Source organism: Gymnodraco acuticeps, unplaced genomic scaffold (assembly GCF_902827175.1).
Source record: "Gymnodraco acuticeps unplaced genomic scaffold, fGymAcu1.1, whole genome shotgun sequence".
Lineage (NCBI taxonomy): Eukaryota > Metazoa > Chordata > Actinopteri > Perciformes > Bathydraconidae > Gymnodraco > Gymnodraco acuticeps.
This window is the reverse complement of record NW_022991127.1, coordinates 275,719-419,897: the sequence shown is the minus strand read 5'-3', so window position 1 is coordinate 419,897 and position 144,179 is coordinate 275,719. Positions and strand designations below refer to the sequence as shown.

General features: G+C 40.7%; 1 protein-coding gene and 2 long non-coding RNA genes across 3 annotated transcripts; all 3 read left to right on the top strand.

Annotated features, from left to right (window-relative positions):
- The first annotated feature begins 32,333 nt into the window (after positions 1-32,333).
- Positions 32,334-33,398, top strand: LOC117560330. The gene is made up of 3 exons (XR_004571143.1): positions 32,334-32,534; positions 32,782-32,938; positions 33,225-33,398. It is a non-coding gene; the product is annotated as an uncharacterized LOC117560330 (long non-coding RNA).
- Positions 33,399-34,106: 708 nt separating this feature from the next.
- On the top strand, positions 34,107-34,510 carry LOC117560333. Its single transcript, XR_004571145.1, has 3 exons — positions 34,107-34,134; positions 34,291-34,381; positions 34,472-34,510. It is a non-coding gene; the product is annotated as an uncharacterized LOC117560333 (long non-coding RNA).
- Positions 34,511-58,071: 23,561 nt separating this feature from the next.
- LOC117560332 (polypeptide N-acetylgalactosaminyltransferase 10-like) lies at positions 58,072-124,803 on the top strand. The gene is made up of 12 exons (XM_034237187.1): positions 58,072-58,370; positions 80,310-80,412; positions 81,272-81,410; positions 86,934-87,100; positions 105,216-105,401; positions 105,782-105,965; positions 108,968-109,085; positions 112,397-112,504; positions 115,125-115,346; positions 116,211-116,327; positions 118,624-118,773; positions 120,103-124,803. Exons 1-12 carry the CDS (start codon positions 58,212-58,214, stop codon positions 120,265-120,267), a joined length of 1,818 nt encoding a protein of 605 aa, XP_034093078.1. The 5' UTR covers positions 58,072-58,211; the 3' UTR covers positions 120,268-124,803.
- Positions 124,804-144,179: the final 19,376 nt, after the last annotated feature.

Genomic DNA, 144,179 nt, shown 5'->3' with positions numbered 1-144,179 from the left:
CAGTATATATTTTGCATTTAAAAATATACAAATGTCAATCATTGTTTTCCCTAAAATGTTTTTGGGATAATAGTTCTTGAAGAAAAAATAACACATAGACTGAAGCAGAAAAGCAGAAAAAGCATTGGACATTTTTGTCCTTGGTGGCATGCTGGAGGGTGAAGTCTTGACATAAGTGGTAGAGTTGGAGAAGGCTATTCAAATAATGATATATGTAAGAAACTTGAAGTTTGCCAAACTTTGACCAAACTGTTGGTTGTGCAAAAATAATACAGTGGTCTAAACATAACTAGAATCCACGAGTGGATTTAGATATTTTGAACAACTTCAACTAACTAGTGAGTGTAAATGCATATGCCAGCAGTTTGAGTAATAGTGATTCAATAGCAAGCAATCATGCCCTCACTGCAGGCTCCACAGGGATTCATTACTCAAAGAGAAACATTGGCTTTATATTGATTTATATATAAAACACAAAACAGCAAGCATTGATATTAAGTCTGGAAACTGCCTGAACACCGCCGAGCCTTCGCAGCTCAAAAAGCGAAGCATTAAAATGTCACCAGGGAGCCAAAGTGCAGTGAGCACGCATGCTGTTAAATCAAACAGCTCTACCACAGACGAGAGACAGCAAATAACTGTGTTTGCATTTCATTTAGGATCAATTTGGGTTTCAATATTTGTTAGGACAATAATATATTCTGTTTTGAAGCATTAGCCTTTATTTAAATATTTAGATATAACCCCACTGAGAAGAAACAAAAGGAAGCTCTGCTTATCAACACTTTCTTATATTTTTTGTAATGATAACAGATTCTGACTCAGATTTCATTATTAATTTCGGGTTTATTGGACATTTGTCGAATGTCAAACTCTCTCCCTCATTTCTCTTCTGTCTTCCTTCATAAAGCCAAAAGTGTAGAGAAAAAAAAAAACCGGTATGGTCAAATTTGTATTTCTCAAAGGCAACTTCTACTTTTAAAGAATTGTGTTATGCATCCACTCATTCACAATCTTTTTTTTATTTTAAAGGACTGTTTTTCAAAATAACATTAATTATGTTTGAGTAACCAGCTGCCTCTGAACTGCTGCCTTGTATAGATCAATTCAACATAATATGATGAAAAAATGGATGGCATTAGTTGTGTTGCTACACAGATACACTCACTATAATCACATCAAAGTTCTCCAGCTCATAAACCCCAATGCATATTACTGAATCAAGGCAGTAAATAACAGGTGCCAGCTGTAACTCTGAACTGTCACCTTCAATGGCGATTGCCAAGGGCTCAGGGCAGTGTGCTAAACTGGGCCATATGTTCCAATCTAATCAAGCATTTCTACAGTCGCCCTTTGTTCCATCAATATCTAGCAGATTATATGGGTTTAATGGACAGGTGGCCACATAAAGAGCATATCGGAGGTTTACAAGGCTCGACTCAAGACCAAAGGACTTATTTGCAACAGTACTCAAACAAAAAAACTTTCTTTGATCAACCAGTGATAGTCTGCTATAGGATTACATGGACATGAAACGTGTTCTCCGATATGTATTCCTCCCTAGACGTCAATGTTTGTCATTAAAGACTTTATTAGGTTGTTGTGAACTTGTTCTTTTTTGGTTAAGCGACCCCGTATTCATTATAATTATAATTTCACCTCTCATCTATTAAAATGTATGCTAATTGTCTTTCCTGAACATTATTGCTGATTATTGTTCTTTGTAATATCATTAAAAAGCATGTAATTGAATGTTAAGTAACAGATTTGATTAAACCGGACAGTTTGAATATCATTATCATTAGTATCCTTGGAGAAAAAAAAACCATGTTTATAGAATTGTTATGATCTGATTCTTGCTAAACAGTTAATTCTCACTGGACCTTGCTTGTTTTCGATTAAATAAAACTATTTTGCCAGCTATTGAACCTGACATACAGCAAATTAACTAAGGGATAACATCTCCAAAATGACAGAGGTGGAACTTGTTCTGCTCCAAAACAGATAATTAATCATTAAAAGAAACAAATACAACCAAAACCCAAATCGTTCTGGGCCTTTGTGCATGGCAGCACTGAGTTGAGCATGAGGTCAACTAAATCAATGTTTTCTGAGGAGAATAGTGGGTGCATTGTTGTATGAGTAACTCTGCTCACACAGAACGTGTGGGCCCCGGTATTTCAAGTTTCAAAGATGTTGGAGGTTTCTTTTTTTGTTAAAAAATCACATTATTTAACTAACCCTGATAACCCAACCCAGCCTAAGTATCTCCAAGCAATATATTTCTCTGGCTGGCGAAATAACACAAATCCTCTAGTGTTTGTTTGAATTCATCATTTGACTATATTCTAATGGACCCCCTCCCTTATCATGTTATAATAAACGAACCAGTTGTAGCTCTTTGCTGACATTTATACTTGCATTTGACATGCAGATTGGGTCAATGAGGTCAAAGATTGACCACATTTCTAGAGACGGTTTGAACTTAGGATGTTTTAGAACTGCTCTGATTACTAATCTATGCTCAGGACTCTCAAAGAAAATGGACAGCTCATTCCTCTCATTCCTCCCCGTCTGTACCAGCCTGAGTTGTGACAATTCAATCTGTTCGCCGTCTCCTCACATGAATTATGGATGAACCCCCGCAACCTTTAAATGTGGTAGGGATTTAGGATGATCGAGCATCTTTTTGCTTTGTAAGTCTTCTTGCTCGTGTCACAGGCTCAGTGTGGATTTGAAAGATGTCGGGGAAAAAAATCAAGGTAATTTGCAGAGAATCAAAGCGAAGCATCCTGTTAGCATGCACTTATTCCCCTGTTGGCAGACAAATGATTGACTGTTGTGTGCTGAAACCCATTAGCTGTGTTCACTCCGGCATTAAGTCCCTTCTGATGGCAATTAGTAAGCTCCAGTCCACTCGAGCAGCCAATGCTCTGACAATGCAGCCTGAGTCAGGCAAATAAAAGCCATTGATTTCCGAGAGATGTTTTTACGTATAATCTAGTCGAGTGCAATTACAACACATTTCATTAACAGAATACGGGTTGTGATGCCACTAAAAGATGTGAATAAACGTAAGGTATTACTTTTTGTAATCTTCAAGTTGTCTGAGCAATGATTTACCTGGTCTTATTTTGGCTCTTGGGACAGGAATGTCGATCTATGTAGTTGATTGGTCCACCACTCTGATCCTGATTAGGATTTCAACAACTGTTGGATGGATTAAGACAAAATGGTGTCAAAGACATTCATGTACAAAGAATTAAGTCTACTTTCCTGTCAACGTCAGGTCAAGATGTTCACAAATGTTGTCAACAAGCTCAACTACAGGATGGATTGGCACACAATGTGGTACAGAAATAATGATTCCAAGCCACGGGCAGCAATGTCTAGTGTATATATATGGTATAATATAATCAATCAATCAATCCATCAAAGTGTATTTATATAGCCCAATATCACAAGTTTCACATTTGTGTCAGTGGACTTTACAGTTTCTACTGAATATGAATACAACACCCTCTGTCCTTGGACCCTCACATCGGTCAAGGAAAAACATCCAAAGAAACCCCAGAAATAATGGGGGGGGGGGACATTTAAGACACCCCGGGGAGAGCAACAGAGGAGGGATCCCTCTCCCTATGAACAGTAATCATGGGTATAAACACTAGTATATAAATTGTAATAATAATAATAATATATTAATTTTACATAGCGCTTTTCTGGACCCAAAGACGCTTTACATTTGGGAGGGGGGGTATACAAACAAAACAAAAACAAAAAATTGTATACACTAAAGAGTTGGTATGAAAATAGACATTGTTGATACTATCAACAGAATGAACATGAACACACTATAGACTGTTATTGACACTTTTATAAATATTAAAATCCAATTGTACCCTATAGATCAGGGGTGCGCACACTTTTTTGGCTGGTGAGCTACTTTTGAAATGACCAGCTCACCGAGGTCTACCAACCAAAAATAAAATCCCAAATTGCAAGGGTTTCTGAATAACACGTTTTATTTATACATGGGATAACTACAATAGGGCTGCAACAAATGACTAATTTGATAATCGATTAATCTATCGATTAATGAAACGATTAATCGACTATTCGAACTATTACTGTATGCCTTGCACAATTTCTCAAACGCTCTTATTTAGCCATCAACTTTTAGATTTAGCTTGAGGTTGTTTTAGGCATGTGCAACTAACAATGAAGACAGTAAAGATGAATACTTGATTCAAAAATACATATATTATTAAATTAACAAATTGTGAACAAAATCAACATTGCTTTTTATTTAAATAAAATAAATAATATTTCACATTAAAAGAAACAACAATGTTTTAACAAATCATATTAAATAATCTGATGACAGAACTGTAAACAGAATAGCTGAAACTTTAACAAAATAGAGAGTAACTCTGTTTCCTCTAATCATTAACCCATGTTTGTATAATTGAGTTAACTCCGTGTGTTGCTGCTAGCATACATAACACCTGACGTGGAAAAGTTACTCGTGGATGTGGCTACAGAGCTACTAGAAAGACAGTCGAACCCGGTGCATTCCTCCGTCTGAATGTGGAGCACTTTTGCTAAATGTTTAGACAAATTGCTCGTGTTACCGCCCTTCAAGGGCGCCGGAAGTGGGGGGGCCAGGGGGCCATTGGCCCCCCCACTTTTCAACCCTGCCCCACATTTTTGCAGCGGCAGATGCCGCGGAACACTGTACATATCCCGTTTCAATAATTCCCCTCTACTCCAAAGTCGCATCTAAAACGCGATCTGATCTAGCTGTGCATATTTTGTTATTTTTGATTGTTATATTCAATCTCACTAGCTACAGGCATTTTTTAAGCTTGTTCCTCAGCGCCGCTCCCCCTCCCTCCCGCTGAAATTATGAATGTAAGGCATATAGTAATCATAGATAACACGGCAGGGTCCGTTACAGTTTGTTTTCATCTGATTTCAAATAAACAAAGTCTTGGCTTTCAGAATATTAAACTTGTTTCGGCAAATTCAGATGATAAATACAGCTTTGAAGCTTGTAACGGCATAATTACAAGCAGAGAACGGAGTAACTTAACGTCACAACAGGCATAACAACAGCCGGTGTTTCTCGTGAGCGTTTTCCCCGGGAAACAAACACAATACACACAAACGCAAAAATACACAAACACACACACGTATATACCATAGGTATAGCTTATACACACGCACACTCGCGGGCTTCCCCCAGACCAGTAATCCAAATGAAAATATCTTCCCTCCGTAGTATTTTGTTCATTTGCTCCGCTAATAATCAATCAGATCGATGGATTCCAGAGAAGAGAAAACTTTAAAGGCCTTTTTCTCAAAATGATGACTCTGTAACAGTCTGTATATAATGTGACATATTTTGCTTAATGTTAGGGAATAATTTGCTTAGGTATTCAACCTTCGACACAGTTCATCATTTTCTCCTCTCACTGTCTCCTTTCCCATGGCATATGTCTACGGCCTTGGGTATTGCTGCTATCTCTCTTAAGGAGGGGCAGCTTGGGCGCATTGTTGTTGCCAGTCTATGACAGAGCACAAGCCGCCATGAGGTAGTTTACTGTTCAGGGACGAAGGTTCCCTGGCGCGCATTATTTTTCTATGGACGAGAGCTCTAGTTAGATTCAGGATCCATATTTGTTTAGTCTCAATGATGAAGAATGTTGATTATTACACTCCAAACTGGATAAAACCTCGAGCTACAGAAGCAGTTCTTCAGAATTGGTTTGGCAACCGCTGTGTCAACTCATGACACACCACCTGTCTTGTCAACTCTCCGGCCGTAACTCCAAATAAACCATCAGTGTTTCACATCAAAGCTCCAACTCTCCTCGTGTCTCTCTGAGTCCTGACTCTCCATTGCTTCAGAAGTTTCCCTTACAAATTGGCGTTGTCGGCAGGATACCAACAAATCTTCAGAACTGGTAAGTGTAATTTCAAATCTACATTTGGACATTGCCTTACCAGAATCTGTGATTGACGGTATCCTAAAATTATCTGTGAAGCTGAGCGGCTGTGTTTCGTTTTTGGTTAATGAACATTTGGGGATAATATACCCAGGGGATCAGTGCCTGGGGACTCTGTCCTGGCTGATTTCCTCTGTGTATGCTGCTCGGGACGTATGTGCCACACAAGCATGCACAGCTCATGTTTAGAGAAACCTTAAAGAAAGGCATCAGTAAAGTGGAACTTCTGTAGGAAAGCAATGTAAAGATTTGAATTGGACAAATCGCCGGATTCTGGGGGTTTCAGCGGCTAACACTAGTAGTTAAAAATAAGCAGCCGGAGATATTACTCCTATCGCCTCTGTGAACACGGCTCCAGCTGCAGCCGCGGGTGTGTGTGTAAAACCTCCCTGTGTTTGTGGGGCTGGAGAAGTGCAGCTGAGAGGGAGAAAGTCACAGCTTTTTGTCTATAGCTTTAACTCACACCACCGCCGTCTCTATTAAAAACGAGATGGTCTAAAAGCACTCGTTGTTTGTGACCGTTTTCTACGTGCTGGTAAGACGGGGCAGCGCGAGGTGCGTGCATCGCCCGGTGTGCCACAGTTCCCTACCTTTGCGGGAGGAGCGTTCCCTACATTGCTGGAGGAGTGTTCCCTACATTGCTGGAGGTACTGGTGCCGGTCCGGGGTGCATAAATAAAATTATAGGCTAATTGATCACGGGTGGGCAGTGGCAAGCAAGTGTAGAACAAAACTGTGTTTCATCATTGTGATGAACTCGATAGTGAGTGTATAGGCTGGTCGTGTAGGACTACAGTTAACTGTGCTGTTGTTGGAGAGAAAGGGTAGCGGAAAATGTCTATGCGCTAGAATAGAGTAGTGGTGTTGCAAGAGGATAAGCTAGTTATCGCTCTTGGACGGTCTTCAGGCACCGATCTAGGACTTGTATACAAGGGTGGACGCGCGAGTCAAGGCGCCCCACTATATAATTCCCTACCCCCTCTGAAACCTCTTAATTTGGACTAAATTGAGCTGGATGAACTTCTCTGTCGCGCTGGTGTTTATTGCGAGTTCATGTTTGTTTGTCTGATTGTTTGTATGGGGGGTCTATATTGGTTTGTCTACCTGCCGTCTTGTGTATATTTTGTAACAACTAATAATGAATCAGTCCATAGCCAGGGTAAAATTGTCACAAGTTAGACACTTCTATTATTGTTTGTTTGGTGGCTCAACTAAACTCTCCTGTCATTTCAGATCCCGCCTTCCTCCAGGCCCTTGTAATCAGCTCACTTCCCTCACCTGGTCTCCCCAGCCCTTCCCCTCACCTGTTACTCATTCCCTCATCACTCCACAGTATTTATACCACCTCACTATCAATTGTCCTTTGCCAGATTGTCTTGTCGTTTCCGCCAAGCTCTCCAGTGAGTGTTGTATTCTAGCCTAGATTTTTGTCCTGCCCGGTTTTTGATCCCTGCCTGCCTGTTTACGGATCTCGAGTTCCTGCCTGCTCCCTGTCTGGTTTTGGTTGCCTGTCTGACGGATTTACTGGTTTTGACCCTGCCTGTCCCTGACCTGAATAAACTGAACATTGCTATACACTGGTTGTATCTGAGTCGTGCTATTGGGTTCTGATCTGTACCTGTGATCGTGACAGTACAATCTGGCCAACATGAACCCAGCCGACTCAGCGACAGAACCGCCTACGCACGATATCGTGTTACAACGCCACGAGCAGCAGCTTACCTTCATGGCGGAAGCAATGCAGGAGATGGCCGCTCGTCACGAACGGACCTTTGTGAATATCCGTGATCATCTTCAGAACCTTCCTGCTACGGTCCAAAGTCCGGAACTAACTCCAGCTTCCGCTGTTCGAATCCAGAGTCCTCCGGCATCGGATGCACGCCTGCCTCCTCCGGAACGCTACTCTGGAGCCCCAGGTTCGTGCAGACCATTCCTGGTCCAATGTTCCCTCGCCTTCGAGCTTCAGCCTTCCGCCTTCCCAACAGAAAGATCCCGGGTGGCGTATATTGTCTCTCTTCTCACGGGCAAAGTTAAAGACTGGGGTACCGCCGAATGGGAGAGACAATCCTCTGCCTGCTCATCTGTAAGCTTATTCTCCGATGAACTGCGTAAAGTCTTTGATCACGCTACACCCGGAAGAGAGGTCGCTCGGGGACTGTTTAACCTGGCACAAGGAGGGAGATCTGTGTCCGATTACTCCATTGAGTTTCGTACCATAGCCGCCGAGAGTAACTGGAATACTTCTTCACTTCTCGATGCCTTCTACAACGGTCTGTCGGATCGCCTTAAAGACGAACTGGCAGCTCGGGACCTTCCTGCTGATTTAGATGAGCTGGTGGCTCTCTCCATCCGCATTGACGGCTGTCTGCGGGAGCGGAGGAAAGAGAGGGTTTTCTCCGTCGCCCCTCAGGCTCCGCCTCCCCCGTCAGCGCATGCTACTGAACAGGTGAGCGGAGGATTTTCTAACTCTTCTGAACCAATGCAGCTGGGGCGGACCCGGCTCTCCGAGGCAGAACGACAGCGCCGCCTGCGGGACAACTGCTGTCTTTACTGCGGCCAGGAAGGTCATCTTGCCTTCTCTTGTCCTGTAAAAGGCAGGGCTCACCAGTCATCCAGAGGGCGCTGGTGAGCCCTAACCCATGCTCAGCTGAGCTGCTTGGGGAAAATGCACACTGTGACTGTTCTTATTGACTCTGGTTCTGATGCCAGTCTTTTGGATATAACACTGGCCTTTCAGATGGGACTTGGTCGGGAGGTTTTGGAGAAGCCCATCAATGCTACAGCTCTAGATGGTCGTCTTCTCTGCAGAGTGACACACCGTTCAACTCCAGTTCAAATGAGCATGTCAGGTAATCACAGCGAAACACTCTCTTTTCACCTTATCCATGCACCACATCAGCCTGTCATTTTGGGGTTTCCTTGGTTAAGGAGGCATAATCCTCATATAGATTGGGCTTCAGGGACTATTAGAGAGTGGAGTGCTCATTGTCATGCTGTCTGCTTAAGATCTAGTTCCTCAATTGATTCCAGTCAGCCGATTATCTCTGAGTGTCAAGACCTTTCCGGTGTTCCCAAGGATTACTGGGACCTTAAAGAGGCCTTTAACAAGGTTCATGCCACCTCACTCCCGCCTCATCGTGCTAATGACTGTCCTATTGACCTGTTACCTGGTACTTCTCCTCCTAGAGGTCGACTTTTTTCTTTATCGGCTCCTGAAACTAAGTCAATGGAGAAGTATATCAATGACTCTTTGGATGCAGGGCTTATCCGGCCTTCATCATCTCCTGCTGGTGCAGGTTTTTTCTTCGTGGGTAAGAAGGATAAGACTCTGCGCCCATGCATTGACTACAGAGGACTCAATAACATCACTGTCAAGAACAGGTACCCCCTTCCACTTGTTTCCTCTGCATTTGAACTGTTACAAGGCGCTACTATTTTTACCAAGCTGGACCTACGTAACGCGTACCATTTGGTGAGAATCAGGGAGGGGACGAGTGGAAGACGGGATTTAACACTCCTAGTGGACATTATGAGTATTTAGTCATGCCTTTTGGACTCACCAATGCACCTGCAGTCTTCCAGGGGTTGGTGAATGATGTTCTGCGGGATCTTCTCAATATCTGTGTTTTTGTATACCTGGATAACATTTTGATTTTTTCCAAGTCAAAACAGGAGCATGTGGTCCATGTTCGCCTAGTCCTCCAGAGGCTCTTGGAGAACCACCTCTTTGTCAAGGCCGAGAAGTGTGTGTTCCACACCACAGAAGTCCCGTTCCTGGGATTTGTGGTCTCCACCGGAAACATCAAGATGGATCCTGAAAAGACCAAGGCGGTGACTGACTGGCCACGCCCTTCAACACGCAAGGAGTTCCAACGCTTTCTGGGTTTTTGCCAACTTCTACCGGAGGTTTATCCGAAACTACAGTTTGGTGGCCGCTCCTCTCACAGCTCTCACCTCTCAGAACATTCCCTTCCGGTGGTCCTCGGTGGCCGAAGGGGCTTTTGGTGAGTTAAAGTCACGCTTCACCTCTGCTCCTATTTTGATTTTTCCAGATTCTACTCGGCAGTTTACTGTAGAGGTAGATGCGTCGGACACTGGAGTTGGGGCAGTTCTTTCTCAACGGTCGGCCGAGGATCAGAAGATGCACCCGTGTGCCTTCTTCTCTCGAAAGCTGTCCCCAGTGGAAAGGAATTATGACATTGGAAATCGAGAACTGTTGGCAGTGAAACTTGCCCTGGAAGAATGGAGACACTGGGTTGGAGGGAGCAGAGCAGCCTTTTGTGGTCTGGACTGACCACAACAATTTGGAGTACATCCGTTCAGCTAAGCGGCTGAACTCTCGTCAAGCCAGGTGGGCTCTGTTTTTCACACGCTTTGATTTTTCTCTTTCATACAGACCTGGTTCTAAGAACATCAAACCTGACGCCCTGTCTCGCCAGTTCCAGCCAGAGAGCTCTCCATCTCATACTGAGAATATCATCGCTTCTACATGTGTCATTGGTCTGGTGACCTGGGAGGTAGAGGATAAGGTCAAGCGCTCTCATGCTGAACACCCAGCCCCAAGTGCCTGTCCTGTTAACCGTCTGTTGTTCCTGACACTCTCCGTACCCAGGTTCTCCAGTGGGGTCATAACTCTCGCCTGGCTTGTCACTCAGGAGTGAGACGGTCCCTAGCCCTGATTCGACAGCGATTTTGGTGGTCTTCCATGGAGAAGGATACCAAGGAATTCATTGCTGCTTGCCTAGTCTGCTCCCAAAATAAGACTTCACGCCAAGCTCCCTCCGGTCTTCTTCATCCCTTGCCTATCCCTCATCGTCCCTGGTCCCACATCTCCTTGGATTTTGTCACTGGACTACCACCCAGAGACGGTAACACAGTCATACTCACAGTCATAGACCGGTTTTCCAAGTCTGCTCTGCTTATTCCATTAACCAAATTACCTACTGCCAAGGAAACGGCTGAAATCATGCTACAACATGTGTTCAGGCTGCATGGTCTCCCCAGTGACGTTGTCTCTGATCGGGGACCACAATTTACTTCTCGCTTTTGGTCCGAGTTTTGCAGGCTGCTGGTCAGTCTCTCGTCCGGATTTCATCCCCAGTCCAATGGTCAAGCAGAGCGAATTAACCAGGAGATGGAGACTGCCTTACGCTGTCTAGCCTCCTCCACTCCCTCCTCCTGGTCGAGGCAGCTTCTATGGGTTGAGTATGCCCACAACACCCTTCCTAGTTCTGCTACTGGTCTTTCTCCATTCCAATGCTCCCGCGGATACCAGCCACCCCTTTTCCCGGCACAGGAACGTGAGGCCAGCGTCCCATCTGCACATGCATTTGTAAGCCGATGTCGACGCATGTGGTTAAAGGCCCGCTCCGCGCTCCTGCGCTCTTCCGACCGTTATCAACGGACCGCCAATCGCCGTCGCAAGCCAGCTCCACAGTACTCCCCAGGGCAACGTGTCTGGCTCTCCACACGGGATCTCCCTCTCAGAGTTGAGTCAAAGACGTTGTCTCCCCGTTTTGTAGGCCCATTTCCCATAGCTAGGGTCATCAATCCTGCAGCTGTCCGCCTGCGTCTGCGTGGTAGAGGGTAGACGTGGTAGAGGGTTGCAGTACCTGGTACACTGGGAGGGTTATGGCCCTGAAGAACGTTCATGGGTGCCTGCTCGCAGTATCTTTGACCCATCTCTCATTACTGACTTTCACCAGGCTCATCCCGATCAACCACGTGGGACGTCAGGAGCCGTCCATAGAGGGGGGGGTTCTGTCACAAGTTAGACACTTCTATTATTGTTTGTTTGGTGGCTCAACTAAACTCTCCTGTCATTTCAGATCCCGCCTTCCTCCAGGCCCTTGTAATCAGCTCACTTCCCTCACCTGGTCTCCCCAGCCCTTCCCCTCACCTGTTACTCATTCCCTCATCACTCCACAGTATTTATACCACCTCACTATCAATTGTCCTTTGCCAGATTGTCTTGTCGTTTCTGCCAAGCTCTCCAGTGAGTGTTGTATTCTAGCCTAGATTTTTGTCCTGCCCGGTTTTTTGATCCCTGCCTGCCTGTTTACGGATCTCGAGTTCCTGCCTGCTCCCTGTCTGGTTTTGGTTGCCTGTCTGACGGATTTACTGGTTTGACCCTGCCTGTGCCTGACCTGAATAAACTGAACATTGCTATACACTGGTTGTATCTGAGTCATGCTATTGGGTTCTGATCTGTACCTGTGATCGTGACAAAAATGAACTAAGCTTTAGTTAACTTACCAAAAGTAAATGACTTGAGACAAATAAATAATATAAAGATGTAAAGCAAAATTCTGGTAGTATAAAAGTGCTGCAAAATGAAAATAATAGCAAAAGAGTGTTTTTATGTCCTGCATCTGAGTGTGCAGAGGAACATGTAAACAAGAAGCACACTGTTCAGGGTGTGCGCTGTAGGTGTAAGAAGAAAATAAGATTATATTAATTTAAGAATACATTTTAAATTGTATTGCTGTTATGTTAAGATATGTTTGTGACCTTGTATAAACACTATGCCCCGTCCTGCGCCCCGAGACCCTCAGAGGCATCACTGCTGGTCGTAAAGACCTGCCTGAGGAGATCAGGGTTGCAAAATCTGTCTGTTTTTTTTTTAGGTCAATGTTGTATTATTTGTTTAATTTATTCTTAAATCTATGTATTGTATGGTAATAATGAATAAAAAAATGTAATGTATTGAACACATTCCGAAACAAAGCAGATAAGACAGAACTAGACTCAGACATAATACTAATTGTTGTTGAAACCTTTTGCGCTGTTGCTGCAAAATGGAAACTTTGTTGATTATCTATTCCAACTGGCCACTGGAATCAGATAATTAATATAAATTGAAGTTCAATTACAGTTTTAAATATAGTTTAACATTCTTTATTAAACTGTTTCAAATTATTTCTAGTATCAACCAATTGGTCTATAGACATTACTACAATTCTAATAGTTGTTAAACTACTGACAGGTTTTCTGAAACCGAGCTTATGGACCACAGAGTAAAGGTCGCTGGTTAAGCCAGGATCAATATATTTGTTGAAGTTTTTATTGTGCATAATAAATGTGTTAAATTAATTGAGCAATTCTTTAAAAAGTATAATGTTGCAATCTCTTTAAAATAAGTAATTACAGTTAAAAAATAGATGTTTTCCAAGGGCCTCTCCTTGACAGGCCCACACAATAAATTATGAGACTTTCAAATCCTAACAGACAGAGATCAGTATCACTTTGTGTTGCAAGCCAAATCCATAGGGGTTCTACTCAAGCCCAATTTTAAATACCATAAAGAAAAGTATTGAACCCAGCTCAAGCTAAATGTCAAATGTATTTAATTAATGTGCAAGTGTTTTGATTTATTTAAAATGTTCCAGTCTAGCTTCCTTGGAGTTTAGTCTAAGCCAGTGGTTCTCAACTGGTGGGTCGCGACCCAAAAGTGGGTCGCAGACCCGTTTCGAGTGGGTCGCGGATGTGCGAGTGAAGAAAAAAAAATTGGAATTTTCTTTTTTTTCGGGGAAAAGTCAAACTTTTATTTTGAGGCCCAATTTTCTAACACTGTGCATGCAGTCGGCGTTGGACTGGAAGTACCGGAGACCATAAACGGTTTTGAAAACTTCTGTCACACAGTGATCATCTTCCCAATAAAATATCTTTGCTGCTGTTTTTTCGAGTCTTCTGGCCAATCAGAATCAAGATTGTTGCCGGAAGTCCCAACGGAGAATAACTTTGTGGTAAAATTATTCTTTATACATCCATGGTTACAACGTCAGATAGAAATGAACACATAATGAAATATGACCCCCGGTCTGATGACTGACAGGTCACAGAACAATGGGAGCTATCTACCCTTACCCACAATTTAAAGTAAGTCACACAGACTATCTCCTCTTTACTCTTCTCGCAGCAAGATGTCAGAACAAAGTGAAAAACAAACAATGGCATAAAATATTGTTAATATGTCGGGTAGTAATAGATTTATTTATTTTCTTCTCAGTGTACCAGAATGCATAGTTTATGTTAGTATTTCTAAAAATCTCCTGGGGGAGAATCCCCCCAGACCCCCCTGCTGGGGTTGGGTTTTCAGCATGCGTGCCTTTTTATATAGTTCAGCTTTGATTCCATCATCTCATTAAACCTTTTTTAAAAGCATACTTTAGTTCTGTGAAGGGATATAAGGGATATATGCACTGTACTTCACTTTTATTAATATTGTATGCTGAAAAGCGTATATTACATTATACAATGTATATAAAGCGTATATATTACAGCACGATTTTTTGTTGAATAGATTTGAGTGCTTCAAAATGTTGGGTCGCGATGTATTGACCAAGTAAAAAGTGGGTCCCGAGGCCTGACCAGTTGAGAACCATTGATATAGACGATGTTTCCACCTGGTAAAACTAGAGGCTGCCTGAAACTCAGGCTAATACAACCATTCTGTTCTGCTCTAACAATTCAATTGATAGATTCTACATCAAAGCAATTCGCTTTTATTGTTTCCAATGATAACGTCACCTTAAGTGGAGGAATGCAAACCTGTTTTCAAATGTAAGGTTTTGATTTTGTTTGACATTTCTCAGTAATGACACCCTCAGACACCCACTATCATTCATGCTATGCCTTCAGTAGTTACTCAGATGTTAAGGGGGATGAAGCTTTTCCTCCCAAAACAGATATGCTTTGTTTTTCAACAAAGGTATATTTCCTGCATAATATATGTTTCTCACAATAGTTTTTGTAAGCTGCACACAGGTGATACTGAGTCTTCTCGATTAATAGATTAGAAACTATGCTATGCTTAAATAGACTCCTAAGTTATTATTTCATATGTAACATATGTAATAAAAGGGGGGGAAGGGTCAATTATATTGAGTAATTGATTTTATATTGGGTAATTTATTTCTCAAACCTATGTTTTATGGAAGAGAAAAAAAAAATTCTGATAAACTAATATTTGATCAAATGGTAAATGATGAATTAATATAACATTTAGAAACATTGAGAAGGGGTTATATCCACAGGGACTAGCTCACCTTTAAATTACAATAATATTTCTCTGCTATGGACTGATGAGTATATGATTCTTGCATGTTAAATGACTAACACAAACCTTACATTTATGCATGTGCATGTGTCAGGAAGGCTCCCAAATAATTCTGAGGGGCCTATCCTATCTTAGTAATTAAATGATAATGTGCTAATCCATTACTTTGAGTTGTCTTGACTCAGAAAAACATCCCTATCAAGTGTTAACCCAATAACTAGGACAGCTCTCAAGGCCAAGGGTCAGAGAGAGAGGGTTACACTCTCCTGCTGCAGAGAGCACCCCCAGCCACGGGCAAGGAAGCACGAGGTCGTTCAAGATGAGAGGATGCAGGGCTCGAGCTTGAGGACGTCCCGTCGTCCCGGGGCCGAAAAAAATAGTGTCAGGGAGGATAACAAATAATTTTGGGACGACAGTTAAAATAAAAATACCCTGCTAACTCTACTACAAACAGCGATGAAAATGAAACCGACTGCACGTTTTGTGTAGCACACAGTTATTAAACTTCCTTGTCAACATAAACACACACACACACACACACACACACACACACACACACACACACGGTAGCCTACGTAGCTACAGCTGTGCCCGCGAATTCCTGGCCCGCGAATTTGCGGGTCTTTGATTGATTGATTGAAAAGTTTATTAACAGCTTGTATATTGGGTACAGTACAGTACAGCTCAAAACATACAATTGTTAAGGGGATGCAGACCAGAGAAAGACTTTCGTCTTGTTTACATCAGGGTCCCCCATTTCCAATTCATCATGTCATTTAAGACATATAAGACATATTTGACATACAGATGGCTTATTTACAATCAGAGTTGGGTGTAACGCGTTACAAAGTAAAGCGTTACTGTAATAATATTACTTGTGTCGGTAACGGAGTAGTGTGATGCGTTACTTTTATAATGCAGTAATCACACTACAGTTACTAACATTGCCCCGACACGCGTTACTTCGTTACTTTTATAAAATAATCACACTCACTGACAGACAAGAGGGGTTTCCGCCGGAGGTTTATATACATGTAGGCCTATGTAATCTGCGCGATTTGCGAGACCACATCTCCACGTGCAGCAGTGCTGCATAAACATGGCTGAGTCTTCTCATCTGTAAACTCCCTCAACGGGGCCGCTCGCTCTCTTTTGTTGATCGCCCTCTCACGGGTGAACAGTTCAATGCCCCGCTTCATTGTAGGAATTCTGCCATGTCTCTACCACTTTAGTTTGACCATCTCTGTTACTAAGTTATGGAATACTAAATAAATAAGCAATTAGATACCTTACCGTTACTGCGCTCAAAAAGAATGATAAGAATAATGCGTCTTGAACTGGTTTCATTAATTAGTGTCTTGACGTTTCACAGACTGTTAGCTTGTTGTGGTAGGCTGGTAGCCTATTTTAGAGCATATAAAAAGAAAGACTTGTGTTATGTCTTCCTTAATGCAATAGTAATTGCGGGTGCAAGTGGAGTCTCGCAGAGGCAAAACTGTGGCACGCTTACACTGTAGGTTGCGCCGCAGTCTGCGTGATCTGCCTGTAGGGAGGGGCGGGCCGGCCCTGCGAGTAAAGTAACGAGTAAAGTAACGAGTAAAGTAACGAGTAAAGTAACGAGTTACTTTATGTAGAGAGTAACGAAGTAGTGTAATATATTACTTTTTTTTAAAGTAATATGTAATATGTAATATATTACTTTTTTTTAGTAACGACCCCATTTCTGTTTACAATTTACATACAGGTGGTTTTTTTACATACAGATTGCTTGTTTACAATTTTCATTTTAGATTTCGTTCTAATACATCCTAACCGGACATTTAAGACATACCAAGTCTACAGATATACAGTTAGTAACAGAGTCTAAAATGCGAGTATATACATAGATGGGGGGGGGAAGCTGTCCATTGAACGACAGGTTGAGATTTGTACCATTACCGGGGCCAGTTTTGCAATGCTCTCCCCCGAAGGTGCTCTTTAAGAGAGGTTTTGAAGGTAAGTATAGTTTTACTTTCCTTTACAGTTGTGGGAAGAGCGTTCCACCTTGATGTGGCATAATTGCGAAACGTGTATTCCCCCTTTTTTGTGCTAGCTATGTACTGAGTGTGTGCAGCGCAATATATCTATTATATAGCTCTGAGTGTGTGTATTTCGCGGGTTGAGTGATGTACAATGGCATCCTGTTGAGGTTTAGGATGGCAGCTTCTTCTTACGCTGCACTCGGAGAGAAATATTGGAGACGGAGACGATGAACTGTTTAGCCCTTGAGCATGATTTATAAGGTGATTCCTTCGCTCAGCCGAGCTAACTTAGAAGAGAACAAACATAGACAGTGTACACGTGCATCAGGTGAACACACCCTCATTTACATGACGCAAGACTGGTCATTACGTAGCACGTAATACTACAGTGCCTCACAGTGGTACAATAACAGTATTACATACAATAACTGAGGACATATGTAAACATTTCCCTCAACACCCCCACTTGTTCTCAGGTTGCTGTACTCCAAAAATGTAAACAAAATGAAAATGTGGACCTCCTCACACATTTTAAACTCCAAAAACGATTCCTGCAAACTTCTTCAGTTTCAGCTTAGTTACAGGTTTTGTCATTATGTCTGCCACCATCTCTTCAGTAGGGCAGTACACCAGAGTTAGTTTCCCATCCTTTACAGTTGATCTTATGAAGTGGTACTTTATGTCCACGTGCTTACACCCTCTGTCCTGCTTACAGGGTTTTTGGCTAGGGCAATTGTTCCCTGGTTGTCCTCATACACTACTGTTTGTGTATATTTGTAATCATCGATACCCTCCAGTAACTGGTCTAGATATATACACTCTTGTATAGTTGAGGCTAGAGCCATGTATTCCGCCTCACAGGTGGAAAGTGCCACTGTAGGCTGCTTCTTACTCTTCCATGAGACTAAAGAGCTGTTCTTACTGAGGCTTACACAGTATCCTGTGGTACTGCGCCTGTCGGTGACATCAGCTGCCCAGTCGGCATCACTGTAGGCTAGTAAGCCTAGCTTCTCACTATCGTTTCTTCTGAAACACAACTCTTTCTCTATAGTGCCTCTAAGGTATCTTAACACATGTTTCACAGTTACCCACTGTTCCTCTGTAGGCTCAGCAAAATATTGTGATAGTTTGCTCACAACAAAACTTAAATCTGGCCTTGTACATGTGGTCAGGTATATAAGGCTGCCTACCGCCTCTCTGTACATCCTGACATCATCCATTTTCACTGCATTTTCTGTATAGTCAAGTTTTTGATCACAGGGTGTTTCTCTGGGTTTACAGTTTTGCATGTTAAACCTCTCCAGTATCTTGTTAACATATTTTTCCTGTGACATCTTTACACATCCATCCGACTGTTTGAAATCGATACCCAGAAAATGTTTTAGGCTGCCTAAATCTTTCATCTTAAATTTGGCAGAGAGCATCTCTTTCACTTCCTTCATTATTTTGTCATTGCTAGCTGCAATGATCAGATCATCGACCCAGATGATTATTATCACCTTTCCACCTTCGGTCTCTTTGGCATAGACACAGTGGTCTGCTGGGTTCTGTGCAAAATCGTCTTCAGTTAAACAATCGTGCAAAATCCTGTTCCAATTTCTACCGGATTGTTTTAGACCATAGAGAGATTTTTCTAGCTTACACACTAGACCTTCCCCTCTTTCTTCATAACCCTCTGGTTGTTCGATATAGATTTCATAATCTATAGGAGCGTGTAAGTACGCTGTTTTTACATCCATCTGATGCAGTAGCAAGTCCTCCTGTGCTGCTTTCTGTAACAACACTCTTACACTCGTCAAGCTGGCCGTGGGGGAAAAAGTCTCTCCATAGTCAATCCCCATCCTCTGGCTATAGCCTTTGGCCACAAACCTTGCTTTGTACTTGTCCATTCCCTCAATATCACTTTTGATAGAGTAAACCCATTTGCCCCCCCACTGTCTTTTTGCCTTTTGGCAGATTTGTCAGGGTAAATGTGTTGTTGTCGTTTAATGATTGGATTTCGTCATCCATGGCTTTGACCCACTCTCTTGAGTCAGTTGACGTCATAGCCTGCTTAAATGTCTGTGGAATGCCACATACTGCTCTGTAGCAGTAGTCTACGGTAGTATGAATCCCATCACTATCACCAGTTACAAAGTCCTTTAAGTGACTTGGTTTCCTTCTGTCTCTAGTCGGGTATCACCCACCCTCAGATTCATCATCTGTCCCACTTGGTTGTGTTTGGCTACTGTCGTCAGACATAGTTACTGGACTGTCACTTTGTGCACTAGTCTCTTTAGCATTCTCTGCGCTCTCATGTATCTCCTGTGTGACCCTGCTAGCCCTAGGCTGCCTCACACTGTATTTGTCATCATTTGGGTCTGACCCAAATGTCTGTGTCTGTTTCTCCACAGTTACCTTGTTTACAAACTTGACTAGTCTGTGCTTTTGTACTTTCTCAGTATCTGGGTGATAGACCAAATACGCGGGGCTGTTCTTGTCATAACCCACAAAACGCCCCTGATCACACCTGGAATCAAGTTTTCCTTTGTCCTGTTTGTATGTGTAACATACAGACCCAAACTTCTGCATTGTAGAGACGTTAGGCTTTTTATCTGTCAGCATCTGGTAAGGGGTTTGTCCTGTACGCCTGTTAAAACATCTGTTACGTACTATGGCTGCTGTTTGGACTGCGTAGTTCCATAACTGTTTTGGTAGCTGACTTTCAGTCAGCATACACCTACCCATCTCAAAAAGAGTACGCCAGCTTCTCTCAGCTGTACCGTTCTGGTGGGCTGACGTCTCATATCTTATCCTATTTTTCCTTAACAACGTTTGGAAATCCCTGCATGTGAACTCTGTGCCGTTGTCTGACCTTATACACTTCACTTTCCCGTATGGGGTTGTATCTGCTAGGAATTTTTCCGTTGCCTGTAGCGTGTCACTTTTAGTTTTTAGAAAATATACAAATATTGCACCCGAGTAGTCATCAGTGAATGACTGTACATATTTGTAACCATCTCTTGACTCTGTAGCTACTGGACCGGCTAGGTCCGTGTGTACCATTTGTAATGGAGCCTTAGCTCTACTATCAGGGTTTCTATTTCTGGTTTGTGCAAATTTCCCCTGAATACACACCTCACATTCTTGGTCGGGTCTATCTGTTTTGCCCTTGATCTGCATACCTTCAACCACATTTTGCATTTGTAGCACATCGTCATAATTACAGTGGCCTAGTATTTCATGCCACGTCTGTACATCATGGCAAGCATTGCATTTGTCACTATTCTCACCTTCAGTGTGCAAATAATACAACCTGTTGTACACATGAATGTCAAACCTGGTACCGTCTTTGTGTATCAAAGCGTCTTTTTCCCTGCTTGAAGACAACCGTGGCTCCGCTGGCGGTCGCTGCCTTCACTGAGAAGATGTCCTGGGGATATGACGGTATAAACAACGCCTTTCTCAGCGTAGTGGTATGTCGCCGTCCTCCGCTGTCGACCAGGCAAACCTCTGCTTCTCCCTTGCGTTGAGCGACGCCGTTGCCACCGGGGTACCGTCTGCCAGCTCCACGCAGTGTGTCTCTGGCTTGAACGTGTCATCGAAGTTTTTGAACTTGGTGATGTCCGTGATGATGTGCGAGGTGGCTCCTGTGTCGACCATCAGGCCCTTCTCCTGGATGCTGCGTGCTGGCTGCCGCTGGACCCTGTTTTCTCCGTCTTTGATCCTGAAGACGTAATCTGCGTCGCCGCCATCTTCTTCTGAGACTTTTCTCGCGCCATCTTGTCTGTCTTTACGCCTGCACGTGGCGTCTTTGTGTGTGTCACTTTTGCATTGACTACACCATGTCTTCTGCCGACACACTCTCGCTCTGTGGCCTTTTGTGCCGCACTTAAAACACTCAATATCGGCATTGTCACTGTTCCTGTCATATGCACCTTGCTTGGCGGGCCGCCGTCCGGGTCTCGCTTGAGTCTTCATCACGTTATCACTCGACTCTGTCGTGCTTAATTTCTCTGTGTCTTCAAAACTCCTTAGCTTTGTCCTGAACTCTGGAAACGTTATATTATCATCATTATGTGCCACGTGTATTGCAAATGGCCTAAACATCTCAGGCAGTCCTTTTAAGACCATGGCTATCAGTAGGCCGTCGCCTAACGTTTCACCTGCGTTCCGTAGCGCAGTGATGGTGGTTTCTGCCCGTATGATATAGTCTGTGACACTTTCACTCTTCGTCTTCTGAAGCGATGTCAACATGGTATACAAGTTTATTATCCGGGGTTTTCCCCTCCCGGCATAATATCCCCTTAATATCTTTAAGGCTTCTCTTGCATTGTCGGGCGCATCCCTCATAATTAGCGAGAGGCTTTTGTCGTCTAACGGGCCGGCCACACTACAAGCGTAAAATTCGCTTCCAACGCCCCAAGATTTACGCTTGGGGCGTTTCTTCGAGCCCCGCGACCAACAACCAATCAGAATCTCCATGTGAATCTCCTGCCCCGGACATACAAAGTGAAAAACCCCGGTTCTTCTCCACTATTGCTAAAATGGATGCCGGTGTTGTAGCAAGGGTAAGCAGGGTAACTCGTGTGTGTGCAAGGTTGCATTTAGTGTATACATTGTCTCGCATGAGGCCGTGTAGGTGTGCGTCGCTTCTGGGTACACCCGATACTCCGAAAGCGTCTACAAAGGGGGGAATACCACCTTCTCGTCCAGGAGCTCCGTCTCGATGACCGCCTTTTTCAGAGGTACTTCAGGATGAGCAAGGAGGTGTTCGACGAGTTGCTCGGAAAGGTGGGCCCACTGATTACAAAGGTGGACACCCATCTGCGTATGTCAATCGGCCCCGCCGAGCGACTCGCCATCTGCCTACGGTACGTTTTGTGTATTTCTACTTCTTTAATCTGACTCTGTATAGAAGGAGAGAGAATGCACGAATGATGACTGAAGTCTGTGATTTAGTTCAGATGGGTAACATTAATTAAGATATCTAGGTAAACACAGTATTGCTCCCCTGTGTACATGGCGTGTGTGTCTGTGATCAATGTGTGTGTGGGGATCTGTGTGTCTGTCTGTGTTCAATGTGTGTGTCTGTGTTCAATGTGTGTGTCTGTGTTCAATGTGTGTGTGTCTGTGTTCAATGTGTGTGTCTGTTCAATGTGTGTGTGTCTGTGTTCAATATGTGTGTCTGTTCAATGTGTGTGTGTCTGTGTTCAATGTGTGTTCAATCTGTGTCTGTGTTCAATGTGTGTGTCTGTGTTCAATGTGTGGAGGGGGGGGATCTGTGGTCTGTGTGTGTGTTGGGGTCTGAATAAATATATTTTGTAATCATGTATATATCTTTTTTTTCTCAGGTACCTGGCAACTGGTGACTCGTACGCGACGATAGCCTTCAGCTATCGGGTCGGGCGTTCTACAGTGGCAGTCATTGTCAAGGAGGTTGCGGGGGCCATCTGGACCGCCCTGGTCGAGGAGTGCATGCCGGGTACCACAGGTGGAGGATTGGAGAGCCATCGCTGCTGGGTTCCAGGAGCGCTGGGAGTTTCCCCAACTGTGTTGGTGCCATAGATGGGAAGGCACGTCGTTATCCAGGCTCCAGCAAATGCAGGTTCCCTCTACTTTAATTATAAGTCCACCCACTCCTTGGTACTGCTGGCTGTGGTGGATGCTGAGTACCTGTTCAGGGTAGTGGATGTTGGAGGCTTTGGGAGGAGCAGCGACAGTGGGAGCCTGCGGAATTCTGCATTTGGAGAGAGCCTCCGAGACGGCAGTCTGCAGCTACCACCTGACACCGTCATCGCAGGATCAGAGCGGCGGGGCCCTCTCCCCCATGTCTTCGTTGGAGATGAGGCATTTCCGCTGTTGGACAACCTTCTGCGTCCATTCCCTGGACGTCACCTCCACCCGTGAAAGGAGGTTATTTAACTACCCGCCTCAGCCGTGCCAGGTTGGTGGTTGAATGTGCGTTTGGCATCCTCTCAACCCAGTGGAGAATGCTCAGGCGTTGCATCACCACCAGCCCCGAGGTGACGGAAGTTGTGTGTGAAGGCTGCCTGTGTGTTGCATAACTTCCTCCGCAGGAAGACCATTGATATGCCATCACGCACACCTATCGCAAGGTCCACGGATGAAGTTACTCCAACCCTGTGTGATGCACCGAGGATGGGCTCCAACAATGCCACACGGCGATCCATCCAACAGCGGGAGACCTTCTGCTCCTACTTCAACGAGGAGGGGGGCAGTGCGATGGCAGGCAAATGTGGTGTAGGCCCATATTTGTCTCCAAACCAAAAAGCTCTTTTAAGAGCTACCCATTTTCTTTAAAAAGCAAATATTCCAAATGAGCCATTTTAAAATCAACCATTCCTAATAAACATGTTTCTTGAATTGATATCATGATATAACTAACAACCTTTTTCCTTCAGCCCTGTTTTTAGTGATAAACCACTCATAATTTTCATCAGGATTTCACCTGAATAATTACAGAAGACAGCACATTATATATCGACATACAAGAAGCTCCTGGTATGTTGTAACTGACAAACCACATGAACAAGTCAAGACACAGTATAGCCATAACATACTTTTAAATAACTTTTATTTATGTGATGTTGTGTGTGATGAGTGATGAGTGTAAAAAGATGTAATGTGGATCAGTATCAGTATCTAATTAATTAATTAATTATTAATGTCCATTTCTGTGGCCTCCAGGACCGCCTCTTGTAGCTTCATTTTCAGTCTCATGCTGCTCGTCCTGCTCAGCTTTTGCATTGCAGGCCAGAGACTCCTTAAAAAAAGGAGGTCCTCGTCTTCCACCTCCACCACTGGTGGTGGGGGTGGTGGTGGTGGTGGCATGGCCAGCATCGGGCCTACGGCCGACAGCAGGTTCTCCTCAAAAGGGGACATCTCCCTTCCCCTGCTCTTCTTCCCCCGGAATGCTGGCACACTGGCCGGCACACCGTCTGGCACACCGTCTGGCACACTGGCTGGCTGACTGGCCGGATGACTGCTACCTGGCTCTGGCTGGCTTTCCAGACTGTCATCCAGGCTGTCACCCATAGAGTCTTCCTCTTCTTCTGCTCCGGTGGGTGGAGGCAGGGGTTGCCGGGGGAAATTGCTGGACGTCTCACGGTCCAGCATGAAGGGCTTTAAAAGCTCATTACTGCCGCGAGACGCCAGGGCTTAGATCCCCCGGAAGCCCCTGCCCGCTACTTTTCCCTTCCTTCTCCAGGATCCTCTCCCTGCGGTATCGGTCCCTGAGGGACTTCCAACGCTTTTTTGCACACTTCGTTCTAATAAAATGAAAATGAAAGAATACAGTTAATTTCTTGAATTTCAGAAAATGATTGCTCCATTAATGAAAACCAAATCCCTTTCAATTGCATACAAGGTTTTACATGTCACACTTTATCAGAATCAAAAACAGGTTTATTGCCAGGTAGCTTTGCACATACTAGGAATTTGACTTGATGTCATGGTGCATATATACAAAACAAGAAATCTAATATAAAACACAACATGTATTGTACAGTTAAATTGCAAAAAGATAAAAATTAAATAAAGCAGTAATTTACATGGAAATAGAATGCTAGGAATGAATTTTTGCATATATATATATATAACTAAGAAATGTGAAAGGAGTATGACATTGTGTGCATTAATGTAATGCAATATAGTCTATGATGTGGCAGCGGATGATTAACATGTATGTGATTAATGTCTATGGCGCTATTTTATGCTAAATATACCGGCTATGTTTCATTAGCTATGTTAACATGAAGTAAACTGGATATAAAATCCCCAAACAGGCGAAAACCTACCAGTTTCCCCCACTGTCTCTGCCACCTCCTTCCATGCCTGGTTCCTCTGGTTTCTATCCCGGTAGGTGAACAGGGTCACATCAAATAATACAGGGTGATTCGCTACCGCTACGATTATAACCTCGTCCATTATATTTCAAATATAGACATGAACGGCGGGATATCTCAGGATATCTCTCCCAGCGTATGCGCGGTTTTTGATTGGCTACGGCTTGAGCTGTCAGATTTTCTGAAACGGGATTTGATTGGCTTACGCTCACTTGTCAGGAACCGAGAGAGCGTTTCGTGCGTAAAAAGTTCAACATTGTTCAACTTTTTACGCGCGAGACGCTCTCAAAGTTACGCTTGCCTTCCCGTGATGCAGTTCGGCGAAAACGTGAGCGGACGTGACGTCACCCCATTCAAAGTGAATGGGCAGACGCGCTAGAGGCGTAATTTTACGCCTGAAACGCTTGTAGTGTGGAGGGCCCGTAAAAGTTGTATTAGCTCAGCATACGCGTCTGCATTTTTCTTGCCGTCTGCCGCTATCTCGGCTTCACTATTTGGTTCTCTTAGAATCGTGTTCTTTAACCCTAATAGGTGAAGGTGTCCTAACACTTTTGTCTCCCACAGTTCATACTTAGTTTCATCTCCGTCGAACATCAGTCGAGGCAACCTGCTTGTCCCTCGATGATCCATGTTAACTTATCTTGCTATCCCGTTAGCACGCTGTTCGCCGTGACTTTCTGACGGTGATAAATCTTCAAACTTCTCCCTGAATGACTCCTGGGCCCATAACCTGTTGAGGTTTAGGATGGCAGCTTCTTCTTACGCTGCACTCGGAGAGAAATATTGGAGACGGAGACGATGAACTGTTTAGCCCTTGAGCATGATTTATTCCTCTGCTTCACAGGTGATTCCTTCGCTCAGCCGAGCTAACTTAGAAGAGAACAAACATAGACAGTGTACACGTGCATCAGGTGAACACACCCTCATTTACATGACGCAAGACTGGTCATTACGTAGCACGTAATACTACAGTGCCTCACAGTGGTACAATAACAGTATTACATACAATAACTGAGGACATATGTAAACATTTCCCTCAACACATCCCGTGGAGGAATTCTGAAATGTTTTACCGTTACATCACAAAAACGCACAGCAGAACCTGACCCTGGAGCGCCGGCCTCTTTATTTACTTATCCCCTATGGGTAATAAGGCTGAGATGAGAACCCTCCATCGTATTTAGTCCTTAGCAATATCCTGCGCCTCTCCCTATGGCCTCTCTCCATGTAGAGATGGGTACCGAGCCCCGGTATTAAACGGGCCCCGGCCGGAATGATTAAAGACAGTGGTAACGTTAAGCTCCGACGTTATCGGACTTTTTATCGGTACTGGAGACATTTAAAAAATATATGTCATATGTATTATTGCTACATAAACATTATATCGCAGTTTTAGTTTCGCGAACTCCGTTTCTAATATGCAATATTAAGATTACAATATGCATCTATGATGTATTTTCGAGCTTTCCAATCCAGACGAGATCTCTCTCTCCCGTCTGTGTGGGAGGGGGTGGGGCAGTTTGTAAAGGTCTCCTGACTGTGTTACAGACTGTCATCCTGGTTAGTGGTTACTCTGGGTTCTGTCTTCAGGACAGACTGTTGGATTTGTTTGTTAATTGGATGGGACTTGATTGGATTCAATATTAGAGTAATTTTCTCGTTTGTGTGTTTGTTTAAAGTGTTATGTTCACATATCGCACCCTTTGGTAATGCTCGGGTCAAATTGACCCGGGACATATTTCAGGGTTTAAAAAAAATACAGAACTAAATTCAACATGCACAATTCCTTATATATATTGTCTTTAACTCATTCCCTAACAATATAAATGAAATATATGATTAGTTTTTGAAAATAATCTTTGCTAGATCAAATTTAACAATGGAAGTGTCCATCGTTTTTTGTGATAAAAATGTAATTTATGTAAAAAAAAAATACACTGTAATAAAAACTAGGTTTACATTTTGCTCATGCTTTTCTAGGACAAATGTAAATGAAACATTTTTTCAATAATGTTTATTATTTTTAATCTGTCATATAATAATCAAAGCCCTGAAGGAAATAAAGCAATTTAGCAGCAATTGGAACACAAGAACCACACATCCAAAAGTATTTGGCTGTGAAATATAGAGAGAATGAAACATCCATATAAATGACATAGAACAGATATAAACACAAAGCAAATAAAAACAATGAACAGTCACTATTCATAAAATACAGTATATCCGAAAAATATATTGATGAAGTGACGCTGCAGAACATCAATGGGCAAGTCCGTTTAGGAAACACATGATGTGCAGAACTTCTTCGTGTGTATAGCACAGATGTACTTGTTGCAGTTGCTGCATGTAGTCTATGTCTTGGAGTCCTTTGAGGGTCCACAGACCTCACAGCTGGCTGTGGGGGTCTTCCAGAAGCTGACTGTGGGGGTCTTCTTGCAGCTGGCTATGGGGGTCTTCCAGCAGCTGGCTCTGAGTCAAGTTAATCTTCCAATTTGCTGTCAAATTCTGAGTTTACCTCCACATTATCCTCATCTTCAGAAATGTCTTCCTGTTCCACTTCACCGTGTTATTCTATTGCATTCTACTCACTCTCATCCATTATTAGCTCCAGGCTCTCTGAGCAGAATATCTTTTGGCCATTTTGTTGGTAGATAATTGTAGTTCTGCACTACACTGTAATGTGAGGTTATGTCTCTGTTTAGTCCCTCCTCCGGCGTGCAGGTGCGAGGGGGACAGTGCGAGAAAATGTAAAATGTTTATACATTTCTGGAAGATCTAAAATGTTTATAATGTTCTAGGATAGTTTTGTGTACACACTACAAAGAGTAAAGATCAAGGGAAAACAGGATCAAACAGCTTCTCTATGCATACAATTGTGTGTGTGTGTGTGTGTGTGTGTGTGTGTGTGTGGTGTGTGTGTGTGTGTGTGTGTGTGTGTGTGTGTGTGGTGTGTGTGTGTGTGTGTGTGTGTGTGTGTGTGTGTGTGTGTGTGTGTGTGTGTGTGTGTGTGTGTGTGTGTGTGTGTGTGTGTGTGTGTGTGTGTGTGTGTGTGTGTCTTTAGTTTGTGTGTTTCTTTGTGTTTGTTCTCTGTCTGTCTGTCCTGGTATTGTATCCGGGTCAGATTGACCCGAACCTCTTATGAAGGACATAAATGCGGGTGGGCATTTTTTTATAAGTGGAAAAATATAAAAACAATTCCACATGTCCTTCACAATAAATAAGCCCCGGCCATTGAGTTTCAGGTTGAACGAAAATATCCTTATATTTTTTTTTATTCATTGAAAATGGAAATCGGGTCAATTTGACCCGAACAACACACAAGGGTTATATTTGGCCTTTGTTTATGTGATTGACTGATTTACTCAAATAAAAAGGTTGATGAATTATCATCTAATGATTTGTATGATGTTTTATTTATGTTAAAGGTCACTTTGAATGATTTTAACTAATGATAATGTAGAAAAACTAATATTTTAAATTCGGGATGGTCCACATTAATTTCGGGACGGCTTAGATTGTATTTCGGGACGGTTCCGGGAGGATGGTGAAAAAAGTTAGTCAAGAGCCCTGGGATGCTTCTCTCCACCTTTCTGATAAGATGGGATGCTTCTCTCCACCTTTCTGATAAGAGGGGGTTCTTCACTTCACCTTTCTGCTGAGAGGGGGTTCTTCTCTTCACCTTTCTGCTCGGTGGGCTCAAGCAGACAACCCTGCAGGACGAGCGAGGGCTTCTTCAGAGGCTTCTATAATACAAGGTTCCATGTTTCTTGGAGGAGCAGATGTCTTCCTAATCTCTCCCATCACGGGGACACACACACCTGGATGCGCCACTTGGAATATGCAGTTGCACTGCTCTCAAGCAGATAGCAGAAGGAAATGCAGGCAGATGAGCCTCCGTTTCACTGGGGGGATCATACAGTGCTCACTGAATGAGCCACACAAAAGCAGAGCAATTGGGGGGGGGGGTGAAATATGGCGCTCTGATGAAGAAGAGTTTGAGCCAATCAGCACCTCAGTGCTAATCTACAGTATCAGGATGCCTTTACACACCAGACGCTCTGTGTCATAAAGAGAGGAGGAGAACGAGTCAGGAGGACATGTTCTTCCAGCTCTCGTACAAAGATGAACTTTGAATTGAATGACCAGATGTTTACAGATGTACAATTAATGATTGTTGTTATATTTAAAATGACCAGACATGTGTTAAATAGTGGTGATTCATATATTTTTTTCAGATCAGATTACACTTTCACACTAAAAAATAAATAAATATTCTCAGATTATAAGGTATTGAATAATAAGGTATTTCTAGTATTATCACAGATGTTAATATCCTTAATCACCCAGCAATCAGGCTTAACAACACTACTCTTTAATGTATTACCCATGCACAGACAGACCTAAAATGATGTTTCAAGTACTGGATTAATTTCAGTGTTGGCCCAAAACAAATATGTATGATAAATCATAACAATTATGTAGCATATTTGATCCTCAAATTAGAGAAGTATAATTGAAAGAAATGTATATTCTATATTCAACCATAGATAAACATAGAATAACCCTTTCAAAGTACCATAAGTAGATTTTCAGGTAAGTATGGCTAATAAGAATAATTAATTGAGTTAATTTGGTACAGATCAGTTGTAGCATTTACAAATGTATGAATTAAAGTTTTAGGAATGTTTAATCCTTCCTTTCCAGGTTTTTACAAAAGTCTTTGAATATTTGCCTAACTTTTCCTTTTCAGATTGTTTAAACATTTTGAGAATTGTTTAACTTTTCCCTTCAGATTTTGAAATGACATAATAATTGATTGTCCAAGTAATGTAATTCTGTTATCATGCCATAGTCTCTTGATTTAAGCATAATGAAGATAAACGTAAATATAATCCTAAATTGTTGACACTGCAATTTTACAGATTATAGATTGGTTAGCTCACCAGTGTGAATCTCTTAAACCATAGCTGGATCTCTCATGATCCTGATTTATTGACGCCTTGACTAAATGTTTGCCTTGAAGTAAATCTTTGAGCTACAAGCTAGTCTTGGTTTTGTAGGTTGCTAAATGAAATTAACTAATGAGTAAATGATAAAAAGTATTTATTTTCAAATGTTTATGTTATTATTAGGGCTGTCAGTCGATTACAATATTTAATCGCGATTAATCGCACATTTTTTATCTGTTCTAAATGTACCTTAGAGGAATCTTTTTCAAGTTTTTAATACTCTTATCAACATATGAGTGGACAAATATGCTTCATGCAAATGTTTATTATCATTTGAACAATGACAAAAATTCTCATGAATATTAAACACAACAACCTCTGAACATTACAAATATTTGCCTCAATTCAACCTGGAACCTCTCTCATTCAATAATACAATACAAAGTGTGTGTGTGTGTGTGTGTGTGTGTGTGTGTGTGTGTGTGTGTGTGTGTGTGTGTGTGTGTGTGTGTGTGTGTGTGTGTGTGTGTGTGTGTGTGTGAGTGATGGATCGTTGGAGCTATGTGCAGTGCAACTCAAGGCATATGCTCGAACGGGAGCTGCCTGGACGCTGCGATCATGTTGCGCACTATCCGTGCTGAGTGTGCTGACTTTTCGTACAATGTCCCACTGTCTGGCTTCCTGCATAAAGTCAAGTGCTTGGCGCAGTTGTCGGCGAAATGTCACTCCTCTGTTTTCATTGAAACAGCTCCTTATATCCGTTAGCGCAGCTAGCTAGCACCATATGCTAACAACAACAATACACGTAAGGTCTCTCCCGGTCCTCCCGATGGCCAGTCAGGGCCTGCCGGTGAGCGTTAACGCGTTATTAACGCGTTAACTTGACAGCCCTAGTTATTATGTATCTGTGATTATTTCATGTATGTTCATTATCGTGCTTTTGAAAAGATGCTCCAAACACTGATGAGAGATCATTTTTATGATTGTGATTGACTGTTTCAATCTGAAATGTTTTATTAATGTGATTATTTGCAACATTGTGTAGAATGCCTACACCCTTTCTGAAGAACCTTATTTATTAGGGTATTGAACAAATTATTATTAGAATAGGTTGTTTAGGTTATCAAAATTGATAAAAAGAGAAAACTGTTAGGGAATAATTTGCTTAGGTATTCAACCTTCGACACAGTTCATCATTTTCTCCTCTCACTGTCTCCTTTCCTATGGCATATGTCTACGGCCTTGGGTATTGCTGCTATCTCTCTTAAGGAGGGGCAGCTTGGGCGCATTGTTGTTGCCAGTCTATGACAGAGCACAAGCCGCCATGAGGTAGTTTACTGTTCAGGGACGAAGGTTCCCTGGCGCGCATTATTTTTCTATGGACGAGAGCTCTAGTTAGATTCAGGGTCCATATTTGTTTAGTCTCACTGATGGAAAATGTTGATTATTACACTCTGAACTAGATAAAACCTCGAGCTACAGAAAGAGTTCTTCAGAATTGGTTTGGCAACCGCTGTGTCAACTCGTGACACCCGACCTGTCTTGTCAACTCTCCGGCCGTAACTCCAAATAAACCATCAGTGTTTGACATCAAAGCTCCAACTTTCCTCGTGTCTCTCTGAGTCCTGACTCTCCATTGCTTCAGAAGTTTCCCTTACACTTAATATTTGGAGTACAAAAACAATCCTGATATCATCAGAAAGCTAGGAATCAAAATGTGTCTTCGGGTCAATGCGACTGATTTCGATTGAGCAGGTCACTTTGCATTAGGTAAAATAAAGCAGGCAGACATAACAGGAAGAATATGTACATTTTAACCCAATCAAATAGGACATTGTCACACCATTCAAATGTATCCATGTAAATTACATGACACTTACAAACATGTCAGAAGAACCAGTGCAGAAGAAAACTAAATACAGTCAATCTAAACTTAAAGAGCATCTTGCAGGGGGGTTTTTTTTCTACATTTATGCTTAAACTTGCTTGAAAATTACAATTAAAAAAGTGAATGTAGGATTTGATATGTTTTACGAGACATAAGGGCAGGAATTCAGAGGGAAAGGAGCAATTTTGAGCTCTGCTCTTAAAAACGGCTTTTTTTAAAGGTCATACGTCAAACGCGTCATATTACATCACATAGGGTAAACATATCCGCTCTGTGACCGCGGGTATAGTTAGTAGTTGCGTTGAATTGAGCGGTTGTGTTTTAGTGAGCTGGTATTTTTCGGTAGTTTTACATTGTATTTCACCATTTGTAATCATGGTGCAGTATTGTGTTTGTGCAGGTTGCACAAATACCAGCCTGTCAGGACATCGAGTCCACAGTTTCCTTAACAGGAAAAGAAAGCTAGCTAGCTTTCGGTCCTGGGTTCGTTTTGTGCAGACAAAGAGACTGAACTTCAATGCTGCATCTGTGACGAAAAACGCGGTCGTTTGTGGCGCTCATTTTCGACCGGAGGATTATGAGTCAAGTGATGTGAGGGAGTGCAGTATGGGATATAGAAGCCAGGACCGTATGAGGCTGATAGCTAGTGCGGTTCCGTCAATACACACAGCTCCGGCAGCAGCAGCCGCCGGAAGCGGCGGGAGTGAGAGCGCGGGAGCGTCGGTCAGAGATTCAGCAAAACGAAACGTGAACTGTGCACCGTAAGTATTGTTTTTCTAACGTTTGCGAACTTCCAAATTAGTCAGTATAATGATTTCAATAATGACAAGCAACGTGTGTTTAATATTTATTGCTGTAAGTTAATGTTGCTAGCTTGTTAAACCCACTTGCTAAGACATAATGGATAATGTTAGCTAGAATTGGCTGGGGACTTTATTTGCATAGCTAATGGCGCAGTTGCTATTTATTTGCATGTGTAATCATGTGTTTCATGTGTGTGTTTTCAAGACTTTGGGAGACAACAGTACTGCAGATTCACCTACAGCCAGTGATGCTGGGCTTATAGACCCAGAGCAAGAGGTCATCTCTCCACTGGTTCCTCAGCAAACATCTGTGCTTCACTGCGGCTCACAGTGTAACCTCAGACCTTTCCATCGTTCATCAGGTAAATGTAACACAGAAGTAGCGCGCCCATTTTACATCAAAACGCGGAAAGACTCGGCATAGTTTTTTTACATGTTAAAAACATATTAGAAAAACATCTCAGTATGATGCAGGCTGTTACAACTCCAAGACTTGCTATGACCTCAATAATTAACATATAAATGAATTAAAACATCTCAGCCCGAATGTCAACAAAACCTGAACATAAGCTTTGTAAAGGTAGATTGTATGGCAGGGCTGTTGTTTATGGCAGGCACAATTATATAATATATATCCTTTTATCCTAGCTGTCCAGGTACAGCCCAGGATGGTCAGTGTGGGGTGTCAGACAGAATCTCCACTGCCCAGTCCTGCACACAGTGATGATGAGTCATCTTCTGTAACCATGGACCACCTTGGGGATATGCCATGGAGCCCAGAGGAGGAAATGATGAGCGAGTCGTCTGACGAGGAACCATCAAAAGAGCCACTGCAGGGAACTAATGTTGATCTCAAGTAAGGCTTCTTTTAATTTTAGATGATGTGTATTACCAAATTGTGTCAGTCAGAAATAACAAGTTTTTTTTTTTTTTTTTCAGTGCTGCTGACAAGTTCATTGTGTGCCAAACCCAGCTGATGTCCCTTTTCACCATTTGCCCTTCCTGTTGTGGGGAAACCCAGGGTAATGTGGAGCAGTAAGAGGGAACATATATAAAGATAAAACAAGTAAGAGGATATGTGTGAATTCCACTGATGTAAAAATAAAGGTTGTATCATAACCTGTATGTAAATGTTTGTTTTATTTAATTGTTATGTTTTATCAATTCACTGTGTCTATACTTCATTAGTTTTATGGTATAATTGATTTTTGACTGACTAAGAGTTGTACTGGCAATGTTCTGCTTTTCACATCTCTTAGGTATGTGCAGCATGTGGGTATGAGCGTTTTTGGCAGAACCAGCCAATGCTGTACAGAAACATGCCAGCCTGCAACCTGTTACTGAGTGGGGCCATCCACTTCTCAGGTTGCATGGCTACCCAGACAATACGGATGTTGAAACTGTTAGGGCTTCAGTGCATCAGTGTCGGCACCTTCTTCCGCCATCAATGCCTGTACACAATCCCTACTATCGTGCAGGCCTGGCAAAATGAGCAGGCTGGGATCATCCGAGAACTGAAGGAGATGGTGGGTGGGCTAATCCTCTCTGGTGACTGCAGGTAGAACACTTCAGCTTGTATTATTGATATCAAAAAGAGGTCAAAACAATATTTAAATTACATTCATTTAGCTTTATCCAAAGCAATTTACAATAACTGCATTGCATTGTTTTTTGGGCTTTAACATCTGAATTAAACTGTTTTTGACACTCATAGGTCAGACTCTCCTGGCCATTGTGCCAAATATGGCACCTACTCCTTGATCGAGGACAGAATAAACAAGGTTTTGGATCTTCAACTTGTCCAGGTAAGTTAACGTTATCAGTCACACAAATCAGATGTGCTTTCATCTGATGTGACACGGTTAGTGATATGACTGCATAATATTGTTTTACAGAGCTCAGAGGTTCCAAGCAGCACCTGGTGTGAACTAGAGGCATAGGCGGATTTTGCGGGGAGGGCAGGGGGGGCATTGCCCCCCCTAGTGGCTGAAATATGTTACAGCATTACTACGTCGAAAACTGTTCCAATACAAATATTTCGTATATCAAAATTTGAATAAGGTAGGACACTGGTTAATAATATTATAGCGTGTTCGAGTAACCAAGGGATATAGTAGTTATCAAATAAGTATAAGATGTGCACAGTTATGTATTGCACTGTTGTTGGGGGGAGAGACCGCCCCTTCCATATGACTGTGTGTGTACAGCAGGCATGGAAAAGTCATACTCAGTGCGGTGAGTGCTGGCTTTATTGCTACTGTATCCGTAGCACCCCACGCAATAGTTGGGACCAGGGTTTCCGTTAGCCGGTAATTACCGGTTTTTTAGCTGGTAAAATGTAATAAAACCCGGTAAATTCAAAACCTGCCGGTCAAAATGTCCGATGCTCCTATCGATTGGCCGCCGATCATTATCGGCCGATATTCACTCTTTATAATTTGATCTGTGCTCTTTATAAAGGCCGATCAGGAGAGCTGGATCTGATCGATATGGACATAAACGCGAGTGAAGTGTAACCGGACACGAGAGAGAGATCAGATCAGCTGCTGCATAATCACCTGAAGCCCCGCCCACTGTTTAGTGAGCTGCATGAGAAACTGACGGGCTGTCAGGAGAGAGAGGGAGGGAGAGAGGAAAAGAGAGGATCCGTTTCTCCCGTGTTATTATTCAAAGTTAATTTAAACTTTTGAATAATGTACTTCATCTACTAAAATTAGTTTATTTGAATGTAATAATTATGTTGTTTGTTGTTTGCGGAATAATTTATTGAAAAATGAATCTGAATTTTTCCGATCTGTTACGATTATAAACTGAAGCAATATAAAAATGACTCACATTAACTGAGTTTTAAACATCAGCATATCCGGTCATAGTCCGGTAATTACCTGCTAACGGAAACTGCTACACAATTCTTATTATTATTATTGAAACATGACCGGTAAGTTTCAAATTTGTCCGGTAAAATAAATTCTGTCCGGACATTTGACCGGCGAGAAAAAATCCTAGCGGAAACCCTGGTTGGGACGTCAGTAAAAAAAAAGGTTTGCCCCCCCAAGCGCAAATGTCAAACTCCGCCTATGACTAGAGGGTCTGAAACGCAGCATTGACTTCCTTAAGGAGCAACACATGCAAGTTTCAGCCCTTATTACGGACCGAAATCGCCAGGTAAAGACACACAAGAACGAACAGACATATGTACACACAAAGATTCTTGGCGCACCATATTAACAGCAAAAACTACATTTTCTTACTAGTTAGTAATTAATTAAGGTGTTGTGTTTCACTCTTTAGGTTGCCAAGTGGGTGCGGGAGGAGTTGTGTCCAGGAGGAACGAGTCATTTCTTTGATATCTGGCATATTGGTAAAAGTATGTATCTTGATGTTGGTAGGTTTGATTAGGCTGAAATTTGTTTATAATTACATTTTCTTTTTTAATATTTTGTTTCTGTTGTGAAACAGGTCTAGGGAAAGCTTTGGATGCTGCTGCAAAGGAGAGGGAGTGTGAGGACCTGAAGCTGTGGAGGCCAGCCATCATCAATCACCTGTACTGGACTGCAGCTTCCACTCCTGATGGAGATCCAGATGTGATGGAAGCCAAGTGGCAAAGTATGGTGAATCATGTTCAGGACATCCATGAACACGGCACTCCTGCATTTCCCTGCTGTGCACATCCACCTCTGGAGGGAGTGGCTGGAACCAGGTAACGTACTCTGTACACTGTGTTGCTGAAACATCTTAGTTGTCCATGTGCTTGTTGGTGCTTAGTTTATTTTGGTTCCAGAGCCCTCCATCAATATATAACCCAAAGTGTGCTAACACATTAACAAGGCGTTATATAAATAACACCTGATAGTATCACACAATCGTGCTTTATCAGTGTAGGTCAGTGGTTCTCAAACTTTTTCTGTCAGGCCCCCCCTTTGGAGAAAAAAAAAAGTTGGGCCCCCCCCAACACAAATAGTCAGGCTCAGTGGCGGCGCCAGAGATTTATTTTGGGGGTGCTGTGGGGTAGCTTGACGTTTCATAGAGGGTGCTCAAACATTTAGGGTTTCACATTAATGTACCGGGCGCTACAGTGGAATTTTCTACTGCAACAATCCCCACGCAAATACACAGTGTACCCGTGACTGTTACAATGAAGGCTCGACAATCAGCTCACGGCCGCATATAGGTGTAAGCAGGGGTAAAGTGCTATTTTTATAGGTGGTGTGTGGATCTCACATAGGGGGGTCTGGGGTCAAGCTCCCCCGGGAAGAATTTTAAATATTGAAGTTAAAAGCATCAATCTGGTGCACTTTGAGAGCAAAATGAAGAGATCTATGGATACATCTCTCAACACCCATTTGAAACAGAATTGTAAACAGATTTACTATTTCTTTATGGATATTTTACAAATCACTCCCCTTTAATGTCATATAGTATTTCATACCTGTTTTTAATTGATTCTCTTATTTTTGTATAACTATAATGATCATATAAATGTGTGCCTTGGAAATAATTGTTTACATTAATGGTGACCAAAACGTTTGAGACCCACTGAGAGAGTCCTTTAGCTCACTGAGTCTCTCAGTCTGACAGGAGAGGACTCTCCTCCACTTTGTTGTTGAAAAAACTCCTTATATCCGTTAGCGTAGCTCGCTAGCACCAGAAGCTAACAACAATCTCCGGTGCGCTCTCTCTCACACACACACACACACACACACACACACACACACACACACACACACACACACACACACACACACACACACACACACACACACACACACACACACACCACACACACACACACACACACACACACACACACACACACACACACACACACACACACACACACACACACACACACACACACACACACACACACACACACACAATAGTACTGTATCATATTATTTTCAATCAATAATTTTTCAAAATATGATCTTTTTAAAAAAAAATGTATAACCATTTTTCCCCCTGGTCTCTCGCACCCCCCCTGTCATGCCTCTGCGCCCCCCACTTTGAGAACCACTGGTGTAGGTAATACATGCATATGTAGACAATTCTAGTAACATCAGAACAAAATATGTGTTTGTACAGGAACAACTGCAGCCATTAAACTGGAGAGGGTGACTTTGAGAACAGCATTGGTGAAGGATGTCCGGAAGTTGTCTCCACAGCATCAGACCTATTCCCTGGAGGCATTTCACTCCCTCATCCTCCACTTTGCACCAAAGCACACTGGGTTCTCCTTCCTTGGGATGTACAGCAGGTAAATATGATGTGATGGTGAAAGAATGTGTACGGCTTAGGGATGTTAATAATTAACCATTTAACCGTTAACGGACAATACCAAGTTTAACCGACTAATGCTATCAGTTAAACAGTTTATTCACATATGTACAAACAACTTGTGAACTGCATAATCTGCTGTCTCTACAGGCTTCTCATGGCAGCCCTGCACTTTAACCACAATAGCAGCAGAGAGGTTGCTCGAACCAGTGATGGTGAGGTGCGTTATGCAGTTCGCTACCCAAGGTTCTGCAAAGGTGGCTGGGTAGTTCGCCCTATCAAGGAGAAGCCATCATACGGTTAGCTGTTTTACTCGGTCCCTAAATATTATTTATTGTGTGATGCATCTATAATATCACTGAATGTGATCACTTGTTTCCTTCCTTCAGCATACGCTGCAGCCCTGATGGAGTCTCTGAGTGAGGGCTACTCCAGGTCACCAGAGACTCTACGAGAGAGCAGTGCAGTCTTGTCCTCCACTGCCCCTGCCCTCCTTTCCACTTCCTGCCAGGAGATCGCCAAGGATGAGGCAGTTGGCCTTTATCTGGCACGGCATTCCCGGTTTAACACAGGAAATTAGTGTGAAACCAGCAGATTCTAAAGGAAAAAATTGTCTGGCTTCTGATTGTGGACTCCCTTGTGGCTGGATGCTGGTCTTAGTGCCCCACACACACACACCATACTCCCTTGTGGTTGGACGCTGGTCTTAGTGCCCCACACACACAAATAGTGAGAACAAATCATATTGAAGGTAAGGCTTCAGATTATCTACAAATATTTTTTAACCAACCTTTGAGAAGAAATCCATGCCTACACACAACAATTTCAACACCTTCTTCATCCAACTTGTTGGCTCGCTTAGAGGTCTCCCTTGCTGCTGTCCAGTGAGATTCCCCACACATGAACATATTAATATATAAACATATTCTATTTATATTTAAAATGTGTGCATTTTATTATAAAGTTGTGTATATTTACATATTTAACCCTAACCCTAACATTTTCTTGGCTGTGGACTTGTACTCTACATAATTATGTTGAGGTCATGGTAATCTAATTCAATAAACAATAACTGCAATGAACAGATAGCATTTTCTGACTCGTAAAATGATTGGATATGGTGTAATTTGGTAAATGATTATGTGTTGAAAAATGTATATCTTTAAAAACTGCATTGGTGTATTAGGGCGAGCCATACTATTTTTTTTTTTGTAAATCGATCGAGAGGAGTGTTCAAATAACGTATTTTGGTGGTTATTAATGAAAAGACACTATCTATCAATCAATGTTTATTTGTGTAAATTTAAAAAATACCACATTTACAGCATAAGTAGACAAAATGTTTGGAAATGCATATGTATGCGAACACATAGTGCGAACACACTATGATTGTGATTAATTGTATTGATCGTCACCAAAATGAGGCCACTCAAAACCTTTGTAAATTCCTCCTCCTTCTGGGAACTGTCTTCTGATGGCAGACAACACATGAGGGTAAGGGCTTCCTAATGTGCCTGCCTAGAACTCCATAGGCCCAGCGGATGACCTGTCTGTAAGCTGTGTAGCGGTATTGCCTGGGGATAGGGACACAATATCTACAGGTAAACTTGATAGCCTTGTTAACATCATCAACAAGTGTTATATAGTATATAATCTACAGGTTCTGGGTTTTGAAACCTGCTAAACACTCGGGGTCAATAGCAACTGTATTATCTTTAATAGTATTTATCTTTTTAATTGTAATCTAAACATACTCATGTCTGCTGGCCTGAAGCGGGCCATGCTCCTGCCTGAAGTTCATGTAGGCTATCTGTAGCACAAATGGATTCAGACAGCATGCTTCAAAGCCTGGGTGCAGTGTCAGGCATGTTATGTCTGGTCTGGGGGTGAGGTTCTCCACCAGGGCCCAGAAGGGATCCACCTCCCTGCAGCACATGCTCTCCACAGCTGAGGTCATGGGCTGGCATTCTCCACACAAGCACCTACAAAACAAAACGTTTATCAGGAAACCGTATTACATCTTTCTCCCCCCCTTCGATGCTCTCCACCCCCCCCCCTCCTCCTTCCCTGCTCTCTCTCTCCCCTCCGGTACAGCACCATAACGTAGTGTGGAGTTGCATTAGGTAACGCGAGATACGGCTGATACTTGCGCATTAGTTTCTGTTATGGATCAGTATCAACAGTCCTGCCAGTAACGTTACTATATTATCAATGCTACTTTAGTTATAGCCTGATATATGATAGCTAACTTCACAATGTTGTGATGTGACCTTAGCTAACATTCTGTAGCTAACGCCGGTCACTCACCAAGATAGCTGCCCAGTTCTCCACTGGTTCTCCTCACACCACAGCTCAATTTCTCTCCGATGGCCGTTATTTCTTCTAATCCTTGGATGCTCCTGGTCTCTTGGACGTCTAGCAGGCTCATAATTATAAGGTTGTGGTCCGTAATATGCATTTGAATATTCATGTTCAACTTCTTCTGTGTCGAAACTAGCATTGGGATCCAGTGGCGGCTGGTGGAAAATATTTTTGGTGGGGCTTTTGATATAGTGAGTAAACTTTTTTTTTTTGGGAGAAATGACCCCTTAAATTAGGATTGAAGACCAGAAGGTTGAAGACCAGATGAGCCGCTGCATTCTGGGTGAGCTGCAGAGGTCGGATGGCACATGCAGGTAGACCAGCCAGGAGGGAGTTGCAGTAGTCTAGGCGTGAGATGACGAGAGCCTGGACCAGAACCTGCGTCGCTTTCTGTGTCAGCTGGGGACGTACCTTCCTGATGTTGTAAAGCGTGTATCTGCAGCAACGGGTTGTAGCAGCGATGTTTGCAGTGAAGGACAGGTTGTTATCTAGGATCACACCCAGATTCCTTGCAGTCTGAGTCGGGGAAACAACACAGGAGCCGATGTTGATAGTCAGGTCAAGAGTGGGGACAATCTTTTCCCGGAAGGAAAAGCAGCTCAGTCTTGTCAAGGTTGAGCTTGAGGTGATGAGCAGACATCCACTGAGAGATGTCAGCTAGACAAGCAGAGATGCGTGCGACGACCTGGGTCTCTGAGCGGGGAAAGGACAGAATTAATTGGGTGTCTTCAGCGTAGCAGTGGTATGAAAAACCATGCGGGCTAATGACTGATCCGAGCGAGTTTGTGTACAGGGAGAAGAGGAGGGGACCAAGAACAGAGCCCTGAGGGACCCCTGTAGTTAATTGACAAGGGTCGGACTCAGACCCTCTCCAAGTTACCCTGTAGCAGTGGCGGCTGGTGGAAAATATTTTTGGTGGGGCTTTTGATATAGTGAGTAAACATTTTTTTTTGGGAGAAATGACCCCTTAAATTAGGACTTCTGGTGATGTAATGGCGCGTTTCCAGTGCAGCGCGGAGCTCGCTTTAATGCTGCGTTCAGACCGGACGCGATGCGAATATTCGCTTCGCTCTAAACGCTCCTATCGCATCGCTCTAGTCGCTCGAGTTTCACCGCGGCTGCCAGCTGTGTTTAATCGCATCATTCAAACAAGACGCGCTGGCTCGGGAGCTACAACTACAACAAAATTAACATATTTTACCGTGATTAAATTGTAATACACGTTTCTAAATGATGCCGACGTAACAACATACTGATACCGGTTAGTAAAAACCATGAATTAATGCTTTGACAAGTCTGCAGACAGACGGCAGGCGAAAAACCTTTTAGAATGCTTGTTTTCTGAATGGAGCTTGGCTAAGCTAACGTTATATGCTCCGACCGTCCACACTCACAACAACGGCCTATACAGACATAAATAAACCAGCGACTGTATTCTCCATGACACAGACAGTCTGTGGTTTGTACTTGTTTAACTTTTGTCTAGTTTCTGAACAGATCGTATCTGTCCCCGGCTGTTTGAAGAGCAAGCATGGGAAACAAAAGATAGCATTTACCTGTTTGCATCGTTTGCATCCAGCTAGCCTCGTTGATACGTTTTGTCTTTTTCACGAGCTTGCTGTGATATATACAAATCGGGTTGGTCCGGTCCAAGGTCTTTAAGTATCAATTTATCTCCCAAACTTCTCCTTTGGAAAGGATTGGAGAGTAGCTCTTGCACGGAATTGGGTGCGGACCGAGGTCCGGCGACTCCACCTGCACACCATTCTAAATACTGCGTCACCTTGGTCACTCACGAGTCTAAAAAACAACTCACGTCACGTAAGCAACGTGGGCGCCAACGTGAGCGCCCTCGTGACCAAAATATTTGACGGCGCTGATTGGCTGAAATTATGTTTCGGCGGCACAGTTTACTATTGAGACTTTTGCAACGTGCTGGTTGCTGCTGTTTGGCTCGGGGGCTCCGCCCGGTAATGATAAACTAATGCCATGGGCAGGGCCAGGCAGGAAACATGTGACTTATCAGTAACTTTAGACATCGTAACACAATTTTAAACGAGATTTTATTGTAGATTATACATTTTACTGATACCAATTGTATGATATTTACCTTGTTCATTAAAAATAAAAATATAAAATATATATTTTTTTTTAATATATATTTTTTAATTTAATATATTTTTTAATATTTGTTTTGAATGTGGGAAGAGGTGGGGCGGCGCCCCTAGCGCCCCTATGGGCCGGCCGCCACTGCCCTGTAGGTACGGTCTTTGAGGTATGAGGTGAGGAGGGAAAGTGCAGAGCCTGAAACTCCAAGTTTTTAGAGAGTGCGAAGGAGGATCTGATGGTTCACCGTGTCGAATGCAGCAGACAGGTCCAACAGGATGATGACAGAGGAGAGGGATGCTGCTTTGGCAGTGTGCAGTTCCTCAGTGACAGCAATGAGAGCAGTTTCTGTGGAGTGACCTGCCTTGAAACTAGACTGGTGCGGATCCAGAAGGTTGTTCTGATGGAGATAACAGGAGAGTTGTTTAAAGACAGCGCGTTCAAGTGTTTTAGACAGGAATGGGAGTAGAGAGACAGGCCTGTAGTTTATAACATCAGACGGGTTGAGAGTGGGTTTCTTTAGGAGAGGGTTTACTCTTGCCTCCTTGAGACTGTTTGGAAAGTGACCAGAAGTTAGAGAAGTGTTGATGAAATGGGAGAGAAACGGTATAATATCAGGAGCGATAGTCTGAAGGAGGTTTGAAGGGATAGGGTCCAGAGGACAGGTGGTAGGGCGGGTAGAGGTAATGAGGGTAAGAACCTCACTTGGAGAGAGAGGGGGAAAGGAGGTTAGTGTGTGGGTGGAAGGAGGGTCTGGTGACCCAGCGGTGAGTAAAGGTGAGTCAGAAAAAGAAGAACGAATATCATCAACCTTTTTTTCAAAGTGGATAACAAAGTCGCTTGACAGAAGTGAGGAGGGGGGAGGGGCTTTGGGAGGGTCCAAGAGGGTGGAGAAGATGGAAAATAGTTTTTTGGGATTGGAATAGGAAGATTGGATCTTATCTTGAAAGAAAGTGCTTTTTGCCTGAGAGATCGAAGCAGAGAAAGAGGAGAGGAGAGCCTGATAGGTTAGGAGGTCGTCACGGTGTTTGGATTTCCACCGTTTCTGCTCTGCTGCCCTAAGGACGGTTCTATTAGCATGCAGTGCATCATTTAGCCAGGGAGCAGGAGGGGACTGACGAGCCTACCGAGATGTGAGAGGACAGAGAGAGTCCAGAGAGGATGAGAGAGTAGAGAGGAGAGTTTCTGCAGCAGAGTTTGGAGGCAGGAGATGGAACGAGTCAGATGAAGGGTGGGCTGAGAGCACCGATGAGGCAAAGGTAGAGGGGGAGAGGGAAAGGGGTAGAGAGAATGAAATGAAGAAGTGATCGGATGTGTGGAGCGGGTTTACAGAGAGGTTAGAAGTAGCGCAGTTCCTTGAGAATATGAGATCAAGGACATTGCCAGCTTTATGAGTTGGTGGGGAAGGAGACAGTGAGAAAGCAAAGGCAGTTAACAGAGATGTTAGTTTGTCTATCTTCCCTGTCTGGAGGTTGAAGTCTCCGAGAAGTACAGCGGGAGGGCCAGTTTCAGGGATGTGTGAGAGGAGATGATCTAATTCCTCCAAGAAGTCCCCCAAGGCGCCTGGTGGACGGTAGAGAACAACAATGGTTAATTGTATAGGATGGGTTACTGTGACGGCATGGAAACACGTCTGCCTCTCTCCACAATGATCAATAACAGTGAACGGATGGTCAAAGTAAGGTACAAATAAACAGAATCACACGAAGCCTGGTTAGTGTTGCCTGACTTTATAAAGTGTGTTTATAAGCACTACTGCTTGTAGGCAGGCATGACAGTCGACCCATGTTCAGGGGAGGTGGGTTTAGTTTCCTGCACGCCTCGACGTAAGAGAGACGTAAGCGACGCCACCTCTTAGCTACGAAGCTCTTGCCTCTAGACCGACAATTTTTTGGAGCTGGAAGTGAACCGGATTCCGGAGCTAAGAGCCGGCGCCGCTCGGTGTGAACAGGAAAAACCGGCGCTTTTCAGGCTCCAGCTCCGAGCCGGAGCTGAAAAAGCGCTGGTGTGAAAGTGGCATAAGTTGCAAACAAATCATTTGTGTAATCATGTAAACTATAAGTCTTTTTTCTTTGTTTTAACATAGGTTTTTGTTTGCAGTTCTTGTTTCTCAATGACCATACTTTTGCTCTCGCTGCAGCTTTCTCTTTTGCGCTCCCTCATTTTTTATTTTAGATTCTGACACAAACGTCCCAGGTGGGCGGGACTTTCAGGGGTGTGTCCTCATTGGCTACTCAGTTTTTGAGCCAAGTCCTCCAGCGATTGTACAGTGCAGGAAGCTGCGGTGCGGTAGCTGAGCGTGGATAGAACACCCCCAGAAGAACCAGCATTTCAATTATTATAATACTACAAGTGAAAATATATGCAACTATTGATCATTTGTGTTGTTACGGTCTTTTTCTTTATTGTGGTAAGTGAGAAGTAAAGCTGTGCTATGAAAGTTAGCTTTAGCTACCTTTAGATCCATAACAATGCAAGCTAATGGCGCATTTCCACTGCAGCGGGTAGCCCCGTTTAAGCGTCCTTAATCGTCCTCAAGCGGCCAGGCCAGTTTTTGGTGGCCTTTCCATATAGCGTAGCACCGGCTAGCGGGGTGAACTAGTGACGTCAACACTCTCGACTGCTGACTGGTCAGAGAAAATCGTCACAAGATCGCGCGCAAGATCATCCCTAGCGTCGCATATATATCTAGAAGCAAGCTTGCAGCATTTTTATACACAGCATTTTTGTAAACGGAGGAGCTACAAAAATGGCAACGTCAAAGAAAAGCACACTGTCTAAGGTCTCGTCTAAGGCGCGGTCCCGTGGGTTGGATGCGCGTTCATAATGCAGAGGGAAATAATTCTCAGAATAACGTTATTAGCAAATGTTTACAACTTGAGGAACGAATGTTTTTAATAAGGGCTATACAAGTGTTCATATTGGGTTGTTTATTTAGTTTAAAAAAAATTATCCAACGAGTTACAGACCACGCTTTCCCAATGTAAGTCAATGGGAAAAAGTGTTTCCGGGCCCAGCAACCTAAAGGAAGTGTAGTACCGCCGTTTGGCCACAACGAATATTCATATTCATACTCATTCGAACTGACATTGCGTATCTCAACAGGTGGTATATCTTAATGGATAGAGAAACAATTTGTAGGGCAAAACAAAGAAAAAATAAATACAGATAGTTTCATGGGTCACATGGGTCAAATGTGTTCTAGTAGTGTACTATGGTAGAACAGCGCCTTACTAAGATACTTTAAAATAATTTGTATTGAATTTGTCTCCCATCTGTAAACTGATTACTTACTATTTTCCCTTCCTGTTTACAATCTTAGGGATTTCCATGTAATAAGTAGCCTGTGAACATACTGTATTTGTCAAATGTATACAGAAAAGCATGTTCTTCCTCAGTTACACTAAGAATCCTGCTTAAAAAACACGCTTCATGTTGAATCTTTCCCGTTTAAACTTCAGCTGTCTTTGGCCTGAATACTTTATGAATGTGTGTTGTGCAGTTGATTGCACAAAGGCTCTTTAACATTTAATCATCGTTTGTGAATTCACAAAGGCAGATGCTGTCAGGGTTTTGTTTGCCACTCAGCAGGAATTAACCGTGGTGACTTTTAGTGGTGTCACTTGAAAACACTCCATACAGCTGAACCATACCAAAACTGGTAAACAATGCAGCAGGATTGTTGCGCTGTGATATACTGCTTTTGTAACCACAACTGGCTGATTTGTGAATCACTTAAAACATTTTTACTGGAACACAAAACATGCTGCTGATAAACCACTTTAAAACACCTAAATGTTTAGACAAAAACCTAAACCTTAAAATATTAGGTGAATATGTGCATGTTTTAACACGCATGACATTTAGGTCACAAGCCCATATTTGTAGTGACAGAGCATTACTACAATATTTCACTCATCCACAATAATATCTCAGTGTACCAAGATGTGTTGGAAATGTCATCAAAATAAAGCTGTTGTACAGCACACTGAAGAAGTTATTTATTGCACTGATCCAAAACATCGACCATCTGTTCCATCAGATTTCTCCTCCTGACCTGTCAACGCAGCTGAACCAGTGTGAGCGGTGTAGAAAAATAATAACGGAACTTTCAAGTGAAACCAAATCAGTTTTTTTTAAGTTCATAAAGCCTACTCTATGTCTGTCATTAAGTGGCTTTAAAAACGTGTAAGTGCACTTCTTCCATACACATTTATTTTTCATGGAGAAATAAAAAGGCTGAATAGTTAATGTTTTTTTTTAATCAAAACACAATTTTCATTTTCAAAAAGGAAAGTGTGCATAATTAACAAAGTAATACTGTCAAAGGGGAAATTATTTGGTGAGTGTATATTTTTATTCTGCTCTAATTACAGCCTAATGCTTACTACTTGTGGTCTGTGAATACACTGAAAGGACAAGGGTCTTATGGTACCCCCCACATCCCTCCAGGCAATGCAGAATCCTCTGCAATCATAGAATAATTATCTGGTGGAAATCTGGGGGAAGTTAATCAGCTTCATCAAAAAAGTGCAAGTACATTTTCAAATCTATTTCACCAAAGCCACCAGACACCATTGACAAAACAGTATATTTTCCTTGCAGAACACAGGGCTTATGCGTTGCGTATGCGTTAAAGTGATTCTGATCTAACCCATTACAACGATAGCTACCTACCAGACTTCAAATTATCCAAACTTGAACTTTTATATTATGTTGACACCCAGGAAAAAAACGGTATAGAATGAGAAGAAGAGAAAATGTGTTTCCATCATTTTATTCTGATGCCCTGGTCTATGCCTGCTGACTTTCTCTTCTAAAGTGTTAGTTGCGTCAGTATTATACCTGCTGCCAGCCAGCACCTCACCACAGCTACTTGTATGTCTCTGCACGCAACCTACAGAGTTATGGATATAAAAGTGCTGGCCAAAAATCAATGAAAGACAGAGTAGTGTGTCTGACACAAGAAGAGGCATCAAATGCATGAGCAGAAATATAAAAACCTGCTTTGAGAGCAATTTTAGAAAATCATGCAGCTAGGGACCACACTATAGAGAAAGCATTAGCTTTTGAAACACACTTTTATATTGTGGACATAATACTCGATTCACTTGAACATTGTAATTATCTGGATACCGTGAGAATAGCATAAGTTGGACACTTTCCCGGTTCACAGGAAAAGTCAATGAACCACTTTGGGTTCAATTTGGACACAGTTGATAACAAGCATATCAGTAGACCTGCAGAGGGTTAGGGTCAAATATATAGCTGAATATATAACCTCTGTGAGGAGATAAAGAAGTTCAATGTCAGCCTTTATTCCCATAACTGCTCCTCTCTACACAGCAAATAAACATGATTTTCTACAAGAAAAAAGATTCTGACTCTGGAAGGTATCATGACATACTACTGCTGAAGCCTCATTAAAGCTTCAGCTGGAACATATAATGCACTTTAACTGTACTGTACATTTTATCCTCCATCTCCTACTCTGGAAGTGTATTAGAAAGGGATACACAGTCACTACAGGGGAACAATCACAGCAACAAAAACTGCATTTGATAAACTAATGGAAGAGTGTGAACCTATCCTTTACACAACTTGTCAGCTTCCACTTTTCACCACCAGTGACTTTGTCATCACTTGGAGTACTGAACATAAAGTTAAGCTCCAGTGACACATAAATGGTGTCCTAGAGGCCTGGGTCATCCCTCATGACAAACTGTTCAGTGATATAATTCTTCTAAAATGTCGATCGGATAAAACCTGCAGCACACCATCAGTTATGACACATACTGAAATAGGACTGACGGAAATCATTCGACAATTGTGAAATAATTTCAGTGCCCATGTGCAATCATCCCAAGTGAGCTATTACAATCTCTTCCCCTGTGGTGTTCCTTATTATAGTTCATTAGACACATGGGCACACCATTTTCTGCTGCTCTTTCAAGTTTTCAGTGGATTCTGTGTTATTTGGTGGCTGTGCCAGACCATAATTGTGTCCGGTAAGCCTATTTATCAATGTTGTCAGCTAGTTTTGTGTGTGTGAGCCCGCTGTTGCCACATGGCCTCTACAAGGTTTGATCTATAAAGTTGTTTTTCTTGTTTGCTTTCCTGTAATGTTACTTAAATACAAATGTATATTGATTGCCTAACTTTAGCAATATATTTTTTTTACATGACTTTAAAACACATTCCAAACTGCTTTATCATCTATAGCAGAGGTGCCCAGTACGTCGACCGGGGTCGACCGGTCGACCGCGGGGGCAATGCTGGTAGATCGCGAGTCATTCAAAAATTAAAAAAAATCCAGCTCCGTTAAAATAAGCAAAACAGGTTGCCTCCCTGCCACTTAATTCAGGAGTTTACTTGATTGACAGAAAAAGCGACCTATCGCTTTCCAGTCTGTTAACCCAGAATGCAAAGCGATACAAAATCAGTCAAGTGCCGGGAAAACTCAAATTAAGTTAAAGAGACAAACAAGAGACAAACAACAAAATGAGTGCGGGACCGAGCAAAAAGCTAAAGACATACCACTTCCACCCAGAATGGGAGGAAGAATATTTGTTTGTGATGTCACATTCAAAGGTTATTTGCCTTTGTAAAGCAAGCATCGCTCTGCCAAAGAAAGGTAACGTGGAGAAGCATTATCGGAGTGTTCACAAGGGTAGCGAGTTGAGAAAGAGAAAGGTCATGTATTATTGCTACAAAAACAGTCTTAGTGTCGCCAACTCGTTTCTAACATGCAAAAAGACAAAAAAAATGCATCTATGGTCGGTGTATTTTCGATCTTTCCAATCCAGACGAGATCTCTCTCCCCCGTCTGTGTGCGAGGGGGGCGGGGCAGTTTACACACACGCGGCTGCTACATGCAGCAACACACGGCGGGGATGGCAGAGAGAAGCCTCCAAGGTGTGGTTAAATGTTACCCGTCTTGAGGTGGACAATGCTCGTTGCCAAGAGTGTTTAGCATGTAAGGGCGGCAGGCGCGCCGGATTCATTTTAGAAGTGGGGGGCCCAAAAAAGTGCGTGTGTATGGCCCAATCCCAAACCACGCCCTACCCCTCCGTGACGGAGTGAACTCCGTGGAGTGACACATGAGGCTCCTCCTGTCAGATGGAGGGAGTAAATACAGCAGCAAGCTTTGGGAAAACTCCCCTCTCTCCGGCAGAAACAGGAAATGCCGTAACTGTATGTAACAACGGTTTCAAATCAGCTTCTCTTTGACAAAAAATGTAAATGAATAACTCAAATAAAACTCCAAACATCTTTAATTGTGTTACTTTTTTGTAAAGCTCTTTTAGTTTTAAACCTGATGTTTATAAGCTTCTTAGTTTTTGCAACAATCTGTAAATATACACAACTTTATAATAAAATGCACACATTTACCTTTTTCTAGACTAAACACAGTATGATCCTAAGTTAAAAAAATATGAAGTTATCATGAGGTTGTTAACATCGCAATTTATCACTATCGTTTAGTGGTTTTGCAAATAATTAACCACTCTCTGTTTTTGTACCATTCTGCGTTGAAGTACCTTTCTCTTTGCCCAAATAATCTAGCGGTCTCCTTTTTTCCGACAGTTAGCTGTACAGCTTTACCCGCCTCAATGTCCCGAGAACAAACCTCCATGCAGTCGGAACCAGCCTATTTCGGTTCAACGACGGCGGTGGGGGTTTTGACAGTCTCTGTGGCCGCAGAGCTGCTGCTTTTGGGTTCATCTGGCTTCACTGTTTCTATGATTGAAGAAGGTCCAGGCTCCGGAGATGTGGATGTCAGGGATGTGACCTTCCAGTTGTTAAATTTAAAGAGCAACTTCCAGGTTAAAGACACCTGTGAATAAATGTGTAGGAAAATAATGAATACACTAGATTTTCCAAAAAATATACAGAAATATACACTACAGTGACATCTGGCGTCGTTTTTGTAAGAAATGTTCACTTCCGCATAAAAAAGCCTCGGCACGTGACCTCCCACGTGTGACGTAACAATGGGTAAACAAGGGGGAGAGCGGCCGGTGTAACGTATTAATAAACATGGATCCCAACAGTGGCGGCCAGCCCATAGGGGCGCTAGGGGCGCCGCCCCACCTCTTCCCACATTCAAAACAAATATTAAAAAAAATATTAAAAAAAATAATATTTAAAAAAAAAATATATATATTTTATATTTTTATTTTTAATGAACAAGGTAAATATCATACAATTGGTATCAGTAAAATGTATAATCTACAATACAATCTCGTTTAAAATTGTGTTACGATGTCTAAAGTTACTGATAAGTCACATGTTTCCTGCCTGGCCTTGCCCATGGCATTAGTTTATCATTACCGGGCGGAGCCCCCGAGCCAAACAGCAGCAACCAGCACGTTGCAAAAGTCTCAATAGTAAACTGTGCCGCCGAAACATAATTTCAGCCAATCAGCGGCGTCAAATATTTTGGTCACGAGGGCGCTCACGTTGGCGCCCACGTTGCTTACGTGACGTGAGTTGTTTTTTAGACTCGTGAGTGACCAAGGTGACGCAGTATTTAGAATGGTGTGCAGGTGGAGTCGCCGGACCTCGGTCCGCACCCAATTCCGTGCAAGAGCTACTCTCCAATCCTTTCCAAAGGAGAAGTTTGGGAGATAAATTGATACTTAAAGACCTTGGACCGGACCAACCCGATTTGTATATATCACAGCAAGCTCGTGAAAAAGACAAAACGTATCAACGAGGCTAGCTGGATGCAAACGATGCAAACAGGTAAATGCTATCTTTTGTTTCCCATACTTGCTCTTCAAACAGCCGGGGACAGATACGATCTGTTCAGAAACTAGACAAAAGTTAAACAAGTACAAACCACAGACTGTCTGTGTCATGGAGAATACAGTCGCTGGTTTATTTATGTCTGTATAGGCCGTTGTTGTGAGTGTGGACGGTCGGAGCATATAACGTTAGCTTAGCCAAGCTCCATTCAGAAAACAAGCATTCTAAAAGGTTTTTCGCCTGCCGTCTGTCTGCAGACTTGTCAAAGCATTAATTCATGGTTTTTACTAACCGGTATCAGTATGTTGTTACGTCGGCATCATTTAGAAACGTGTATTACAATTTAATCACGGTAAAATATGTTAATTTTGTTGTAGTTGTAGCTCCCGAGCCAGCGCGTCTTGTTTGAATGATGCGATTAAACACAGCTGGCAGCCGCGGTGAAACTCGAGCGACTAGAGCGATGCGATAGGAGCGTTTAGAGCGAAGCGAATATTCGCATCGCGTCCGGTCTGAACGCAGCATTAAAGCGAGCTCCGCGCTGCACTGGAAACGCGCCATTACATCACCAGAAGTCCTAATTTAAGGGGTCATTTCTCCCAAAAAAAAATGTTTACTCACTATATCAAAAGCCCCACCAAAAATATTTTCCACCAGCCGCCACTGCTACAGGGTAACTTGGAGAGGGTCTGAGTCCGACCCTTGTCAATTAACTACAGGGGTCCCTCAGGGCTCTGTTCTTGGTCCCCTCCTCTTCTCCCTGTACACAAACTCGCTCGGATCAGTCATTAGCCCGCATGGTTTTTCATACCACTGCTACGCTGACGACACCCAATTAATTCTGTCCTTTCCCCGCTCAGAGACCCAGGTCGTCGCACGCATCTCTGCTTGTCTAGCTGACATCTCTCAGTGGATGTCTGCTCATCACCTCAAACTCAACCTTGACAAGACTGAGCTGCTTTTCCTTCCGGGAAAAGATTGTCCCACTCTTGACCTGACTATCAACATCGGCTCCTGTGTTGTTTCCCCGACTCAGACTGCAAGGAATCTGGGTGTGATCCTAGATAACAACCTGTCCTTCACTGCAAACATCGCTGCTACAACCCGTTGCTGCAGATACACGCTTTACAACATCAGGAAGGTACGTCCCCAGCTGACACAGAAAGCGACGCAGGTTCTGGTCCAGGCTCTCGTCATCTCACGCCTAGACTACTGCAACTCCCTCCTGGCTGGTCTACCTGCATGTGCCATCCGACCTCTGCAGCTCACCCAGAATGCAGCGGCTCGTCTGGTCTTCAACCTTCCTAAATTTTCACACCACTCCGCTCCTCCGCTCCCTTCACTGGCTTCCGGTAACTGCTAGAATCCACTTCAAGACACTGGTACTTGCTTACCATGCTGCGAATGGATCTGGCTCTTCGTACATCCAGGACATGGTTAAACTGTACACCCCAGCGTGTGCACTACGCTCTGCATCAGCCAAACGACTCGCTGCACCCTCGCTGCGAGGGGGACCCAAGTTCCCATCAGCAAAAACACGTGGGTTTGCTATCCTGGCTCCAAGATGGTGGAATGAGCTCCCCATTGACATCAGGATAGCAGATAGCTTGCACATCTTCCGGCGCAGACTGAAAACTCATCTCTTTCGACTCCACTTCGAGCGATAGAATTATTAACAAAGCACTTATATACTAATAAAGGACTGGCTTATCTATAGCCAGTTGAGTAACACTTGAAATGTTTGGCTCTATGAAACCTGATGTACTTATATGATTCTGTTTTCTTCAAGGTTGTGTCTTCCTGGTCGAATGTACTTATTGTAAGTCGCTTTGGATAAAAGCGTCAGCTAAATGCAATGTAATGTAATGTAATGTTGTTTTGTTTTATAGCAGCTATCGGATGGAATCAATACATGGGCTGCACAGGTTGTCGTGTCCGACTATCACAAGTAGAATCATAATAAAAATACGCCGGTAAAATGTGCCTGTAGAAAACGGTTTATGCCACAATAGGATAGCAATAGCAAGTAGTCAGTTTAGCTTCGGTTGCTATGCTAACATCACCCATTTTATACCAGAGAAACTTTCACAACAGCATTGTGATACCAAAGAGCGTCAATTCAGACTGACAAACATTCACTTAGGCTAAGGGGAACTGGGGATATGTATCAGCTGCTTGTGTGAGTTGGCCAGTGAATACTTTAGAGCGGCCGCTGCAGTGTGAGCTAACCGGGAGCTAACGGAGGAGAATAAACTCCCGTGGAAGAGCAGCCAACACTGCAGCGGTCGGTAAATGCTGCAGAAACACATTAATAAACAATGAACCACGACACTCTGGAGCAAAGTATAAGGTTGGAGAAGTCGTTATTCAATTTATTCTGGCTTCGTGTGATTAAAAGCAACACGATCATCGACCCGACGCAGTTCCCCGTTGTTGTTGTTGTTGTGAGCGCCGTAATGCCGTTAGGGAGCAAATCAGCGATGTAAACGGTGACGTCATGACGAAGCAGCGGCAGCACCAGTCGGGTGCTGGGCGGTGTGAACAGAGCGGGAGCAGAAAAGGGAAACCGGAGCTGAACCAGAAAAGCTCTAGCTCGGAGCTAGAAAGGGAAAAGCACTGGTGTGAAAGCCGCATTATAGTTTTATTTTTGAAATTTATTTTATTTTGCTTGACTCAGTTTTTTTCTTCTTTTAAACTCATAGTTTTGCTTTATTCTGAGAAAGTGTTGCTTTATCTTTATAATACAAAACTAATCCCATATTATGACATGTGATGTTGTACACTGAGCACACTGGGTTTAGCACTCATTTATTGCCGCTGAATAACGTTTATTAGGGAATGTTTAAATAACCACAGACACCAGAATTATGTAATTTAACAACAGAAAAAGGCAGGAATTGCATTGGACCCGCCCCCCCGACGACGCCGGCCAATAGGAGAAGACCTCAGATGACAACAGGAAGAGCAAGCCAAGAATTGACCTCTTCTACCTGCTGACCTGGACTGACCATGGATGTATAATAAGAACTGGATACAGCGTGGGAGGCGGGGCCTCATTCATTCCTATGAGAGCTGCTCATTAGCGCATGATGATAAAATGGCCCAACTTTTGAGAGAGTGAAACGTCACAGATTACCCAGCATGCCTGAGAAGTACCCGTATGTGCACTCATAGAGCATGCGCAACTTTAACCAAAATGCTCGTTCACATCAAGCACGTCAATTTGCGTACATGTAACAGCACCGCGCGTTCATGACAGCATGGTAATGGATTGTTGTTATCATGGATTTCATATGAATGAGGCGGCAGTTAGCAGCTAGCGGCTAGCTAGTAATGATGCTATTGTACACATCAATCGTTATGTACTTATATTACGCTGTAACAGGATCTAGTGATATCCAACAGAGCTTCATTTAGCATGAAATAATGATTGCACTGTATATATATATATATATATATATATATATATATATATATATATATATTTATATATTTATATACAGTGCAATAAGCTTCTTAGTGCAATACGAAGCTACAGGGACGTTAATAATGTCGGTAATATTAACTTTATTTAATACAACATTTACGGTACAATATTTAATCATACAGCCCATGTAGTATGATAATGAATTACAGCAAACATGTGCAATATATCCATTATTACAGCTCCGTGGGATGGCAGTAAGACGATATGGATCCGTTCTTATCCATGGGTAAAGATAAACGCAACTCACATTGGTTTCTCATACAGCATCTCTGTAAACTACGTGTATTCACTGAATTTCACTCTCTGCCTTTAACGGCTCGTTGTAGCTCCAATAGCTCCAGCCCCACCCTCCCTGTGAGCACAGTGTGCTCTGATTGGTCGGGACACGTAACATGAACGTGCCGAGCGGCGCGGTCCCGTGGGTTAGATGCACGTTCATAATGCAGAGGGAAATAACTCTCAGAATAACGTTATTAGCACATTTTTACAACTTGAGGAACGAATGTTTTTAATAAGGGCTATACAAGTGTTCATACTGGGTAGTTTATTTAGTTTAAAAAAAATTATCCAACGAGTTACAGACCACTCTTTCCCCATGTAAGTCAATGGGAAAAAGTGTTTCCGGGCCTGGCAACCAAACGGAAGTGTAGTACCGCCGTTTGGCCAGCACGAATATTTTCATCTGAGTCCGGTGCACCTCCTGGGGGCTTGGCCTCCACTCGCACATTTCATTTTGTACACCACCGCATCTTTTGTGTAATTAAATGCTGTTAACTTTTATAAGCTTCCCTTGACTCTTTTCAGTCTCTCCTTCAGGGTTCTAGAATAAACTAACAATGCACAATAAGAACGGACCCATATTGTCTTACTACCATCCCACGGAGCTGTAATAATGGATATATTGCACATGTTTCCTGTAATTCATGATTTGTAAAATATTATACTACATGGGCTGTATGATTAAATCTTGTACCGTAAATGTTATATTAAATAAAGTTAATATTACCGACGTTAGATTAACGTCCCAGTAGCTTATTATTGCACTAAGAAGCTTATTGCACTGTGTGTATATATATATACAGTGCAATAATTATTTCATGCTAAATGAAGCTCTGTTGGATATCACTAGATCCTGTTACAGCATAATATAAGTACATAACGACTGATGTGTACATTAGCATAATTACTAGCTAGCCGCTAGCTGCTAACTGCCGCCTCGTTAATATCAAATCCATTATAATAACAAGCCATTACCATGCTGTCATGAACGCACGGTGCTGTTACGTGTACGCAAATTGACGTGCTTGATGTGAACGAGCATTTTGGTTAAAGTTGCGCATGCGCTATGAGCGCACATACGGGTACTTCTCCGGCATGCCGGGTAATCTGTGACGTTTCGCTCTCTCAAAAGTTGGGCCATTTTATCATCATGCGCTAATGAGCAAGGAATGAATGAGGCCCCGCCTCCCACGCTGTATCCAGTTCTTAATATACCTCCATGTTTAAATGCCCAACATTCGGAGCCACTCGATGACGTAGTATACTTGAAATAGTGGCACTGCAGCAGCTTTACTCAACATTGAGAAACGGCCAGTGACCTCAAATATTTCCAGAACATGGGATCTGCCCCATCTAGGCTACTCTAAATGGAAATTAAGATTCAGAATAGTCGTATTACTGAGCAGATTAGTCGACAGAAAAATCTATCCAATAGGTTTACAGAAAGAAAGTTGGTTGTAACCTTCTGTGATTATGATAGGCACCCTGACATAATTATCAATGCATATTAATAAAACAATGTCTTGATTGTAAGAGATTTAAAATAATAAATATCAAGTTGTTTCCATATGCTTGACTAAAGCCCTTTCATGCATGAATTATGAAAACCTCAGTCAGGATTTGTTTACCAAGTGTTTGTATTGCTCTTGGGGCATGAAAAACAAGATTTGAACTTTAGTTTTTTTTAATCTAGTTTTTTCAAATATATTTGTATATGTCCACTCAGGTGGACAGTATGCGTTCAGGGTTTGAACTGAAGAGATAATACATTTTGAAAAAATGATAAATAAAGATTTGCAAATTTAAAATTACATTATAATAACATAAGTATATTGATTTATGGCCCAAAAATATATTGCAGATTAAGTATTTTCAAGAATAACCAAGGCCAGGGGCCAATTTGAGGCCCCACGCACAGTTATTTGATGAGTGCTAGTGGAGCCTCGCAGCGGCGAAACCGTGCCGCGCCACCCTAATTGCGCCACATAAGCGCATAGGTGCGCCTCAGATGAGGCCCCCCTCCGCAAGGTGTGGCCCCCTCCACAAGGTGAGGCCCCACACAGTCTGCATGATCTGCCTGTAGGGAGGGACGGCCCTGGGAACAACAGCAGCAGTACCAGTATGAATTGTAGCCAGTGATGCATGACGTCCACTGTAGTGGACTGGTGGTTAATCATGATTTCCTGCAAACATAAAATCAATACTTTGATCATTTATGAATTCTATGATTCCTTAGTTGTTACTTGATGTCACCATATTTTGTATACCTTCAGGGGACGCTTTCCATGAAAGGATTGGCAAGATATAGATGGGTGACTTGGTCCATGTGGCTTTCTGTCGTCCATCTTGGTTTAGAGACATGTATCATGCACACTGACTTGGCACTGAGTGGCAGTGTATGGGATGATGCAATAGGGTCCTATGTAGTGGCTGATGGTGCAACTATGCAAAAAAAACAATGCATATACAAGAAAACATCTTTTGAATAGCTGTCCACTGTAGTGACCTCTATACATGAAAGGGTTTTAACTTGCCATTTTACAGGGTAGATTTAGCACACTTAATTAAAGGGCTTATGTCCTCGTTATGCCAGAAAACAACTTTAATCCTATTTCCGAGGTGCTTTTGAAGGCAGCACAACTCGTTAGCCGGTCATAGAACTTTTTTTATGATGATATAGTTTCACTCTGCTCAAGCTATTAAACTTTACAGTGCAATCTCTGTGATTACACGTGGGAAAAGCAATATATTTTTGGAGAAGTTACAATACTTTAAAAACATCAATCTTTTTTTGGCTGAAATCCGACCTGGGGGGCCATGTTGGGACCAGTGATTTTATGAGAGGGGCACATCATGTGGGACAAAAGAGATAAAGACAGTGTTCAACATTTTAATATGTTTAGTTTTGTATGAAGTCGATCATCACACAGAAAACATAACATACATTGGTGTTTTTCTTGAAGTAACAGAGTTGTTTCAGTAGAAAAAATGTTATTAAATTACATTATGAAGAACACAATGCATTCCAGTTAACTTTGGCTTGTTACAATACAATACTACCTACAATTGTATTATCATTAAACACCGTTGCATACACACATTTTGAATGAATGTAATTAACATTGATGTATATGTGCTTTTTTCTGATTGTATTGAAATAATTGTTCAATAAATAAATAAAAAAGCTCCCATGCACTGGCTGATGTGCAGAGCTGTACCCCCCCTAGCGGCCGAGGTCGCAGCCGTGCGTGGAGCGTCACAGCGCCGGTGTCTGTCCCCCAGTCAGAGTGAAAGTTGTCTCGGCTTGGAAAAGCTGGGGGTTCGGGGCTTGCTAGTTTCCACCGCCGCTACTTCACAAGCTTTCTCTCGGAGTAATGAGGCGGAAGGAGAAGAGGCTGCTGCAGTTCGCTGGACTGCTCATAGCAGCTCTTCTTTTCCTCCCAAACGTCGGGCTGTGGTCTTTGTACCGGGACCGAGTGTTCGACAACTCGCCCGACACAGTGGAAGGTCCGGGCGGCATCCCCCAGATACAGGTAGGAGCTCGGCCGTGGGTGGCTCGGTGCAGCGGTGAGGTCTTAATCCGCAATATGTCGCTTGTCTCACCATGTAACAACTACCGTCAGAAATCCTACAAATGCTAGTGTTTGTTCGCTGCAGCAGTATCAAAGAACCGCTCCGTACTTCCCCCTGCCTCAACAGTTCACCCCCCAATACCATCAACATTTACATTCCCCTACTGTGAGTGTGTGATGTGATTCACAAAATGGACTTTCTTGTAGCACTGTGCAAGTATGGCAGGTCATTAGTTACAGAGGCCAGGATGAATTTAAAGGGGGCCACGTAGCTAACCCAGCAAAGCAGGGCGTCACAGTAAAGTTTCAATAACACGGTATTCAGGAAGTTGTCAAAAAATGTGAAGCAGGCGGTGGGTGCTGCGTTCACAGGTTGACAGGCGTCAGCACATAGTTAGGGGGCAACAAAAGGGGTGGGGGGGGGGGGGGGGACACTTGGTTATGTATTCACATGGCCATTGGGTCATTGCTTCTTTGTCACTATTTTGTAGATCCAGACAAATTCATCATATGAGCAAAACATAACAGTTTAAAGTCAGGCCATGTATATAACTGTTATTGCATGTAAGGCTGGAACTAATTATTTGTTTCCATTGTCAAGGAATCTGTTGGCTAACTTGTATAAGATGTTAACCAGGAGTAACTGTTCTCCCCTGAGCTTGACGTTTTCAACCAAGAATACAAAATCCAAAAATAGTCACATTTGAATGATGTAAAACATAAAACAGCAGCAAATCCTCACAATTAAGATGCTGAAATGAGCAAACACTTGGCATTTTCTTTGGTAATGTGTTGATAATTAGTATCTATTTGATTTTGCTTCATAACTTGATTAACTTATTGTTTTCTTCAGTGTGGAAAAAGAGGACAAACGTATTGGAAACTGTCAATATGATGCCAAAGTTTTTGAATTGGCAGCCCAAGCATTTAATTGTTTTGCTTATCTGATTTGACACTTTTTTTAGTTTTTAGCATTCTTCATCCATGCAAATGTTGATTTGTAGTATTTTTTACATTCATATAATGATTTATTAATATTTTTCTGTGTGACAATGTGGATATAGGCCATTTCCAGTTGTCATCTTTCTTTGGTGGAATTGATTAAGTTGCACTTTGTAAAAGAGGGTTTCCAATCTTTTTGTCCGAACAGGGGAGAAAATATTTTTGTACAAACAGGATAGAGAAGTCTGAATAGATTTTTTAAAATAATTTCAGCGTCGGGGTATTCAAGATTTTTGTTGTTGAGGAAAACGTTAGGAACTGTGTCAGAATGTGTAGAATTAAATCATCGGAACTGACCCTCCAAACCGGACCCTATTTGGCAGAAAATAATAGCTCCTCTTTTTTAAATGAGGCAAATATGCTGAATGGAGGCTTTCACTGATGGCATTTGTGTGTGTGCATGTGTGAGTTTTGGATGGTGAATAGTTGTCGAAATTCAGCAAACTTTCCTGACTGGAAGGATAGCAGGAATGTAATGAAAAGGACCAAGTGAAGGTAGTTTAGCTTCATCTAGAGCTCTTCTTTAAAATATCTGGTACACATATCTCTTAAGGCAGCATACCATTCAAACAATGTATCAAATAGCTCTGCAAACAATTACATGAATTATAAATTCATTATTAAGTCTGTAAATGTTAACAAATCCCCACCAAAATCCCACGGTGATGTTTTCCATGTTTTGTTGTTATCAGCAGTGAAAGTGAATTTACAGGCCATATTGTGAGAATGATAAAGCCAGTTTATTTGGCACGGATCTTCTCCAAGGATTACTTTTCTTAGCTCAAGTCTGGATTTATATTTTAACAGGGGATGCTATGGGATTAAAAGGACAAACACAAGGCCAGAAAAAGCCTGTTACATACTAGCAAACTTCCATAACAGCTGTCAACCTTGAAAACAGTTTGATAATAAACCAACAGGCGGATTTGAAAATGGAGGCCGGATTTGTATTGGTGGTGTGTTACCAAAAACAGGGAGCAAACATCTGAAACAAGGTTATTTGTATTAATTAATTTCCAAAGGTTTTAAGAGGATAACCCTTTATCAAGATGTGTTCTCACCTTTTTCGAGAGTTATCATTATTTCTGTTTACCTATTGGTCAACATTGGAAATGGCTGTTGCTGTGTGATATTGGGCTTCTGCACACTTCCCCTAAAAACTATTTTGAATGTCTTTATTTCAGGAAAGGAAGCCATTGGAGACCCTGCACATTATATTTTATAACACCATTATGCACCTGCTTTCCAAGACAATACAATATTAAAACTATTCTTTGGATGATATTTGTAGATTCAGAGTTTTCCTTGATTCAATGTTATTTGGATTCAGAAGCTTGTGTTAAATATCACATATTGTTATCTTGTGTTTGCTATCCGTGTACCTTTGTGATTTATCAATAAGGCCTTTGTTTTACAACATGCTGATTGAAAAGGCCCGCCTCTTATGTACACATTCAGGTACATTCCTGACCTTTAGTTTTCTCAACTTGCTGATTGAACAAAAGGCCAGCCTCACATCAGGAATGTACCTTCATATCTACATCAAATTCTCTCTCTGAGCATTTGATCCTCTACTCACTGTATGCTATGCTAACACAACTGTAGCCATGTCGTAGTGGCTGTAATCAGTTGCCCATGCATAGGGTTCCTGAATGAGTATATCATACTACTCTAGCAAACATGAGCTGCCTCAGACCTTCCACTGTGACAGTGACAGAAAGGCAATTTGCACATTTTCCATCTCTTTTTAAGGACGCCTGTTGAAGCAGAGGTGAATCAGCTTCCACCTGCCTGCTCCAGCCACTCGGGTTAAGTTGAGGTTAGAGAATATGAGAGCAGTGGGTAGAATTAAAAAGAGACCTCTATAGTCTGAGTTGCTGCTTACTGTGCTGCCCAGCTAACTGTGCTGCCCAGCTAACTATCTGAGTGATTGGACACGGTCTGCTGCAGATGCATGTCCTGACAACAGCCTGGCAGACATGCAAAGGCCTTAACGCAAACTTCTGTTTCCTCATCCTGTTTTAGTTAAGCTGGGTTAGCATCACCAGACTTGTAATACCAGTTGATCCTCATACTTAAAGTTATATCCTTACAAGTCACAAAGCGTAATGTTGTTCAGATTTGCAGATACATATTGCACCTTAACTTGAAGTAAGGACGGTATTCTGTTGAACAAAATGTCTTCCGTTTTTCAAAAGTAGTTATTTAGTAGTATACATTTTACTTCCTCTTGGCGCCTTACACTGTGTCCCACAGAGATGTATCAGCATTTCTTTGAGCTGCTTTTACTGTGACTTTTTATGCTTACTTTGGGAACAACTATGCTTCACCAAACATGGAGGAATTGAATGAGACCCAGACTCAATTAAAATAGAAAAAGTTTACCATGGTGGACTGCACTGTGACTGTGTTAGTGGAGGTTTGAGCGTTTTTGTTCTCCCTTTAAATGTAATTGTGCTTTTATAACCAATGTGGGGTGAAAAATGTTTTCACCCCAATTTTAAAGCCAAAATAAGGCTGTTCATATTAATGAATATAGCTCAGAGTAAACTGATATGTAGAACATCTAATGTCTTTGATTCTGTATGTATATATATATATATATATATATATATATATATATATATTAGGGCCGGGACCCGATTAAAAAAATTAATCTAATTAATTAGAGGCTTTGTAATTAATTAATCGAAATTAATCGCATTTTTAATCACATGTAAATATTTGACCTAAGAACAGTGAGAAGCAATTTTTTTCACATGGATTTTAGTATACCATTAGGCGCATTCACACCGCAGTACTTTTCCCACAAAGGTTCATGAGAACTTAGTTCATGAGAACTCTTTGAACCTGGGGGTGGATTAGGCAAATGAAGCCGCTGACGTCACTTCTTCTTCTTCTGCTTTGGGTTTACTGGCAGGCCGCAAACCACTTCACGCCGCCGGAAGTCCCCGGAGTTGGGGACTGGCTTCAGTAGAAGCTGCTGGGAGTCCCAGCAGCTTCTACTGAAGCCTTCCGAGTAAATCGCTAGAACGCCGACACCTCCTCATCTCCACCGCTCCCATGTTTTATTTTGTGTTGCCATAAGTTAGTCTCTCTGCGTTTCTGCGCTGGGCTAATGTTAATAATGCTAATGTGAGGATAATAAAATGGCGGCTTCACAAAACTTTTTGGGAGTTTTACGGGGCGTGGTTTGCAATCCGCCCAGCCAATCAGAAATATAGCTCTTTTCTCACAAGAGAGCCGTACGAAAGTCCCTGCTCTCTAGCAGCTCTCTAGCAGGGACTTTCGTGGGGGTAAAAAGGTTCTCATGAACTAATTTTAGTACCGGCTCTTTTTGGTGTGAACGCGATAAAAGAGGTTAACGTCCACGCTAGCTTCCACGCTAGCTGCTATATGTTTTGCATTGAGGTGATACTTGAGGCTTGATGTGCTGCGGTGATATGCGAATTCCTTTTTGCATAGTTTGCACACAACCGTGCTCTTATCGACGCTTCCATCCGTCCTTTTTTTAAAACAACATTTCCCACTGTTGTTCACTGTGGTTTGTTGTTGTCTGAAGTCATGAACGTTAGTTGGTGCTCCAGTATAATCGGTACGCCTGAAACTCATCCAGTGAGAAACGTTCCGCGGTGCAAAAATAAGTGCGATTAAAATGCGTTCATTTTTTTAACGCGTTCATTTTTGTGTAATTAATTAATCTTACTTAACGCGTTAAAGTCCCGGCCCTAATATATATATATATATATATATATATAGATATTTAAAAAAAATGTTTTATTTACATTTGTTTTTATATTCGGGATTGTCTCTCTGTCTGTACACACAAACTGGAAGATTGACAATGAAGTTGACTTTGATCTGAGGACAAGGTGAAATCTTGCTGAACAAATGTGTTCAGGGCTTGCCACACATAGACTTTACTTGGACGGGCCGCCCAGGTATATTAACGTCCGCCAAAGTATATTTCGCGACCCATTTAGGTTTCATCTTTTTTTATCCATCCGCGAGCACGACGCCATCTGCGATCGATGAACTACCCCTCTTGTACCTGTTCGCTCTGCTATCGTGTGAATAATAATAATAATAATAATAATAATGGGTTCCATTTATAAAGCACTTCATATTTGATTTCAAATCCCGAAGTGCTACAAGTAGTGAGCATGAACAGTATAAATAAACATTACACAACACGGTAGAATTAATAAAAAGCAATACATAATAAGGGTCTGCTTTGATGCGCTCCGCAGTAAATCCGCAGCGAGTTGAAGAAGAAGAAACAGTTCATGAGCGTGCTCCACTAGCACCCCCCCCATCTTTGGATTTCTCATTTCTGCCTCTGAAGTCACCGCTTGTTTAGCTGCCGCTTCCCAGTGAATGTATTACTCTATAACAAACTGTTATTCTGAATAAATACCCCCAGAGCTTCAGTCTGATTTTGAATTCCCAGGCTGTCTGCTTGTGATGTATTCCTGCACAATGCAAATCAGATATTTGTTTGACCCCTTTGTCCTCCAGGGCTCCCACAGGCCTGAGGAAAACATTGAAAGTCTGACATTTGTCCCTTTGAGGGAAATAAACAAACACTTGATGCTTTATTCATTTACTTTGATATATGCAAATCATTTTGAAGAACACATGTTAGCTTTAATAAGGTTGCAAGTATGTGTGCTGAGACATGTTGGGACCCAATTCAATAAATTCATGAGAATATTTGCTTTGTCGCCCAAAAATATATTTTTCAAAAATAAAAAACCCTTTAACTCTCAATATTAAGATATTTGTATAATAAAAACCAACATTTGACAAGTAATGTAGTGTAAATCAGTGGTTCGATGGTATCTCCTTTCACAGTTTTCTCTGTGTTCACATTTTTGGAAGATTGAGTTGACATGTTTTAAAATGAAATCCCAGCAAACGGTCCAAACTACACATTACATGTCATTTAAATGTCCCAGATTTCAATGTTTTCCTTGGTGATCCATACGCGTGGAACTATTTTGACTTGGAGCTGTCTGTCTGTTTCCCCTCTGCTGCTATTCTGATAAACATTGAAGTTGAATATAAGTTTAGCCCGTGGTTCTGTGAAAAATCGCTCCTTTCTGCTCTGTTGACATCATGTGGGAGAGACGGAATGATGTTTCATGCCAATAGCAGGCAGTGATTTGAGAACGTTCGAGGCGGCACCTAAAGGATGCGCAAGTCAAAAGTGCATTGAAACAAAATTGAGTGGATTTAGGCCCGTGCAAAATCGCTCTTACGGATTGCATCACACATGCATACGAGGGGTTTGAGGAAAAAACAAGCCTCCTCAAGGCACATTTTGGAATCGGGAATAATTTAAGTCTGCAGTGAATGTTCTTATGTCTGCACACAAGTGAGGGAAGTGGGGGCTCTCTGCAATTAAGAATACACATCAACTGTGAATCCTGTGAGGTTAAGAGCTATTAGAGGGGCTGTGAGAGTAGGATTAAGACAATTTAATATGGTTTACGATAACAGTTGTGAGAGTTCATTAGAGTTTATTATGCTGAAAAATAGTTAGTGGTGATGACCTCATTTGTCTTTCAGAGAGTTAAATATTATAGAGACGGAAGTCCAGACAGGGCATGGTAAAGCTAGTCTTGAACTTGTAAAATAAATTCATGATTTTGACACTTACAGTTGTGAGACCTCCATCTTTTTTGATCATCATACTTGAACCCTTATTTTGTGATCATTAGGGATGCTCCGATCGCCAATTTTGGGGCCGATCGCCGGAATCAGTATCAGCCGATCCGATCGTGTGGGCGGGGCCTATGGGGATCTTCCATTTAAAGTGATGTTTAAAACTCAGTTAATGGGGCTCATTCACTGGAGCTTCCACAAACAACAACCAGCATAATTATTACATTCAAATGAAGTACATTATTCAAGTTTACATTCACTTTGGATAATAACACGGGAGAAATGAGCGGAAGTGCTCTCTTTTCCTCTCTCCCTCCCTCCCTCTCTCTCCTGACAGCCTGTCAGTATCTCATGCAGCTCACTGATCCAGTAATGAGTGACCCGACAGTGAAGAATAAATATATTTATAACTAGTTCAGCTTCTTCCAGAGGTAGATCAAATAGCTAAGTGTGTTAGGTCTAACTCTTAGTGTGTGTGTTGCTCCGCTCACCGGTCCGTCACAGCGGGCGGAGCTGCAGGATTTCTGCTTCACACACGTTGCATACTGCTATTTTATTGTCATTTTCACCTTAAAATACTGCCAGACCAGTGAAGCCATTTTGGCAAGCTTGTTTTGCCGCGCAGTGAGAAAAGTGTCATGTATTTTACGTCATCATTTTACGTAATGCGATCGGCATTTTTAGAGAGCACCGATCGATTGGCAGAGAGTGAGTATCCCTAGTGATCATGACACAACAAAAACATTATTTGCACGTACTCCTGAAAAAAAGATTCCCTTTACAGGATAATTATGGATTTCTTACAACTTGTATGTTATTCTTCTGGGTCTAGCCTTAGTTTATTTGTGTATCGATAAAGTTAGCCAAAGTATTTTGGAAGACAAATAAAGGCAGATCATGACCATTCAAACTGCATTTGAATCATTCATCTCTCTTTGTTATTTGACCATTTTAACTATGACGATGGCCCCTACTAATCCCAATGCTCATCAGATTTACAACAGTGGGGCAAAAGTGAACTCTAGTTGATTTGAGATTTCGAAGTCTCATGGCTACCGTAAGTTTACATCAGGGATAAGCTGTTACGTCAGTGCCTGATGGAGCCTCACTGAGCTCGGGACTAGCTGTGCTGCTAGACCAGGAAGCGAGATTGTATCTTTTACTCTTTAAGCCTCTGGAAAGGAGGGAGACTGAGGGATGAAAGTCATTTGCAAAGACTAGTAGAGTTACTCGCTGCAGACTTAAGTCGTTGCACTTTATCACTCCGAGCTAAGAGAGGAGGGGAGGGGAAGAAACACCTCGGGAGAAAGAAAGGCAGAGTGAGCGGGTAAAAGCGGTGTTTGTTCACAGGCTGACTTTGTTGGAGAGCGTTTCCTCCCCAGGTTCCTCACACAAGGCAGACGTTGACTCGCTGCTGGCTGCAGCTCAGGCTGATCGTGCTCAGAAGCTGCTCTGTATGCCTGTCAGGGATCGGCTGCCCCAGATCAGTGCACAGAGCCAAATGAGGGACAGGTGCAGCAGACAGCCTGTGGATACGGAGTGAGGAGTCAGGTTTTTAATTACAGCCACATGGGTTATGGAGCTTCTTTTTCTTTTGCTCAGATGAGTAAACTAATGCCTGGACACCAATTTAACACCAGCTCTGTGCTTCACAGTGCTGAGCCTCTCAGAGAATAAGATCCTTCAGCAGCATTCAGCATATATCTTCTTCACACTCACACCAACCATTGGTCAGATTATGAACATCTTTGTGCTCTAGAATACATTTGTGTTTGCACACAATTTGAAATATGCAGTGTTGGCACTAGTCTTATAAATCTGTGCATATGTGTTGCTCAGCACTGTATACTATGCAGCGGTAGAGACTTCATAGACTTGTGAGGTTGCATTTCTAACCAGCTGTGAATTCCATTCCATTCATTTGATTTGATTTAAAAAAAAATAATATATATATATATCTATATAACTCCACAACAAAACACAGGAATCTCCAAGGGTGAATTGCAGTAGGATAACTGTACCATGCAGGGTCGTTGGAACATGAACAATTTGGCACTGAAAGTCAAAATATCTCAGCGAGTAGTATACATTTTTAGAATTTCAAATAACTAAATAACTCCTTACGTTGTAGATATGAACACTGACTCTGACCCTTGTACTCCTTATTATCAGCCACTGGTAATCTTGATTACGTTTGAACCAAAGGCCACTACTACTACTACTACTGCTGCTGCACTGCTCTGTTGAATGCTCCTGTTAAAGACTGCCATTCAGACCGTTCATCTAACTGTCGTCTAAAAAATAGACCTGGACTTTTTTTCACCTTAACCTGTTGTGTTCAGTTATATTGTTTTTGGCTGGGTCTTTTATTTTTCCTTCCTGAACAACACTGTGTGTACTTGACCACAGTACCTGACCCACGATACATGTATCTTTCTGAAGGGAACCGACAAGTTTAGTTTTTCTAGAGAGATTATTCTTTTATTCTTCTTCCAGCAGTATGCTTTGATAAGTTTTTTAGAAGCTCGTACTCCGTGGTATTTAGGCAATCTGCTGTGTGTTTTGTGCATATTAGATAAAAGCTAAGTCTCTATATGTGTGCAACAACAAAGCAGAATATTTTCACATTGCCTGCCTGGTTGCCTGGCAGTAAAGATCCAGGGATAAGGCAGTTATGGAACAGTCATGACAGTAAAAACAGCAAAGCTTCATGGGAATGGAGGAACAGGTAAAACTGGTAATTATCTTATTTGGGCAGTGACCTAAATCAGTTTCCTTGTTTGAGGTTCAAGTATAAGGAAAATACAAAGGAAATTCTACAATGCTGCAAATGACAAAACTAATTACAATATTTAACATATCTTCAAACACTTTGTTCTTTTATTTGGTGAAATACCAATTGGGAATCTTGTAATGCCTGATTGGTTTAATGTATCAGTAGCTTAACAAAGTAAATAGAGCTCCAGACATTTTTTTTCTCATACAAACAAAGTGATCTCATACACTGGGAATTGAACCTCAAAAAAACATGCCGACCCCTGCTCCAACACTACAGAAAGACTGAAATGTCACCCAGTGGCCCATAGAAAAGTTCAACTTATATATATATTCTATACATTTCCTCATGTTTAATATACGGGAAGGACAACCTGTTGGCAACTAAGTTTGACTAGTTTTATTGCCTTCGTGAAAATGGAGCCCAGTTCTTTTACACAACAATTCGGCTGCCTAAAAGTACATTTTTGAAAAGTTGAGCATTGAGGTCAGCAGATAGATGAATCACTGCAATATAACATTTAATATTAACTGGAAAAAGAAGAATGGGATCACATAGTGCAGGACATCTTTTTGAAAAAAAGACAGAAAATAACTACACAAAAGTTGGACGCAGCAGCAGAAGTTGTGCTGCAAATGTTTTTAGTATTACCTGATTTCCTGCCATAGCCTGATTACCCAGAACAACCTGTTTTTCTTCTTTGTGTAAGATTGTGAGCGAGGAGATGGAGGGTTTAGCCTCTTTTTTCAGCAGCTCTACAGCAGCTGTTCCTGGAGTAGTGTAGGCTTTATTTTCGACTTTCTTCGCCCACATTCCCTCAGTTCTGGATTGAACTCCCAAGTTTCCAGAATATAACCTTTTTTTTCTCTCACCATTAGGCTACAGCGGATGCGTCTCTGTGAAGTGTGACAACTTTGTTTCATTTTGACAGATGGTGATGCAATAGATGTTTCCTACAGTTCAGAGAGCTTCAGAGTAAGGTTTTTAACTGTTTTCTAGTCTTACAGCACTTTTTTAGCAATCACTCTGCACATACAGCAGCACTTCTGAACAGCTGTTTGAAGATTGACGTGCTGTCTCCGGGAGAAATTGCTGCATTTTTTGCTCTGCTAGACCATGGCTTTCCTTACTGAGCCACTTGCAGGAACAGCAGGTGATGTCACTGTTAGCATTTATAGGGCTTTGATAATTTCATACACACATACACACCTCTCCACCCCCAACCCTGGTAACATATTTTCATTGGCATTGCTTAGGGATGTAAAACGATGCCTGAAAAGACAAGCTGTGTTGGTGAAGAGAAGGGAAATGAAACGAGCTATTAATGCAGCTATTTTTTCCAAGCTCATTGAATGGCTTAGGTGGTAGCTGATGCAATACAGTCTAGTTCAATGACATCACTGCTGTCACTCAACTGCGGGGTATTTTTTGACAATGTTTTTTGGAAGTTACACTGGATGTCTAGGCCTTCATTAAGTGATAAAGAGCATAAGGGGTTTAACAATCCATTTATCTAGAACAATATAAAACTCTTATCTTTTAAGAAACACTGTATACATGTCATGCTGATGGAAAAATAACTTGTGTCCCTACCTGCTGTAAGATTCTATCTAAGATTCTTATAGACGTTTCCCATTGTACTAGCATCAGATTTCTATTATCCTCAACGGGAAAAAAATCAACATGGATTTTAATGGAGTGAGAGGAGCCTATTCATATGGAGTCATTTTCTTTTGGGAGATGGGTCCAAAAGGCTCTTCGATTGCTTTCAGACCTCTGCTCTGCATGTGGGTGTGGTGAACATTTGAGATGATGAAAAGGCACCGTTGAGTTGTGCACACAGCGTTAGGGTTTCTGTTAAACTTTCTGTATCACACTATCTCACACGCTGTTTCCTTTTTCTGTGTCAAAAAGAAAAATCTAATATTTTGGAGTTGGTGGCATTTTCTTCAGTGCTCTGGATTACAAAAACTGGCCTGTAGTTGTGATAGTATTACATGTTTCTCAAAGCGTCTGTTTTCCCAGATTCCAAAAAACAAAACATGCTTTTCGAAATGTACCCCGAGGATAGTTTTATATTTAAGTGCCCCTGCCTTGATGTAACGGCCTCTAAAACGTCTGTGCCACACCAATATAATGAAGGTCAATGGGATTTCATTTGTGCTGCTCAAATCATAAAACATAAATTGCATAAAAAAACCTCAGACAAGGTGAAAGCTTTCAATGACCTATTTGTCTTTAGTTCTGTAAAAAAAGCCAAAGAAATACACATTAATAAAGCTTTTGATGAAAACATGTCATAAGTATTGAGTTATTTTTCAAAGGTATTCCTTCAATTATTTTGGAATCAGAAACAAAGCCCAGCAAATGCATCCACAATGACAAGCTAATGAGTCATTTCTTATTTTATTGTTGGCTCTCCTTGCTGTTCAGGTGAACTGCTGCTTGTCATTACTCTCTGTACCTAGCATTGATGTGAGGCAGCCAGCTGAAAGAAGTTGGTAGATGTACAGCATGTTATTTCATTACGAACCAGGCAGCCACTGAATAGGGGTCTTTCTGACAGTTCTTAAAGCGTTGCCTCTGCTGACTTTGTTTCACATTATGCTCTCATATTGGAAGTTGTCAGTTGAACCCCAAGCTTTCATCCCGTGGCCTGACTGTCCCCTTACTGACAAGAGTTGGTAATTGCCTTCCAGTAGTGCTGTAAAAAGCCCTCCCTACTGAGCTCCTTGATTCACTCTTAACCAGTGGTGGGAACAAGCAGTGGCCCTCTGGCTGAGCACGGCACAGTAAGTCTTGGCACGGCAGGACGAGGCAGCCGTAGGGAAATGTATGGAGGGATGCTAGTAGGATTAGGGCCACTGAGATAACTGATTTGCCGATCATTATGTAAGCCACATCTGTCCTCTGTCCCCACGGTGGAACCCTGCCTCCCACGCAGCCAAAGCCAGCAGCAACATGATGAGACAAGGCTGAGTTCTGCTTATGGAGAGGATGCCAGGGGAAAGGGTGAGGGGGTTGTTAACATACTCATGGCTGCATCATGAAAAACAAGTAACAGATGATGGGGGTGACTAGAAAATTGGTCTTCATATAAAAATAGAAGGGGACACAAGCCAAGTTATTTCAATTCCAAGAAATAAAACAACAGACGGGTATTATAAGCTGCAACACGATCAGTCAAATTAGTTTTATTTATTTCTTCCTGGAAGAGGGATCCTCTTTTTCCCTTGACATTGAAATTAAAATCCATTTCCAACAGGCAATAGAAATCTGACTTATTTCTCAATTGAGAATGGTTAGCTTCGGTGATACTTCACCTCCCTATAAGGGCAGTGATGTCCAGCGTCACAGAACAGCATTCCAAGAATCATTACTCACCCTCTTCAAGGATGCTTCAACAGCTCATATAGATTATATCACTGTACCTTGACCCTACGTTCACCCTACATGGGAGAACCATACCATGTTCTGCATTAGACCCAAGGACCATGGGACAGGAGAGAACATGCAATCAAGTTGGCAGCATCTCGACTCGGCACTAAATGGCCCCCTCACAGTATTTCCCTGAAGACATGATAATAAGGAGCGTATTTGAACAGCACTTTGCTCAGATGGGTGTGGATAGGAGCCAGTGGAAGCTGTGATCATGGCAGTGGTTCCATAGCTGTAAATGAACACTGAAGGCCCTTACACATCCATCAGACTGTCTCCTGTTAAAGTTCAATTATAACTTAAATTGCATGTTGTAAAATACCTTGCATCAGGTTGACTAAGATAGCTGACCAATTTCCAAATGGTTTCCTCCTATAGTCTTATTGTATGGCATAAACAATGTAGAAGATTATTGTTTCTCCTTAAAATAGATGCACAATGCTTACAAAAGTAAATCTGTGGTGAAGAGTAAATGTCGTGCTGCTAATCAAAGTGTAAAGTAAATCTTGGGAAACATTTTTAAAAAGAGCACTGACTTCTTCTTTGTGCAAAAAAAACTGTGATGGTTATAGCAAGTGCTTCGTATTTGCATTGATGGCAGTGGAGATAAACACTGAGTCACTGTTTTCCTACTGAATAAACATCCTGCGAGGGGTGAAACTGTTCACACAACATGGAAGGCTCAACATTGCCAGTGTTTTTGCGTCTGTGTCATGCATCCAAGAATTACGCACAGTCCTGTGCCTGCAGAAGGCAGAGAAGCAGCCATCTGTCATGGCCTGTGTCCAGTCCTCTGCCTGGTATCTCTGCTCGCAGCAGAGCTGTGGATAATGACTCCTATCGGGGGGCTGGGCTCCTCTTCCAGGGAGGTCTCGCTGCCTCAAACTCCTCCTGGAGATCTGCAACTTTAACAGCAAAGAGCAGTGGAGCAGGAGTCCAGGGGGAGGGGGGAGTTTGAAAACATGTCTAGGCCTGCAGTCAAAACTTCCAATTACATTTTTCATAACTCAATATTTCTCTTAGGGCTAAGAAAACACCAAACAACAGAATGGGTTCAGCAAAGCAGTTGTAGCCACTGGCTGTTTTCTTTTTTTCTTTTTGTATCTATTTTTATGCTTCTTATTTCGTTTTTTCCCTTGTTTCCCCTATTCTCCGCTGTTTAAATGATCACACCTTTAGGATGGTTTTAAGCTCAACACAAATGATTTCCTTTCCCTTCTTTCAGTTGGATCTCTTTGATTTAGGGACATTATCCGTACAGTATGTTTGTCCAGACTTTGGGGAATGACACCTTAGATCGTGTAGTCTGGTACATTGTACTATTTTTTATAGAAAGATTGGTTGCTGCTTATGCTTTTGTGTGATGACTCAAGACAGCCAGGGCAAATTGACTGAAGAGAAAGAGGAGGAGGAGGAGCAGAAGGTGAGTTGGAGTAGGACAGACAGGTAATTGTGTCTCTCAGGGTCGAGGTGAATTGGAAAAGCAAAGAACAGAAAAGCTTCCCCTTCTCACTTCAAACTTCTGTCGACCCTTAGAAGGAGAGGAAACTGAAAAGGGAAGTATTGACCCAAGGTGGTCTGATTTGTCCTCCTCAGAGAATAAATGGGGATATTTGTTCATATTGGACACATGGCACTGTTGCCAAGACCAGCTCTTCTACTACACCACTACGTTCTTGCAGAAATAATAAATTAGGTTGAACTTAATTTGGTTTTCCATCTGTTAAATTGCAGTGCCTTATGAAATTCAAGCAGCCACAGTCAAATTGACTTTGCCCACAACATCATTGTTAACATTAAAACCCATCAAGCCACTTACACTTATGTTTGCCTTCTGACTGCATGAGTTCCAGTTTAGTTTCCTAGGATGTAGTGTTTGTCCACAGCGTGTCCCTCTTCCTGAGGAAGTACCGATGGCCCATTCAGCACTAGGGCAATAATGAACATCATCAACATAAGACTGCATCATCACGTTTATAACCTAAAATCAAATGAAGTACGTATGCAGCTTTAGATGTATGCAGCCTTAGATGTATCTGTCTGTATTATCTGTGTGATATAAGCCCACATTTAGAGCATTAGTCCTGTGTAACAAGCAAGCGTCCACAAAAGACTGATAACATATTCAGTAAAAGTAATATGTATGTTTTTTGCTACCACCTCATAACAACCTTTTGACAAAGTTTAGAAGCCACATGAGGACAAACACAGTCACCACCTGCGTCCACTTCACACCTCAGGCTTTCATTTAAGCCTAAATGTTGAAGGTGTCAGGCAACAGCCCACAAAATAAATGTAGAGGTGAAAGCAAGAGAAAAAAAACAACTTGTACCACTGCAGAGATCTTATTTTCCTCCATCCTTTCACCAGCAACTTTTGAGTGAACCCTTATGGGTGACAGCGATATTACCTGGGCAATGTTCCTCTGAAAATGAAAGACCACTCTCCTGGCAGCCAGCAAGTATTTGAAGATGAATTTTGCCTTAGGTGGCATTGTGACCATAGAACAGATCAGAGTATATTAGGCCTGAATGCATCTAAAGGAAAATCGAGGAAAGCATTTTGTTTATCAAATAATAAGGATTATTGAAAACGCATCTCAATTTGAACGACTAAGATTCAAAACATAACTATAGAGGCAGGCCATGAAGCTGACGATGGATAATGATAGCAAAGAAAGAATAACAACAGTGAGCATAAATAATAAAGTAGACTAGAAAGTCTTTATCTCAGAATAAAAGAAAGAAATCAAATTGAAAAAAACAAAACTTCATCCATGCCTCTTTGGCATCTAGGTGCTGTATTTCTGTGTAATGTCCTAGAACAGCTGCTGAGAGCCTAAACCCACAGCAGCAGCACCAATCCCAGCCTATCTGACCAAACAGCAAACATAATCTGCTGTTGGGCAGATTAACAGAAGACCACAGCAGTATTGAAATGAGGTTAGGCAGCCAGCGGTTCAGAGAGGCTCTTTATAATCTGAAAAGCCCTCCATTGAGGTCACCAGGGGAAAAACCAATGGACCAATGAATGACTGCAATTTCAGTGCCCCCCTCGGTAATGTCCTCGATTAGGTCTTGTCTACATTTCCATACTGAATATGTCATAACGACTCAGCAATGAATTATGTATCACTATTCCACCCTCCACACAGTTTCTGCAAGGATCTTGGGCCTTCATTTAGAAGAAGAATAAATCAGTATATGCTTTCTGGCCTTGACAATAGCATAATATCCCTGTGCTCTGGTCACTTGCATTCTGTTTCATTCTAACTATTATCATTCCCTCTTACAGTCAATAAAGTTGTTGGCATTTAGATCGCAGTGTTTTCCCACACACAGTCTGGGCAGCCGCCAAAGTCTTTTTGGCTACCCATTTAAGCTTTTTATTTTATTTGTATTTATTCGAGTGAACAAAGCCATCCGCAATCAATTAACTAGTGAAGGGATGACTCTCTGCTGATCCGGCCCAGCAGTCATGGCCATGGAACATTCTTATTTATGATTGGATAGTAGATAATAGAACATCACATGTGTCTGGCATTCAATTTAGCTTCTCTTCTGTATTGGCTCGTAACATCAATACAACTGCAGTTATCAATTGCAACAATTCTTGCTTGAGTTGTTTCTGACAATTTCTGTAACTTTCTGTAACAACGACCCAACTTTCATACCCACTTCATGCTGTTATTGGTCGGTCGAGATAATTAATATCTTCCATGAGGGACTGTATACACTAGAATAGAATTCTAGATTTTTTTGTTAAAAAAAATGGTCATTGCACGAGGTATAACCACATGAAATAGCAATCCTAACATACAACACTGTTAAAACAATCATTAATAAAAATAACCATACATACTTATAAATAAAACAAAAACATGCATATTGTAACCTATCAATACAGTACATTGTTGGGATTAGCACTTATGGATATTGCATAGTCTTAAATGTTCAAGTTTATCCATTATATTTAAACAATGCCACCTATCTTTAATAGCCGGCTTTTCAACCCGCCTTCAAGTGTGGCTGATTCGAAAAACTATTCAAACTTTTCATTCCTGAACAGAATGTTCCACAAACTACAGTGTATACGATTAAAACTTGCAGTGAAGCGTTTGTCTGATTTGGAGATAAGGATGTGTCCTTTGAAGAAGACATATCTTGATATTAGACACACAACCCATTTTAGGCAGATTAGGCAACTTGCATACGTCTGTCTCCATGTCTTATGCAAACACACCCACACATTTGTTAACTGACTCTCTCAGTCTGTCTATTGTGAATCTGTGTGCAAACACTGACTGACACATGGCCTTTTGTCATCAGTTAAACAGAGCACTAAAAGGCTATATTAAATGTAATGGGGCTTCTCACTGCCAGGTTACAAGATTTACATCCCTGTCCTTTCAGTTCTCCTCCCATGCTTACTTTCAGCTTAAAATAATTGTTATGCTTTAAAAATAGTTTTCTGTTGCCTGTGTCATTTATAAGACGTCTTGGGGCCTGTTGGTTAATGAGAGCGTGCTGGATGGAAAAGGCACAGCCTGTGTGCTTTGTGGGGTTGTTCCTCCAATGTCCTATCAGTGTGTTTGTGCTGTCTCAAATATTAATAGAGCGGAAAAGTGCCCAGAGTGAAATGAGTTTGTGGCTGCATGGAGCCTTGGCTTTCTGATGATGGTGATTAGCAGACTAGAGGATGGCAATATTCTGCTGTGTAGTACAGCAGGGAAACTGATTACTTTCTTTGGTACTGCCTTATTTTCAGCTCTGTTTCAATGCCTCATCGGGGCGGGCGCGTGTGACTTGGCTATGAATTTGCATTCTTATGAGCTGGCTGTGATGGAACTGGGTTCATACTGTAAATAATTCCTCGTATCACAAATATCACATTGCACTCTGACATTCCATTTAAAGTTTTCACAGTAAACAATTTGTTTTCATTCACATTCAACACTTCTTATAAGAAAAAAAACATATTTCTCCCCAATCTAAATAAGAACAATAATTGTATGCTCATCATAAATAAGACTTATGTAGTTTTGAGTTTCTGTATCATTCATTTATACAGTGAATTATAACATAGAAACTTTTCTAGTCTCTAAACCATATCACATTGCATCTGTCTGCTCATTATGATGCAAACACTGAGCTAGCTTCATTTGTGGGGTGAGTATGTAAAGGGTCATGCAGGGACATTGTGTTGTTTTTGCTCAAATGGAACTTGATGCATTATATTTTCTATCATTACATTTAACGAAGAATAGTAAGATTAAGCAGTGTTAAATCCCTGAGAATCATGGAGCTCTTTCTGCTCTGCTTTTTACGGAGCCCCTAAGGGGAACAACGTTTTCTCGTGCTCACGATAAAGTTTAAATGTTCATTAAATGTTAGGCATGTTAGTCCTGTTGAGAAAAAGTATGAGCCTTGGGTGTACAGTATTCATGTGAGCCATAAACGGAATAGCTATGTTCTTCTGTTGGGTTATAAAGTCAACCGCTTTTAAAATCTAGTCAATGATTAAATGGATTTCTGTCAAACATCCAATTTGGAATATTAATTTCCCCCTCAATTTGAATTGTAATAGCTCTGGTGATCCCCGGACATCTTATCTAGTGTTATCAAAAAGGCATCACTTTGTCTACTTATTTAGTCATTTGACCAAATACTTGCCAAACTAATAACAATCCCAACAGCGTCATCTAAATGAATAACTAAACAATTGCACTTGCTGGTTAGTTGAGTTTATAATGAGCATTTAGGACAGTCTCTCAGCCAGAGTACATCAACAATTTGTGAAAAGTCAAGTGGCCATTAGAGGAGACTGTGTTGAGAATTTAAATCTCCGCAGAATCCTTTTACTTGTCTTACCCCACTTGTTTAACACATGAAACGATCTCATCCCCCGTCTGTTCCTGCAGATGATTCTGTATTTTTCATTCTCATCCTCTTCGACTGTCAGTCTCAATTACTTTTGTTAGGTTCAGTTCCCACCCCCGTTCTGCTTCCACAAAACTAAACATGTGCACACATTAGCAGAAAAGTTTTCATCTCCTTGTCTTGTTTTTCAAGGTCTTGGCGAGAACGAAGAAAAGCCCCAGAGGAATATCATGGCGACGTGTGCTGAAATTTTAATCGGGAGGAAATGGGGCGGCACAATCTTGCTTCTTCTTAGTATACATTTGCACAGATGGACTCTTGCTGCTTGTCAGGTCCTTGTATGACACATTGAGGGCGTCTGCCTGTGACAGAAAGAGGAGAATAGAAGTGGTGAAGGGAGGGGGGGGAGACAGGTGAGGAGAAGGGGGAAAGAGGAGAGAGCTGAATGAATTATTCTCCTATACAGCATCTATGTGAGAGCAGCAAGGAGATGGAATAATAAGTCAATACATACAGGTGGAAACAGGTGTCCACGCTTCCCCCTGTATCAGGTGGCAGCTGGCCAGTTATATATTCTAAGGTGGATTGATGTCAATTTGCATTTTTGTGTGGATTTTAAGTGTTAAAATTCAAATATTTAAGCCAATGCAGTCTGATTATGCACACGAGTCCCCACAACTTTGCAGTTTGAAAAGAGATGTGTCGCATCAACATGTTGCTTATTACTGAATCCCTTTACCTGACCTTTACCTTAACTTAACCTAACCCTTAACAAAACATGAACTCTTGATCTGTTGTGAGAACGGGACAAAATGTCCCCACTTTCCAACTCGTCTCTATCAGGAACCAACCAATCAATCACATTTGACCTAAATAGCCCAATATCAGCAATAAGACAATTGTTTCAGGTGTGCATCATACGGCACCCTCTGTCCTTGCGGCAGAGACCTCCTTAGCGTATAAGGAAATATTCCCAAAGAGAATCTAAAAGGGAAAACATTGTAGAAACTTTGGGGAGAGCAACAGTGGACGGGTCCCTATCCAATGATAGACAGACATGCAAAAGATGACAGTGTATAGATTTAAAAAGACAATGCATTTAGAACACAGACAATCCAAATGATTAAAATGACAATGTGAATGTATAGTAAAATAGATTGATGGATGTCAACAATCTTCCAGTTGCCGCCAAAAGTAAAAAATTGGTCATCGGAAATATTGAATAACAACACCGTAACACACATACCAAAAGTCCTCAACCAAATGTGTGTGTATATAGATCAGTTTTTTATTTGGTGTCATATTCTTCTAAGCCCGCAGTCTAATTAATAATTCACTGTATTTCTCAGTAGTGTCATTTGTATTTAAAGTGTTTCGCTAATTTCCTCCTCCCAGCGAGCTCATTATTGCTCCATTGTGCTGTGATCCTGTAACTCACAATGCAGAGTCACTGAAAGTCACTCGGTGTGTAGAATGACTAAATGGAAGAAGAAGCATCCTCTGTCTCTGTATGCGGAGCTGCAGCGTCTCTGTATGTGTGTGGTTGTGTATATAAGGCCTCCGCGGGGTTCTGCGTCATCACATTGATATTCTCCTCACAGGATATTCAAGCATGAAATAGAAGTGCACACTTTCTGTGGATAAACTCTCAGCACAGCGCTGTTGGAAGTGAGAGTTTGATGTTCTGGAGAAATCTCTTTGCTGACACTGATTCTGACAGGGGGCCAGGAAGAAAACCTTATTGTGTGTGCTGCACTGTTGTATAACTCTGCGAGTGTTCCTAAAGATGCACACCTGTGGTTTAGCAAATTAGAGCGCATTAAGAACACATTTTGAATAATTGACATCACTTTTGACCATTTCTCAGTGTGTTGTACAAGTTGAAGGTTTATTGACAGTGGCCAAAAGCCTTAGGCTCAGTGGCGGCGCCAGGGTATGGCTGGGGTAGGCTACAGCCATACCAAGTAATGGCTTAGCCCCACCATGAACAATTATGTTAAAGTAAGCAAATTAAATTAAATAATAAGCAAAATGCTAAATTTTGAGAAAACAACTTGCGAAAATATACGGGTCTTGTCCACAACACACAAACTGATCCTGCTGTAAGTGCACGTTACTGACGCAATATGGTTGAGACCATTCGGCTTTATGCTAGAAGAGGGGTGCAAGGAATAGTCTAAGTAGTGGGGGAGTTTTATACACTAAAGGTGTGAAAATTCTCTGAATTTTCGAGCCTCCGAATGCAATTTGAATAGACCTACAGCCAATCAGAGCAACAAAACGTTGGGTCTGCGACATGCATTACTGATGAGATCAGTCGGAACCGCCATTCAGTATCCCCATTGGATCTTCAACGTGTACTGTCATACGTCACGTTCACAGTGATCCCTTTTTATTTACTACAAGACAAATGTGCCGTTTTATTTCATACAGTTCCATTTTGATTGAGACAGGGAAATAATCTAAACCTCACGCGTGGCGTTTCACTGTTAAGGGGGGCGATATAGCGTGTATGTAATTACATTGCAAATACTGACTTGAGCCCCACCTGTATGGGTTAGCCCTACCATAGATTACCCAACACAAATACTCTGGCGCCGCCACTGCTTAGGCTGTAGGAGAAATCCAATTCATCTGGCTGTTCCCTCGTTGATTTAGCATTACTAAGCTAATTTCTAGCTGTTCAGTTTTGTAGCTATAAATACCCAAATAAATCTTGGTAATGGAAAAGTTAATGTGAAACAGAGACTTGGAAGCTTGCTCGAGGAAATGTATCAAGCACATTTTACGAGTTAGTGGAACATTTTCAAAAACCCTCCCTTCTGGTGCATTTATAGACACTTTGACATTTGAGAGTTTTGAGATATGGCCAAAGTTTGATGGACCTTTTCATGTCGTCTCATTGTTTTGCCTGGGGTTTGATTTCCTCTGGAATTTGCATTTCTATGCAGTTGACTTTCAAATATCAGATGCCAAAGGGTCCTTAAAAGCACTAACTTTTTTAAATGGATCCATTATAACCACAATGATCATCTTAAAGTTGGTGAATGTGATGGACTGTCTGCTACAACAAGTACAGTATATCCGTGTTTGACAGCAATAATGACTGGCTTTCTCCTTGCTTGTGTGTTTCCACAGGCGGTTAATCGGGCGGGGAAGGATGCTCATGTGATACGTGATGGCGTGCAGAGGATAGACTGGCATAACTATGAAGCAATCAAAATAGATTTATCTCGATCTGGTAAGTCCCAAACCTCCTCCTAGTCGCTCCCCAAAGATGATCCCTCATAGATAGAGGAACGCATGACACTGTTAGGAAAAAATCCCATATTTTGAAGAAAGGTCCACACATTCATATGCTTATATCTAGATGAACTGTTCTTCTCAAACACACCATGCAATTCCATCTCTGAGTCTTATTGCTCTCCAGCTCTGCAGCAGCGGTGTGAATCTGCTTTTAATGCATTTCTGCTGTCATAAATATAGTTTATATCTGCTACAATCATCACCAACTCAGTTTTATATGCTGTTCAGGGAAATCAACCTCTATACGAAAAGTGTAAACTAGTTGGAATGGGTTATTCCTTCCTGAAATGAGTTGTTAAAGGCCTAAGGTTATCTTCCACACTTGTTTTAGGAGGAAATTTATATTTTCTGCTTAATAAAACATGTATTTATTTTAATGATAAAGGTATTTTTAATTTTTACTGGATATTTACTGCTGCCTGATTCTTTTTAAATCAAATATGTGTTTCCCCCATGTAAAAATAGGCCTGAGAATAATTTGTATTTTCATCTGATCTCTGTTGACTGTAAAGATCAGGGTTTTTGTTTGATAAAACTCCAAACCTTGAGGCGCAATACTTTAAACACTAGAAAACTACTTTCAACACTGTGCCAGACATTATTTTTGATGTTTGAATATTGCATTATCTTATCCTAACGAAAGTAGGTTACCTACGTTTTTTTACGCCTTTTTGCCTATGAAGCCACAAAGGTTGATAACATTTAGAAAGGTATGCAGACTTTTGATACAATATGACCGTACTTCAGTGTGGTGTATTTAATAAATGGAGGTGTTCTGTAATCTGTTTGATCAGGTAATGGTGAACAGGGGAGAGCGTTCCCTCTCACGGACGCTGACAGAGTCGACCAGGCCTACAGGGAGAACGGCTTCAACATTTATGTCAGCGACCGGATCTCCCTCAACCGCTCCGTCCCTGACATCCGCAATCCAAAGTGAGTCCTGTATGAGTGTGTCAGTGTGTGTTTGTCTAGAGAGGAATAAGGAATATGGGCGGCGTGTGGCGCAGTGGACTAGTGCGTTGGTGTTGGGATCAGGGGGTCACAGGTTCAAACCCCACTGCAGTCAGCATGTCGTTGTGTCCCTGGGCAAGACACTTCACCCCAAATTGCTTCTGTGGGGATTGTCCACAGTATTGAGTATGTAAGTTGCTTTGGATAAAAGCGTCTAACAAGTGACATGTAATGTAATGTAATACAGTTTAACAATAGCCAGTGACAATGTGTTAAGATAAACACTAAGGTGGGGCCTGTTTGATGATCAGGAGCCAAAGTACACTTTGCTTTGACACTTCAAAAAAAGCTTTGACACTTCAAAAAAAGGTTCATACATTTTTTTATTTTCATAATTTCAGCACAACTTTTACTAGACTGGTCTGATTTTAAAATAAAGTCAAAATATAAAGTTATTTCATAAATTAAGTGACTTCAATGGTGTTGGCAACATTTATTATTCATTTGACTAATTTATTATGTATTAAAAAAACGTAAGTGTATTACAGCTGGCAGTATTAATCAAATGCCATAATGCAACAACAGTGATTAATGAACTCTATCTATTGTTAGAATTTGTTTTTTTTTTTACTTGATTTTGAATTTTTTATGACTAAAGGTGATTTTTTTTTGACTCAATAAATTATAAAATAAAGGGCTGTTCCATATGAGCCATGTTGGTGTTGTGATGCCATTTCAAAGTGCCACATCAGTCATTTGTATAGACTGTGCAATGGTGACCAGATGAAAAGCACTTCCTTTAAGAATGTCCCCGTGAAGCGCCAAGTAACCTCAGGCTAAACTGCCGTTTTTTGAAGAAGAAATAAATCTCCTGTGTTTGTATGAGCAGTTTCATCTGAATGGGGGCAGGAACGGGCCGCAGAGGGCTGAGCGTGTGCAGCTTTTCATTCCAGCCAACCACTGCAGCAGGTTATTTCACAGATTGGCACTCCATCAACCGGAAAGGAAAAATGAATCACCTGGTGGAGCCTTTGGTTGGATTGAAAACCTGCTGACTCCCGGTCCTTCCTGACAGATGGTTGTTGTTCTCAAAAAATAAGGTTGACTATTAGACGAGAGGCCAGATGTAGAGCATGACTGTGATGTCTGTTTTCGAGGGAAGAAGAAAGAAAGACAGCAATTAGCTGATACAATCCTGAGCTTCCTGATGATTTAAGAGAAAGCTGTGGATCTCTACATTTGGATTGTAGGAGTGAAATGTGGATCTGACTGCCTGAGTGAGTGTGTTATTATGTTACAGTGTTACAAGGCAAAATGTAAGGCGAAATGACTTGTTTTGGTTTGAGAATTGTCTTGAAAGGATTTTAACCTGCTCAAGTCCATAGTCAATACTTTATAACCTTAAGATAGACACAAATGTGACTTGCCATCCAGGCATTAAATCACAAAATATTACAAATGTGAAATAAATACTGAATGAAAAACTAAAACACACATGTTTTGCTATCAGTAAATGCTGTGGACCCCCCCCCCCCCCCCCCCCCCCCAACCTTCTGCTGGGATGTGATGAAGGTGCCCATTAGGTCACTTCTGCCTGAACACCAAAGCCTTCTTATAGCACCGTTAACTTTCCTTTTGGATCCGTCCCAACTCATTACAACAGGCAATAATAGGAACAATTGTCCAGTGTATTCACAGGAGACATGTATAGCTTTACACTGACAGCAGCTGATAACACACAACACAACACCTACTGTATGCTCGTATAAGCCATGCTCCTGACAGCAATTAACAGCGTCATTGATGTCCCCCTCTGCTGCAAGGTGTGAAGAACAGATAGACTTCTGCTCTGTTGCTCTTCAGAAGCTTTTATTCTGACTGCAGGGGGGCTGAGGTTATATTTGGAGTGTGATTTCCTGAGGAAGAAGAGGAGCTAGGAGAAGATCGGAAAGTGTATTGTTTTGTTTATTGTATGTATTTGTTGGCCTCTGTCCATAGACATTTTAAATCTTACCAGTATTTGTCGATATTCCAAGAAGAGAAGTGTTGATCATTTTGGTGATCCGCTGACACCGATTTTGGTGATCCACTTGTCTAGTACTTTAGAACCACAAGTATGCACTTTATTTACACGCTTTACAACATCAGGAAGATACGTCCCCAGCTGACTCAGAAAGCGACTCAGGTTCTGGTCCAGGCTCTCGTCATCTCACGCCTAGACTACTGCAACTCCCTCCTGGCTGGTCTACCTGCATGTGCCATCCGACCTCTGCAGCTCATCCAGAATGCAGCGGCTCGTCTGGTCTTCAACCTTCCTAAATGTTCCCACACCACTCCGCTCCTCCGCTCCCTTCACTGGCTTACAGTAACTGCTAGAATCCACTTCAAGACACTGGTACTTGCTTACCATGCTGCGAATGGATCTGGCCCTTCCTACATCCAGGACATGGTTAAACCGTACACCCCAGCGCGTGCACTACGCTCTGCATCAGCCAAACGACTCGCTGCACCCTCGCTGCGAGGGGGACCCAAGTTCCCATCGGCGAAAACACGTGGGTTTGCTGTCCTGGCTCCAAGATGGTGGAATGAGCTCCCCATTGACATCAGGACGGCAGATAGCTTGCACATCTTCCGGCGCAAACTGAAAACTCATCTCTTTCGACTCCACTTCGAGCGTTAGAACTATTAACGAAAGCACTTTTATACTAATAAAGGACTGGCTTACCTAAAGCCAGTTGAGTAGCACTTGAAATGTTTGGCTCTATGAAACCTGATGTACTTATATGATTCTGTTTTCTTCAAGGTTGTGTCTTCCTGGTCGAATGTACTTATTGTAAGTCGCTTTGGATAAAAGCGTCAGCTAAATGCAATGTAATGTAATGTAATGTAATGTAATTTATAAAGCCTCTTTCATACAACAAGTCCAGCTTTGGAGGAAGGAAATAGACATACAATGAACATAAACACAGGAAATAAATGATATAGTACACATACATTTAATACAATTGGATGAAATGGAACACATAATGTAAGATGGAAAATAAAACTCACTAAACAATAATAATTTGTAATCAAAACACAACATAGAAAGAACAAACATAAGTTGCTAAACTTCAGCATATCAACACCTAAGAGGCCTAAAGGCTGCTAATTTATTTGTTGTCTTGGGGCATGGATGAGGCATTCATTAAGTTCAACATTTACCAGAATAAAGTGTGTTGAATAACAGTCTTTAGAGACATGATGAGCCATATGAACCTGTTAATACTGTACAGCCTGCTGCGTTTCTCTCAGCTCTTCTCTGACTCATTAAAGTAGAACATACTGGAAATAAACACAACAGCAAACACTATAAATATCAACTGCTAAACAGAATCAGACCCTGCTGACCTGATACGTGTCAGGAATCCAGAAGCTTCTTTCGCAGTCACAGTGTAAGACAACACTTATGAAGCGTTTTCCATCCTAAAGTCATCCTAACACTCTTGATCAACGCTGCAAAACAAACTGCACCCAATTCTTTCAAATTATTTAAAACATTTGTTCATGTTCAAAGCTGTAAAGGGAGCAGAGCTTTTGGCGATGGAGCAATGCAGCTGTGGCATAAAATGTGAGACTTTATGATTTCCAAGCCTTCTGGACAGCAGCGTTATTTGTACATTTATCATTCCCTTCCTCTTAGCCCACAGAGCACTAAAGTTAACAGAGGATCCAGAAGAGCCCAGACATGAGAAATACCAGGTCATAAAGATTGAAATTATCCTAGGCTGTTTATGATAATGGTGATTTTACAGTTTGAGCTACAGCATATATCACTTTTCAAGGAAATATAGATCCATTTACGTTTGATTCTGATCACTAACACTGTTATTTGGTGGTGTATTGTTTGGGGTTGCAACAACAAAGCCGTTTGAATGTAATTAAATGAAACACAACATTGCGAGTACCAATTATTAATGACTGGAAACGATCCACATTTGAATCCTTTAAAAGGAACAGCTGTCAGTGCAACAATTGTAAGCCTTGAATAGATGCATCATAATCTATGCTTTGTGATTGTGTCGTTGTGTAACTCTGTTGAAAGTGTGTTACGCAACCATGGTTATCATCTCTAATGATAGGGCTTAATAAGCACATTCTTGGGTTTATGGGATCATTTGCGGCTTATTTTTTGGCAACATCTTTAATTAAAAGCAAGCTCTTGGCTCAATCATGCACGGACCAATGAAACAGGGTCAATGTTTGACCTGACATGCGGAGGAGGGCTGTTGTGTCGAAGCCTGAAATCCCTCTAAACAAGAGCACATAAATTGCATGTCTGGGACGCTCTGAACCTCAGAGGTCCTTTACGCTTTACACAGGAAATACAAAGACTTTGGGCAGAGCACAGGGTGGTGGGGGGGGGGGGGGGGAACAGGTGTGTCTCTTTGTTAGGTCGAAGAGACAGCAGAGTGACGTCTGTCTGACAACATGGTGCCACAACAGTGCTCAGTAGGCCAGTACCTCCCAGCAGCATTCATTCATTCATTTCACTCTCACTCACTGTCTGAAGGGTGTGATAGAGAGACAGACAGAAGGATAAAGAGGAAGAAAGACAGAGGTGGAGTTTGAGGCAGCCAGACAGGCCTGAGAGACTCGAAGATAATTACTGTCTATACAGATTCTTACTCAACTACTCGGAGAGAGAGAAAGACAACAGAATGGGAGGGAAGGTCAAGCCAGCAGGTGGAACGCTTCATTACGTCTTATTAAAGGGTTGATCAGGTTGGGCTGAGAGCACGGAAGAAAAAGGCCAGTGTTCCTGGTTCCACAAGATGTCCCACCCTGCTCTCGATTAGCATTTGAACATCTAAATTAAACTGAATATCTCCATGAATCTATATGGCCAAACACTTACTTACATTAAGTCTGAGCATAACCAGCTTTTGTTTATTAGCTATTCATTGATTTATTTCCTCCACTTGATCCAAAAGCAACACTGTTTAAACTGTACATACAAAAAAAAGAAAATAATTTTAATATGTTATCAGTTTCTGTTGTTGTGTATGGTGCATGTTGTCCTAAAATCCGGAGCTAAAGACAAATTACAATTTTTGCAAATATGATAGACTTTAAGTTCTAAACAAGAGGACATACCTATCATTTTATGTTAGCATCATAGCTAAGGCTTGATGATAATCAGAAGTACAGTGCAGTAAAACATGAAAGTTAAATAGTTTTCTCATAACTATATAAACTTAGTGTCTCATGTAAAAACTATCCTGGGATACATTAATAAATAAGAGTTGTTGGTGAAGATGAAAATGAAATCCTTAAATTATTTGGGAGTGTTGCTAAGTGTTCTAAATCTTATAGGAACACGTGCAATAGGTTTTAATATTTCACTCTAGACCAAAATGTTGGACCCACTAGCATGTCTAAAAAAGTTATTATTTAAACAGGCATGACACACTTTGGTCTATGCACATCTCTAATTTCTTTCTCTGGCTTTGTGTGTTTGTGTAGCTGTATAAAGAAGCTGTATGCAGACACGCTGCCCAACACCAGCATCATCATCCCGTTCCATAACGAAGGCTGGTCGTCGCTGCTGAGGACCGTTCACAGCGTGCTCAACCGCTCTCCTCCACAGCTCATCGCAGAGATCATCCTGGTCGACGACTTCAGCGACAAAGGTACCGTGACTCTCAACACACACACACACACACACACACACACACACACACACACACACACACACACACACACACACACACACACACACACACACACACACACACACACACACACACACACACACACACACACACACACACACACACACACACAGTGGTGAGTCAGTGTTTCAGGAATGTAGCTCACCGGCCCAGCTGGTCATTTATTAACAAAACCAGAAAGCTCTTGTGTTGAGTGTGTGTAGATGTGTGCCTGCCCCTTAATTTTTTCTGAGGGCAATCCGCAGTATTTACTAATGAATTGACACCGGATAGTCACTGCTACTAACTTCCTGTCTTTATGGAAGGTTTAAAAAACACATTATATTTGTATGGATCATGTCTTCCTGTTAATCTAACCAGCCTCCTCACTGCTGCAGGAGGGAGTGTGTTTGGAGCTAAAGACTGCAGTGACCTCTGAACAGATGGTGATGATGAGGGCAATATGTGACCCTGCCAGTGTTAGCGAGGTTAGAAAATAAATCCCCTTTCTGATTGGTGCCCTCACACAAGCGGCTAAATCAGTTTAAACTCTGGAGTTAATGTACAACTTTGAACCCTTGAATATTAAATCGTGGGACAAGTGCAATATTATCGCCCGGGTCTGAGTGTAGGAGGGGACGAGATATTCATCATTATGCCTGGTTCATAGCCACAGTGTGACGCATCATTTCCTGCTCACTTTTCCATTTCCTTTGATACTAAATATTGCGCTTACAGTAATATACATAGTTGAGTTAGAGGAAAGAAGAAAGGATATGAGGGATATTTTTATTGGACATTCAGAGCCAATAAAAACAGATCAGCCAATCGCAGAGACACAGATAAGAGATGAAGAATCAGAAAGCATATCAGCAGAGCTGCACAATGCATCTTCAGCAAAAGGGAGATGGTGCATTTGTTAACAATGAATCAGTATAATAATAGTTATCAAATAATAAAATACTGTGTTGAAGCAGTTGTTATGATTGCAACAATCTCACTATTTGAGTCATTATTCAACTGGCAATGGTGAATTGTAACAATATATCTCAAAATGTGACACATTTTGCATTCACATCTTTATGTTTTGTACAGAGAATAACATTTATCTTTTAAGAAGTTACAAAAGAGGCATGTGGACAGGAATAATGTTCCCTGGTCATTTGTCTCTGTCACAAACAGGAAGGATACTTTATTATTTATACAGATTGAAAAGAGGAGTTATAGCAGACTGTGCCTGGGTTTATTTTGTAGCTGCCTGGGGTCATTAGCATCATGTGATTTAATCAAGGACACTGTACAGCCTGCACTCTGGCATGGCACCCCTCTAATGGGAGGCTGCAGATTTATCAATATATCTGTGCTGCTGCTTCGCATGCCTGCAGGGGTTTAATGAAGTGAAGGGCAAGCTTGCATTCAGTACAAAGCAGCTGTGGACAGCATATTAATGTATTCATGAATGCAGACTTATTTACCAATGAAATGATTGTTTTGTGAAGATATTTTCCTAGACATCATTAAGGATTATTGCTCTGTTTTTGTACATTTGATCCAAGTATTAGAGGTCACCTATTAAGCAAAATCCACTTGTTCATGTCTTTTATACATAACCATGTGTCCCCCCCCTCTGTGTAAAGAGATTCTGGAAGTTTCAGGAAAAAAGATTTTCTCACTTTTTGTCCTGATCCATTTCTATAAAAACCTGTCTGAAAATGAGCTGATCAGATTGTGCCCACTTTATGATGTCATAACAATGTTTTGGCTTGTGTAACCATTAGCCAATAACCAACCAAGGTAACCCCCCCCCACCTTATCACCTGAATCTCCTCCTCGAGCACCATGTGTTCTTTTTAACCAAATATCTCTCAGAGGGGCGTGGGGAGGGGCTCCTTATTTTCATCTAAAGTAACAGACAGAGAATCAGCACTTTTGAAACAGGGCTGAAACAGAGGGGTTTATGGGTAATGCTACAATGCATGATCTGTTTGGTATTTTGAGCCAAACCCTTCAGAGACATGTTTTGTATATATCTGAGATCTATAATATATTGATGAAAAACAGTATAACAGGGAACCTTTAAGTCTTCTAAATACCAAACCAGCCAACACAAGTTGTATGCAGTTGCGCCTGACAGTGACACGGTTTAAAGATGACAGTTTCTCGTTGCAAAGGTGAATAAACAATTTCCAGAAAGGCAACAAAAAATCCTCCTATTTTGCTGCCTCCTTTGAATGAGCCTCCATGAGAAATAGCTCATGTTTCTCAAACACTCTGCGGCAGCATGCTAGCCGACAGTAATACTGATGCCCTGTTGCATGAATTGATGCTGTTTTGTTTTGGTACCTCACAGCCGACACGAAGAAGATAAACAATTGATGAGATGCTTTTTTAGAGTGCGGTTGTATTTTTACGAGGTGCTAATTAGTACCCAGATTCTATTTGGTGTAATTATAGCCCCGCTGCGGAGAGGCTTTGCAGGAACAGCCTCCTCTTCTCTCCTTTCTATAATTATAATTAATACAACTATTTCTATTTGACTCCAAGCATACCTGATTATTTAAATATGCCTGCATGTTTGCTGTAATCCACTTTTAATCAAGAAGAACACTTTCCTCTTTGGTGTTCAGGTACATTTATGAATTTATTTATTATTATTTCACCTATTATGCAAAATCCACTTGTTTGTCTTTTATATATAAACATGTGTCCCCTCTGTGTAAAGAGAGGGGACCCCCCCCCCTACATTATCACCTGAATCTCCTCCTAGAGCACCATTGTGTTATTTGTAACCAAATATCTCTCAGAGGGGCGTGGGGAGTGGCTCCTTATTTTCATCTAAAGTAACGGACAGAGAATCAGCCCTTTTGAAACAGGGCTGAAACAGAGGGGATTATGGGTAATGCTACAATGCACGATCTGTTTGGTATTTCAAGCCAAACACTTCAGAGACATGTTTTGTATATATCTGAGACCTATTATATATTTATGAAAAAGTGTATAATAGGGCACCTTTAATTTCAAACCATGTTTCCCTTCTCATGTTATCAAGACTGCGCAAAGTGTGGACCCATGCTGAAGCTGTGGTGTGTTTTTAAGTAAACAGTATATCTAAGAAACACAACAAGCAGGAAAGCAAAGTGTGAGCTGTGAGAACTTTGATCTCGCTCTTAGTTTGGAATGGTTGGACGTCGAGGATCATCAGATAGCAGGCAGGGGTCAGATGGCTTTCACTGGGAGTCTCTATATTTGTTTACTCCCCGCTGCGCTCTGCTTCTCGAAAGCTTTTCACTCTGCAGACTGCAGTGTGTGCTGTTTTTAAAAAGCTCTGCTTCTGAAAAGCTCCTGCTCCTTGAAAGGAAAAGGTCTCTAAAGTTCTAAAGAAATGGTTTGAAATTGAAAAATGGAATTTATAAATGAGATTTCTGTGGAGCAATGGTCACTTTAAATACTAAATGTTTTTCTTTTGCCTGGTGCTTTGCCCATTTGGATACAGTTACATTAATAATAGAATAGATGAATAATGTTTAATACAAATAACTCCCCCTACATTTCCTTACAGTCTAATATTATACAAATGTTTCAACGGCTTCATTACGCTCTTTGTTCATAAGCTTATGTTCGTTTTTGAGGGACTGCCAATAAATAACAATTTGTTAAATGTATCCATGAGTGATATTTCTGATCCTACTAGCTGTCTAGTGTGCAAAAGAACTGAAGTTACATCAATATTTACATCCATATTCATCTGTTTTTCAATCATCTTGTCAATGAACAATGCTGTCTATCCATCCTTGCTTTCTGTGTTCATTCCCTTCTTGCTCTACCTTGCCCACACTCACCTCAGTATTGTCGGAGCAGTTCATTCAGGCAGAGACACTGACTCACAGAGAACATGCAGACACTGAAACCTGCTGTTTTCATCTCCTCTATTTCCCTCATCTTCTTCCATGTCTCATTTATTTCCTCCTGTCCTCCTGCCGCCCTTCTCTTTCTCTTCATCTCTCTTTTGTTGTCTGAACTGTTTCATTCCTTATGTCTCTATTTTTTACATTTCCTTTTTACCCCATTTGAATTGATATACAGTATTTGTGTCCATTGTTTATCATTCTTTATATTTTACATTCTTTGCCAAGTATATTTCCTTTCTATTTTCTTTTATCTACTCTGTTTCCCCATAACACGTCTTTTTCATAGCCGACTTGTCTCCTCTCAAAAAGAACAGTTATCTGGTCCCACGTTTCAAAGATCTGATAACAGTATATTGGCAAAACAAATACTTATAACCCCATCAAATCTAGTTTTTAAAGACGCGTTAGGATGTCATTTTAAAATAATACATGTGTCATTGCTCTCTAATGGGCAGACTACTGTATGTAATAAAGACTTTGCTTGAACCAATCCAAATTCTCCAGTATTTTAACATGGCTCCATCTTTTGTTTCCTCAAAAACCCAAACTAACCTTTTACCATGCAGTTACAACAACAAGTTGGCAGGAATCCAGCAGCTCACAGCAAAGTGATCCAGGGATCAAGTTGAACAAAGCTAGGTGTGATCTGGTAGATCCATCACCTTGAGTGCTAATCTCTGCTGCTATTGATTTGTAAAAACTTGACAGAGTGTTCGATTGTTGACAACAGTAAATGTCAGGTTTCTGTATGTCAGTCCCTCAGTCAAATAGCAAATGTTGTTTCCTCTTTTTTTTCTATTCTCACTAGGGTTGAACAATTCCGGGAATTTTCAAAGATGGAAACTTTCCATGGGAATAAACGGGAATTAACTGGGAATTTTCTAAATTGAAGGTTGGCTCTTCATAGGGAACTTAGATATAGTAATATCTTGACTAAAACAAACAGATGCCATTCAAGTACACTTGAATATCCATGCCATAGCACACTGCTTACTGCATGGCTATTGAGACCACACAAAGGTTCGCAACAGGCTCACAAATGTGAGAGTGGAAAAACTGGTTGGCATTCGGGCAAACCTAAGGCTCTTTGAGCCGGACACAGAGCCATCCTCAACAAGGCTGGACAGTGACACTGAAGAGGAAGAGTTGGATGTTGATGAGGCCCAGGAAGAGCCCGTTGACTGAAAGGGTTTAGCAAAAATGCAGAGGATTGCTTGAAGGAAGATTTGCTTTTGTTTGATGGAACTTTTTGGAGGGAGAAGGGCTCTTTTCATTTAACATTTTGAATGGGACTTTGTGGGGATTTTTGGATGGGGGTGCATTTTTGTTCATTTTTTAATGAGTGGGGTTGGGGGGGATGAGTAATATTTAACTCAACATTCCTGTTTTCGTTCTTCAATGAAACAAATAATTGTTCAATAGAATAATTAAAACTTGTTCTGTTCTACTTAAAAAATAAATAATCTGTTGAAATATCATGTTTTTTGTTTAATTTTGCATCAAATATTTCCAAAATTCCCCAGCTTAACTTTCCATGGAAACTTTCTGGAAATGTAACGGACACTTTCCGCCCCTTTGCAACCCTAATTCCCACTGACATTCAACAATCATAAAGACCTAAATCCATCATAGAAATGGCAGAGGGACCAATCCTTCCTCCCTCAGTCGCCTCAATAAAAAATAATAGAATGCAGCCACAGGATCTGCTAGGTTTTGAGTATGCGCAATGATTTGAAAAAATAATAGAAATTACTTGCCGTCACCTTGACTTCTTTTGATAAGATAAGTTTCTTCTGCAACCCTCTCATAAATCTCACTATGATGGTAACTCACCATTTGGCTGGTAAACCATTGTATTCTAAATGCAAATCATTACTAGATTTTCTGTGATTGCCCTTCTGTTTAAGATTTTTGGAAAGGAATATTTGATGCCTTACAATATATATTTAAATGTTGAGGGCTCCCAGAGACTCATACCTCAAGAAGAGATGAAACGATTAGAAGAGATTGACTTTATTGATCACAACCTTTATTGATAATGACAGTGTTTGGTATAAACAAGACATTGTACATGTATTACGAATAGAGAATTAACATTAACACTAAATATATAGATATCAAAAGTAGAAACAACCATGAACAGTAATTATACACACATTTTTGATACAAGTTCATCGCTTTATTTTCTCTACTTCTCCCTGCATGTATGCTATCATTCTGTCAATTTTGTAAAGCCGCATAATCTCTGTTGTGGCATGTTTGATATTTGATATATTTAATAATGCTGTGATGATGTAACTGCATTAACATGAGACTCCTGCTTGGACTGATTGTTCAACCTGCTGTCTCAGAGTTTTCAGTTATAACGCTCATTGTCTTTTACTCTTACAGCAGGGTCAAATATGTCTAGATAAGAAACCAATTAAATGCTTTTGCTGTTTTACCTGACATTCCTGAACAACCAAAAAAACACTTTGTCAGCCAAAGGACAGCTTCATATTTTCCTTTCTTATCTCATCTCTCTGGCATGTATTGGGGCTTAGACGTCTTCATAGCAGAGTTTCATTAAACCAGGGACAGTGTGAGCTCAGGTGAATCCATCATGGTTAACTGTGGTGTGTGACAGAGACCATCCCTCTCTGCAGGACCACCGAGCCTCTCAGCAGGACCACCTCCTGTGATGGAAATCTCTTACAGCCTCGAGATTAATTGTCCAATTATTCGGTCACTGACCAGTGCCTGATGGGATCAATTAGACAGCTGTCTTAAAAACAAAATTAGAACATTTCATTTGGGCACAATGGATGTTAACATGCGACCCGTAATATAGGTACAAGTGTGTATCAAGATACTTGTTTTGTTCACAATCATCTTTTTTATATACTTGGTTGCCAATTTGTTGCTATCAATTTGAGAGGATATGACATGTTTTTAATAGCGTTCATCATGTGTTGGCAGGAGAAAAATGGAAGTGTAGATCAGTTTAGAGGCAGGTGATGAATGGGCACGAGAAATAAATGTCATAGAGTGAGAAATGGAGCAATCAAGACGAATGACATTCAGCGAGGGGAGGAGGGGGGAGAGTATGTAACAGTAAGGGGAGGTGGATTGTTAAAAGTGGAATTAAGTAATTTATAACTTTAATAAACTTGTGTCAATAAATAATTTGACATTTATAGGTCAGGCCAGATCAATCCTCTGTTTTAGTCAATGTTCTACTACTTGTCTCATGTGCTGATAAAACCCCACGATTAAAAAAATAAAGCTCTATTAAGCAGTGTTTTGAATATTAAATAGGCTTCTGATCAAATTGAAATTGAAAGTTGTCAGACTGGAACTTTTTCAGGGAAATCATTTCATTTACGGTCACTTGAATATTTTTGCATCAAGATCTGTTCAACTCGTGGCGTTTTTAGTTGTGTCTTCGACCAAAAGTAAGCTTTCTTGACAGTAATTGTAAACGTAGGAAGCTTTTGTAGCTATGTTGGCTTTGCAGAGACAGCTTTTATTTACTATTCACAATTGATGTGCTACAGGTGTGAAATAAAAACTCTGGATAGTGTGAAGACCTAATTTTATAGACATTTCAAGTTCAAATGAGAAAATGCTTTGTCTCTCTAGCAACCACTGACATTTTACCGTTTGTTATGCATGGTAGTTCAGCAAGTAACTCTGCAAATAGTCCCCACATCACTAAGCCTCTGGTAGCGGCTTTTCTGAAATGAGTGGGTGATTGCTTTGCTGTTGTAACTAGGCTGTTGCTATTTGGTTTATTTAACCAAAAACAAACAGAAGATATTTTATTGTGTTTCACATTCATTGTAACTTGTTTTTAATAAAAATAATTCCTTATATGATATTGTGGTATTTATCCTCCTACTCAAATCAGAAAATGCAGTTTTAAAATCTGACTTGACGGGTTGCAGGGCTCAGTGAAAAGAGAGAGATGAAGGTGAAAGCTGAGATGGATAATGACAAGAGTAAGGCAGAGAGACAGATACCCTGCGGACAGAGGCTCCACATGTCTCAATCAAACCAGTCTTACCAGCCCAGCTACAATTCATTATGAGCTCCAGCTGCATGAGAGGAGGGATGGGGGGAGGTCAGCTCACTCTTCATTAGGCTGTAATTGAATTTCCGCAGCCCGCGCAGGAAGGATGTTCGACCCTCGCTCTCCCTGCAGGGGACTGTTGGCTCACTCCGGCTTCCCAACCTCCCTGATACGTTCAAGGTTAGCTCAGCTAATGGGCCGCTTTCTCCACAGACGTCTTCGCTCGCCATCTGTCACCTACATGTCTGACTATGTGTGCACAAATGTACTCTACATGGGTATGAATTTACGCACCATGTCATGATGCTGAAAACGAGTGGAACAAAATACTAAAGGCACTTTTTGCAGTAGAAAAAAAGTGTATTGGTGGATATCTTCAGCATGTGTAAAAGCAGCACACATTTTTTTTTATACATCTGCCCTAATTAATGTATTGCTATTTTCCATATTACACTGTTTTACATTCATATTATGCATTAATACACCACTATTGGTGTACACCCGTACTATACTGGAATTACACCCGTATTTACACATTAATACACTCATATTATCCCCATGTTACACTGTTATAACACCTGTATTACATTGTGATTAGACCCATATTACACCCATGTAACATCAATATTACACTGTTATTATACCCATTTTACACAAGTCATAAAACCTTAAATGTGCCTTTGGGGAGTAATCCCAAACTAATTATTACCAAGGTTGATTGACGTAAAATATGTGCTTATCTGTTCATTGGAATATATCATTTTTTTGTTTTCACACGCTTTGCTTACAATCACAATGAACAACTTTTTTTATTTAAGTGTTTTTCAGATGACATTTTGTTTTTGTGTTCAGGCTCTATTTCTGTATACATACATGATATACTATAAAGGGTGGTTTCACTTATTCTGCAGGGTCATTGTTTCCCTTTTTCTTATTATTAAGTATGTTCAAAGCAGCAGAAAGACGAATATTAAAACTGTTAAACTGCATTAACAACATATTTACCCTCACTCTCCTCTACGTCGCTCTCCAGGCATGTTCAGGCAAAAATGTTGTCTCTTTATTTAATAAAGCTGTGGCTTCAGGCCCATGGAGATTTCACACGAGAGGCAGCACGAAGTCAGCGGAGCATGTTATCGTGTTTTAGCAAGTGTTTGGTTTTTCTCCTCTTTTAATTGGAGTGTACTTTGGAGATGAGAACTGTTCTCCGGGGAGGCTGACTTCATTAGCACCTTGAAGTCCGGGCATGTTAGCGGAAAGTGAGAGATTGAGAGAGAAAGGCATATTGGGAGTGTTACCTTTTATTAAATGCTTGTCAGAAGATATTTAGATATACTATTACAAACTCAGTGCAAAGATATCTAATTGTCCAGCTCCTCTTCCCAGATAAAACGTGTTCGCCTCAATTATTGAAGTACTTTCAACTCGGTGAGAGAGTCCCACAGAAACATTACAAAATAAAACATGCTTTGTTTTTTATGTCTGGTTTCCATAACAAATATTATTATTATTATTAATTGAATTTTAAATTGAGTAGCGGTGGATATCTTATAAGGAGCGCCATTAGCATCTGCATTATTTGAAGTTACTGGCTCCCTGCCAGCTTAATGGGAGCAATCTTGGTACAAAACAATCATAAACTCAAGTAAACCATTAAGCACATGGCGAAAGAGAAGGGACAGAAATGGAATGAGCGATGATTAGAGAAATGGCCAATAAGGGAGGTGTCTGAGATAAATACGTGTAATTATGTTTTAATAGTCTCCCTTGGAGAGCAGAGGTGCCATTTTTGGCTGTTCAGCAAGTTGCAAAAAGCAGCTCTGAAGGATTGATGAATAGTGGCTCAGGAAACATTAGAACATTCCTGGGCCTTAGCTGAATGCACTCATTTTAAGTAGATGGAGACTTTGGAATTGTTCGTATTCATCAGGCTGCAGAATGCCTTGATAAAAACCGCCCCTGAAAATGAGCTTTAATGCACACCAAGCATTCTTCCCCTCTGTCTGTTCCTTCCTTTTCTTCTCTCCTGTTGTTATTATTCTCCTTTCCTTTTACCATCATTGTTCATTCCTACCCTTTCTCCTCCTGTTCGTTGGTATATATTTGATTTAACTTTATTTATTTTTTAAATGTTGACTCGTGTATCTTTAATAATAACATTAAAATAATGAAATTCACAAGGGATTGGTTTATGTGAGTGGGTATTGTGTGCACACTTCTTAAGAACTCTATATAAGCCTTATAACTGTCTAACATGTGGTTTCTCTGATAAAGAATATCTTTAATGCTACAAAAGTACTTGAGTAAGGCTTAGGTTCACAGCCAGGGTCATTCTAAAATAAGTGTGCTTTAATGGAAGAGTGTCTTAACTCAAAGAACAATACCTACTCATCCCAAAACACTCACAACAATTCAACGTTTGAAGTGATAACAAGAAATGTAGGTGATGTGAAAAATAAAATAATAATAATTCAAGGGATACTTATGATTCCAAAACACCCATGAACCAACATACAAGTGATGCCCCCTGCTTTTTTTGGTAAGAAATTAAGATTTCCAATACCGATATTTCTTGTTTCATTTTAAAGCCTGGGAATACGTTTTTACAGTTCAACATGACAGTTCTTCTTTGTATGGGGTCACTTGGACTTTTAAAACTAAAACTTGGTCCATGGGCCAGAGAAGATGTTTTTTTTCCCTTTCATAACAGAAGCTAGATGACAGCATGTGTGAGGAAATACTTGAAATTACTGATCTGAGCTGGCAGGCTGCTCTTGTGACTCGGACAATGACTCTCTCAAGGACTAACAATCCCCACAGGGATATTTTTACAGCAGTCGACAGCAGCAGTACGAGAGCCGCTCGACAGGATGAGGTTTGGAGATTTAGAGTGAACACAACATCAGTGCTGCCGTGTTAACAATGAATAACACTGACTCTTTCTCTGTTTCTGTTACTGCTATGTCTTTATGTAGTCAGTTTTGCCTCTACTTTCCTCTCTCATATCACTGCTTCATTGTATTCTTTATTCGCAAGGTTACCCTCTTCTTAGAACTCTGGACCGAGCATTTTACTAGTTAAGGTCAATGCAGATGCCAACTGTTTATCATCTTTATGATATAAACATAACCTCGAAGCAGTATCTTCCTTCTTGTTAACATGGAAAAACGAGATGCCTGAAATCCTATGCAACTAAAAACGGTTGTTGCATTCGATAACACTTTCATACATAGTGTTTTATTACATTTACGAAAGCAGGAAATTAGTGAAAAACACTGATCATCTTTGAGTGCCTAGACATTAGTCTATTTGCACAACAAACAACATCAGTAAAGTGTTTCAGTCCTCTATCTCAGGATGTTTTTTTGTCTAGCCAGGCAAAATATGTCTACTACTCTAAATCAGTACTCATATCGGTTACAGTCAGAATCACGCTGAAAATAATACAAAATACATACTTCTCATCCAAAATACTGTTTACCCAAAAAGAGAGAAAAAATCATCACTGGCAGTCGTGAATGAAAACAGCAAGTCTCACTCTCACCTTTGTGATCATCAACACATGTTTCTCTTGTGTTGTTAACAGACAGCCCTGAAAGCAACAGCTATACAGTACCTTACCCAACTTGTTAGGACTTAGATATGATTTGGATCAGGAAATATTTGGGTCTCGAACCCAAATGGAAGGACCTTGTTCGAAAATATACAAGACAGTAAAGAGCCATTGATTTCGAAATGCTGATTTTGCTCTGGGTTCTCAACAAGGATCTTGTGTATTGTGTTCTAATGATAAGTGTGGGTTAGGTTTGGCTTTCCCACTGCATTTACGATATGTGGGAGGAGGAAAATGGGCCTTTGTCAAACAAGTTGCAATTGCGTTGGGAAAAGTAATCCTGTGTATTTGTATTCAGTTATTTATGATCACTTTTTGTTCATAGTCATTCATGTTTTTCAAAGCTGATACACTATCAAATTCAAATCCACATATGCACATTAAGTAGCTCTGATAGAGATGTCATTGCTGTGGTGTTAATGTGAAGCAGTATTATGTGTGCCTGTGCTGTAAATGTGTGACAGCGCTTCAAGTCAGAGCCGTGAAATCGCCCGTCCCCCTTCTCTTGCTTATCAAAATGCTGCTTTCATCATTTTATGGTTCTGACGGCAAAGTGCACATCTGTAATACATCTCTTATCATTCCCTCAGTAGTGATTTAAGCTGTGTGTACCCCCCTAGGCTGGCGTATATCATCATATACCCCTCAGCATCTTTTTCTCCTTTTTTAATGACGGTTGCAAAAAAAAGCAGCTTAAAATATTCCCAGCCTGGCACTCGGAAAAAAGGAGAATGTGTGATGGCGTTCACAGGAGCAGCAGGATAATTTGGAGCAATAAATTAGCAGCCTGGCTCTTTGGTGCTGTTCCAACATTACTGGGAAGTAATCCAGCACCTTGGAAAGATGAAATTTGGATGCCATATTGGATCTACTCTAATTTGAGGTTAATTTAATTGAAAATCCCCTTTGCCTCACCTAAAGGAACAAATCTCCAGTAGGGATTAAAGAATTGTATGGAATATGAAAATAAAGCATGTATTTTATGTTATATGCACCTGGTTCTGAACCAAAATATGTCAATGTCTACAAATAGATTACATTATCCTCGTTAAACGTTTGTTGAGGACAGCTGGCCACACTGCGATGCATCTTCTTCTTTGCTCAGTTTTGATGTCTGTGACTGAATTTAAATCAATGGCTCAGAGGAAGTTGCAATGCATTCTTGGAGCAGAAAAATATGTTTGCCTGTTTGGTCAATGGGGTCCTCTGAGCTGACCGCGGCATCAACGGCGCCTGAGCCCTCATCATGTCCAGAAATTCACATTCTAATAATGACTAATGTGTTTGCAGATGTCAGCCTGCACTCATTAGGCTGATTTATAGCCTTGCCAATTTATAGGAAATTAGCAGCGCCATATTCCAATTTATTCAGGTCAAATTAACCATTCATAATTAGACAAGGTAACCTTTCTTCTTGGCTGATAGTGATGTACATGCAAAGCAAATGTTCATTGTTTAATCTGTCATTAGGCAGGTTATGTAAGAATCATCCCATGCAGGGCAAAAGTGAAGCCGGAATCAATCTATTAGTGGTTAATAGCTACTGGGCTGATTAATGGTGGTATCATGCAGGTGAAAGCTCGCCCTTTCCTCTAAAGGTGGCACCGACCCTATGGAGCCTTTCAGCTGCAGCACATATTAATTATGTGGCCAGTTTAATTAGTAATTTGTTGTACAAGAGAAGTCATGCATTTTACTTTACCTTCTTACAATACAAATAAAAAAAACATTCAAAGGACAAAAGATTACACGATAAAAAACAAATATAAGAGGCACATCAAACCAACAAATACTGTATAACAAAACACTTTAAAATGAACAGGGCAGTCAGAGAGTATCTAGTATTGATAATCACTTTTGTACCGTACTACACTAGATTTGAAATCACTCAAGCGTCTATCCTTCCATTTTTCTGACACATATCGAGAGTTGGGTTGTTGTAGCTGTAGTCTAAGCACGTTAGTCCAGGTGCCTTTACCTTGCAACTTGTTTCAGTTGCTCCTGGGGGATCCTGTGGCGTTCCCAAGACAGATGTGATATATAATCCGTACGGTTTGTTCTGGGTCTACCCCGCGGCCTCCAGACAGTTGGATGTGCCTTGAAAACCAAAGAAAGTTGCCCAGAACATTTCTATTGGCAATCAATCAAGTGTAATTGTCTTGTAAGCAAAGGCTTATAGTATAACCTTAAACATTACACAACTATTACACATTACATTACACATGTTCCTGCCCAATCATGGGAATTGGATGTGGGTACAGTTCCTTCAATGTCCATCTTCTATAGATGTAAACACCTTCAAATCAAAGCTCAAAGTCAACCCTCAAGATTTTACTTTCACTTTGGTAAATAATCAATTTGTTTGCAGTTACTTTAACATATGCAACAGTTTTGCTTGAGCAAACCCATTTCAGACAGTTTGCATCCCAAGTAAAGCCTTCAGTATGGGCCAGCAGAGGCCTGTGTGACAGTTAGACGTACAGCCCTCCACTCTCTTGTCTTGATTACTGCCCCTTGCTTATTTGGTTTGCTCTACTTTAATTAAGTCTTGTCAGATCTGGTCTTGCCCAAACACTCCGGTTTGGACTCTCTTGTCCGTAGTAGTCATAGTGGCTTTTGATGTTGTGTGACTTGAGAAGACGGGCTGTCATTTACTCAGGCTCATTAAAGAATAAATGACAGAAAAGACAGGACCTAAGGATTGAGGGAGAGACAGATGTGAGGACCTGCTGGCTTCAGGTTTGTTAGTTTTGGCTGGTCCTGCTGTCTTCAGTGTCTCGGCTGTCCGTTAGAATCAAGAGCGTCTCCCCAGGAGGCAGCTGCTGCCAAACAGCATCAAAACAGAAGGACGAGCTGAGTGACAGAGGGAAGATGAAGAGAAGGAACAAAGGGTGGACAAAAGGAGAGCAGGAATAAAGCAGGAAGGAAACAACAGAGTGCAGAGATAAAGACATTCTGCCTGTTATTTTAACAGTGGCAGTTTATCCTGTGAAGGTGTAAAAGGACTGCTGCCTTTCCTCCATCCTCTCTGATATTCTGAATCCAATTAGTGGATGTGTAAGAGGGGGTTCCTCAGTGACAGAGGCCCATTTGTAAGACCTGCTATCTATCAGGAACACGGACGGGGGTAATATTTTATTAATGTCTGCCTATATTATGAAAATAATGACCCTTTTTGTCAGGCCTTATAAACTCTGGACGCTCACTGGGAAGCCAACGTCACTTCATTTTGTTGAAGTTTAGAGCCTGATGCAAAAAAAGTTAAATATAAATCTGTTTGTATCATAATGGAGTTACAGGGTTATGGCCTCTATTGCATTCCACAATAGGGCCGCCGCTAGTGAAAATGTGTGGGTGGTATCCAGTGACGTGCGGTGAGGTTTATGGCTGGTGAGGCACTGACTCTTTCAGAGTCAGATTTACAAATATTATATTTTGACCTTAATCGAAATATTCGGTTATTTTCAAAAGCTTTTTTAGTCTGATTCTTCGATTAATTTTAAACAGACCGTTCAACAAAAGGATAGGCTACCCAAACTCTAAATATTGGATTGTTCTTTCTTAGTAAGATCCCATTTTCATTACAATTGGGGTCTTACCTTCACTTGAAGATGAAGTCCATGCTATCCTTCTGGACAACAATCTCTATTACTTTTTTGTAGAAGTCCTCCTTATCTTCCTGTAGTTTCAAAAGTCTAGCTTGTTGTTTGTCTACCGTCTCTGCGTAGAATAACAGTAGCAACAAGAACCTGTGGGCTCACTTGCGCCCCCTTCAGTGCGGCAGAGGTTATGGCTGCCTCACCTGGTGCTTTTTTCATTGCCGTTGTATGATGAGACCAGCGAGCCTAAATATCATATATACGTATAAGTTATTTAGAGACTATGGATGGCGAGGATAAATGTAATAAAGGGATCTACAAACATTACATTGGTGACCTACAGCGAGATGGTGCAGGCATGCGCTTAGGGCCCGCTTTCCAGCCAGTTTCTGTGAGGTGACGCATTTTGAGGTGAGGCAGAGCTCATCTGTGCCTCACCTTACCCCACAGTAGCTGGCTTGAGCGCGCTCACAAAATAAGTGCCCGCGCTAAATTAGTGCCCGCGCTCCAGCAAGTTACTGTGGGCTTACGTGAGGCAGAGCTCGTCCCTGCCTCACTTCTCACCGCTACCCGTAGTTGTAGCGGAGCTCGGCAAATTTGCTGATTTTGACTATAAAAAGCGATTGGAATCAAACATAAATCACATTTACAACACAGATCATTGGAGACATTTTATTATTATTTAGTTTTTCTTTAGTTGTTTTTCCGTTACATTGGAGTATGACAGGTGAGGCTCTGCCTCCCCTGACTGCACGTCACTGGTGGTATCTAGCTTTTTAATCAATTTAGCTGCATTGGGTAGTTGGACCCAGGCCACCTCGACCATTAAATCAGCATTTGGAAAAGTATCGCAAAGGTTTGGAAAAGGCCACAACTTCCAGACCATAAAGAGTAATAATGAAGTTTTTAACCCCATTGAAATAAACTATGGGAGGGTTTATCTATTTCAGTTACTGCTATGAACAAGATAACAGTAAAAGCTACACTGCATTTATCCTGCTTATTAGTTTAGGCAGGGCTATAATTGTTTTGATACCATAATTTGCTTAATATAAACATATTTCTAAAAAAATATGTTATATCCCGCAGATTATTGTCAGTTTTCACCAGAATCGGACCCCACTGCAATAATGACAATAATTAAGAATAACTACTGTGTAGAAATAGCCAATATTGTCGCTGATAGTGTAAATTACTTATGTAGGTCAAGTAAAGGCATCAGTATTACATCGAGACTGTTTCATAACCAGTTAAAAGTTCCTTGTCTTAACAGTAATTGGTGTAATGATGTAGAAAATGTATATTATAAAACAAATATCTGTGCACTGAAAGTGACTGAGGAACATGTTTGTGAAGCAGTTTGTATGTGTGATTGAGTGTGAGTCTCTATGGTACACAACAGATTTATTTATATATAAAACAGTTTGTGCTGCAGGAGACAGACCAGTAAGAAACACAATGGAGTCTCTCTGGAGACAAGCTAAGCATAACACTATGGTTGTCGGTTGGGTCTCTGCTTAGGTTGGACAACATGATATCTGGAACCATCCATTGCCAGTTGGTTAGCACCATATGGTATTTTATCAGACTTCCTGCAATAAAGATGGAATTAAATGAAGTGAAACTGAGACTGAAAAACATGCATATGATGGATGCCTATTATTGTTCAGATACCTTTAGACATATGTCACATGAAGCGAGAGAGATACATAATAGTATTGATTCAATTTCAGTTTTGTTGACCTTTTACCAAACCATAATCTTTTATTTTGTCTTTTTAAATCAAGGTTTTATCACACTAATGTTTTACTCCTCAAAAAACGCTATAACTTCAGTAATATAGGGTTCTAAAAACAGCTCTGCCAGGGTTCAGGATCTCCATCACAGGGTTTCTCTTTGATGGTTGACCGCGTCTTAGCTTTGGAAACACGGTGACAGAAGACAGGCAGCGAATGAAACATGGTCTTGAGTCTCACTCCAATTTTTTGATTGACCTGTCAGATCTGACTTGACATTCGAGGAGAAAGATTTACAAGCTCCATTTAGGGCAGGATTGATTTCTGTCCAAGGCAACTTTGAGGAAAGATTCGAGAAAAACGTGTATGAATAGCCCTCCCTTTGATTGATCAATGCTTTCAGTTCTTGGTTCGACTTTTTCTGCAACTCTATATTTTTCAACCTTCCTGCAGATACTGTACATCTTACCTACATGTTCCTTTCTGCTGAGATTTCATGTATTGCTGCTGCTTGAAAAAGACTTGAAATTGTTTTGATCTGAGCTGACTCATGTGTTGGATGAACTTGTTGTGCAAGTGCTTTTCAAATAAATGTTGTTTTCCTCTGACAATAAACTGAACATTTAAACTCTGAGACACTTCCTTGAATCCGTAATAGGCATTTCATAGTTTGTATGGTGAAATGTTCATGAGCATTATTGCAATTTATGATGAGAAACATAAATGTTTGCCAAAAGGCTTTATGACTACAGGGGGGTGGCAATTTCATTTTCATTCCTCACAGTTGGATACTTTCTCTTTAGTGTAACATTGGTTCTAATGATTGAAGTCAAAGATATTAAAATAAGTCTCTAAAGCAAAAAGTATTTTGTTCCCCCAATAATAGTGAGAATGTTATGTAGGCCTAAAGGGAAACAGTCTGGAGCATGTGACATAGACAGATGTCTTGTTTGATAGCGACTGCTAATGCTTTAGTTTTCTTTTGATCTTTTTTGTAAGATGTTATTGAGAAACGTTTTACAATTTATAGACAACTTGCTGAAGCTCCTTTTGTTACTACGGCCCAATTTATCTGTCGTGCATACACAAATACACAACATGGGGCTCATTTTGTGAAATCAATACCATTATACTGATGCAATAGCTAGCCATTCTTAATATTGCTTTCACTGTCTTGATCTCTGTAGAGCACCTCAAGGAAGCACTAGAAAAGTACATGGTGCGGTTGCCAAAGGTTCGCATCCTGAGGACCAAGAAGAGGGAGGGGCTGATCAGGACTCGCCTGCTGGGAGCCGAAGCTGCTAAAGGAGAAGTCATCACCTTCCTGGACTCTCACTGTGAGGCCAACGTCAACTGGCTACCTCCATTGCTGGGTGAGGAACCGTAAAACACAACTTATTGGATTTACATATCAATGTACCCACTTATCTGAATCTCAACTCTACAGCCAAGTCAAAACCTTAGTTTTCGCAACACGGAAACTTTTCTCAAATCTTTATGTTCCTTTCTTTGGAGACTTTTACCTCTCAAGGACTGTTAAGACTATAACATGAAAGAGTCTGAGAAAGGAACATCGCTCTTTGGTTGAACTGTTCACAGCTCCAAGACATTTGCAATCTGTCAAGACGAGTCAAAAGTAGACTTTTCTTCGCCATAGGCGTTTAGAGCCAAAAAACCTTTGGAAGCACTTCATAAACCATTTTTTGTCATTAAAATTCTTCAAACCCCATATTCCTTCCTTTGTTTCCTTCAGATCGAATCGCAGATAACAGAAAGACCATCGTGTGTCCGATGATCGACGTGATCGACCACGACAACTTTGGCTATGAGACGCAGGCAGGGGACGCCATGCGAGGGGCGTTTGACTGGGAAATGTACTATAAACGGATACCCATCCCTAATGAGCTGCAGAAAAATGACCCCAGTGAACCCTTTGAGTGAGTGCAGTTATCTTTGATACATTTGACGGCAGCGTCACAAAAATAGATCTATGAAAATCCAAAATCTCTGTAATGTATAGCCATCAGCAAATGTGCATTATTGGGAATTCCTTGGTTCACGTCCCATTTTGTCTGTTTTCTTCTTTCTTTTTCTTGCATGTGTAGTTAATGTTTGCCCAGGTAGCAGTACTGAAGTTCAAACAGAACCAATAGTCTAGGATTGCTTCCTTTCCTTCCTTGACAGGCAGCATTTCATGGCATGTAACTTTAAAGTAATGGAAACTAAATAAATAAATAAACCCAGATACATATTCTGCTATTTGTAAGGCCAAATAACTCTGCAAGTGATGCCAGGCACTTACATGTGTGAGCTTTGGGGGATTATCTAGACAGCACATTTCTATGACTGCATGCCAAAGACTATTTGAGGGTCCTGGGAAATACAGTAGGTATCATCAGGGAAGGGTGGCTGTGCTGCAGGAAGATAAGAGACCAAGGAAGAACAAATGCGCTGCAGAACAATCAGAATCAATCCTCATTTTGTGAATTAGTCTGCTCTTCTTGCCCAATGAAATGACCTTCATCAGTGCAAATCCAATTTGAGTCGCAAAGATTTCCATTTTCATTCTGATTGACATTGCCGCATCGGAGAATGAGGCACGGTGGGCAGGCAAAATCCATTGTGTGTGTGTGTGTGGTTGTGTGTGTGAGAGTATGATTGTATCCCTGCTCTCATACTGCTGTAACTGTCTCTTTTGTCAGCGCCATCACCTCTCCCTCTGCCTTTCTTTTTGCTTCTGGCTTCACCGTTTCATTTATAAGCTTAGGCCTTGACACCATCTTTCTCCTCAAGGTCAATGGACTAAAATGGAGAATATGAACTTGAGCATTCAAATCAAATTCAGTAGACACTTGCCAAAGAGCAGGGACTAGGGAAGATGGATGAATGTTGCCAGCTGAAGAAACTAATATATTTTTCCATTGGCTAATGTTGGTAAATCACAAGCAGACCAACAACAACTCTGAAAAAATCAAATATTTTAAAATCGGCAAAATTGGTAAGTGATAACTCTAAGAAATGTCTGGTCAAAAAATAATTAAAAACTTTGAATCCCTCAAAGCACACATTTTGGTTGGCTTATAAATAGTTTGCAGTTGTTTGGTGCAAATCACATTGTTTGCTGTGTTTTTGAAACTTCCTTTTAAAAAAAGAAACATAATAGAGACGGTAATTGCCTTGAAATTCAGAGCTGTACCTATTTTCTTTCTTTAGTTCTCTTTGAAGAAATACATTTTGTGTTACGGCTTGCTGAGAACCTGGGTGCGAAAAAAATTGATATTACATTTATTTGGAAATGAACAATGACTGTTTTTCTTGTACAAAAACATTCAAATCAAATGTAGCAATATTAAAAATATGTTATACCATTACTCTTAGCCATGGCAGCTGTGCACACTTCACGGCTGTAATACATGTGTAAAGCCCCCCCCGCTGCGTTAAGTAAAAGCACCAATTATTTTATTATTTTATGACATTTCTCTTTTTGCTCAGCCCTTTCCTCTTCACTTTATTTGAAAGCCAGCTCCTGGAGTAACAATGATTAATGTTCACTCAGTTGTCTGCTGTGCAAAAGCTCAGCAGACTATGAAACCCTTATGGCAGAAAATAAATTATTCAAATGTCCTCAAATAATTGAATTAGACTCCAGATCTAATAGTTGATGACAAACAGTGGTTTGAGAGTTAATGCTAAAAGTAAACCATGTTTATTGGCAAACAAGGTACATGAACATGCCTCTGGCTAATATTCGGGTAAATTCAACTGGAACCTGTTGAGTTTAAATTATCCTCATCTTCACAAGCTTCATCTGAGCTGTGAGATATTAGTGTTGTCTGTCCTGAAGCCACAGTGTTTCATTCCACACAACTCGGGGAGGTGAAGTATGCTTGTTTTTTCGCCCTCCATCCAACAAAGCTAACAATCTCCACCCCAAAAATCAGTGCAAACACAGTGCTGCGCTCTCCATGCTGAGCTGACACACTCCTGTAAACTCACAACAGCTTGCAATCACTACACTTAGAGCCGTCTAACAAACCGTTGCCACCATTGGTTACCTTTGTTTCCTGATGAAAGTCTATTCACTGCATTCTCTTCAGCAATGCTGTAGAGAAAAAGAGTGTGTCGGCTTTGTGTTTTCTTTATCGAGCATACAAGTTACAAGTCTTGGACTTCACTGTTACCCAATCAGGCCAGTAGTGTGAAAAACACAAGAGCAATGATTATGATTGTCCTTTTTTAGAAAGATAGGAAAATAAAATGCGTTTCTAAATTATAACAGCAGTTCACCAACATGTTTTTCTCTGCAGAGTTAGTTATACCAGTCAGAATTGTCACTGGGTGACTAAACAAATGCATGTGCATACAGCAGGCAAATACACAATTATGGTCAGGATAGAACGTACTGAAACTAACTCTCACAGCCTGTAAACAGTTGTGAAATATTAGACACATTTTCACATTATTTTTAACAATTAATTTGATCATTCAGCATGAGATCAGATGTAAAAACCTTGCTTTTATATTTAAGGAAAAACGTTTAGTGAAAACAGAGTAATAATTGTTTTAATATGTATTAGCAGGGCTCAGAGGCTTCCATAGAGAAGACATGGGTTTAACAATATTATTAGATTAACTAATAATATCATTTGATTAACTTTCTGATTACAGAAATGTAGTTATGGTGATATAATAAGATACCTCAAATGTCATATTGACATTTTATTAAAAAAAGGCACCACTTAAATTACACTTGACGTCAGTTAAAAATAAAAATTGTGTCTGTTCATATGTTGTCGCAAAACTGTATGACATCACAGCAGAGAGATTAGAAAAAGATGGGTGTAGAGAAATGTTCTCTGTGAAAACAATGCTAAAGTCAAATTTGGATTCCCTCTTTGTCGAGTATTGTGTGTGAATGTGTCTCTTCTGTGTCTTGCAGGTCACCAGTGATGGCAGGTGGGCTCTTTGCTGTGGACAGGAAGTGGTTCTGGGAGCTCGGAGGGTACGACACAGGTCTGGAGATCTGGGGAGGAGAACAGTACGAGATCTCCTTTAAGGTAAAACATAAAACATGTCACCACCTCACACAGATCTGCAGTGTCTGAGTGAAGTGTTGGAAATACTGTAATGGATACTCAATGGGACCTTGGTTTAAATGTTAAGTGTTCACTTAAATCTGACAGAGAACTCTTCCACGTTTTGTGTTTGACATCAGTCGGTGTTTGACTATCAGTTTGTTTCATAGTAATGCACATACATACACTGTAGCTATTTGAGTTGCTGATTTTTCTTGTTTTAAAGTATAGTGTAATTGCTTTATTGACACTCACATTGGGTTATTATGATTATTATGCATCCTTATATACATATAAAATGCAGCACTAGATATGTTTTTGCATGTAGAACAATGATGATTAAATCAAATCTGAAATATGTATTAGTATTGTATTCAGTTATTATTTTACCATCCTAACTCAAAAGGCTTTGAAATAGTTTTTTAAGCTTTGCCTTTACTGTTCTGCTTATTTACGGATACTCACAGACTGGGAAGGACAAAATGTCATCAGTTATGGGATGTTTGTCCCAGTTTCTTTCAGAGATCATTCAGAAGAAATCCAAGGGCAAGGCAATTACTTATCTCAATTGCTTATTATGAGCTGGTTTGTTTTAACATTAAATTGCTTTAAAGGAGGAAAGAGTATGTTCCATATGCTTCTCCTAATGTTTTATTAGTTTACCCAAAGCTATTTAGCTGAATAGCTTTAGAAAAAAACATAGTTAAGCCTATGAGACATTCCCTATTATGGTTTCAACCCTTGTTTTAGTCATTTAAGATAAGCCTGCTCTGTTGCATGGAAGACTCTCCACATGAATCATACTCAGAACACCATATTAGATTATGCTTTTCTCTGGTGCTTCAGCATGAATTATTATATTGCGTGACCACAACTGCCTGCGACTTGGCCAGCATGTTGAACTGGTCTCCCTCTCCTCCGCTGCGTCCGTCAGCGGGCTCTGGACGGACAAAAAGGCCGTCATAATAATTCAATCACTGCTCTAAAGAGGAACGACTTTGTCGTCTCACTCAATTAAGCACAAAGGCCTCTGCTAGGTATTTGTATTCTATTGGACATATACGTTTCAACTTCTGCTGCGTCTTCATATTAATGTTTAATCTTTTTTTTAATTTACTTTTACTTATTGATACTAAAATGATAGTGATGCAACATATAGGCTAGGACATTCATGGAAGCTTTTATATTTGCGGTTTTAAAAGGAACAAACCGAAGGTACGTAAAAAAGGACCGCAGTGAGCAGAGAATGGCATTCAAGTCAAGAAAGACACAATTCTGATCCTTTAATATAACTGAAAAATGAAAAAAATGTTTCTTTAATAATGTTTTCAGAAGGTCTTGATTTTTCACTAGCTTCATTTGGAATGACATGTAGAATCTGTTTGTTGCGTTTACTGCATGAACACAGGCATATATTTACATCTTCATGTGCACACGATACACATATAACAGGTACTTACTCCAGAGTGATACTGTTGGTCACAAACTCCCCAGGGTACCTGAGTAAGTCAAATAAATCTGGTTTCTCCCGTTTCACCTAAAGCAGATTTATCTTTGTCTACTATCTTCAAAAAGGATGTCTGTGGTTTCTATACATATAATTAATGATATTAAGCATATTTATGTAAATACAGGTGATGTTGTATGGGGTAAATGGCTCAACAAAGCCATCTGCACTATACATGTAGAATAGTGGCTGGCACCAATTTTGTTGCATTTTCTGACTTGTTTTTGTAAAGCCCTCTATATATAAAGTTATAATTGTCTTTAAAAGAGATGGCAAAGCAATCTCAGTCCATGGTGCTATGGTTTGAGTCTTAATAGTTTGAGGTAAGCCTATTGTAGAGTTGGTGTGTTTGAAGTGAGTGATGAGACTTTCAATTTAATCTGACCGGCACAAAACTCAAGCTCCAGATCCTTCCGCCGCGAGGCGCCCTGTTATTGCGCTTGAGTGTTTCAGTGTGGGATGAAGACGGTGGAAAGGATTGGCACAGCAGGTCAGACCTTCCCCACAGCAGATGCAGAGAGGGTGCATTTAATCTGCCATTTCCCCCGATTCTGTTTGTCAAACCTGGAGTGGTGCAACAAACTTAACAAGGAGTAATGAACTGAAATAGCAGCCAGCTGATGTCCACTCCGGAGAATCAGGAAGGGGAGCAATGCAGAATAACAACACACTGAATGGAAATGATAGAGTCGATCAGTCAGGCGATGAGAAACATTTTCCATATTATTGACTCAATGAGCTTCCCCTGTCTACTTCCCTCATCAGACATGTGTCCTTGAGAACAATGCCAAACTTCAACATGTGTATACATTGGAAATCATTATGAATAAAAGCACAGTATGGAGAACAAAAAGGAAGAGAAATATCACAACAGATTTAGGAGTAGAATATTGTGGCAAGATCGGTAAAAGGGAAGAATGATTAAACGAGCATGGTTGTGATTGTAGAGTCACATGAATCCCTTGCATAGCGTTTAAAAAGTTTGACATTTATGTATCAAATATTCTTGGAGAACACCCCACTACACAATCATTTGAAAAGTGGGTCAAATTGATCATTTTCAAAGACCAATTAGCTACTGTTAATCAAAGAGATCACTGAGCCACACTTTTGATAAGCAATGAATCGGATAGTTTCGTATGATTACAATAAATTACACGTCACCCACAATCTGGCTTTTATAATACCCATACCCTGTGGAGTTAAAAAGTTGCTCTGCTCTCCAAAAGTACCCTCACAAATCCAATGTCAGTTTTTGTCATTTAGCAGAGCATTATTGACTGGTTCTCTTTGATCTCATTTGATCTTTATGCTATTTACAAACACATAGACTTTGGGGTGATTTTCGTAGGTTGTTCTGAATTGTGTCCTGCACTCTCCATAAAATGGGGTTAATACCTGAGGTTATTTAAGCTTGTATCTAACCTGAAATAAAATATCTTTACCTGTTTTTAATCTCATATTTATTTAGTCTTTTTATCCTCTCCTAGGAAGCAAGACCCATAGCTTCCAACCTTGTACTTGATGTACACATTGCTTGATGTTTCTCTGTCATCCTCCCACTCTTTACATCGTTCCGTTTCTTTACATCCTAACCTTCTTTTCCCCCCCATTGCTTTGTCTTCATCATGTCTTCCCACGTGTTGACTTTTTCCACTCTTATGTTTCAACCTTCTTATTTCTTGACTTAAACAGCTCATCTGATATCTACACTGTTTAGTGAAACAAACACCAGCACATAATTGGTCTTTATCACGGCTAAATATCTCTCTCTCTGTGTCTGTAGGTGTGGATGTGTGGTGGCCGGATGGAAGACATTCCTTGCTCGAGGGTAGGACACATCTACAGAAAGTACGTCCCCTACAAAGTTCCTGGTGGGGTCAGCCTGGCCAGGGTGAGTCTCTGCAGATGGTTTTACAGAATGTTGATACAAGGACAAACAAGGATGTATAGATTGTTGCCTTTGTGTTCTCATGGGCTTTTATGCTGTATGGAGATTGAATTGAATGCCAATCTAATTTTCTTCCCTTGAGTCAAAATAGTTCCTAATCTTTACTGATAACAGTGAGGTATGTGGATCACTGAGGAAAAAGGAAATGTTTTGAGTCTAATAAATTGGCTACTTAAAGCGTCACTAATTCCATTCACCTTCAATGTATAAGGGAGGTTGCAAAATCCTCAGCATCAGATATCGACAACGACTTTGAATCAAAGATTACAGTTTTTTTGGTACTGACTTAACTGTTTTGATAACACATTATTTCAAAAGCCATACATCCTGCAAGGTTTAACAACAACTTCATCAACTGTACAGAGAAAATGTGGTTCTCAGGGTGCACAACTGCATATGTAAATATAAATTAATGAATACATGAATTGCCTTAATTGATGTCACTTGAGGGTTGGGGTTAGGATGGTGCTGAAGACTACAGGCTCAGAAATTGAAAAAATCTGTTAGACTGGAGTTTGAAAGGAGTGAATTTACCAGACCGATAGCTGCTCCTCATCTTTTGTACAGGCTAGTAGCACAAGGTAACATTAAACACTACTAGCATGTCACCTCCAAATCTCCGACCCAACTGTCTTGAGTTGCTTTATGGGTACGAATCAATCTTATGGTCCTCAATATACAATTTACATTTTTCCAATATTGAGCTTCCACAATTGGACACAGTGTGAGACATTTTTAATAAATAATCATCTAGCCTGTAGCTCAATCCTATTCATTATGCATGACTCAGCCTCAGTCTGACACCTGGCTCTGTTTGGCTTGGCTGAATGTGTAATTAAACCTCTTGGCTTCCATATTTGCCTCGTCGGTCTGACCATTGGCCCTTCACTGAAGCTGTATTGAATGCTGATATCAGACAGGCAGCAGGTTTATTAATACAGAAATACTTACTGTACCTGAGGCTGGGATGAATGCTGTTATTTCCCCTGTTTCCTCTGTATTTAACTTTCTATTTTAACAGATTTTCTTTAGCTGTTATATTGCTGCTTGTCAGGAATGGATAAGACTGTAACTTAGAGTAATTATAACATATAACTTGATTAACAAACCATTCTTTATAATTTGGGTTCTTATGACTGGCATCATCCCAGTTACACACAAAGTCACTGACACCATAGAGGCAGCTGTTTTCGGGGAAATCTGAGCCACCTGTTGCATTGACTTTTGCAAGAGACATACTGTATATGTTTAAAAAACAAAAAGTGTTCAGTATTACCTTGTATTCTATTTCAATATTAACACATAGATGATTCTGTGGACAAGTGTCATCCATTTAATGGTTTCATGGCTGGAAAAACAGCTTTTTTTTCTCAGACAATCTGTGTGTGTGTGTGTGTGTGTGTGTGTGTGCACGCGCACATGTCTCGTGCGTGTTTGCATGTGTGCGTGAGAGAGAATCCGCAGTTCCTCACTTAAGTCCATTCAACATTAAAGGAGATACAGTAGAGCCATTGAACTCTACTTCACCTGGAAAGTTTTGCTTCGAAAGTGTAAATAATAAAGATAAACAAATATATGTTTTTGACGGTTTCACATAAATATCATGTATTTCGACTCTAAAGACCGCCAAACAAGTCATGTGCTTTTGATTAAGTTTAAAATGAAAATCATCCTTTTTCTAATGAGAGTTTCAGGTAAAAGGCTGTACCTGTTTTAATTAACATGCCACGTGAAAAATAATAGCTGGAAATAGTTAGTTTTGTATGTATCCACCCTGTCCTGTACATTAGCACAAATTGGACTATGTATCTTAAATGTTTCCATGACTCATGACAAGTTGCTACTATTATGTTCTCCTCCCACGCCTTCCAAGACTGTTGACAGGTACTGAAAGATGACTGGCTGCCTTTTTGCTGAGCGGCTTTGATCATCTTGTCATGTCAGATGAATAAAAACATCATATAAAGATGATGTCTTACTCTCTTTTTCAATAAGTCCAGAAACACAAAAATCTGCTAACAAGCCACATGATTTGAATACTGTGTGTACATACTATAAACAGAGTATGATAACGTATCCACATTGCTGGCAGCTGTTTTCCTACAAGATAGTGTGCAATGGGAATCACTTGACTCTTATGACCTGAATCAGTGGTGGGTTTAGGAGTGGATTAGATATATTGAAGTAGCTCTGAGCTCCAAATTGTTACCTCTTAACCCCCAATCCTTGTAAACAACAACTTAAAGCTGCACTCATCAATATCCAAGGTAGCCAATGGATGTAATGACTGTGTAAAGTGAGTGGCCTTTCTCATAATGACCAACCCACAGTGAATTATCTCCTTACTCTGCAACAGAATAAGCCAAATATATTAGTTTACATCCATTGCTGCCTGATCAAAATGAGAAAACTGAAAATCCCTTTTGTCTGGCTTCTTTCCTTGCGGGCACCAGTTTATTGTCACGGTAGCTCCAATGTTTGCACACAAAATATATTATTTTCATTTCAAGTTCATCCATATGGAATCTTTAGCTTTAACATAAGAGTTTTTTTCTCATTTCAGAATCTGAAACGTGTGGCCGAGGTGTGGATGGACGAGTACGCCGAATACATCTACCAGCGCCGGCCTGAGTACCGTCACCTGTCAGCAGGAGACATGTCGGCCCAGAAGGAACTGAGGATCCGCCTCAACTGCATGAACTTCAAGTGGTTCATGGACAAGGTGGCCTGGGATCTGCCCAAACACTATCCACCAGTGGAGCCCCCTGCTGGAGCATGGGGAGAGGTACAGTCAGCTCCCATACCTTAAACACAAAAAGGGTTGAGGAATTAGTCTCAATGATAGGTTTGCCAAATTTAAAACCATGACTCTAAGATAAGAAATATTTGACATCAGAGCATCTGAAGTGCTGTGTTAGAAATGTACGCTTTAGAGCAACTATATCCAGGGTTGTTTCTTTCACCTTCCTTTAAAGTTCTTTTTTTCAAGACAAAGTTTGGGTGTGAAAGTGTCTCTTTAGTTATTAATGGGTCCACATTCACCTTAAAATCATAAGCATTTGTATGTGATTTGGTAAAAAGCTCAGTTGACAGTACTCCTGATTAGAATGAAAAGTTATTCAACCACATTTTTGATATTTAGTTTTTCTATTTTTGTGTTGTCACATTCTAAGACAAAAAAACGATTTGCCACGAATGAAGTCGACATTATATTCTCAAATGCTGAGCATCTAGGTTTTGATATCTCAATATAACCATTAGACAATTAGCATCATTAGTAACAGCTTCTTCTAAAATAACTCAAGAGGCTGTCAAGAAAACTGTGGCCATTTGGCTGTAATAATCCTATCTGTCTGTCGCAGCAGGCTGAAATCTGCTCTGACAGCACTCAGAGAGGAGAGCACATTCACTCAATGTGAATCAGAAACTCATTTGCATTTAATTGCCTCCCGAAATATACCAAACTAAGGGTCTAATTCGAAAAACTTGAATCTGCCTCAACAATTTAGTGCCTGTGTGATGGTTTTATAGGAAAAAGCTCCAGTTACTGTCACAGACTTAAAACTCCTGTCGTATAAATGATGATCGTGTCGGTTGACGGGTTTGTTTACTTGTGTGAGACTTTGCTGATGTGTGTGTTTGATTATAGGTGCGTAACGTGGGAAGCGACATGTGTCTGGAGAGTAAACACGTTGTATCCGGGAGTCCCATCCGCCTGGAGAGCTGCGTGAAGGGGCGGGGCGACGTCAGCTGGAGCCATGGACAGGTGAGCAAAACGAAAAAGTCAGAGTTAAAGTCAACTTTATTGTCAATCTTTCAGTTTGTGCGTACAGACAGAGATCGAAATACCGTTTCCCACAATCCCGAATATAAGAATATATATGTCAGTCTCCTGACAGCCTGGTGGAAACATATATAAGTTAATAAAAGAAATACCCTTCTTCTAAGTCTTTAGACTGTATTTGAAATTATAGTGAAGATGCGTCTTTGTCGATAGCTTGTCTCCTTATTAAATACATGTCTTCTTCTTTCTACACACTCACATGTCATATGAACTTACAAGGACATATAAACAGTAAACACTACTTTGTGCTGCTTCATTATCTATGCATTATTCCAAAGGAGTGTGTTCGCTCTCACACGTCACACCGAAGATCTTTAAACCAAGATCCTAATATAAAATGAATGGATTGAATGTCTCCTTTTGTTTCCCCAGCTGAAACGCTGTGCCTCTGACACTTTAATTGCTCTAATCTGAAGATGCACTGTAGTTTCATCATCTCATCGTTGCAATCGGTATTCAGCATCAATGAGATATTGATTCACTGCTTTCACAGGAGACGCTCCGACAGCTGTGCTTGTCAGGGATTTTCTATTTTCTATGAGGAGACGAGGGACTCATTCAGGAAGTCTTAGTGATGTCCAAGTGGCCAACGCTGCTCCAGTTTACAGGCTGTAGAGATTCTAATTTAGTTTGGTCAAATATGGTTATGGTTAGATAACAAAGTGCGCTTAGTTTTTTCTATCAAGACTATAATTCACATTCTTTTGCAGCTATGTTTAAAGTATATTTCATGTTTTACCGCCTTCTTCCAGACAGATGTCAACATGCAAATATAGATGTTGTTTTGATTTCAGCCAAAGTATTTTTAAGATTTCTCCACTATTTGAACGTAATAGTTAAGCATTAATGTTCATTTGTCACTAAAATCTGAATATAAGGTCCACTTGTTAGCTCTTAACCGTATAACAGTCTGTAAATGTTAAGTTATACACTTCATAAAATGCTTTGAAAGGCTTGTGTACACAGTTGTAAACTTTTAGTTTTGATCAATTTATCTCTGTTTAGACTCTTTATAGTATGCAATAATTGCAATTTATATGCAATATTCAATTGTCAAAGTGGATCCTTAACCATGTTTCATCTAAATACAGTCACACTAACAACCTACACAAGTCACAATGAACAGCTTTAGTCATTAAGTCTGATACATTGGATCAGTTTTTATCCAAAGAGGCAACACAGCCTTGTGATCCTCAGATGAAATGTCTGAATAGAGCTTCAACTATGTAAGACTAAGTGCATTAGTGAAATCCCGAGCCCTTATAGGAGATACAGTTCATGAAGATTCACAAAGAAAGTCCAAGGCACAGAGTGTATATTCCCATGCTGTATTATTTATTTGTATGTTAATACAATAATGTGCCCTAATGGCGGCACAGCACTTTTACCCGGAACACACAGAACAGAATATCTTTAGCTGCTTTATCAAGTTAATCAAAAGTACATTTTTTAAGAGCATAGCTTCTTCCTCTCCAACTTGATTGTATCAAAGAGACTTTCATGGTTATGGCTTTCATGGTCTATCTTGTCATTTATCAGCCATCCCGATGTTTTAGTATGTGAATGTTTTGACTTGAAATAATGTGGCATTACAACTGGGGTTTGTTTCCTGCAGGCAGAGGTGGGAAGTAGTGGAGTACAAATACTTTGTTACTGTACTTAAGTACAAATACAAATACTTAATTACTATACTTAAGTACATTTTTCTGGTATCAGTACTTTACTCCACTACTTATTTTTCTGCCGACTTTTAAATTTTAATTCTTACATTTTTAACACAAATACCTGTATTTTCAACTTCTTACATTTTCAAAACAGGCTCGTTACTTTAGTTTTAATCTGTGTTTGGTGGCGTGATCATTATTATTTAGAGTCATTGAGTGCCTATTGATTTTAACACGATCCGTGTATCCATCATTTCCTGGTCTTCTCTAAAGAAGAGCGATCAATGAGAACGTTGTAATTTTGCCATTGTTCAGCATGGAAACATTCATTAGCTAACAATGACATTATTGTTCTATTAATATAAAGGGAGGTCAGTTACTCTTTAAAACAGCTAGTAGTTATGGGTACTTTTTACTTAAGTGCATTTCAAAGCCCATACTTCTTTACTTTTACTTGAGTAAAGAAGTTTAGTTAGTACTTCTACCAGTTTATTTTTAAACACGTGTATCTGTACTTCTACTTGAGTAAAGGATGTGTTTACTTTTGCCTGCAGGTGTTCACATTCGGATGGAGAGAGGACATCCGGGTGGGCGACCCCATACACACTAAGAAAGTCTGTTTCGATGCCGTTTCACACAACAGCCCCGTCACCCTGTACGACTGTCACGGTATGAAGGGCAACCAGCTGTGGCGCTACAGAAAGGTACGGCACAGCAGAGTGTGAACTGAACACAGAAATACATTATCTCTATTTATATCAGCCGCTCTGCTCTTTTGTTCCCCCTTCCTTTTTTTTCACAAAACAACAAAGTTTATAACGTAACGGCCTTGAAATAAATGACTTTTGAGGTCACTTAATCATTCAGTAAAGTTTTACATTAAAACAGAAACTGCCCTGCAGCTGATGGATATTCAAAGGACCTCATTATGCTGTTGTTATGCATTTCAGCTCGGTTAAAACAAAAACATGCCATATATCAGGCCAGAATTGTATTTATAAAACATAAAAAAAGCTCTAGGATTTAAGGTTTTATCATAAACAAGCAAGTCTTCAGCAGTAAACAGAGAGAAAAAGACAAATCAGTCAAAACTTTTTTATAATAAATGTACAAATATTTAAGTCTGCCTGCTAATTAGTACAGTTTAGTGCAGTGGTTCTCAACTGTTGGGTCAGCAGACCCGTTTCGCAGATGTGAGTGAAAAAAAGTGTTTTTTCAAGTCTTCTGGCCAATCAGAATCAAGATTGTTGCCGGAAGTCCCCACAGAGAATAACTTTGCGGTAAAATAATAAAAATGAACACATAATGAAATATGACCCCCAGTTTGATGATTGACAGGTCACAGAACAATGGGGGCCATCTACCCTACCCACAATTTAAAGTAATTCACACAGACTATCTCCTCTTTGCTCTTCTCTCTGTATGGAGCAGCAAGTTCAGCTGTCAGAACAAACAATGGCATAACATTATTAATATGTCGGGTAGTAATAGATTTATTTATTTTCTTCTCAGAGTGTACCAGAATGCGTAGTTTATATGTTAGTATTTCAAAAAATCTTCTGGGGGAGAATCCCCCCAGACCCCTCTGAGCATGTGTGCCTTTTTACGTTCAGCTTTGATTCCATCATCTCATTAAACCTTTTTTAAAAGCATACTTTACTTCTGTGAAGGGATATATGCACTGTAGGTTACTTCACTTTAATTAATATTGTATGCTGAAAAGCGTATATATTACAGCAAAAAATGTTGTTGAATAGATTTGAGTGGTTCAAAATGTTGGGTCGCGATTCATTGACAAAAGAAAAAGTAGCCCCCGAGGCCTGACCAGTTGAGAACCACTGGTTTAGTGTATTAATGATGAATTAATTACAGATTTGAAAGGTTAAAGTGTCATCACCATCACCAGCGCAAGTTTCAACATAATTAATTTCATGCTTGAAGAAAAATGGACTTCAAGGTGAAAATGTTACAATGAAAGAAATCCTAATTTTGTTATTTAGACAATCTTTTGTGTTTCTTCAACCTTCCTCCAGGATAAGAGTCTGTATCACACGGTCAGTAACAGTTGTATCGACTGCAGCCCCAACGAGCGGCGAATCTTCATGAACACGTGCGACCCCTCCGCCCCCACACAGCAGTGGGTTTTTGAGAAGACCAACTCCACCGTGTTGGAACAATTCAACCGGGGCGGCAACTGAGGCCCTGCAGCATCCACGAAAACACTCCTGACGCACACAGACGTTGATCTGCTGCTGCTGCTGCTGCTGCTGCTGGGAAAAGGGGTTTTACATTCATTTGGTTCCCCGTTTACCTGAAGGTGGCAGCTGTTTCTCTTAGGGTCACTCAGACTGAGGCATGATGGGATCCCGTGAGGGAAGTTGTTTAAACACATCAGTCAGAGGGAAGACTGAGTTGAGCTTTGATAGATGGGTGTGTGTTTAAAAGTGATTTAGTGTGAGATGTATTTGCTCTGTCACGGCGTTGCTGTGGTGGTTGGTTTGTCTCACTTCCTGATTTGGCTGGTGATTGGTTATCTCGTCTCCCTTTTTTTCATTCCCTTTTGTTTTAAAATGTTCTCTGCCTTTATCCGTTGCCTTTCTGTTCCCTTGCATAGTTTTGTATTCTCAATTTTCTCTGTCTATCCACCTTTATCCGCTGACTCCATCTCTTTCTCCTTCTGTCTCTTCTGGTCCGCCTCCGCCTGCACGTCCGTCTCTATCTGCCTGCATGACTGCACCTTTTCCATTCTTCCCTCTCAAATCCCCTTATGTCTCTCCAGCTCTGACAACCTCCCTGGGGAGGTGAGGAGGTGGCTGCTCCAGCTGAGCCAAAGTCATCCTGACACCTGGGTGAAGCCAGGCAGAACCACTCTGAAAATCACCTGGTGAATTGATTCTCTTTTACAACCCTCATCCACCTTCTGTTCCCTCCTTCATCCTCCCCTCGTGTCCCCTGCTCCCCTCCCCCCCACCAACTCTCTGTGGCCACTGTGGGGCCCGAGCTGCTCTGAATGTAGCAGGTGGAAATAGAAAAAGAAAGTAGAACAGCGACCTCTTTAATGCCCCTCATGCCTTTTTTTCCCTCTGTTCTGAACTTTGCTGGCTGTATTTATTGATGACTCGTCCGCGGGTTTGTCACTGTGCCACTTCTTCTTTTATTCTTCGGATGCGAGCACTATCCAATGCCGGGGGTTTGTTCAGGCCAACTCTTGCTGGCTAAGGGATTGTTTGTTGTGAGGGGGGTGGTGGTGGATGCTGTCACACCTCTTAGAGTCCCCCCCCCCCCTGCTTCCTGTTCGCCCTTTGCTTTCCCCTGCACGACTCATGCTGATCAGTCGCCGGAACGACCCCGTCACATTCTGCCGAGCGCAGGGTCGCGGCGCAAAAGCAGCGGGTGGGACTGCAAATGGACGCCTGCCTGGCTGGATGACTGGCTCTGTGACTGTCAGGCCAGCTGATTCACAGCAGGGCCGCACGATTGGCCGGCTGCCGAGCTGACACATCACTTTAGCGTTCAGGGAAACGAATAGGATAATCACTCTGGATAGGCTCGCTGAGGTAGCTCTGGGATTGAGACGAATGGGGGGTTTAAAATGCATTAAGCACTTGTGTAATGATAAACTTGAATGAAATCTTCGTGCCTTGTTGGAAGAGGATTAGATAGGTGTGTGTATTTTCTGAAAAAGTGTGTGTGTACGTGTGTGTGTGGGCCAAATATGTCTACATCAGCATAGGAAACAATTCAATCTATTCAGGATGTGACTTTTCTTGAAAACTAAGAATCTTTACATCAAAAAACTTCTCCTGAATCTCATTTCAAATGAAAGATGAGTTGACCTCGACTCTGGTGCTGGACATTGAGGGTGCCTCTGGCTTTGTGAGCCTTATATGGCTCTCTCAATGAACACACATGTAACTTCTGGCTTTGAATAGAGCTAAAGACACTTAGTTTCCCACCACATTTTCCTCCTGCCTTGAAACTATTAGCCCTAAGAAGACCCGTTTAATCACTACACGATGCTGTTTTGTTGTTTTCCCACCTGTTCAATCCAAAGTACTTTTATGGGAAAGGGAATTGTTGTTTGCTACATTTTGTTTTACCCTATTGTTTTTCTTTCTGTTTTAATTAAATGTTATGTTCTCATTTAAACCTTTGATTTAGCTGATTAGTTTCCTGCTCAACGTGATTTCCTGGCATTTCCTTGTATGTCGCCTGCACCCATTCTCTAATCTGGTTTTGTGAAAAAGAACAATGTACAGTAGGGCTGCACGATATCGGAAAAAACTGACATTGCGATTTTCCCCCCTGCGATATATATTGCGAAATGAAAACATACAGGAATTGAAGAAAAGACCGTTTTCTTTCCGCAAACCATCCTTTCTTGAACTTTAATGCTATACGATTGGTATTTTTTTAACTATATTTAACCGGATGAAGGATTTTAGTCACGGACGTCTGGATCTTAAGTTACAAGCTGAGCTAGCTCGGTTAGCAGCGCCGAACTGCCCTGGAGAAACACATGAAACTACTTTATTCAGTGTTTTTCCTTTAATCACCCGGTCCGTTTGCTTTGGAGATTTGATTGTGATTGGTGGTTTGCTGTGCATGCAGAGCCTGCATGTCACTCACTCAAGTACCCCTGACATGAGAGCCGCGCAAGTTTTCCTTTTGTAGCAAGCAGCAAAATAATTGTAACATGACGTGTTTGAGTTAATGTGCCTACTTAATACCACAAGTCCTAAAAAAAATATATATATAATTTTTTTAAATTTTTTGTTTAAAAAATCGCACGTCCTGCGATGTAAATATTGCGCATGTGCATATCGCGATTATCGTCACGACACGATATATCGTGCAGCCCTAATGTACAGTATGCGTCATTATCAGGTATTGTGCTTGATAAGATGTCAACAGTCCAAAACAACAGGTCCTATACTCGACATACCTTAGAAAAGGTACTTTTAAGTCACAAATTAGGCTAACTGGGACAGAATTGTTTGCTAAAATGACAGGCTTCTGTTCAGGTTAGAACACTTTTAAGATCACATAATAAAATATTTAATATAGACAAGTATATATAAATAGTAAATACATATATTTTAAAGACTAATTGTAGACTTGGCCAACAATTGACACCTTATAACATTATCTTTGTTGAAAATCCAACACTAATCCTTTTATTCAATATGGCAAACCGTCTTTCTCTGAGAAAAAGATCCTGCCTTTGCACACCTGATAGAAGACCATGGCGATTTAAATTTAGTTCAGGGTTCCTGTGTCCTTTTTTCCCCTGACCTTCTCGCTACATGCCTGGACAACTTGTACATTGTCAGATTGTTAAGAGGGGAGAGGGAATTGCTGCTGCAGACCACTGAGTCTCTGATGTAGCCAGGATTTCACTACAGGACCAAACAGGACAGAAGCGAAAACCCACCTGACCTTTTACAGCCTGATTTATTTCATGTTTCCTACTGTTTTTCTTTGAAGGTTCATTTTAAAACACTGTTTTCTGGGTGATGTGTTAAAGTCCTGTTCAGATCAGTAGTGCAATCAGGGCTGTTCAATCATGGGACTTTATTGTGAAGGACTGTTGTGACTGTTTAATACAAACACTGTACTTGACACACACTTGTGTTGAGGGCTGAATACACATAGCAACATTGTGGGCTGTATTGAAACACTGTATAAGTATTTTTGTTGTACTACTAAAGTACCTTATATCTTAGAAGTGTCTCCTTTGTTTTACAAAATAACTTGATTCCTTTCGGTTAAACATTAGATAAAAAAGTGGATTTTTAAACATACCACACAAAGAAGATGATGTTAGTGATTTGAAATCCCTGCTGATATGATACCTAGTTCTTCAGTACTTTTTCCGGAAATAAGAAACTTTGCCAATTATATTGAGAGAAACTTAACTGAGCAATTGAGCCTCTTTTTAGCTGGGTTTTTAGCTGTTGTTTTTGGTGTTGTGTCCCAATTATTGTAACCATTCATTTGAGCTTTAAACAATTAACAATTGTTTTACATTTGACCACAGAACTGGACTTAAATGATCTCTCTGGGAAATTGGACAATTGAACGTATTGCCCACAGTGTTGCTAACTGTATCCCTTTGAGTACATTTTTTTTTTTTTTGTGTTTTTCTTTTGCTCATTAGAGTACATTGTACCTTTCCATTGCACATGTAAAGTATGTTTTTAGTACATCAATAAAAACAATAGGTTGAGTCTTAATGACACATTACATTGACTTGTTATAGATTGCATATTTTTATCACTGTGTACAAGATATTCCTCTATACAAATCATTTTACAGTGGAAAAATCCAGTTCATGTTGTCAAACACATTTCCTTTTGTATTCAATACTTTTCCACAGTTTGTGGAGTAAGGTAAGGGTAAATGTGCTGCCACTTTTTGTTGTAATATCAAAATACTTTTTTATTTAAGTGGTGAACTTTAAGACCAGAGTTCATATTGTTTTAAAAGGGCATAGGTTTTTAATGTCAGTGGCCATGATCGGCCATTTACACCATGTTGTGTACATGTGTGGATTTTCATGTGTAGGAAAGTGTACATTTTGTATCTCATAAAAAATATCCAATATTTTTTTCTACTGACATTGCAACTGTAAAAGTGTATTTAGGTATTTAACAAACTGTACAATTAAACTGGAATTGTATGATATTTTTGCTGAAATTGTCAAATAAAAGCTTTCTATATTTGGATGAAAACATGTCGGGTGATAAATTAAATACAAACTTGACGAATGCGATGCTGAATACATGCTAGAAGAGTCAGAACTAACAAAGCTCTTTCACACCCAAACAAGCTTGTGCGGGTTCCCTGGTGTGTGTTGCTTTCCAAACGTATATCCAAAACTCAATTTATAAGAATAACTTTAACTTCTGGAAGTCAACTAAAACTGTATTTTAAAGGGCTGTAACGGTTTCAACATCTCTCTGCATTGATTGACAGGTGTACTGCATGGCTACAATTGAAAAGTCAATCACTGTTCCTTGATTCAGACATACTGTAGTGTGACTCAAGGTAAAAGTATTTGAAACCTGTGTTGAGGTCAATTCAGTAAAAAAAAAAAATCTAAATGCATGTATTTTGTGTGCTAATGTAGCTTTAAAGATGTCCTATCATGCGAAATGCACTTTTGTATGTATTTTATACATAAATATGTGTCCCCGATGTGTCAGGGAACTCCCAAAGTGTCAGATAATACAACCCTCTCTCTTTTCCTCCGTACCCACATCTCTAAAAACGGGTCTACAACGGAGCTGATCCAGATTTACGTCCAATATGACGTAATATCGGAAATGTGGGCTAGCTTTACACCCACGGCCCTATCAGAAACGTCGCTATCAGAAACAATGCCCGACGTGTTTTGGCCGTAATATGGTCTTTGTTTACATTAGCAAGCGCAGGGGCGTTTCCTGCACCTGAAAACATTAGGGGCTTAGCCCACAGTGGCGGCTCAGAGATTTTCTTTTGGGGGTGCTAATTTTCCCATTAAGGTACTGGGCACTACAGTGGAATGTTCTACTGCAACACTCCCACACGCACATACACAGTACACCCGCGACTGTTACAATGAAGGCTCAATAATCAGCTCACAGCATAGGTGTAAGCAGGGGTAAAGTGCTATTTTTTACAAGTGGGGGGTGGACCTAACATCCTCTAGGGGGGCATGCTCCCCCGGGAATATATATTTTTTAAATATTGAAGTTAAATGCATCAATCTGGTGCACTTTAAGAGCAAAATTAAGCAACAAGTCCTCCAACTCATACGACCAAATAGGTTGATTGTTCAGCAGCTTATTACGACCTATAGTCATGTTTTAAAGTTTACCACCACTAGTGGTCGTGTAAGAAACAACAATTTGCGGCAATTGCAAACGCTCCGGAGGGTCGTATTTTCACAAATAACTAGGGATGCACGATATTGGTTTTTTGAAACCGATACCGATACCGATAACTTCCTGCTTCTAAAGACCGACCGATACCGATAACCGATAATAAAAAAAAATGTACGCCACTAATTATTTTAACGTGATTAATGCATGTGTATTTTTTTTCCTCGGCCGCCCCGTAGTTTCAGAGCGCATCGAGTTTAAAATACCATCTACAAGCTGATGCTGACAGCCCCGCTCCTGTCGCCCGCTTGTGGCAGACCACACTTCCACGCTCACCGGCAGGCACCGACTGGCTGTTGGGAGGACCGGGAGGGTGTGTGTATGTGTGGCCCGAGCGAGCGAGAGAGAGACCTTATGTGCATTGTTATTGTTAGCATCTGGTGCTAGCTAGCTGCGCTAACGGATATACGGAGCTGTTTAAATGAAAACAGAGGAGCGACATTTCGCCACAACTGCGCCGAGCACTTGACTTTATGCAGGAAGCCAGACAGTGGGACATTGTACGAAAAGTCAGCACACTCAGCACGGATAGTGTGCAACATGATTGCAGCGTCCAGGCAGCTCCGGTTCGAGCATATGCCTTGAGTTGCACATAGCTCCAACGCCCATACCACCGACGACATGTTTGTTTACTGTCCTGGCTTCACGGCCGCACACCATTTACGTCACAGCCAGGCATGAGTTAGGGAGCGCTGGATTTGTGAAAAACTCCCCTCTTCCTAAACCACTAATACCACAGTACTGGCGAAACGGGAGGAGCCGAGTGAAAAACAAGCGCCCCTCATCCCAATCCACCCACACCGCAGTATTTTTTTACCCAAAAAATATATTGTATATTATCGGGGCTATTAATACTGGTATCGGGTTTATCGGGATGACGTCATAATTCCTAATATCGGACCGATAATTATCGGGCCGATAATTATCGTGCATCCCTACAAATAACCCTCTCTGGAAAATCCTAAATTGTAGAATAGTTTGGCCATTAAAATGCTTTTTGATTAGATTTCTAGCGAGAAGTGTATATTGTACTTTTAGAATCCACGTCCAGTGGATGTGTAGGATCTATAGTTTGATAGATATTATGAAGGTTATTTGAGGTCTCGCCAGGAGACCGTGTATGTCTTTCCCCCTATGTAAAGTTAGCGTCACTCACAGGGTGAAAACAGTATTTCCGGTCTCGAAGTTTTCATAATAAAACCGTATTCCCCTTACTGTCAAATGATTTCACAGTGATATCTGCTGTACTCATCCACTAAAATACATCAGTTTATCCTTGTTAATTACACAACATTAATTGGTTTAAATTGTGTACACTGCTTTTGTGTTTTTCCCATTGATTTTTCCCTTTCGATTTTGAGAGACACATTTCTTTTTTCAGTGGTTTTGATAGGCTAAAACATAAAAAAAACATGAAAAGAATACTTTATGTGTGCTTGCTTTTTTCTTTGAAAGTCATCACATAACGGCATTGTAATACAAGGTTCGGCTGCATTGAATATTACACATCTGCCGTAGTTCTCTATTTATAGAGCCCTGATTACAAGACTTCTGGATAAACTGGAAGAAATGCAGCCGAAACTGAATATGTGACGTGGATCATAAATATATCAGCAATTAAACAACGTCTTCAATTTCTCTTCACACAATACGTCTCCTTGTAGTATCAATAGTAATTTGGCTGACTTTTACATTTGATCCAATTGGTAAGTAGGTTATATTTACACCATAACGGTGCACAGCTTAAAAGGACTGTTAGTTTTTAAAGATATTACTGATTTTCTTTGAATTAAATAATGTAAATACTGAGTTGAGAGAATAGTCAGGGGTTTTGGGTGATGGGAGACACATCTATGAAATCAGAATTTCAATAGCTTACCATTAAATGACGGATATACCTCAGATATTAATGTGTAGAACTACAATATGTGAAATAATATAGCAATATCCTGTATAATTGTGAAAACATGAATACAACAACACATCTTCAGATGTTATACGGACATAAGTGTCCTACACTAATAATACAAAGTTATTATGGCATTGTATGCTGTGTGTTATTTGTAACTTCTTCATAAAGTATAATTTATTGTGTCAACACTGTAAACTTGACAGTTTGTTTTAACCCACACCGCCTAGTGGTGGCACGTTATTGCATTTTTTATTGAATACGTTATATTTGATGAAAACATTTAAATATTAAGAGTAGCCTATATACAAAATAGGGGGAAAGTAGAAGGTCAATGATAGAAATATAGAATAGAAAATATCAAGAAGATACTGTAGTGACCTCTAAAATAAAACAGCTAGTGCAGGACGTCCAAAGATATTAATAGGAGGATGTGCAAAACAGACAAACTAATAAGGTTTTATTTAAACATTAAAGAATATTTTAAGTTAAGGTCTTCTTTTGAATAAGAAAAAAACTTTGGGGGTATCTACAGATAAATATTAAGCCTGACAAAGTACTTAACGTCTAATATATTGCATACTTTATTTTGGCACTTGACCCTGAATTTTACTCAGTAACTAAAGTCTGATTTAAGGGTTGTATATATTTCACATCATTAATCATAATCTGCAAAGTAACTAAAAAAATTGTAGTGGAGTAAAAATACCAGGTTAACCTCTGAATTGTAGTGGAGTAGAACAAAGTATGATTGCACGTTGTACATGCTGCTGTAACAAAAGCATAAGATAATACTTTATTCCGAGTGTGCTTGCTTTTCTCTTTGAAAGTCATCACATAACGGCATTGTAATACACGGTTCGGCTGAATTAAATATGACATATCTGCCGTAGTTCTCTATTTATAGAGCCCTGATGAGAAGACTATAGACAAACAGGAAGAACTGCCGCCAAAATTGAAAACGTGACAGACTGATATCAGCAATTAAACAACATCTTACATTTATTTTCACACAATACGTCTCCTTGCAGTATCAACACTAATTCGGCTGACTTTTATATTTGATCCAATTGGTAGATAGGCTGTATTTACAGCATAACGGTGCACAGCTGATAGAAAGGGACACCTATCAATCAATCAATCAATCAATCATAAAAACCTAGTGGTTAAAGCACGTTATTGAATTTTATTATTTTATTATTTTTCACAAAAATGAAACCATCAATAGCAAAAACAGAATTAACTGTCATTAGTAAACCACTCAAATAAAAAGATCATAAGTGGTTTTGTTTTACATATATGTTAAAGATAATAATAGCAATGTAATACTGTCTATGACACTTATAACACTGATTTGAAAAACATACAGAACTAATTAATTCACTGCCCTTAATAAAGTATTTAAATATACATTTCAGGTGTGCTGTTTTGTTTAGATAATTAACATCTGGAGCTCTTTTAATGTCCTTTTTTATTATGGTTACACTAGGTCTTGTCAAAACCTTTATTCCATATTAAATATCCATTACTAAACAAAACAGCAATTCTACTCCACTACAATTCAGAGGTTAACCTGGTATTTTTACTCCACTACATTTATTTTAGTTACTTTGCAGATTCTGATTAATGATGTGAAATATAAACAACCCTTAAATCAGGCTTTAGTTACATCTGAGTAAAATTCAGGGAGGTGATTGTCAAATGCCAACAATCAGGAGAGATATTTGATAGTTGGTGCTTGAGAAGACTAAACATTTATCTGCAGATCCCTATAAAGTATATTCATTACTCGTTATTCTCTACTAATAGTTAATTAAAGACTGTATATAATGGCTATTTTGCATATCCCTTTCAAGATTTCAAAATTTCTAAGGTTTATTGACATTATATACACAACTAAATCAGGTCTCAGGCTCGAAAATGACATTCCCAGAACAAATGACCATATCTTCCCTTCTAAAAGGGTTACATTAATAATCTTTTTTCTCAAAGCAAGGTTACACCTGTGAGTTGGATGTAGAAGTGTCAGAATCAATATAGATGTTTTTATTTTAAAGTAAATTCAGATTGAACACAGTAAAAAAATGTAAATGATTGTGTCCGTCCAAAAAAAAAATACTTATAGTGAAAACCACCCTTGAATGATGGGATGGTAGACTAAAAGCTTTAGGAATCCAAACTACAACACATAATAAGTACCCTGTATTAAGATTGATGTAAAACAAGTGATATTTTACCTTTTTAGAGAGATTTAGCAAACAAAACCCACTTCTGTGGTCATTTGGGTGGATTTTCCATATCTCTGGCCCCTCTTGGTCAATTTTGCTGATTGACATCTCTCTCTAACCGTCAGAGCCAATGGAATCGAGGGGAACTCCCACATACTCCTTAGTTGGTAATGTGTGTGTGTGAGGCATGGTGTGATGCTGCCGCATAGCCAAGAACGGAAGCTGCGATACTCTGGTGGCTACCATTAGCAGCTAACTTTTACTCTCCGATTTTTACATACAAATGGAATTATGGATCATAAATTAAAAAAAATATTGCCCAGAAACATTATCAACCTATGGATTAACCGATTCAGCCGCATTTTTTCTCGTTTTAATGCCATTGAACCAGTCTTTTGATCAGATTGACAGCTACGGTGAGACGATCTCCCGTAAAAGCTCTGTAAAGGTACGTGTTGTGATGTCTGCGTTTGCTTCCCCTGTCAAGAATTTGGATGACTCAGTGATGATATATATACCTAAATAATCTGTGGAACCTCAGCTTTAATCGGATATCTTGTATGTGCAGCTACGATAAGTAATCAGGGTATATTGTATCTTGAGTTCTGTGCCAAAGTGCGTCAGCATTTAGCATTTAGATGCTTCTTATGAGACTTGTGTTTTGTTTTGGTAAAAATTAGGGCCGGGACTCGATTAAAAAAATTAATCTAATTAATTAGAGGCTTTGTAATTAATTAATCGAAATTAATCGCATTTTTAATCGCATATACATATTTGACCTAAGAACAGTGAGAAGCAATTTTTTTTCACATGGATTTTAGTATACCATTAGGCGCATTCACACCGCAGTACTTTTCCCACAAAGGTTCATGAGAACTTAGTTCATGAGAACTCTTTGAACCTGGGGGTGGATTAGGCAAATGAAGCCGCTGACGTCACTTCTTCTTCTTCTGCTTTGGGTTTACTGGCAGGCCGCAAACCACTTCACGGCGTATACTGCCGCCCAAAGTCCCCGGCCGGAAGTCCCCGGAGTTGGGGAAGGCTTCAGTAGAAGCTGCTGGGAGTCCCAGCAGCTTCTACTGAAGCCTTCCGAGTAAATCGCCAGAACGCCGACACCTCCTCATCTCCACCGCTCCCATGTTTTATTTTGTGTTGCCATAAGTTAGTCTCTCTGCGTTTCTGCGCTGGGCTAATGCTAATAATGCTAATGCTAATAATGCTAATGCGAGGATAATAAAATGGCGGCTTCACAAAACTTTTTGGGAGTTTTACGGGGCGTGGTTTGCAATCCGCCCAGCCAATCAGAAATATAGCTCTTTTCTCACAAGAGAGCCGTACGAAAGTCCCTGCTCTCTAGCAGGGACTTTCGTCGGGGTAAAAAGGTTCTCATTAACTAATTTTAGTACCGGCTCTTTTTGGTGTGAACGCGATAAAAGAGGCTAACGTCCACGCTAGCTTCCACGCTAGCTGCTATATGTTTTGCATTGAGGTGATACTTGAGGCTTGATGTGCTGCGTTGATATGCGAATTCCTTTTAGCATAATTTGCACACAACCGTGCTCTTATCGACGCTTCCATCCCTCCGTTTTTTAAAACAACATTTCCCACTGTTGTTCACTGTGATTTGTTGTTGTCTGAAGTCATGAACGTTAGTTGGTGCTCCAGTATAATCGGTACGCCTGAAACTCATCCAGTGAGAAACGTTCCGCGGTGCAAAAATAAGTGCGATTAAAATGCGTTAATTTTTTTAACGCGTTAATTTTTGTGTAATTAATTAATCTTAATTAACGCGTTAAAGTCCCAGCCCTAGTAAAAATGGTTTGTATCGTCAGTTAGCTGATATTATTCCCGTTAATCTGGTATAACACATTAATAGGTTCTTAAATATTAAGATCCCCTGAGACACAGTGTCGTGAAAAAAAGAAAAAAAGTACCCGCCGGCGGGGACCTTGGGGCTTAATATCTGATTTGTAAAAGATCACAGACAGAAAGGTATATCCGTCATTTAACAGTAAGCTATTGAAATTCTGATTCCATAGATGTGTCTCCCATCACCCAAATCCCCTGGCTATTCTCTCAACTCAGTATTTACATTCTTATATTCAAAGAAAATCAGTAATATCTTTAAAAACTACAAGTCCTTTTATATCAGCTGTGCACCGTTATGGAGTAAATATAACCTATCTACCAATTGGATCAAATATGAAAGTCAGCCGAATTAGTATTGATACTGCAAGGAGACGTATTGTGTGAAGAGAAATTGATATATTTATGATCCACGTCACATTTTCAGTTTTGGCGGCAGTTCTTCCTGTTTGTCTACAAGTCTTCTCATCAGGGCTCTATAAATAGAGAACTACGGCAGATATGTAATATTTGATGCAGCCGAACCGTGTATTACAATGCCGTTATGTGATGACATTCAAAAAGAAAAGCAAGCACTCTAAAGTCAAAGATGAGTCTTGATTGGGTCACATTTCACCTTGAGTCACCCAAAACAACGCTGCTGGGTCTCCCCAGCCCCGAACACCAAATGATACACTTTTTTGTTAGAGACCTTCAGACTTGGATTAGAACATGATGTGACGTTTAATCACGGCAGCATTTAGCTGCATCTGAGCAGAGCAGACAGACAGCTCGTCACAGAACTCACAGTGTGCCTACATGCTCAAAAGGGGGCGGGCCAGCAGAGAATCAGCCATTCTCTAACAGGGCTGAAATAGAGGGATATGAGGGATGATCTGTTTGGTATTTTGAGCAAAACACATCATAGATATGTTTTTTATATATTCTTATATATCTGATACCCATAATATATGTCTAAAAATAGCCTGATAGGAGATCTTTAATAATGTTTGTGATGAGCGACCCATCCACAGCGGAGAGGCAGCTCATTCCAGCTGCAATCGTCTTTTCTAAATAACTTTGGAGTGGATGTCTGCTGCCCAGCGCTTTCTAATTATCTCCCCTTGTCGCTTCTTGTTGTAGGTTTTATATTACTTGAATTGCTTATGTGAGTGATGGTGCAAAAACACACTTTCCCCAAACGTTAATCGCCTAATCATTTGCCGCTGCAACACGGTAACTCAGCAGTAGCTTTTAGGTTTCAGTGATCTATTTCGAGGCTCATGTGATCCTGCTTTTGCCAGTTAGCCCACTTCTCTCTGTCTCCTGGGATTTCACATAATGCTCAACTTGTGCACTTTGAAAAAACGTATAGCCTATATGTTATTGGAGCTTTTACATAATTACACAATCACTGAGAACAGTTTAGCAGTAAAATGCTAATCAAACCGTATTTGTTCAGCTTTTTTATTTATTGTATTATTGTTGAAACCCTGGTTTTACATTTCTCAGTGTGAGCTCACTAAAGTGATGTTATCAGCAGGTTATTTTTCTGCATAATGGTTTTCCAATTCATATTTATTTCCAGTTAATTAGCAAATAATCAGCATTCCCTTAGACTCATGAGCTGTTACTGGGATACGGATCAGGCTATTACATTAGCACAGCGTTTCACTGAAGATGTCAATTAAGTTCCTTTATTGGGCTCAGCACTATTGTAAAAAGGAAAAGGCAATCCAATCGTCTCTCATAATTCACTAATACCTTCTCCCTCCCTCCCTCCCTCCCTCCCTCCCTCCCAACAGCTCCCTGCAATTACACCGCAAAATGGAAAGATGTTTCAATGACAGCATGTCACATTTTTAGAGGGCAGGACGGGTTTGACAGATTCAACTCCAGAGCTGTGTGGGGAAACGTACTTTTACCAAGACTATTCTTGGCTTTTCTGCCATCATGATGGACTAAATCAGTGGTTCCCAAAGATCGCAGGGGGTGCGCCAGGCCTCAGATGATTTGAGGCCAAATATCATATTTAAACTTTTTCTTTTATTTATTTTTTTGACTTTATTTATTTATTTATTTTTACATATAATTGTAACGCAATACATGATTGTCGCTAAAAGCCTTGTCTCTACATTACAATAAAATACTAAAAAAAGTGATTAATTAATTTTAATACAAATTCAAGTTAGTAGCTAATAAAGGCATAAAAGGACAGAAATGTATAATTCTTTCTTTAATAGAAATGTTTCTTCTGCCCGTAAAGTGTCCAAACCAGGCTTGTCTGGATAAGCGCATTTTTAAAAACATAGTCATTGTCCATGCCGGTGTCGGTACCAGATGTGTTCGGGGTACCAGATGTGTTTCGGGTGTATTTCCGTCGCATCCGTCATCCCCGTCATATTGTACGGCAACTCACCGCAACTCACCTCCCTCTGCTTCCAGCGCTCTGCTGCCACACACCAGCCGTCTGCGTAACTGCAGCCAGAGGAACTCGGGACAGCTTGTTGTGTGGGGTCCTATGGTGGGGTCCCAAAACTGACACGGGAAATAGATTTAAAATAAATAAATAATAATAATAATAATAATAATAATATTAGGAAAATGAATATTGATTTAAGTATGACACATTTATGTACTAATTTTTATTTCTTGATCTCTAGCTATTTGTCTGTCAGTATATCTCATTTACTTTCCCTATTCATTTATTTTTTCATATTTTTGCATGTATTTATTTACACATTCACTGTTTATACTTATTCCCGCATTTGGACCTTTTTTATATTTATGTACTTGTGCACATAAATACTGTTTCTAATTATTTACAATAAAAAAAAAAAAAAAATTCTGCGTTACTTTAGTCAACACTTTTATAAGGCCACTAGATTAGATAATTACGAAATGTGTAGATGGAATACATATCTTTCAGGTTGTTATTTTGTCATTATGTTTAATGTTTTATTTACCTTTTAGTATTTTTTCTCAATTAAAAAGGAATTCTTTAAAACTCCAACAATGTGTTTATTTATTTTAATATTTAAATAATGACACAATAGATGTGTTTTTTTGGATGTTAAGAATCCTTGAAGACCACACTGAACATAATGTAGGTAGTTTCTTTGTTTAACTCTAGTTTTCATCTAATGCCAAATGTATCTCCACATATACAAACAGAGGACATTCAGAGGAATGGTAAAAACTAGGGATGCACGATATTGGTTTTTTGAAACCGATACCGATACCGATAACTTCCTGCTTCTCAAGACCGATACCGATACCGATAACCGATAATAATATAATATATATATATATATATTAAATGTACCTGTAGTTTTTGCACACCTGGTGGTAAAAAAAAGACTAGTAGTGAGCAAATGACATGAGCATTACTACTATGAACAAAACAAAGCCAAGAACAGTTTTGACTCTCGTCAAGCGCCATCATTTCTATGATGAAGTTAGAGATCGTTTTAGCCCTGGGGTCGTCTCTGGCAAACTTCTTGCCTTTTTCAAAAGCCTCGTCGATAGGTAAAAGCCCCGGTGCCTTTGCAGCTGGCTTTGGATTCGCCGCTAGTTTAGCAGCACAGGCGTCTTCCTACGCTTTTAACACACCATCGTAGCGATGGCGATGTTTCAGGTGACTAATCAGGTTGGAAGTATTATAGCTCGTTGCCTTTTTCCCTCCTCGTGGAACTTCTGCATTGCATTTGTTAATACAAATAGCAAGCGAACTATCTAACTCTGAAACTTTGAAATAGTCCCATACTACCGGCGACATGTTTGTTTACTGTCCTGGCTTCACGGCCGCACACCATTTACGTCACAGCCAGGCATGAGTTAGGGAGCGCTGGATTTGTGAAAAACTCCCCTCTTCCTTTAAACCACTAATACCACAGTACTGGCAAAACAGGAGGAGCCGAGTGAAAAACAAGCGCCCCTCATCCCAATCCACCCACACCGCAGTATTTTTTTCTTTTTTTTTACCCAAAAAATATATTGTATATTATCGGGGCTATTACTGTTATCGGGTTTATTTGGATGACGTCATAATTCCTAATATCGGACCGATAATTATCGGGCAGATAATTATCGTGCACCACTAGTAAAACATTGAGATAATAAACTAGCATCAATCTTTTGTTAATATCCAGTTTTATTTGAGAATTGGATATTTCAAAAATGTTCCTACAGATACACCATCATCACTAGAGACTGGACACAGGGTGTGGTATTAGTAGCTACGTTTACATTCAGTTGGCACAAACCACTAGGATTTACAAAACAGCTGTCGTATTATTGCTGCATGGAAACAAAAACAATACAAGGTGATCTGTGAACTTTAATTACCGCTGTTGCACCCTCATTTCCACTAAGTTACCTGTTATTGGGTTAATTTTTGGTTGTCGGCTGGTTCGCAATCTGTGGAATCAGTTCTTCCACAGCCTTTCGAACACAGATCGATGGCAGTCTGAAGGTTCATCTCAATGTCCCTCCTCGACTCCTCTCTCCCGCTCCACCGGGACTTGACCCGGAAATCGATCAAGACACGCCATGTTGAAGGACGTCCCAATTGCTGAAATGCACACGGAGGAGTTGAGGAGGGGTGAGGGAGGAGGCTTCCAGAGGAGACGAAAGGGAGGATACACGAGAGCAGACTACACGGAAGTGTTTTCACTACTCGCTTATAAAAGCCCCGCCCCCACCTTCACAGCCTCTGCTCACTGCAGCTGATCTTACCGTTAAAGGAGGATCAGAGTCATTCAATGTTTAAAGTGCTTCATCAAGAGTAAAATATATTAAATCTCATAACCCTTATATGGTATTCGGGTCTGTGGGACCCGTTTTTATTATTTAGCTAAAAAAAAATGATATGATAAATTATTTTTTCAAACTCACACTCAATGGCCTTGGCTCATTTTCTGTGAAGAACATATATCAGAACACATTTTCAAAGACCACCTACTGTCCCCCCCCTCCCCCCCTACACATTTACATTACGTACAGCAGGGGTCGGCAACAGTCCGGACCCGGACCCAGACACCGACCTATACGGACCCGGACCTATAATCAATACATTAATAGGGGATTTCAATTTTGATGGGCGATTCTATTTTGACGGGCGATTATATTTTAACCCCCCCGACAGGAGGAGAAAGAGACGAGTGAGCGATACAGCGAGAGAAACACAGAAGAAGAGATGAGAGCGCGGCAGAGAGAAGCGGAGAGGAAAGTGAGTGAAGAGAATAATTAGCGATACAGGGAGAGAAGACGGAGAGGAGAGTGAACAGGCGTGTTAGTGGCAGACAGGGAGAGACAAATAATTACACATGGCACTCTCCAAGAAGAGGAAAGTGGACAGTGAGAATAGAGCTTTTAACCCTGAGTGGACGGACTCATTGCAACACACTCTCACTCCCTAAGCGTCCAGGAGTGACGTTTGGTCAGTGTCCGTGGCGTCCAGTTGTGACGCTCCTAGGCTCCTTCAGCGTCATAAAGGGACGCAAATAGCTTTCAACTGATTGCAATGTATTCCCATCTGCGGCGGGATTGACGCTCATGGAAGCACGGCATTCGTTTGTGTCGGCTGCCCTTAAAGGCAATGTGAGCGTCCATTCCCATTGGATAACGGAGAATTGTACACCCGGAAGTAAGTATTCCCCTTACTGTCGATTGATTTTACAGTGATATCTGCACTACTCATTGACTAAAAAACACCAGATTATGCTTGATAATTATACAACATTGATTGGTTTAAATTGTGTGCAATGCTTTTGTATTTTTCCCCTTCGATTCGGAGAAACAAATATTTTTTCGGAGTAAAGGATGGCAGAAGACACTACACTACCCAGAATCCCCAGCTATCGTTTGGACTACACCATGTGCTCTGTTTGACAAACCCCGTTTTTTTCACTATTCATTCCAATGGCTGGCGTCTATGTCACGTGATCTTCAAATTTCTCCCTGCAGAAAAAGAAAACATGGCTGATCTTCGTTTTATTCTCGGTGGAAAATGCCAATTTTAAAGTTAGTTTGGCCATTAAAATGCGTTTTGATGTCATTTCATGCGAGAAATATGAGTTGTTATTTCAGATTATGTGTGCAGTGGATGTCCATGATCTTTAGTTCGCTAGTTATTACGAAGATTACTTCAGGAAATCGCGACGTTTTCATTGTTACCAAGGTGGTTGCTAGGGACGCTGCTATCGATATTATTTATGTTATGTTGTGTAACTGTTTAATGGTGTTATCTTTATTGCTACCCCCTTCCCCGTCAATGTATAGTGTTGGTCCACAGCGAAAACATATTAGTTTAACAAAATCCGCATCTAAAGATACGTTATTTCCCCCTGTGCAATTTCAGTCTCACGTCTCACAGCACATCGTCATTAACAAATACCGGAAACAGACCGAAAACTTTTTTTTAAATAAAATAATACTTTATTCCGAGTGTGCTTGCTTTTCTCTTTGAAAGTCATCACATAACGGCATTGTAATACACGGTTCGGCTGCATTAAATATGACATATCTGCCGTAGTTCTGTATTTATAGAGCCCTGATGAGAAGACTTATAGACAAACATGAGGAACTGAAAACGTGACGTGGATCATAAATATATCAGCCATTAAACAACATCTTACATTTATTTTCACACAATACGTCTCCTTGCAGTATCAACACTAATTCGGCTGACTTTTATATTTGATCCAATTGGTAGATAGGCTGTATTTACACCATAAAGGTGCACAGCTGATATAAAGGGACACCTAGTGGTTAAAGCATGTTATTGAATTTCATTATTTTTATTATTAGATATTAATAGGATCCCTATAAAGTATATTCATTACTCGTTATTCTCTACTAATAGTTAATTAAAGACTGTATATAATGACTATTTTGCACATCCCTTTCAAGATTTTCTAAGGTTTATTGACATATCATATAGGCCTACACAACTATGGTGTAGTTCTGCATTGAATGAAAAACTTGGGTCGCAGGTTCCTCAATAGTGCATTACAAGACATCTATCAATATTTGTGCATACCTCCAGCAATGTTAACTATGTTGAAGCACTTATTTTAACTGATATTATACATCATGTATTATACTCTTATAAGATGTATGTAGATATTTCATCTCCGGCCTTGTCAGGTATTGAACAATCAATAAATAAAGAACACAGAATTGTTAAATATAAAACACAGAATTTGTGTGATTATACTAAATGATTTACAAATAAACACCACTGCATATTTACAACTGTTACACATGCTGATGTAACGCAAATGTTCCAACTTGGGATCAATAAAGTATATCTTATTTTAAGCTGATCGATGGCTACTGCCATATTTGCAAAATTTGCCTCTGAACCTTGACAAGTGCATGTTTCAGGCTTATCAATTAATGTAATGTAATATTATCAATTAACAACAGGGGTCACAAACATAAGACCAGCTGTTAAATAAAGCTCTTCTGACCTTAGCTGGCATGTGTGTATATATATATATTAATGCTGCCCATTATGGGCACAAGCAATTTTCACCCATTTATTAATTATATGTTTTAAATTTGAGTGTTTCCTATCCCCTAAACCTCCAGGGATGTACACAGTTTAATACTGGCAACTTCTTATTATGGGAAATACGAAAACGTCTTTTAAAACTACAACTCCCAGTAGAGACGTGCCATAGATAGAGAACATTTTGCGAAACAGAATAGCCAGCATGTGTAGTTCTGGGGATGGGGTGGGAGAGGGGGGGACGCGGTGGACCCGTTCAAATCCAGTTTTGGACAGTCTGCCGTGGTTCCATCCCATTTCAAGTGCTGTTCGAGAATCGGCGTAACCCTCGGAGCACACTCTCCAATCACAGAGCTTGAGGACTATCACGGGGTTTGTCAAACAGAGCACATGGTGTAGTCCAAACGATAGCTGGGGATTCTGGGTAGTGTAGTGTCTTCTGCCATCCTTTACTCAGAAAAAAACATTTGTTTCTCCGAATCGAAGGGGAAAAATACAAAAGCATTGCACACAATTTAAACCAATCAATGTTGTGTAATTAACAAGGATAATCTGGTGTTTTTAAGTCGATGAGTAGTGCAGATATCACTGTAAAATCAATCGACAGTAAGAGGAATACTTACTTCCGGGTGTACAATTCTCCGTTATCCAATGGGAATGGACGCTCACATTGCCTTTAAGGGCAGCCGACACAAACGAATGCCGTGCTTCCATGAGCGTCAAATCCCGCCGCAGATGGGAATACATTGCAATCAGTTGAAAGCTATTTGCGTCCCTTTATGACGCTGAAGGAGCCTAGGAGCGTCACAACTGGACGCCACGGACACTGACCAAACGTCGCTCCTGGACGCTTAGGGAGTGAGAGTGTGTTGCTCATTCATGTTCATCCTGCCCACTGGGAGCACAGAACCAGTGTGTCTCATTTGTTCAGAGACCGTGGCGCTCATTAAAAGTGCCAAAACGCCACTATGAGACAAAACACAAGGTGTTTGACCAAACATTCCCTCTCAAGTCAGAACTGAGGTCACAAAAAATAAGCAGTCTCAGAGCCCAATATGATCAGTCGACCAGGATCAAAATTAAAACTAAATATCGTTCCAGGGCAGGCTAACCGAGGCTAACCAATGAGCACCTGCATGTGTGTATGAGAATGGCCCTGACACCATTTCAGCCCAGATTTAAACTCCTGGCAGGACAAGCTCGAGCTCAATTCTCGCACTGAATAAAAAAAGTGAGTGAGGGTCTGCAATATAAGAGGGAAAGAAAGATAAACTTTAAAACTGTTATGTGTAAATACTGATATTGTTCTATAATCGTCTGAAACTGTTAAGTCATGATGTGAAACGGTTAACAAAGAAAAAGGGAAACTCAAGCTGCTGCTACACTTTATTTTATTTATCTAAAATTAAGCACTTTTAAGATGCACCCATTTTCAAAAGCTATTTTCTATATTTTATTTTTAACTGCAGCCCCAGAGGAACATTACACATATCCACAGTATTTTACTGTATATCTGTATAGTTCAATGTTAATTGACAATAAATATAGTTGTTTTTTAATTGTACTTTCTTTATTTGATTGGCAGTCAGTTGTTGATTACATGCAGACGTTGATAAAGCTACAGGCTACTTCAATATATATCACTGTCACGGCTGCTGCTGCTGTCTGCTCGTTAACCTGTCTGGGATTGTTTTCAGCTGTGTATGTTATATGTATATGAGATGTGCCATTGCCCGGACGCCATTGGATGCCAGTTTCCTGTCCCTCCTCCGGTAGGCGTGACCGAAGATCTGGATTGGAGCAGGTCGGGCCCGACTCACCAATCCCTGCCCACACCTTCCGGGGACTCTTACAAGAGTGTGTGCATCTCAGTTAGACAGGAGAGGTCTGAATCTGTGTCAGACGGCTCTCGGTGCTCTCCTTATGTTCTGTGTAGCTCTGTGCTAGTTCTGCTACAGTGGTTAGTTAGGGTGTGTGCTTAAGTGTGTATTCTGTGATTTGTGACGGCGTCGAACTTGTGCGAGACGCCTCACTATTTTAGCCTTAAGTGCCCATAGTGCGCTATGACTGTGATAATCTGTGGCCTTCGTTTTGTGTAGCGTTATTTTCAACAGATAGCTGGTTTTAAGAGCCTGTATTTTTGGTTATATCTTTATTTTGAGTTTATTATTAAAATCAACCTCTTACCAAGAACACCTGGTTTCATGTTGCTTCCCTTTTACCCTAAGCGAGCTGGGGACGTAACTTATTTGGGGGCTCGTCATTTCTAATCAGGTTGGTATTTGATAAATTCGAATCAGATGGTACATTTGTAAGCTTAGGTTAAATGGCGTTATTTGGCTGTGAGTCAGTTGAATTATGTCCTTCGCTTGAAGGAATAGAAAAGTGTCGAAAAGACCATTTCCAGTCTCTGATTGTGTTACGTTATTATGAGAGTGCTCTCATACTTTAAATTGTATATATTTATATAAATATATTTGTGCATGTATGTCCGCATCTGTAGCCTGTTATTGTCTCATTATACCGCACTGTCAATGAATTAAAAGTAAATATATAAGTCGTCATGAACACATCTGTCCATCAGACAGAGAGCTGCTGTGCCTCCTGTCATCATTAATGGACGTCTCTTTAAAATGACCGCTCAGAGGAGAGGAGTTCTCATTTCTCTAACCGCCTGCTGCTTCCCCTCCTCAGTCCTCCGCTCGCATCTCCTGTGGACGCGACTAAGTCTCGAGGATAGGAGTCGAGGAGGGGACATTTAAGAATTGAGAAGCCTCTAGTGACTTTGAAGAAGAGGATGAGATTGAGCATCAGTTAGTTACAAAAAAAGACGAGCCACAGGACCAGCCGTTCAGTTGGCAAAAGTAGGACTTTAATTAATTAATGTGATCTAACAAATATAAGCGGGCAAATATTAACATCTGTTGAGTATTTTAATATAAAATAGTTTGATTGTGTGGAATTGAAGCCCAAAAAGGCAGCGGGTCCACCAGACCCACGAACACTGGCTGAGTAACAAAAATATGAACACCATACAAGGGTTAAAGGAATGAGGAGATCATACTCTATACACTTTAAAGTGTGTGAAATATACTTACAAATTCAATAATAATGTTTTGATTATCAAATAACTGACAGTTCTTACTTGTGGTTTTTAACGCATGTGTGGTAGACCCACAGAACGTCAAACATTTAGGATGTATAGAAATACGGGTAGCATAACTAATACATATTTTAGTGATGTGTGTCTCTCTTCTGTAGGACAAATTAAATAACAAAATCCAATACAAAAGTTCATCTGAAACAAGCTCAAATACCATGAGGAAATTAATCCATCAATTATTATTATTGTTATGATTATAATTATAACTTAAATGAAATGTTATACCTGGAAAAACAAATACAGGACCGAAAATAATGCATAGAAAACTATAATAAAAGAGATGGACGAAATAATTTCAATGAAAAACTAAATCCCAGGTTTGAAGGGATTTATGTGGAGGGAAGTCCAGTGACAGGTGATAAAACTGCGCGCACCAGAAGTAAAGGGCGTTGTTTATGGTGACGCTGGAGTGAATGAGGACATCCCAATTAACACCTGAGGACTCCTCTGTCCTCGCGTCTCTTCCTCGTGTCTCTCGCTCGTGTCTTACGGAGGTGGAGCTAAGACACAAGGAAGGGACACGAGTGAGGGCAAGGAGGAGGTGAAATATTCAATTGAGATGAGCCTTCAGAGACATGGCATGCTGATTAAAACTAATCAGAATCAGGCTGTGTCTCGTGTGTGGAGCAGCACTAAGGATTTGTTTGTAATTTTGTAATTTCTTGCCATGTGAACAAAGGTTGCTCATGAACATAAGCCCTCACTAATGGGAGAAATGACCTGAACGACACTACAACAAGCTTATTTATAAATGAATCTGTTGGAAATGAAACACTGGAAAGAACCCTTTCGCCACATAGGGCTGTGTTAGAGTGGTAGTGATTTTGTGTCCTTTGTGACAACAAGTTATGTTGATTGGAAACACACACAAATCCATGTGTTCTGAGCAAAGTTATCGAAAGGTCAACAGTTTGACAGACTAAGAGGAAACTGTTTGGTCGTGTCCAACTATCAACATATCAGCTATTTGTAATCACTGCAGCAACACACGATGGAAAAGGAAGAATGAATGAATTATAGTGTGTTTGTTTCTCATGGCCTCTCCCTTTCTCTTCTGCTATCTCAGAATCTGCCCTCTGCTCCACAGCCTTGTTATCTTGGTCTTAGGTCAGTGAAGGAGAATACAACCCCAGTCTGAGAGATTACACATGAACCACCAAACCTCCCTTAAAACAAACTAACAAGCTCCACAGACAGACAGACAGACAGACAGACAGACAGACAGACAGACAGACAGACAGACAGACAGGTCCATGACATTCAAAACGACAACAGGCTCAAGCCTAGTTATCCCTTTCCTCATCGATTCATCATTAGGAAAAGTGGCTGCAGAGATGAAATAGAGGCACAATTTCAGGTCGGGAGAAAGGAGAAACCTTTATATTGTTTTATCTCGAGCCAATCATGGTGTTCTTGCCTGGGTTCTACTTCTCTTCGGCTCATACGAATCAGAAACAAATGGAGAATGATGATGCTGAATAGTAAAGTCCACACAGCAATTTGCCTTTGGTTTGCTTTATTGTG

What these genes read in the sequence shown, in the direction of transcription:
- LOC117560332 (XM_034237187.1), top strand. Translation starts at nt 58,212, where the DNA reads ATGAGGCGGAAGGAGAAGAGGCTGCTGCAGTTCGCTGGACTGCTCATA. An exon ending in GACCCCAGTGAACCCTTTGA is followed by an intron (nt 105,966 to 108,967) that starts GTGAGTGCAGTT and finishes TGTGTCTTGCAG; the next exon opens with GTCACCAGTGATGGCAGGTG. An exon ending in AGCTGTGGCGCTACAGAAAG is followed by an intron (nt 118,774 to 120,102) that starts GTACGGCACAGC and finishes ACCTTCCTCCAG; the next exon opens with GATAAGAGTCTGTATCACAC.